This window comes from Plectropomus leopardus, chromosome 16, assembly GCF_026936395.1.
Source record: "Plectropomus leopardus strain MGB_pleo_1.0 chromosome 16, ASM2693639v1, whole genome shotgun sequence".
Lineage (NCBI taxonomy): Eukaryota > Metazoa > Chordata > Actinopteri > Perciformes > Serranidae > Plectropomus > Plectropomus leopardus.
In genome coordinates, this window is record NC_142191.1 from 7720681 (window position 1) to 7824380 (window position 103700).

General features: G+C 37.2%; 3 protein-coding genes and 1 long non-coding RNA gene across 5 annotated transcripts; 2 read left to right on the forward strand and 2 right to left on the reverse strand.

The window, feature by feature from the left end:
- Positions 1 to 1467: 1467 nt before the first annotated feature.
- LOC121955180 (protein LEG1 homolog) lies at positions 1468 to 6038 on the reverse strand. The gene is made up of 8 exons (XM_042503027.2): positions 5015 to 6038; positions 4668 to 4754; positions 4468 to 4541; positions 3576 to 3680; positions 2385 to 2503; positions 2052 to 2193; positions 1852 to 1948; positions 1468 to 1767 (listed from the first exon to the last, which is right to left on the reverse strand). The coding sequence occupies exons 1-8, from the start codon at positions 5376 to 5378 to the stop codon at positions 1619 to 1621; spliced, it is 1137 nt and encodes a 378-aa protein (XP_042358961.2). The 5' UTR covers positions 5379 to 6038; the 3' UTR covers positions 1468 to 1618.
- Positions 6039 to 10582: 4544 nt separating this feature from the next.
- On the forward strand, positions 10583 to 74811 carry stx7l (syntaxin 7-like). Of its 2 annotated transcripts, none has more exons than XM_088089454.1 (10): positions 10583 to 10653; positions 12354 to 12447; positions 13309 to 13378; positions 14244 to 14334; positions 14448 to 14585; positions 15796 to 15842; positions 15924 to 16014; positions 16101 to 16173; positions 17637 to 17719; positions 74413 to 74811. In XM_088089454.1, exons 2-10 carry the CDS (start codon positions 12363 to 12365, stop codon positions 74464 to 74466), a joined length of 732 nt encoding a protein of 243 aa, XP_087945580.1. In that variant the 5' UTR covers positions 10583 to 10653; positions 12354 to 12362; the 3' UTR covers positions 74467 to 74811. The 2 variants fall into 2 exon arrangements, with proteins under 2 accessions (XP_087945580.1, XP_042359254.1); XM_042503320.2 differs by lacking the exon at positions 74413 to 74811 and adding an exon at positions 18725 to 21297.
- On the reverse strand, positions 74523 to 81102 carry LOC148186811 (uncharacterized). Its single transcript, XR_015779148.1, has 3 exons — positions 80165 to 81102; positions 79386 to 79520; positions 74523 to 74652 (listed from the first exon to the last, which is right to left on the reverse strand). It is a non-coding gene; the product is annotated as an uncharacterized LOC148186811 (long non-coding RNA).
- An 18612-nt stretch (positions 81103 to 99714) lies between these two features.
- ccn2a (cellular communication network factor 2a) lies at positions 99715 to 102459 on the forward strand. Its single transcript, XM_042503350.2, has 5 exons — positions 99715 to 99998; positions 100169 to 100385; positions 100477 to 100728; positions 100825 to 101036; positions 101151 to 102459. The coding sequence occupies exons 1-5, from the start codon at positions 99936 to 99938 to the stop codon at positions 101445 to 101447; spliced, it is 1041 nt and encodes a 346-aa protein (XP_042359284.1). The 5' UTR covers positions 99715 to 99935; the 3' UTR covers positions 101448 to 102459.
- The last annotated feature ends 1241 nt before the right edge of the window (positions 102460 to 103700 follow it).

A 103700-nucleotide genomic window follows, 5' to 3' on the forward strand; every position in this document is an offset into this window, starting at 1 on the left:
GACTTAGTGGACAGCCTTGGGGCGCCCCATGGCTACTGCACTACATACATAAAAGGTTGGGAGAATGTACCATTAGTTTGAACTGTTGCAGTGGAAGAAGCATATACCAATTTGATCCAGTCTATAAACGACGATCCTAAACCGAATTTGTCCAGAACCGTAAAATAAGTATCTCAACTCAACTTGATCAAACGCTTTCTCTGTGTCTAAGGAAACAATGCACTCTGGGAGTTTTCATCAGAGGATGAATACAACACAACAAAGAGACGACAGATTTTTAAAAAAGAGCGATGATTTTTGATGAAGCATGTCTGATCTGCAGTGACAACCTCTTCCAATCTGTGGGCCAGGACCTTTGCTAGAATCTTGGCGTCTGTGTTCAACAGCGAGATAAGCCCATATGAGGCACAGTCTGCAGGATTCTGACCCTTCTTTGTGATGAAAGTTTAATTAGGGAGGAAGTGAACCCAGCTGAAGTTATTCAAGCGGAACAGTCGCTAGCTGTCGGGAGAAGAGCACCACAAACGTTTTAAAAAATTTGGTTGGGAATGTTAAATTATTGTTATTTTCTTTGGTTGCTCGCACCACAGGGTGAAGGGAGGTGGTAGAGGGTGGGCTTGGGTGGGTTGAGGAAAGAGGGTATGATTGCGTGATGAATTGTCATCTGTCTTTTTTTGTTAAATTAAATAAAACACTCCAAAAAACCGGGTGGCACGGTGGCTTTGTGGTTAGCACTGTTGCCTCACAGCAAGAGGGTCCCTGGAACGGGGTTCGGTCCGGGCGGGGGCCCTTCTGTGTGGAGTTTGCATGTTCTCCCCGTGTCCGCGTGGGTTCTCTCCGGGGTCTCCGGCTTCCTCCCACAGTCCAAAGACATGCAGCTCAGGTTAATTGATGACTCTAAATTGCCCTTAGGTGTGGCTGTGAGTGTGTGTGGTTGTTTGTCTATATGTGTCGGCCCTGCGATAGTCTGGCAAACTGTCCAGGGTGTACCCCGCCTTCCAGCCCCCCCGCGACCCTTACGAGGACAAGCGGTTGCAGAAAATGACTGAAATGACTCCAAAAAACCCAAAACGAAGTAAAGGGTCCAGCCCTGCATTGATGATATGGCTAGGACTATTTGTGCCTGGGTTATAGGAGCCTCCAGCTTCTTCACCAGGTTTGGAGAAATTGCTGGAATGGGGAGAGGGTTAAGAAAGGCTATGATCTGCATCATCTCCATCAAACTGGGAGGAGTAAAAAATGGTAGTAGAAGATTTTAAAAGCGTTATTGATCTTAATGTGATCAGAAGTGAGGACGCCACTTTCTGTTTAAATGTTTGGTATGAGTTGTTTAGCCCTCCGTCCTTTTAATTTGTTAGTTTACAGTTAGCCAAGAAAACAAAAAGAGTAAGTAAATGATTTTTGCATTTAAGACTCTTTTACTGGGTCACATACTGTATATTCACAAATGAGTGACAAGACCAAAGATGTATTTCATACTTTAAAGTTTAATCTGACACTTTCTGTTGATCTACACCTTTCAAATAACCACATACTTCAAGTGTTAACTCCCTCTGAGTAATCTAAAAAGTGTTATTTATTGGGGAAAAAGTTATCTGGTTCTTTGTTTTTGTTGGTCTCAGCAGCCACTCATTCCAGTCACGATGGACACGAAGGTGCTTGTACCGTAGCTGGGATTGATTTGGAGCTGCTCCATCATCTCTCTTCCTTTCTCCCTTGTTTCCATTGAACACATGGCCTTTTTCCACGAACTCACCAGTGACCCACCTAGTGGATAACATGATCATTATTAAAAGCTCATTAACTCAATAAAAATAAACCATATTACAATATTTTTTGAGTGTGGCTTACCCATTATAGAGTCAATGTAATTGATCCAGTAGGAGGTAGCCAGTGTGCGGTTCTCGTCGTCAGTCAAATCTGCTATGTAAGGCGCATTGTCGCCCGCCTAGATGCACAGATATGACAGAATAGAAATTACATGAAAGCACATGTTATAAAACTGGGATTGATTAGGAAATGAATGCATGAGTGCAGCTGTAGTTACGTACCTTTAACACACGGCTTGGGAGAGGGACAATATACATCGCAGCTTTGGTCAGACTGGAGTGGAAATGTGCTGCAGAAATGTACTCAGCGTTGTTAAGCCAGCTGTTTGCAAACGACTGCTCTGCAGGGGAGAAGTGGCTCTGCCTGAAGGAAATGAAAGAATAGGAGAGACAATTTCTTACCTTTGCTGCCGAGAGTTAGATGAAAACAATGATACCACTCTGAACTATGACAATGATATCAGTCTTCTCATCTAATGCGCATCATAAAAGCGAGAGAGTGTATTTCCAAAAACATCAAACTATTGCTTTAAGATCAGTCTATAGATGGATTACTTGTCCTTGCATGCTGCAGAGGCATGTAGTGAAGCCATTTGGGCCTCCCAGTAGAGACCGAGGAGAGTGTCTTTCTTCTCAGCGTCAGAGAGAGGAGGATTATGAGTTGCCTTGAGACCCTTTCAACACACACACGCACACACACACACACACACACACACACACACACACACACACACACACACAACATTTCAGCCATGGATAGATTGCTGAACTTGCATACCAGGCACAGGCTGGCAGGAGTCTCCCTGACCTTCACTGACCAGTATGAGACTCAAAATTACCACAAAAAGAGAATTGCAAAGAAGACACAAAACAACCACAAAGAGACACAAAATGTCTATAAAAAACAACCAAAAAAGACACAAAAAACCACAAAGAGACACAAAATGGCCTCTACAATGGGAAAAAAACACCCAAAGGTAGGGGTGTCGTAATCATCATTTTAGTTTTTGGAGGGTCAGAAACTACAAACTAACAGGGTGAAAAATGGCTTCAGGGTCACAGTAAATTGTACATATATATTATAATTGATTATATATAAATCTATAAACAAATATATAAAACATAAACAAATATGATTTATAATTTTTTTTAAAAATAACTATAGCTCTTCCTAATACTCTACACGTTACACTTGTATATATGTATATATGTATAGTCTCTTAGTTTTTAGTTTTTTAAACATATTCCTTTTATATTTTATTAATATTGTTTGCTCTTTATTCTCTTTGTTCTCTTGTTCTACTGTATGGCGCTGCTACACCCCAATTTCTCAGTTTTGAGATCAATAAAGTATATCTATCTATCTATATAAAATCAGAGAGAGCTCAACATGGCCTATAAAATAAGTTGATTGGAGATGTGCAAAAATTGAGCACATGTGCCAATGAAAGGTCAGTAAAGTTTAAAAGAAATGTATTTGAAATGTGCAGGTTTTTTTCTGTGTTTTTATGACAAGGAAGACCTTATTTCACAATTTACAACAATTATACATAACTGAAACATTTTAGACCCTGCAGATCCCCAGTTTTTAACACTGACCTTCTGCTAAAAGAGGACATTATACATCTTTCTACACTGTTTAAGTAGTGCTCCGAGTGAAAAATTATGCTAACATGTGTAAAATCACCTTTTTGTATTATATTTTCATTGTGTATGTGTGTGTGTGTGTGTGTGTGTGTGATATACCTGGAAAAAGGCATCCCACTTAGTCATGGCGTCAGGGTAGGCAGCTGCACAGTCAGTGTATGTTGTGCAGTAGCCTTCAACACTTTTATGTGCCTGCATCTGGACCTGACAGAAACAACATCAACCATCATTACAATCATAATTACACTATCAAAAAGGGATTCAAGTTTTTGAGACGACATTTTGGGCAATTGCTAAACCACTGATGAAGACTGAAATATCTCAAAAATGACCGGACACTTTGTGGTGAGGCAGTTTTTTGTAGGAACTGTTTTCTTTCTACCAAACTACACCAATCAACTGTATCACAGCGCAGAAGGAATCGTGCATCTACTCATGGACGAGAAGGTCGTGCGTGTCACAGTTCGAGATGAAACATTAATGGTGTCCTCCTTGGCTGAGCTGTAACATTGGCTTGCTCAGTGGTGCTAGGTGAGCTCGTCGCAGATGCTTGCTTCTCTCTGTGCAGTTATACAGTTAGTGGTTGTAGTTTGGTAAATTGAAAATAGTTCCAACATCAAACTGCTCACAACAAATCTATGGATTATCTTGAGTGACCGGGTCATGATTTCTGGAAAGAGACATTGATGTTGAGTTTTTCAAAGTTATTTTTTTGGTGCTTTAACCTCCACAAGCCGAGAGCCATGGAGTTGCATTATATTGGAAAAAAGACAAAAATGTCCACAGCCGATATCTCTAGCACTCTGCAGCTCACACCAAAACAATCTAGACTGATAAATAGCCCTACAGGTAAGACAAAAAATATGTAATTATTAAATTTGATTAATACTTTTGTTGGCGTTAGCATTTAGCTGTGCCAGCACTGGGTGCAGTGTAACAGAAGCAACAGATTGTCTCTCTTTCAATTTGAGATGTTGAGCTGCACAAGTACCTTAACGTTTTCTCCCAGGAAGCCATTCTTCGCAGCAGACAGGAAGGGCAGAACAGAGACAAAGTAGTTCACACCTGGAGGAGGAAGAAGTGGTTTTGTTTGTGTTTAGTGTTCTATGTTTTCCTAAAGGTATATATGCGTGTGTGTGTGTGTGTGTGTGTGTGTGTGTGTGTGTGTGTGTGTGAGCTCACTATACTCACAGGACCACCAGCTGTGAGGAGAAATACACATGCTGTCTCCTGTCTTCAGGCCGCAGGTTGTAGCACCGGTTGGATCAGCGTAACGCCCTACAGAAAGAACAGGTTGTACAAAACAACATCAGTTTTTATATATTCTTTGGTTGCTGGTGTTATGTTCTTGCGGTTTAGGGCTCAGTGACTCTGGGGCTCACAGTAAAAATTGATTATTTATTCATTGCATGGGTGAGATGTCATTGCTGAGGGTTTCATTTAAATGCATTTACATGATTAACTTTCCACTTTTGCAATAATTAGAATTTTGAGGAATTAAATAAACTATGAAAAAAAACAAATTAATATCATGTTACCTGAGGTTTTCATCCATGCAATCTGCAGTATCAGTCCCCACATTGGACCGTCTGTGGCATTTGTCCCCATGCATGACAGAAACGGTGTTGTAGCATTGACCATCAGCCGGAAAAAACTCATACGGTTAAGGGCGATCCAGGGGTCAGGGGTCACAACGCCATCTTTCATTGGCAGGTCAGTCATTTGGGTGGACGCTTGGGCCCACATGACGGGCATGCCATTATCTAGAATGGAAGCAGTGCTGCAAAGAGCAACTGCAGATGCCAGGAGGAGGCTGAGGGTTGCCGTGTGCATCATGGTTGATGAGCTCGGGACTGCAGGGAGTGATGGAGTCAAGAGGCTTTTATACCGCTCTGTTAACATCAAAATGCTCTGATCACCGTCATGGACCAGTCACGTTGGGTTCAGTGGACCCTCATTCATAGATAAGATGTGTGTATGTAACCAACATCGCTGAAATTCTCAGAAACAGTGGGTCTCTTGACCAACTCAGATAATGTATTCTACTATGTGTAAATATATGCATATATATTGACAGTTTAATGGTCCAGTGTGTAAAATTTAAGGGGATATATTGGCAGACATGGAACATTTACATCTGAACTATTTTCACCATGCAAATATCACACTTATGCAATGAATGATTATTGTGCGAATAGGATGAATATGTATATATATATGTATGCCTATCTATCTATCTATCTATCTATCTATCTATCTATCTATCTATCTATATAGGCTTCTCACTGGTTTTAACAGACAGCATCATATCACCTCAATCGTCTCCTTTGGCACCCTAATTATTTTAGAATTGATTTTAGGATTTTAATGATCATTTTTAAAACATGTTTGGGTCTCGCCCCTCACTACTTAATAGAAATGTTGACCCCATATGAGCCAGGTCGAAGCCTTCGATCCCCGGATGGGGCCCTCCCTGCTGTTCCAAAAACCAAAGTTGATTGTCCCTTTGCCATCAGGACCCCTCAGGTTTGGAACAACCTGTCTGAGGAGATAAGGTTAACGAAATCAGTGACTTCTTTTTCCCTGCCCCACCCTGTCACATGATGCCTGGAGCAGCCAAGCAAAAATCACTGGGAAAAATAACCCAAATTACTTTAGGACTAAGGAAGAGATACAAAGCAAAACAAAAACCCCCAAGAAGTCTAATTACCTATCTAGACTTAAATCACTTCTTAAAACCCATTTTTACAGACTTGCTTTAATGTGATGTCATCTGTTTAATTAGTCTATTTTTATTTATGTATTTTAGTTTGTCTTTTAATTGATTTTTTATTTTGTCTTGATCGTGTTTAATTTAATCATTGGTACTATTATTTCTGTGTTGACTGCTAATATTCTTTCAATTGTATTTACAAAGGACAAGGAAGATTTATTGCTCTATTTTAAACATAGTATAAAAAATGAAATTAAAATTTGTCCTTGATCCTGCAACATCTTTCGCAGTTGAAGGATGAGTTGAGGAGTCTCACAGCCTGGGGAAAGAAGCTGCTCTGTAGTTTGGTGGTTCAGCAGCGGATACTGTTTCTTCTACTGAGCCTTTCTGTCCTGGGCCGTGCACGAACCGTGCCAGTTATTGATGTTTCCAGTCAGTGTGCTTTCTATTGCTCCTCTGTAGAAGTTAACCAGGATTTTGCTCTGGAATTTAGCCTTCCTAAGTTTCCGTAGGAAGTAGAGCCTTTTCTGTGCTTTTTGATTTCCGTATTGTTGATTTCCTCCCAATATGAACTCTCATCGTTGTTTATAATACATCGATGATGGTGGTGTTGTCCGCATACTTCACAATAGAGCTCTCCTGATGTCTTGGAGTGCAGTCATGGGTGAACAGGAGGGGGCTGAGCACACAGCCCTGGGGGGCTCCGATGTTGAGCACTAAAGGAAGTATGACTGCCAATCCGAACTCTCTGGGTAATGCTACTTTAAATTTTGTCTGGCCTTATTTCAGCATTATTGTTTGGCTCTTATAGTTATGTTGCCTCTGCAAGAAACCAATGTTGCCTCTGCTTTGCCTTGTTTGTCAAAGCACTTTGTAAACTGTTTTAAAAGGTGCTATAAAATAAAGTTATTAGTATTACTATCTATCTATCTATCTATCTATCTATCTAAGCACTATCAATCTATCTATCTATCTATATAGGCTTCTCACTGGTTTTAACAGATGACATCACATCACCCCAACCCTGCTTCTCTCCTATTGGCACCCTATCCATTTTAGAAGTAATTTTACGATTTTAATGATCACTTCTAAAACTTGTTTGTCAACCCCATATAATGTATATCAGGTTAGAGCATCCACACTGCCCATCTGAGCAGCGGTGATCTGGAGCATGTCAGCTGCTGCACATCTACAGAAACGAATTTTTACACATGCCGCACACATTTGTCAACAGAAACAAACAGTGAAAATGGTGTTCTAGACCTCCTTTTACTGCAGTTTAGAAGTCTCCATCACAGAGATGAGGAAATACAAAGATGTCTTTTTTACTCCAACTTCCCTGCTTCCCTTTCAAAATAAAAGCCCTCTGACAACGTCTCTGCAGGCAGAATCCTATCAGTCGCTGACACAAGGCATTTTATTTTGAAACATTTGCAGGGCAGTGTTGTCGGCAATGCAGGAGCTGCACAACTTCATAAATGAGTGGAATTTTACTTTTATACTGTCCTCCATTTTAGAGGGTGATCTGAATGGAGTTCAACTGATTTTAATTTCTGTTAATGTAACAAAGAATAAACCACACTGTCTAGTAAGAACTTACTGTTAGGAGAATCTGTCAGACTGTGTAATATTTCACACTGTCAAAACAGGGTGCCGGTGCTCCGTTTGAGGGCATGCTAAGGTTACAGTAAGCATTCCTATGAAAAGTTTTAAAATATTGTGTTTTGTTGTTCCACTACTTACTTTCATCATAGTGATAATGGGGCCAGTGCATATAGAATTCAACAGTCTTGTCCCAACTGTGCCAAAACAACACTAAAATAATGTGTATGCATGTATAATTGAAGCATCAACAGAAATAACAAAAAAAGTAACCCAAAAATTATTTTTCTTAGTAATTAATCTATTTTATTATGCACTAATTTAAAAGTAATTGAATTACTTTTTGACAGAATCAACTAGTAATTATAATTAATTACTTATAGTAGTAACTTGCCCAACACTGCCTGCTGCATATCAATGCTGTTGCTGTTAAGGTCTCTCTCCAGTCTTGTTGCTTTTGTTTTGTGATTTGTTTCTCTCTTGTTTAATTCTATCATCATAATTCAATCTATCTATCTATCTATCTATATGTAAATAAACTGCTTGGTTATAAAACGTCTAAAGAACCCAGTCAACTTTTCTACTGACAAGATAAGATTACTGCACTGTCGGTCACAGTGATGAATCCACAGCTTGCACTGTTTGCCAAACAGTTTACTGACAGGGGCGTGTAGAGTTTTAGGCGTCCGTAGTTTAAAGGTCTCGTGTGTAAGATTTACAGTAGTTATATTAGCAGACATGAAACATAATATAATAGGTATGTTTTCTTTATTGTATAATCACCTCAAAATAAGAATTGTTGTATTTTCTTTATCTTTTAGCTGCAGGACTCTTGTCAGCAAAGATTTCAGTGTTGCATCAACACATTTGAACAATAGCCCAGAATGGACAAACCAAACACTGTTTTTAGATAGGGCCATTTGTGTCTTGGCATCACCCAAGCCATTCAAAACTGCTTTACTCAGTGTTTATAGTGGTTTAAATAACCAAGTCTGTTTATTTGGGGGAGGAGGAGACTTCTGCAGATTATTTGGCCCTCTTCTGAACTCCTGGATCAAAAATTTGCAATATGCCAAACAAGGTAGAGGAAACACTGGTTTGTAATATGAAACTACTTTTGTAAGTGCTTTTATTGGTTTTAATAACCAGGTCCGTTTGTTTTGGAGAAGAGGAGACATCTGTGAATACTTCAGCAGCTGGCAATAAAAACCTCCCAAACATCTCAATCTGAAGTTATCAGAAAAAAAAATGTGAGCACACATTAGCAGGTGCTGGGTTAGCGGCCTGTCTTCCAACATGACGTCGTAAAAATGCTGATTTGTGACGCAAAACTGCTTTATTCTGTTTTTTGCCGACACAACACAATACTGGCTTTTTGTGCCCAAAAACTCAACGCAGGTGCAACTAACTCACAATCAGATACTGTATGTCTTATGATTTCCATCATCATGTTACAAAAGATCCATGTATTGTTGAAAATGCACAGGCAAGCTAGTATGCTTCACTGCACCGAGGTCATTTCCTTTCATATCACCAATCCCCGTTTGAAGGCTGCAGCCACTGGGATCCTGACAGGCTTGTTTGTGTGATGACTCGGCAAATGGGAGAAAGTCTGCATTTGCAACTGTCTGTCCAAAAATCAGTGTGAATAAACCGACTGCACTTGGATTTCCCAACACTGCTGGGTTTACAAACGACTGCTGACGTCCTTTAAAATCAGTTCCTTCAGTGGAACCTATTAGAGCACTTAAATTCACATTTGTGTCCAGTTATTTAATATTTGCATATTTGATGTACTGTGGCCAAGATTTTAGAAAAAAATAGTCCATGTTCTCCCAAACCTGTACCTGCAACATTCTTGTAAATTTAGATCAGACACACAAATAAGTTCTGTAACTTTTTTTTTTTTTTTTTTATGATTTGGATTTTTGAACATGTTTTACATGTTTTATAATTTTAGAATCAGTCCATAAAATACCTTCTATGAGCAATTTGGCAATTTAGAATCTGTCTATCATAACTACATATTTAACATTATGTTACAAAATTATTGTAATTTTCTTCAAGCACTTTTCCAGGTTATTTCCTTGTAGTTGTTTTTTTCAACTTTCTTTTTCGTTTTTGTTTGTTTGTTGTTATTTTTTTGAAAACTAATTTTCAGGTAATTTTTTAGGTAATTTCTTGTACTTTAGGTATTGTATTAAAGTATTGTAGCAGTAAGTAATACAATTTTGATTTCCCTTGTGCTGAAACTGCTTATAGGCTGATCCCTTTACTTATCTATTCTTAAATTAACATTTATAATAATAATGAATTTAATTACAATAGCGCCTTTAAAAACAGAGTTCACAAAGTGCTTTGACAAACAAGAGGAAAGAAGGCCTTCTTGCAGAGGCAACATAACAATAAAAGCCAAACAGTAACACCGAACTAAGACCAGACAAAATTTAAAGAAGAATTAAACAAGAGAGAAACAACCCAAAAAACAAAGAAAAATACCAATTACAATCCATACAAATGAGAGTAAATAAAACTGAAAGAATAAAAGCAGCAAACACTGAAATAATAGTAGAAATTATCGAATTAAACACAATAAAGACAGAGTAAATTAAAAGATAGAAGAAGAGAAAAATAGATTAATCACATAAAAGCAAGTCTATAAAAATGGATTTTAAGAGGTGGTTTAAGTCTAGATGGCTGATCAGACTTATTATTTTATGGCTTTGAAACTCTTCCTTATAATAAAGTAATTTGGGTTATTTCTCACAGTGATTTTTGCCTGACCGCTGCAGACGTCATGTGACGGGGCGGGGCGGAGAATCAGGAAACACACCGCTGCTGGTGCTGCAAGTCACAAGAAAGGTAAAGTTAAAACTTTTACACGACTGAGCTCAATTTATTAAGCAAAGAATGACAATAGTGAAGGATTAGCTTGAAAGGCACAATCTTATGATGCCGTGTCAACTTTAGCAGCAGCTAAAGTATTTTTCTCTCCGAAAAAAAAACACACACAAATCTTCAAATTGTGCTGCCACTTTGGTTATGTCTTCGTGCAGCTGTTGCATGTTTGAGGCAACGCAGGAAAAAAGTTCACATAAAGACAACTTTAAGTCGCGTTATAATAAGTGTCTCGTTGTAAATATAAATCATGTATGCACTCCTTTTCTTGCCTTTGGAAAACAACTGTGATTTCCGCATTTCTCTCGCTGCCATGTTACAGTAAAGGGACAGATACACACGCAGGAGCAACAAGTTTCATCACAGTGGAAAGTAGGATTCATTGTTGACGTGAAAATCATCAAAATTTCCACAGCAATAACAGGGCTGTGTAGCATCTGACAGTTTCCGTGCAGCTGGTGTTTTGCATACAGTCCACAGTTTCAGTTTTCTTAAGTCAACAGTACAGGAAGTCTTCTTGACTGGGTTAAATATTCCTGACCCAGCCCTGTTACATGTTTGGCTTCATGTACAGCAAACACAGACAAGCACAGAGCAAATTTGCAAACTTTAAGTAAGCATGGGGATGTATTGATGGTTTGGACTGCACTCCCCCGACTCCCACTTTACCCTTTGAAACCTGAGCAAAATGGCTTTCATTGATGAAGTAACAGGTTGTAAGAAACAGACCTGTAATTTGGAAAAACAATTAAAAAAAACAGTACATATATGTTGAATGCATTGTGAGATGTGATACTGCCATTGTGTGGGTACTTAGTAATGTTGAAAATGGACACGAAAAGACCAAAAATATAGATAGATAGATAGATAGATAGATAGATAGATAGATAGATATACTTTATTGATCTCAAAACTGAGAAATTGGGGTGTAGCAGCGCCATACAGTAAGAACAGAGAATAAAGAGCACACATTATCAATAGAATATAAAGGAATATGCTTAAAAAAAACCTAAAAACAAACAAACAAAAAAAAAACTAAAAAAAACTAAAAATATGATAGGTATGTGAGTTTGTTGCAAACATCTCTGTTATATGATGCACTATGTGTTAACTTTATGCTTAAAAAAAACCCCAACAAACAATTCCTGGCAAGGTTATGAAATAAGAAAAACAGTTTTCCAGGCCTGGAAATGTTTTGGAAAAGTTTTGAATATGCACATTCTTTGTGGTATTTTTTAAATATTGTAAAACTTCAATTAATTGCCAGAGCTATTTTTTGCTTAAACCACTGAACTCCACAGGCTGATATTTCAAACAGGCGTCTTTATGGGACGGGCTTTTATTTCCTTTTATGCAAAACTCTTGCTCAGCCAAAGATGGGAAATACAATCAAGTTGGTAGTTTAAACCTCTTTTTTTGTGCAGGCATTACTTCTTCTTTGGTGCTCATAATTTTAGTAAAATAAACAATAGTTTGAATTTCTTAAGCTTTGATAAGATAGGACACAGCCATTAGTTTAAAAATTGATTTTGTAGATTCCCAAAGGCATTTCTTACATGTCAGTCACCAGTGCACTGAAATAACTGCTGTTACTATGGCAACAGACATCTCTGTCTGACTCCTCGTTGACTCTGGTGACTGCTTTTGTTGTTGTGTCCTCACAGCTCTCCATCATGGCCTACCAGGCTGGGATTCTCGAGGAGCCCAGTGCTCTGGTTCAAAACATCAGCTCCAACATCCAGAGGCTGACACTGCTGAGTTAATACACACACACACACACACACACACACACACTAGTGTTGGGTAATCAGTGTAAAGAAACTACTTTAAGTAATTAACTGCATTTTCAGTATTTGTTGGAAGTTCAACTACTTTCATATTTGCATCATGATTCAAGTAGATGTTTTGCCGTTTAAAGGAAAAAGAGTAATTTTCAATTTTTATTTTCCCATCTTGACTGTGTGAGGTGTGAAGGTAACACTGACTTTGCTAGCCAAAATAACAAAGTTTAGATAATCTAGCCAAGTTGAACATTGTACAAAATCAAAGCTGACATTCCCTCAATTTTCCATGAATTATATTTTATTTATTTTTATTTTAAATTTGTGTTGACTTTAAATTTTAAGTCAACATTTTTCACCATAAACTTTGGCATTTTTTGCTGCAGTGGGACTTTTTTTGTATTATCCTATCGCATATATACATCAAGTCAAGTTAACTTAAATTATAGAGAGCCAAATCATAACAAACTTTATCTGAGGATATATTGTCAATTTTAATTGAATTGAATTCAATTTAATATTATTTAATATTATTTGATATTATTTTATTTTATTTTATTTTATCTTGTTTTATTTTACTTTATTTTATTTTTTCTTATTTTTTTTCTTACAAATTTGTTTGAACTGCTTTTTCTGAATACTCAAACTTCCTCCACTCTGGTTTGGTAGCTTTCAAAGCTTTGGAAGTAGCTCTCCAAATGCAGCACACAACCACAAGCCCTCATCATCAGTTCCACCACTCATATTACTCCCATTACTCCACTATGTGATTTACGGTCAACATGTGGAGAAACTTCAGCACAGATAAACAATGTCTCCACTCTTTCTTCCTCCCCAGCGTCTGAGCTGCAGAGGGCAGTTTCTCTGGTGGGGACGGAGCAGGACAGCAGCCAGCTACTGCAGACGCTGTGAGTTACAGAGGCTGGACGGGGTTTACAAAATAGTCTATTATGGTCGACATCTTAACCCCAAAGGACTTTTTTACATGCTTTTCATTCGTCATTTAAAAAATAATAATTTGGGCTGTGTTCATGCATATGGCATTCATTTTGGCAATATTGTTTATTTTTCTTTAATCTTGGATTTTCCAGCTCAGCTCCTACGATAAGTCTGAAATATACTGTGTGATTAAAAATTGTTACATTAAGACTGTTAAGTGCAAAAAATGCACCATTCAAACTGCAGTTTGATCCCACAGCCATCAAAGGGTAAAAACTTGCAGTGCATTATTTCTGGGTGTCAGTTTGGACTTTTGCTTTCATATTTGGAATTTTTACTATTTTCGACCTGATGCTGTCATTTTTAACATATTTGGCAGATGGAGAAAATACATACTATTTCCACTCGGTCCACTGTCGCAATCAGTGTTGCTTCAAATCACTGACATATCCCCAGCTGTGATAATAAAAATAAAAATACTTTGCATGTAGTATATTGAAAATAATTCATTTTTTGTGTATTTGTTTGCAAGTTGTGGTGGTAAAAAGGTTAACCCTTTAAAGCATGCTTGTTTGAAAGTTAATTTTTTGAAATATGGTGCTTCAATACTGATTCTGCATTTTAAATCTTACAAAGCTCAATGCCAGTCGACACAACAGGACGCTTTTTGTGTGTTTTGTTTTTTATTCTAATCAGCTTTCTATGATTTCTACTTAAACAAAGGTCTCATGGCATCAGTCTCTCTACCACTTCTCTGCTTAACAGTCTTTTTTCTTATTGCTCCCAGTTATTTCTTTACTTTAACTAATTACAAAAATTGTCTTTGTTCATCAGGCAGCAGAAACAGCAGCAAGGCAATCAGCTCGCGAAGGAGACTGACAAACTGATGAAAGCTTTCAGTGCACTTCCTGTCGGCCCTGATCAGGTGCTGAATCCATAAACTATTGTTCAAAGTCACAATGTACCTGCTGCTTAATACCGGTTTTGTTCTACACTTGCGTTTTATGACATTTTTTGTACATTTCTATCTTTGTTTAGCGGCAGAGGAAGTTACAAAAAGAGCGTCTGGTGAACGACTTCTCCGCCGCCCTCAATAGCTTCCAAAAGACGCAGCGGCAGGCGGCAGACAAAGAGAGAGATTTTGTGGCCAGAGTCAGAGCCAGCTCCAGGGTGTCGGTGAGTGACCTGCTGTACCTGTTATTGTTGTTTTTGCCATGTATATATATATATATATATATATATAATACATATAAATTCTGCTCTTAACCCTTAGGGCCTGCTTTAATATTACACACACTTGCCTCCAATATCAATATACGCATGGGACTTTTATCAACACCCACAATATTTGCACATAACACCACTTATGTCCTCTCACCTGTCGTGCTTTTTATCAGTCTAGATTTTTTGGTTTGAGTGGTTTCATCTAAACGTAACACGAGAAACTGCTGTCGATCCGCGTTTCAAAGGGTAAAGTTGATTTTTCACATTTGTGAGAACTGAGAGTTCACACAAGAAGTCTCACAGTAAGTACAGTGCCACTTTTTTGGACACAGTTTTGTTTTTGGAGCTTGGCAGCTCCGTCCCCTCGTCGCTTATCTCACCGCACAGAAAAGTATCTGAATCTTCTGCGTTCACACTGATAAGCAGGAACAGTTCTGTACTGCTTTATATATTCGGTGAGAAACACGTCTCAGCTGGAGAGCGTAAAGCTTCAGTGCAGGTTTTTTTGTGTCACCTACCATGTTTACACATATGAGCGTTATGTTGATACTTTGAAACCTGAGCAAATTGGCTGGATTTCTTCCAGAACATGTGCTGAGGGTGACAGGCAACTTAAGATTTAGCCCAAAAATTAACAAGACATTTGAAAAGAAATAAGAAAGAAAGAAAGCCAAAAAGAAAGAAGGAAAAGAATAACAATATGAACATTTGAGAAAATGACCACAAGAAAGTGCCTAAAAATATTTATTTTTTTCTTTTCGCCTTTAAATATACAATTAATAATATAATAAAGACAATTGTAAATATAGATCTGGACATCTTTTTAAAATATTTTGTTATTAATATTCATTAATTCCTCTTCACCTTTTACTGTTTTTTTTTCTGTTTTTTACAGGATATTTCTTGCCAAGGTGCTTATTATGTTTTATGTTTTATTTCCTGTGTTTCCTGTGTCATTTAACCAATTTTCTCAGGTTTCAGAGGTTTGCATGCTTGTAAAAGGTGTCCGAATGCAACACAAGAAAACTAGTGTTGATCCAGGTGTTAAAGGGTTAAAATGATATTTATCGTGGTATGATCGAGGTATTTCTCTGCAGGTTATTTGCAGTAACAAGCACATAAGTATAGTATGTTTATTTAAACCTTTTCATTTTTTGAACAGGTAGGACAGCCTGAGGACAGCTTTGGAAATGAGCCTTCTTTCCTTAGGTAGGGAAACTATTTCTGATCACGATTGTCGCTTCTGTTTTAAGTATTAAAATTGTATTAATTGCATCTTCATGTGTTCAGTGACTCTCAGGTGCAGGCGCAGACTGAGGCCATCACTGAAGATGACCTGAGGCTGATCCAGGAGAGAGAGATGTCCATCCGGCAGCTGGAGGTACAAATAAGAATCAGTCTTCTTTATCAGCATGGCCACTAATTTGTATGTCCATGAACCATCTCTCTGTATGTTTGTTTATTCAGTCCGACATCACAGATATCAATGACATCTTCAAAGACCTGGGGATGATGGTTCATGAGCAGGGAGACATGATAGGTGAGCTTTCGTCACCTCTGTTCATGTCTCTTCCTGTAATAATGTGATTATTTACTAAATGATAGCAGGACTGTGTGTTGGCCATCAGTCTCAAAAACATCACCTTTATGGTTTGGATCTTTATTTCAAACGTGCAAAATACAATGGGAAAATAAAAATATAATGTTAAAAAACAACAACAACATACCCATTAGATATATCCGGTAAACAACAAATTAGTAGGAAATAAATACTTATCAAATTCTACCTCTTTGAATCAAAAAATCTTTATATAAAATATTCCCATTTTATGCCCCAGCATTCACAACATACACATCTAAATAAAAAAAAAAAACAACTCAAAGCAGTCCTGCCCCTTAATTATGTGTAACTTAAAGGCTGAATAAAATATAAAAATAATATAAAAATTCACTCCTCTACAGTTGTCGTGAATGTTGTAATTAGCTATAGAAACTAACTATTGTTTTTTGTACCAGGCTGTAAGCATGTTTGATTCTGTCGTAAAGTTGGGCATTGAAACACTGGGGTCTCTGGGGATGGACTCGCTTTTGGAGCCAGTCTCAAGTGGACGTTAGAGGAACTGCAGTTTTTTTTTTTTTTGGCTCTTCGGCGTTGGCTTCAGTTTTCAGCCCTGCAGGTTGCCTCTTGCTTCCAACTTGGCCTTCATTTTTATCTCAACTTCACACGTGAAGTTTTGTGAGTGCAGAGTGAGACAGACAGATAAACAGACATTTAAACGCCTGCCAACATGCTCGTAACAGCTTCTGCTGTAGTTCCCCCTAGAAGAAGTGTCTCCACATTTAGCCTGATGAGAGACAGACAAAGAATCACAAGCACAAAATAAGACCAGCTGTCTCAATGCGGCTGCGGCTGGTAAATATGAAGAAGGAGGATGACAATATTAAGTAAGCCGTGAACACACAAAATGAAGACTCGTTCGCGAAAGCATGATTCAGAGAAAATTGAGAAAAAGTCACAAAATTTTACATTTTTTAAGCAGTAGACCGTTGGAGCAATGATGTGGATGAATTAAGAGATAAATATAGTGAAATTATATGCAGTACGGGATTTGCTGCACAAGCACATTTAGCAGAGAAAAAGAGGAAGAAGATGGAAAAAAAGACGAATAATGAGAACAAAAACAATCACCATCATTTATTTTATTTAAAGCCTCAGAAAACAAATTGAGGGTGAACCCTCTTTTTCAATGTTGCTGAGGTACATACAGCAAACAATTATCGAAACAGAAAAATATAAGGTATTTACAATACATAAAAAATAAAAATAAACAAATAAATCAATATATGGGCCTCCAGCAGTGAGAGTCACTAATTGGACCCATAATATGATTTTATTCATTGATGTTTCTGTCCTCTTACTGACTGAGAAAATACATTGACTTGTGCCACATGTGCACACCGTCACCTGCTGCATGTAAAATGTGTTTCCTGTGTGTTCTGCAGACAGTATAGAAGCCAACGTAGAGAATGCAGATGTGAACGTTCAGAACGCCACCCAACAGCTGGCACGTGCTGCAGACTACCAGGTAAAACTTCACACAACACATACGAAAAAGGAACAAGGAGAGGATGATAAGAGAGGAATTTAAATGTGTGAAGTTACAGAAAGTTAGCTTGAAACTAGTGGACCAATAAAAAAAACAAATCTAAATAAGAGTGATTACTGTCGGGGTCTCAGAGGTATCAGTATTTGTGCAAGTATGACTCCTCCACCTCTGGCACAAGGCCTCCCTTGTGTAACCAGGTTCTTAGTCAGTTTGTAAATAAGACGTAGATAACGAGGCGGACTGGAGAAAAGAAAAGAAAAGGCTGAGTCACAAGGTGATCTGAATCATGCAGTGGTTGTGAGTCACTTCAAACTATCAACTATCCTGAGTAAAGTCATCTATCTCCCCATTAAAATCCAGATTATATGTAATTAATGAACCCTTTGAACCCTAGAATGACATCACTTTTATTGAGCTGCAGTCAGATGCCTTTATTGTGCATTTTAACCTTTAAAACCTGAGAAAATGTGTTTAATTTCATTTTAATTTAAACATTGTTGAAAAAGTGCAGTTAAAAAAATGGGAAAAGGTGAAAATGACCTGAAATTAGTTTTAAGAAAGAAGTGTGTATATATATATATATATATATATATATATATATATATATATATATATGAAGGATGTCCAGAAAGCTTTTGTCATTATTTTGAGGTGAGATTCTCTTATAAGCCTCTAGGGGTTTTCTCTATCTCAGCTGCACAATCTCCTTCTAGTGTGTTGATGTTTTGCTGTTTTGTTTTTTACTGTAAAAATAAGTGTATATATATATATATATATATAATTTATTAATTTATATTATTACTTTCTTAAAGCCTTTTTTTCATTTTTCACCTTTTTTCCTTCTCTTTTTTGTGCTAAATTATTTTATTTTTTTTAATTATATTTTAAAAGAAATTGAACCAATTATCTCAGTTTTCAAAGGGTTGATATCTAATAATTATTTTTAATTCACAAACAACCGCTCTGTGCTTCTCTTCCCCTTAGCGGAGCTCTCGGAAAAAGATATGCATCCTGGTGATAGTGTTGGCTGTAGTCGCGGTTATTGTTGGACTCATCATCTGGGGAGCTGTCAAAAACTAAGGGCTTCTTCCTCCTCCACTCCTCTGCCTCTCCTGTTTAGTCATCAGCCTGGATAAAGGATGAAGCACAGTCATTCCTCTTTTCCTCATCCCCTCCTTTTCTCCCTCCACTCGTGAAGGGGAGTCACAGAGACGGTCTGCCTTTCTTTGATTTGTTTATATTTTTGTCTGTTGCAGTCAGGACCGCACACTCCTTCACTGTGAAAACAAAACCAGCTCTGGTAGCTTTATTGTTATAATCAGCTTTAATTGCGTAGTTTGTCCGATTTAGGCATGATTTAATGTCAGGAGAACGCTTTTAGGTTCACCTGATTGTCAGAGGGAGGTGTAAACACAGGTGAAGCTGTGTTGTGTGGCAGCCATTTTGGCTCCTCCAGCTTTGAATGTTGAGTCAGACACATTACAGACAATGCTTCTGGGTGCAATGAAGCAGCAGGTTGCTCTATACAAGTAAGAGTGGATTAACCACATTATTTTGCTGCAGCTGCTTTCTTTTATCAGGTCAAATATGAAAAAAACATGCTGAATGTGATTCAACAATTAAATTATGAATGTGCACTATATGTATAATTTTGGAGTAAACAAAAGGCAGCCTCATCCATAGCACAATTTGACCAAACTGCTCTTAGCTTGCTGCAGTGCGGTGCTCTAAGTGACAGTCGGGCTGGGTGATATGGGTGGTATTATACACTGAATGCATTATATAAATCTCGGTATGTAGCACCCATTCTCCAGTTTACCCCCAGGTTAACACCTTTGCTGTGTTAGCACTGTCGCCCTTTTTAGCACTGTCGGCGCCGTTAGCACCATAAGCTGCCACTTCAGCCACCTCCATGCTGAGAACCGTGTGGAGCCAACCTCTGAATCCTAGACTTGCTCCAAATATTGTATCGAGCCCCTTGACGTTATAACTAGTAAATTTCTGTTCCACTTTGTTCTTGTAATGATTCTAATTCTAGTGATAAATCAAGAAATCCTGTGCATACCAATCGTAAATTTTGTAGTTAGCACATCATATTACACTCGATAATGTCTGCCAGTCATTCCAAGCAATTAGGAGTATTTTTTGTCACTTAATTGGTGGTTTGTTTCCTTTGTTTATAACTGCACAGATTAGAGAGATTGAATGGAAATCATTTTATTGAATTAAATTACCTGCCACATTATAAATGACCTCACAAAGAATGTAAGTGCAACATTTAATAGTTTAAGTGGTGTTTTACGGTTTTAACTTACTGCACTTTGGTATGCGTCTTTTAAAGGCCCTGCACACCACACAGGTGTTTTCAGCAATCTGGCCAATTAGACCTGGTTACAAGTCGAAGGTGGCCATAGCTACACCAGTCACTCATGGTCCAAAGGAGAGGTCTAATCAGCCAAATTAAGTGAAATGACTTGTGTGGGTTGACAGTTTGTTTTGTGGGGGGCTTTACTCATAGAGAAGTACTGAAAAAGAATAGAGCGCTTCAGGGATGGCGTTTTTCTGTAGGCTGATGCGAATGTGAGTGTCGCCCTGGTTCCCTCGTCAAAATTTTTACATTATTGATTTTAGATTATTGCAGAAAATAAGCTGTGGTAAAGAAACGTTTATGATACTTTCACATTTTGTTGAGCAAGATAATCTGTACAAACAAACACCACTTTCAGGATTTTTTAAGCCTAAATGCAATCGCCAGTAAAGAGAAGCTAATGTTTGGCTTTGAACAATGCCGCGTCACCACAAAGTGAGGCAGTAATGCTGTGTTTGGCCAGCTTGACTTGATGGTGTTATGTAGTCTCCTTTGGCCACTTTTTTAGCAAAATTCTCTTGTTAAAACACATATAAGCTTAAAAGTTCTCCAGTGGGTTATTTACTGACGTACTTTATGTCGAAGAACAAAATGGGAAAGTCTCTTCAGCTTGTGATGACCACAGACGTTATTTAACACCTAACATCTAACCAAAAAAACATTCAAAAAGCCCTTTGACTCTGAGACAAGGGAACCAGAGGTGCTGAAATGCTTACTCATTTCCAGGTTTGAGGACTCATTTTTGGAGTACTCTGTTGTCATTATTTGTCTGTGACTTACAGCCCACCATAACTGTCTTTAGCAACACATTCTCCCTCTCAACTCATCAAATATAGAGGCGCAATCAACACGTCAAACTATGACGCTCTAGGTACCCTCCAGTATCAGTTTTGGACGCTTTGGGAGGGTGTGTCAATTTACATTCATTACATGTGTTGTGTCTTTTTTAAATAAACAGTTTCCATTCGCTACATACATACATACACTCTTTTAAAAATGAGAAAAAAGATTGTCTTTTTTATGCCTAATATGAAGAAACCACATTTGTTGTAACCCAAAGTAAAGATAAGTGAAAGCAAACACTAATAATTTTTTGCTACCACTATGGGACCAATATGTAAAATTCTGATCACGTGTATATTTTTCATACTGAGATTAAGCTGCCTACCAATAAATAACCTGTACTGAACCTAAAATGAGAAAAGTGATTTTTTTAAATGCAGTTTTATTCTTAAATGAAATTCTAAATAACCACTTAAGGTTCATTTTTATTTCCGACACAATCGCTCTAGCCTAGAGAATTCCTTAAATTAATTGTACATTACAAGGTACAAAGTACAAGGTACATTTATTTGTTGTTTTTCTTAAACGTGGTTTAAGAAGAAATGAAATAAAGAATAAAAAATGAAATAAGGCTGACCCTAAATTCTGCGACATCTCGCAGCCTGGGGAAAGAAGCTGCTCTGTAGTCTGGTGGTTCAGCAGCGGATACTTCTGTATCTTTTCGAGATAGCAGCAGGGTGAGCAGACTGTGTCTGGGGTGGCTGCTGTCTTTCAGTATCCTTTGGGCTCTGTGCAGACACCTCACTTCACCGAGGTCACTGATGCTCTGTAGATGGGAACCAGTGATATTCTGGGCAGTTTTAATCACCCGCTGTAGATCCTTCCTGTCCTGGGCCGTGCACGAACCGTGCCAGTTATTGATGTTTCCAGTCAGTATGCTTTCTATTGCTCCTCTGTAGAAGTTAACTAGGATCTTGCTCTGGAATTTAGCCTTCCTAAGTTTCTGTAGGAAGTAGAGCCTTTTCTGTGCTTTTTTAAGCTGGGTGGTGATGTGTGATGACCAAGATAGGTTCTCAGTGATGGTAGAGAGAGTGATAGTGATGCTCCACCTCAGCTCCACTGATGCAGACAGGAGTGTGTGTCTTTGCCTCCTTCTTTATTAAATCAACAGTCAGCTCCTTGGTTTTATTGACATTGAGCAGTAGGTTGTTCTCTGTGCACCACTTGATTTCCTCCTAATATGAACTCTCATCGTTGTTTATAATACATCGATGATGGTGGTGTCGTTCACATACTTCACGATAGAGCTCCCCTGATGTCTTGGAGTGCAGTCATGGGTGAACAGGAGGGGGCTGAGCACACAGCCCTGGGGGGCTCCCGTGTTGAGCACTAATGTAAAGGAGGTATGACTGCCAATCTGAACTCTCTGGGGTCTGCATGTGAAGAAGTCCAGTATCCGTTTGCAGAGCATTGTACTAAAGCCCAGGGTGTTAAGTTTTCCAATCAGCTTTATGGGAGAGATTGTGTTAAATTGTGAGCTGAAGTCAACAAACAGCATCCTGATGTAGCTGTTCTTATCCTCCGGGTGAGTGAAGACTGAGTGAAGAGCAGTAGATAAGGCATCCTCTATGGATCTGTTGGTTCTGAAAGCATACTGGTGAGGGTCCAGGCTGGCAGCAGTGTTCTTTTTGATGTGCTGGAGAACCAGTTTCTCAAAGCACTTCATCAGGATGGGGTAAGAGCCACAAGGCGGTAGTCATTAAGACTAGACATGGCAGACTTTTCAGGTACATTACTACATTATTTTGCACTTAAAATACAGTCTATTTGATTTTTTTATATTATCTTACATATTGCTTCTTTGGGTTAAGACTATTCTACAGTGTTGATCTGGTACCACAAAGCATGGTTGTCAACAACACTGGAGAAGTCGATTGTTTAGCCAGTTGTAAATTTCTCATTCAAAGTTAAATAGATGAGAGACAGACTGTCAGGTTGTTAGTCAGTGGACAGGTCACTTTACATATATTTTGATGCTTATTTGTACAAGTGACTCCACACAAACAAAGGTTGAATATTATTGCCCTCCTTTTCCAAGGGTTTGGATAGCACCATATTTAGGGACTATAATTAAGTATTTGTCTTCCCACCCTCAGTATCTGTTGATGACTATCTGTCTTACCCTTGATCAGGACATTAAACCCTAAGTTGCTTTGGTAAAGTGTCCACCAGCCGAGGACAGTAATGTTGCACGTGATGCTGGAAAACAACTTGTGTGCTCAGTTGATTTTCACTGGTTTTTAGGACTTGACATCATTTGGAAAAAATGTAGGACAAATGGTCTAGTGGCTGAAATAGGGAATGTCAGGTCAGAGTACGTGCAGTCATGAACTGTGTCTGATATGTGACCCTCTTTCTTGAGAGAATTAACCCAGCATTTCCTGCCTATAGGAAAAGCTTACGTTTGCAAAATATTAGATTGAACCTTATTAGAGGCTAACCGCAGCTGAGTAAATGCCTCATAAACTGTAGGGGCTGAGGCAAATATGACAAGATGACATCTGCATAAACATTAAAATCTACATTGCAGAAACCACGCTTTTTAAATTAAAATTAAATCCCTTAGATTTATCAAGCGATTGATTTATCAGTGGCTGCCAAACATTTATGAAGCTGTTCTCCTTTCTTTTTACACGTAGTCTTTCCATGGGAATAACTCTGTCTGTTATATGTGATGCTTGAAAACAACTCTCCCTGGAAAAGTAAAGTTTTAAATAAGGTTTTAGTTTTTAGTAATAGACTCTCTTTCTTACCCATGATAAGGACATTACAGGAAAGTGAATGTCTGCTGATGTTTAGATAAGATATGTATGCTCAATTGACTTGCCCCAGAGAAATAAAGGTTCACATAAGGTTTTTAGGTTCTTACATCATTTATGTAAAAGACAGACAAATGGTGTAGGGCCGAGCTTTGTTGCACAATAGGGTATTTGAGTTAATGGTTCAGTCCAACTATCAGTGGTGATGTTAGGCCTGTGATGTATATGTGTGTGTATATATATACAGTTATATTTCACCACTCTTCACATAAATTGATACATTTCAGTGTTTTTCCATTTCTAGTCACTGCATTTTTTATAGCAGTTGTAAAGTATTCTGTTATACTGTCTACTAAATAATAATAATAATAAGAAGGTTTTTAGGGTAACTAAGGTGCCAGAGCGCATAAGAAGTATTGAAATAGAGCTTATTATAAAATAAATTATTTTAAAAAATAGCAGGGGATGATTCCTTCAGTGAGCTGAAATCCCCGAAAAGCGCTTGCCAACTACCAATCCAAGGTTGGCAGTATTTGATGATTTGGGAATTACACTAAGCAATCAACTCCAGAATTAGATGTTCAATTTCAGTCTTTAAAACTAAGATTAACTGCAGCTGAATAGATTTCTAATATATTATAGGGACTAAGCCAAACATGCCAAGATGTCATCTGCATTAACATGAAAATCTTAGTCATAAATGTTACAAACCACGTTTTTTTATGTTCAGATATAAAAAACATGAACAAAAGAGGACCAACAATAGATCCCTGTGGAACACCTTTTGTTAAAACAGTTTTACAAACATAAAGACTAGTATGAAAAGAGTTAAAAACCACTGTATATTCCGTCTCCTTGTTTACCCCATATACAAAACAAAAGTGAGTTTCAGGCAGCCATGAGAGAATGACATCAAGGAACAGACAAGAGTTGACTTGTATATGTCAGTACAGAAAGTGTTGGACTTGGATTGGGATGTGGAAGTAACAGACTGCTGTGACGCAGAAGGCAAAAGTTTCCTTGGCAGAGAGCGAGATGTGGAGGATTTGGACACAGTGTTGTAAATACATCACTTGGGCAGAGAACAGGTTGAAATGGGCGTCAGTGGGACAGGGAGTATTTTTGGCTGGTTACGCACACAGAAAGTAGCAGGTTGCTGCAAAGAGCTGAGCAAGATTTTCCTTCCAAACAGAAATGTCACAGCTCAGGAGGATGAGGAAAGTTTGACCTGGTGCAAAGTTACAGCAAGAAAGCAAGAGGTGTTTTGGTTTGAGGTGGATAGACAGGTAGGAAATTTTTAGGTTGCTTTTCAATTAACACCTCATTTTCCTTTAAATTTATTTTACTGCCTCATTTAAGAAAAATGACAAATAGCAAAAGCCTACACATGATTCTAGTAGACAGGCTGAACTTGGCGGTAAAAATAACATGTTTATGTGTCTTGCTGCTCATAAAGGCATAATGTTCAGAGGCACAGAGGCTGTTTTTCCTGGTGATGTAGAAAATCACACACTAGCAGAGGCTGGACTCACTGGAGGAGTGTGCATAAAAGTTTCACTCTGTTGTGATGCACACTGGAGAAATAACACATCTGGGCAAATACTGAGCTCACTGTTAGACACTATTAGGCGTCTTTTCAGTAAAAAAAAAAAAAGACTGAAGGGAAATAACAATGTGTTATTAGTTTTCCTTTCCCTCAGTAAGCTGATAGTAGCTCATCGGGCTATGTAATTTAATTTTGAAAACACAGATAACGTACCAGTTCAGTCTGATATTGTTTTTCCTTTTATTTTATGCCATTTATGTTTAGTTTTAGACCCCGGACTGAAATTAGAATAGGCAAACAGAGATCACATACGATACGATACACTTTATTGTCCCCGCAGGGTAAATCTGTCTTCGACTCAGTGCTGCACCAATAATGTCTAAACACTTACAACAAAAACAATTTTCACACCATGACATTAAAAACACAACAGCCTGGACAAAAACAACACCAGATATGCAACTGCACATTTTCGCAGTTTCACTTAATACAAATTTTGCACACAGGACACACAACACCTATTGCACTCACCCAGTAATAAAAACACCATGAGACCATGTAACACAATTTCTCAGGCAGCATTGTTTAAAACGTTTACAGAGGAAGGAACAAAGGAGTTTTTAAAACTATTGACTTTGCAGTGTTGACTCTATATCGTCTGCCAGAAGGCAGAGCTTGTACTCTGAGGAGAGGACATGAGACGGGTCAGTCGCTGTCCTCTGGGCCTGCCTGAGAACACACTCCTCGTATATGGACTGGAGGGGCTGGTATTCAGCCTTCCCCATTACCGTCATGGCTGTATGTACAAGATAAGCAAGTTTACTTTTGAGCTGTACAGTAAGGCTGCCATACCATGCTGACAGCCTGTATCTAATCCAGCTCTCCAGAGCGGCCTGATAGAATAAAACCATGACTCTCGGGTCAACACCAAATACTCTGAGTCTGCGTCGGAAGTAAAGCCCCTTCTCTAGACGAGAACACAGACTTTTGACATGGACCTTCTAGCTGAAGGTGTCGTCCAAGTGAATACCCAAATACTTGTACGAGCAGACCTGGTTGATGTGGGTATCAGGAGTATGGTCCCCCACTGATCTAGGATCCATGATTATCTCCTTAGTTTTGTTTACATTTTAAATTAGATGGTTGGTGTCACATCATTGCACTAATTTTTCAATTTCAGACAGATAAGCTTATTTCTATCTTTGTGCAGCTGGCTGAGGTTAGCTGTGTCGCCAGAAAATTTCAAAACAAGGTTCCCGGGGTGGCTGCTTATACGGTCATTTGTGTATAATGTGAAAAGAACTGGGGAGCTTACACAACCCTGTGGGGCACCTGTGCTGATTGATCTGGGATCTGAGAGGGTGTTGTTGATTCTGACGAGCTGATGTCGATTGGTTGAAAAGGACAAATACCACTTTATTAAAAAAGGATTAACACTTATCTGCTTAAGCTTTGAAATAAGCAGATGAAGCCGGAGTGTATTTAGAGCTGAGCTAAAATAAACGAATAAAATTTGTGCATGGGCTGTGGGGTGTTTCAAGTGTTGACGTGGGTAAACTGTTAATTACACCATTAGTGCCCTTCCTCTGCCTTTAAGCAAATTGAAGTCAGAGCCACAGGTCCAAAATCATTGTTATCGGTTGGACATGGTTTCTTAGCTATAGGAACTATAATAGATTTTATCTAGAGGGCAGGGACAGTGTGTTTATCCACTGACTGTTGAAAGATGGGGCACCGAGCTGGGGTGAGCTCTTCTGCACGAGCCTTCAAGAGCAACGCAGAAACACCATCCAGATTAGTGAATTTTTTCACCTGTTTAAAAATGGGCTATATCCTGTTTGGGTTTACTAAGGTCCTATGGCATTGAATGGTAGAAATGGTTTCTAATATGTTGTGAGATGAATCATGAAAATCATATTTTTCGAACCTAATGAAAAAAATCATTCAGTTCATAAGCTTTTTGGATGTCATCATTAGTGAAGAGGCGCTTCTTAGTTGTGTTGATATTTGTAATCACCTTCATAGAGTCCCATAGCTTTTTAGAGTCCATAGACATTAAGTTCTGCTCAATAATGTTCTTGTGATGTCTCCTGGCCTTCTTCAGCCGCTGGTTGAGATCCTTTTGAACTACTTTCACGCCTGCTCTGTCATTATCGTTTTCCTGTTTTTCCTTCTTGAACTTTGTCACAGGACCATAAAGCGTGAATCACATGCCCTTCCTTAGACTTGCATTGCCAGCAGTTTGGCATATCTCTTAACCCAAGTCTAAACAATCTGGAGGGAGTCCAATAGAAGCAGTGCATGATCTTAAACTGAATCTTTTGCTTCCTGAATTGAGCACTTGCTGAATGATCGAGTTGAAATTTGTTAAAAAGGTTTTTTTTTGCATCTTCATTAAGGTATGTAAATATTGCTGCCAGCAGAGGGCAGTGCTGGACTGCTGACCGTAACCCTCATAAGTCCAACATACTGTATGTAATGCTGCCAGCTTGTATTGCTAGTATTGTAGGTACAGTTGTACATATAGCCACACACAGAATACTGTCACTGCCCACTGTTTAAATTGTACTCAAATGTAAGGGATAAATATGTTATTCGATTATTATATCTTATATTATAGACACATAAATCCAATCGCTACTGAACCCCCTCAGACCTTCATCAGAGCCAGTGAGAGCTTTGATCTCTCCCATGTGAGATTTTTCTGGTCCAATCCATGTTAATTAGCTCAGATCAAAGTCCAGACTGTCCTTCGAAGTGGCTGCTCAGTTTCAAGCCTTTCAGCAGCCATCATGCACAAGTGTCCTTGAGAGAGACAATAAACCCCTGTCTGCTCTGGGGTGCAGATCAGCTAATAATAATTATCATCAGATGGAGCAGTAATAGCCAAAGAGTAGTACATTATTTTTTCAGCTGAATTCTCTCCTCTCCTCTCCTCTCCTCTCCTCTCCTCTCCTCTCCTCTCCTCTCCTCTCCTCTCCTCTCCTCCTATCATCACATTTCTCTTTCCCTCTCTTTTCCTTTCTGTTGTAGCACATCTACAGAGCTGTATCTATGGCTTCAGATGTCCTCCCTATTTTTAGGGCCAGCCAAACCCCACAGGATGTCAGCTCTCTTTCAGGACAATCATGATATCATTTTAGTGCCGTAGAGCGCATTAACCCGAGCTCTCATATCTAATGTGAAAGTTAATAAGTCAGTTCTTTAACCCTTTGAAACCTCAAAGAACATCAGTTTTCCTGTGCTGCGTTCAGATGCCTTTTACAAGCTTTTTAAGTGTTTGTAACTTGGGGAAATTGGTTTAATTTCTTTGAAAAACATAGGGGAAATGGGGGCAATGACTAAATTGGCAAGAAATATCCCACAAATTCCAAGAAACTTGTAAAAGGTGACATGAGAATCATCTCAAAATTAGTTGGAAAAAAACAGAGGGAAGTTAAAAAACATATTTAAAAAATAGTGGAAAATACTCTGTTATACTACTATAATTCTAATCCAAAAACTATATTTAGAATTACTATAATTTTATGTTTAAAGTTTTGTGATGATAAAAAAAAAATCATCTACTTAGCATGTAGTATATTGAAAGTAATTGATAAGGACTGATGTTGTTTAAAAAATTAACAAAATTAGAGTAGAAAATAATATAAAAACAAAAAGCTCATTTTGTGCACACAGCGATAAAAGTGTGTGTAATCCTAAAGTTGGCCCTATGGATTAAACCATTAAAATCTATTTACATGACCTGGTGTTGTTGACATCTTTAAAACTTACCTGTAACAGAGCATCCCAGTCTCCGTCAGTGATCCCTGACTTGTAATCCTCGGGTCTGCTCCAGATCCCCAGAGGGCAGCATTCCTCCCAGCAGCAGGAATGTAAACTTTACTTTGGAGTCCAGCTCAGGTCCAGCAGGAGGAATGCAGAGTGTTTGCCATCAAAATGTCCTCCCTGAGGTGTACGCTCTCTGAAAAGGAATATTTTGAGTCATAAATAAAGATGTGGTAGAGCTGGCACTGGTGGGATGACAACTGGCACGAGAACAGAAAATCATGCTTGCGGGTTTTTAGATTTAGAGGCTTCTGTGTATTTTGGTAAATATTGATGTTTTTCTGAAGAGGAAGCGGCTCTCAGGTATGTGACAGGATGTTCCACACTGAGAGGAAACTGCTGCACTCACCTGCCGTTTCAAAGGTAAAATTCCTCGCTCACACAGCAAAGAAACCTTCAATACACCTGTGCAGACGTGTTTACTCCCTCTGCACTGAAAAACAAATAAATAACTAACATCAAGTAAGTCCTTTGGGCCAAGAAAGTCAAAATATCTATCTATGTTACCTCAGTCAACCTTTTAAGCGACCACACCCTGTATCCCATATTGCATTTGCAAAAAAAACCACATTTATAGCGAAGTCAAATCAATTTTATTTAGAAAGCCCATTATCACAAATCACAATTTGCCTCAGAGGGCTTTACAGCATACACCATCCCTCTGATCTTAGACCCTCCCATCAACTAAGGAAAAACTTCCCCCCAAAAAACCTATAACGGGGGGAAACAATGGTAGAAACCTTGGGAAGAGCGACTGAGAAGGGATCACTCTTCCAGGATGGGAAGACATGCAATAGATGTCATAAATGACAATTAAATTACAGTAATGACATAAAGGAAAGAGAGAGAGAGAGAGAGGGAGAAATACACAGCTATAATAACAATAGCATGTTATATAACAATAGTGATAGGTGAAAAATTAATAAATGCAATATATGATAGCATGTGATGTTACATGCAAATATTGTAGGTGTTGATAAGAGTCCCATGCATATATTAATAGTGGAGGCATGTCTCATAATAATGGCAGTAGAGGGTCGCGTGGAGCAGGATCATGGCCTCGGCGCAATCAAGGCCCTCGAGATAGGCACAGCCTCAGACAGGCCCACAGCAACAGCACAACCAAGACCACGATCCAGGTGAGCCAGAGGTACAGCATCAGTGGAGGTACTACTTTTGGAGACTTCAGGAACCAAAAGTAACCCTGCATCAGTTCTGGATTTTACAGGCAGCCAGTGTAAGGAAGCAAAAACAGGAGAAATATGATCCCTTTTCTTGGTTCCCGTTAGTACACGTGCAGCAGTGTGGGAATAGGGCCTTGTTCTCTTATGTAGCCTCAATCCCTATATCATGTTCACAATTAGAGTCCATATGAACACCCCCTTCCTGTGGTATTCACAACCCCTGAATAGTTGTCATGAACAAGTAAATTAGCTTTAGAGACAAAAAACAAACAAAATCAAAACAAAGTTAACATGGGGGTCTATGGAGATTGACTCACTCTTGGAGCCAGCCTCAAGTGGCCATTCAGAGAACTACAGTTTTTGGCACATCTGCGTTGGCTTTATTTTTTGGTCATGGAGGTTGCTGCTTGATAATAGTATTTTAAGGTTGTGTTTACAGCTTGTTGTGTTGCCCCCGATGGCCAGAAATAACTTTTTGAGTTAGGTTTAAGTCATCTTCAAACACTTCTTCCTCTCTGTTATCATGCTGTTGTTATATATCTGTATTGGTTCTAGGTCTTGCCACTTGTTCCTCTCTCCTAGCCTGCAGTTTCTTAAGCTTATAACTGAATCTGTCTGTGTTCCTGCATCACAGGGATACCACTAATATTTTCATAATTTTAGGTGGGTCCCAGTGTGGAAAAACTCAGTTTGCGTTTTTTAAAAAAAGGTCTTATTCTTGTTCCAATCTCCGTTCTCCCATCTCTTTACAGTCTCAGACTTGTTCCTATAACTACTTGTGCCTTGTGGTTTAAATGCTGACCTTCCAGCCGAGAGTTGTTTGTGAGGTGTTAGCTGATATTGGCAGATGATTTGTGTTGACGCTTCCCTGAACTCCTAGTTTCTCATCCTGCAGTCGTCTCTGATTACAGCCCAAATTGATTTATTCATTTGCAACAAAGGAGAAAGTAAGCGAGGCCTCCCTAACCTCCACCTCAAATATTTTTTGTTGCATCTTGTGTGAACAAGTTAAATACCATCTTGGTTTGCTCACCTCAAATCATCTCCTATATGTGTAGGGAACTGTTTGTATAGGGGAGCGCAACCAAGAGAAAAAATGCAGTTAGACAAACTAAGGTGACCTTGTGTAACGCAACAGACGTCATAACCCTGTAGCCACCTCGCCGTTGGTGGGAATCAAGAATGAGGGATGGAGGTAGGCATGGAGGAAGGCAGGGAGGTAGTTGAGGAATGGATGTGTGTCTCCTAGGTGGCCATGTTGTTGCTCTGGAAGGATGTGGGCACTGGTCAGACCACACACACATACACACAAACAGAGACACACATACGGACACTGGCATCAAGGGCTCGCCAAGCTACGCTCTTATTATTGTTATGTAGTAGTATTGAGGGACCATGGAATTAGAGCCTGGTTAAGTACACTGGTAGGTATTTGATTCGTGGTTTTCTGTAATGGTAGGTAATAAATTGTGGCTGCTTGTCATGGTGGGACTGGAGGAATTTGGCTGTGGGCTTGAAGTTCCTGTGGAAGTACAGTTACACTTGAAGGAGCTGGATGAAACAAGAAAAACATACCAGCAGAGAAAGCTAGGCGGCTTCCCATCCAAACTGCATAATTTAAGGTAATTAGGGAAACCAAAACTACATAATTTTCTACATTAATTGTTCTTCCACAGTGATAGCTACGTACAGTCTAAAGTAGACTGATAGTGGACTACACTGTGAAATGAAATACTCATTGTTTTAATTTTTAAAAAAGCTATTGTCTGGGCTACCTTAAAGTATTAAAGTGTCTGATGAGTTGGATTTAGGCGGATATGTTAGCAAAGTATGGTTTCTTTATTGTATCACCTGAAAATAAAAATAATTGTGTTTTTGTTACACTAGAATGAGCTGTTAATGTCTAAATAGGGGGCAGGGAGTTTGCCATGATTCTACAGTAGCCCAGAACCGACAAACCAAACACTAGCTCCAGATAGGGCCATTCACATTTTTGTGTTGGCCACTATAGTGAACAGCTCCTCTGCAACGGCTGGCGTCAGAAAGATACTGACTGATTAATGTAAAACTGCTTATAATTATTACTTAAACTCACTGATGACCTCATTATGTTTTGATGTTCATAGGCCAAAGGTCAAGGTCATCATGATGCCTCATCAACACCTTGGCGGACTTTTTGAAAATTAATGATAATAAGAAGAAAAAGAGGAATAAAATACAAAAGAAAATACACAAAGAAAAACACAAAATTTCTCAAAAATTATAATGAAAATTTTTTTTAAAAAAATAGTGTGAATACAAGTGTTGTCAAAAATAATTGATTTATCGAGACATCTCAATTCTGAATACTTGAAACATTTAAATTCTCATTTTCTGCAGTATCAATACACCAGTACCAATTGTGCTAACCAAAAAAGATAAGTCACCATTGTGATGCTATAGCCTTTTTATATTTATCTTTTACTGTAATAGATATTTAAAGTACAGTCAGTTCCAGTGTCATGATAACACTAGTGAAGTTAGGAACCTGTCATTGATAGTTAGACAAGGATTGAAAAGGAGGTTCTCAGGGCCTTTACATTTTGTTTTGGAGGCACTAGAGTATTTACAGTATATTTGAGTATTAGTACAGTTAAGCATGGATGTCTCACTTTGTGATTATTAAATGTCAATTCAAATATCACTCTGGTGATAGGATTAAAATAAATACCAATAGTATTGCAGACTTTGCTAAACGATTAATCCCTCAATGTTTTCCTTTGCACAAAGGGAAATTAGAAATGAGATTTATCACTTATTTTGACAAATTCTTTTTTAAAATAATTTGTTGCAATGAGGTCAATTTACCGGACACAACACCGCACAAAGCAGGAATGCACTCCTGTTGTTTTACAGATCCCTGCCTTCAGCTGTGAGTGAATTATACCTGTTAATCAGCTGCATTGAAAGGCGTTTGACGTCAGAGGTGGACAAAGCTAACAGAACAAGACGTGTGAAGAGTGTGTGCTTATTTAAATAGGCAGGTGGGGCAGTTAGGGTCAAAGGTTAAGAGGGGTTGATGGGTGGGGCGGTAGCGGTGGTTGGGTGAAAGCTGCTTGGCAAACACAGCTTGCTGTCACAAACACAGCAGATATATGAATAGCCACAAGTCTATGAGAGAGACGGAGGAAGGCAGAGAGGGAGATGGACAGCTCACGAGAGGGAAAGAGTGAAGGAGGGAGGCCCTGGGTTTACTCACAGTGTTGTGATATGTTCGTCATGTTTTCACACCGGGGGGATTCTCAGACTGCTTGTTTCCATTTCGCTGTCTGGCCTCAACTGTCAAGATACAGCTGAGCTCTGTGCAGCTAACAGATGAGACAAAATGAGATGAAGTATACAGATTTGATGGGACTGAGATAAAACGAAATGGTCGTTTATAGTCAACTATATGAAATGAAAGAATAGACAAAGGTGAGACAAGGTTAATACCAATTGATAAATGAGATGATAAATGAGATGAACTTCCGGCAACAATAAACAAATAGATAGTAACATAGTTAAATTAAAAAAGAAAATTAATTGATAAAATAAGTAAAAAGAAGATCAGAAACTTGCTATCTACCTGTAGCAAGTGCATTTATGTGTGCTATTTCATCTGTTGTGTTTAGGACATAGTTGCCAACAAGGCGCCCTATTTCAACTGCTTAGCCTGCCTCATGAAGCTGCTTCCTCTGCAAGCTGCTTTGCACCCACCCCCCACCCCCGCCCCCAGCGCTACTCACCCAGTCAGTGTGTTTCAGGAGTTAGGCTTTCCACATAGGTATAAGGAAGGGCAGAAAAGCCATAGAAGAGAGCCATACCATGTATCATTATGCAGTGGAAATGAAGTTTTCATTGACTAAAATGGTCCTTGCTGTAATAACAAGAGAAATATGAAATAATATAATGTGAGATGAGACAAGATATTTTTTTCTAACAATATGAGAAATTGATCATTTCAAGAAAATTCAAAATTAAGAAATATGAGATTAAAGAAGGGTAAATTAATTCTATTGAAAGATGACTTCCAAGATTGTAACTTTATGATATGTAATGAGCTAAGATGATCTACACTGATGAGATTCAGCTGAGATTTAATAAGAAATGGTGACACTGACTAATAAAAGAAATAATGTGAGTTAACACAAACTTTATTGAAGAAACAAGATAATATGAAACAAGATGTGAGATTACAGGTGGTGAGGTTTAAGTTAAATTAGCTTTACCCATTAGATTAGATGTGATGAGATGTGATGCCGTTTGTGATGCCCAATTTCAGGAAAAAAAAAATGAAATGAAATTGTTAAAATAAATAAATAAATAAATAAGATTAAAAAAACATGATTTTTATTAAGGGCATAAAATTAGATATCTTATAAAATGAGCAAAGTAAGATTAGATAAGAATACATTAAATTTACTGATGTCATGAGACAAACCCACTTGATGAGATGAAAAGAAAGATGAGAGAGAAAATAATATAAAAGATTTATTTTCTGTGCATATTCTCTGTGGCCTCAGGCAGCATCTTCTCAACCAAAGATACACAACAAGGTTAACGGGCAGACTTCAGCTAACACCGTCCCCATGTTTCTGCTCTGTGACCGGTTCAAACCGACCTTCAAAGCACAAATCTGTCACCGCATCAAACATTTTCTTTTAAGCTCTCAGTATAGACCTTTTGCTTTTTGCCTTAATTTATCCTGGGAATATTTGCCAAGCACACATGCTCTCTTTCATCAACACCCTGCTTCACACATACAAAGTTACACACATTCATACCTGGCTGCTTCCCAGTACAGCCACAGTCTTCTAGTGTTGATCCACTGGGCAGCTCCACCAGAGCAATTTGGATGTTAAGATATGTGCTCAAGGACATTTCTATGGTGTTAGCTGAAGGAGAGGAGAGCAGGCTGCATTCACTTCCCTGAGTTACATTTTTCTTGGCAAATCTGGGATCCAACATCTCAGTCTTCAAATCAGCCCACTTATATAAACTTAAGGCCTAAATGGAACTAAACCTTTTGTGTAGTGAAAGACATTTAAAGAAAATAATTCAACTTTCAATAAAAGGATTCTAAAAATAAAATTAAAAAAGCACTTTTATGTCTTCTATAACCTATGTTATGGTCCCTATCCAATTTTAGAAGCTTTTTTATGTGCTGTCTTAATGGTAAGCCAGACTATGACATTTTAAATTTATTTATTTATTTAATAGAATACTATACTATACAATGCCACTACTATGACAGTCATTATGACTTATACTATTATGAAGTTTTTTGTAACATACTATTCTATCACATATTTTATGTTGTCTTTAATGGCATACTCTACTTTTTGGACCATTTCTTTACCATATTATACTATAATCTTCATCCGCATGCTTAACTTTTTTGTCCGTTTTATATCATGTTATAGTATGGCATTTACTGGCATATTATACAAATACTTTTTTCAGCACTTGAAATGTTGACTTTTTGGACTTTGACATGCTATACTATAAACTTCATCAACATGATATACTATGACAATTTCTCGACATGTGGAACAATTACTTTTTTGACTGTTTTTTAGGCAAACTACGGTACGGCATTTTTCGACATACCATCCTATGACATTTTTTTCAAAATTTAAAAGGTTGACTTTTTGGACAGTTTTGTCAACATTTATACTACAGTCTTCTTCAATATGCTATTTTATGACTTTTTCTGACATTTGGAACAATGACTTTTTCAACCTTTTTTTCCAACATGCTACAGTGTGCTGTTTTTCAACATACCTTACTATGACTATTTTCAGCATCTGAAATGTTGACTTTTGGACTGTTTCTTTGACATGCCAACTACAGTCTTCTTAAACATGCTATATTGTGACTTTTTTTTTTGACATTTTAATGTATTTTTTTTCGCCTTTCTTTGACATTCTGTAGTATATAATCTTCATCAAATTGCTATATTATGACTTTTTTTTGACATTTGGAGTGATGACTTTTTCGACTATTTTTCTATATGCTCTAGTAAGTTTTTTTTTTGACATACTATGACTTTTTTCAACATTTAAATCTTGACTTTTTGGACCCTTTCTTCAACATTTTATATAGTCATCTTCATCAAATTGTAACACTATGACAACACTAAGTCCATGTGTGTTTCATTACTAAAAGTGTCCACAGAAGGCTCACAACGTGCCGTGAGCACCCCAGGTCACATACTGTTTATTGTGTGCTAAAATGTATGTATGGTCTGGTAGACTGCGAAACTGAATTGCTCTTTGGGATAAATAAAGTTATCCGAACTAAATATACACACCTACATACATACTGAAGTAATACTGTTTTCAGCATTTTGATTTTTTGCCATACTATACTATGAATTTTTTTAACTTTAAAAGTTGATTCATTTTGTATCATTTTTTCTTTATTCTATACTATGATCTTCATTAAAATGCTATGCAATGACATGTTATATTTTGACATTTATCTCCATACGATTGTATGGCGTTTTCGGTTATTTCTTCGACATGCTCTATTATGATGTTTTTGGCCGTTTCATTCTATACTATGACATGTCTCCACGTGTTATTTTATGTAGTTTTTAGCTGGGTTTTTTTGGACATGTCATATTTTGACATTTTTCAACATACTATACTATGATGTTTTCAGTCATTTTTTTGACATGGTATGTTATGATATTTTTGGTCTCTTTTTTGGACAAGCTATACTATGTTGTTTTCAGCTGTTTTTTGGATGTCATATTTTGACTTTTTTCGCATTTGCAGTATAGTGTTTTGGGTTGTTTTTTTTAGACATGCTATTATATGGAGATGTTAGATATTTTTTCAACATTCTATACTATTACATGTCTCCACATGCTATTTTGTGTTCTTTTAAGGACATGTCTTTTTTGGACATGTCATATTTTGACATTTTTCTCCATACTATAATATGCCTTTTTCGGTCATTTTGTTGACCTTCTATTTTATGAGGTTACAGGGCATTTTTGGATGTTTTTAACCACTGTATACTACAACATCCCTCGACATGTTCTACTAAGTGGTTTTCAGCTGTTTTTGAGATGTGTCAATTTTAGGATATATCAATTTTTGCCATTTTTGCCATACTATGGCCTTGCTTCTTTGGTCATTTTTTCAACATGATAACTTTTGGGGTTTCTGGCCTTTTTTGGATGTTTTTTTCACCACTGTGTGCTTTAACATGCCTCTACATGCTATATTAAGTAGTTTTCAGCTGTTTTTAGGATATGTCAATTTTCGCCATTTTTGCCATACTATAGCCTTGCTTCTTTGATCATTTTTTCAACATGATAACTTTTAGGGTTTCTAGAAATTTTTAGGAAGTTCTTTCACCACTGTATACTATAACATGCCTCTACATGCTATACTAAGTGGTTTTCAGCTGTTTTGAGGATATGTCAATTTTCGCCATTTTTGCCATACTATAGCCTTGCTTCTTTGGTCATTTTTTCCATGTGCTATTTTATGGGGTTTCTCAACGTTTTTGAAATTATTTCACCACTGTATACTATAACATGCCTCTACATGCTATACTAAGTGGTTTTCAGATGTTTTTAGGTTATGTCAATTTTCGCCATTTTTGCCATACTATAGAATTGCTTCTTTGGTCATTTTTTCAACATCATGAATTTTGGGGTTTCTGGCCTTTTTTGGGTGTTTTTTCACCACTGTGTGCTTTAACATGCCTCTACATGCTGTATTAAATGGTTTTCAGCTGTTTTTAGGATATGTCAATTTTCGCCATTTTTGCCATACTATAGCCTTGCTTCTTTGGTCATTTTTTCAACATCTACAATCTACAATTTCATTTAGCAGACGCTTTTATCCAAAGCGACGTACAACACAAGCAAGAATTTAGACTTAAGGAAAAAACCCTTAGTAAGTGCAAAAAGTGCTTCAGGTGTGATTGGTCACAGGTATTGCCGTCTAGTGGCAGAAGAAGTGCCGCACAGTAATAACCAGTAGTGATCTCAGCATCTGAGATTCAACAATCTCAGTGTCACTACTTATGATGACAGTCAACATACAACATCACACAACTTTGTCAGTGCTAGATAATCATTAGGTGCTGGGTTTTGGACCTTCTGACTTAATTTACCCCAAAGGGCAAAGCGGAGAAGAGTCAGGTTAAGTGCCTAGGTGTTCTCGGAACAAATGAGTTTTCAATTGTCTCTTAAAAGTAGAAAGGGACTCAGCAGAACGCACAGAGTTTGGAAGTTTGTTCCACCATTTGGGAACAACAGAAGAGAAGAGTCTGGCTAGAGATTTAGAGCCGTGCTGGGCTGGAAGCACCAGGCGTCTTTCGCATGCAGAGCGTAGTGGGCGAGAAGGAGAGTAGACCTGCATCAGGGATTCCAGGTAGGCTGGAGCAGTTCTTGTGATTGTTTTGTAAGCCAAGAGAAGTGCTTTGAATTTGATTCTGGCTGCCACTGGAAGCCAGTGAAGAGAAATTAGCAGCGGGGTGACATGTGCTCTTTTGGGCTGGTTGAAGACCAGACGTGCTGCTGCATTCTGGATCATCTGAAGAGGTTTGCATGAGCATGCAGGGAGGCCTGCCAGAAGAGAGTTGCAGTAGTCAATGCGTGAGATCACAAGAGCCTGAACCAGAAGCTGTGTGGCCTATTGGGTCAGGAAGGGTCTGATCTTCCTGATGTTGTAGAGGGCATAACGGCAAGACCGAGAAACTGAGGCCACATGGACCTTAAAGGTCAGCTGGTCATCAATCATGACACCCAGGTTTCTGGCTGAGTTTGATAACTTTTAGGGTTTCTGGACCGTTGTTGATGTTTTTTTTTCACCACTGTGTGCTTTAACATGCCTCTACATGCTATATTAAGTGGTTTTCAGCTGTTTTTAGGATATGTCAATTTTCGCCATTTTTGCCATACTATAGCCTTGCTTCTTTGGTCATTATATCAACATGATATTTTATGGGGTTTCTGGACGTTTTTGGAAGTATTTTCACAACTGTGTGCTTTAACATGCCTCTACATGCTATGCTAGGTGGTTTTCAGCTATTTTTAGGATATGTCAATTTTCATCATTTTTGCCATACTATAGCCTTGCTTCTTTGGTTATTATATCAACATGCTATTTTATGACGTTTCTAGCTTTTTTTGGATGTTTTTTTCACAACTGTGTGCTATAACATGCATCTACATGCTATATTAAGTGGTTTTCAGCTGTTTTTGGGGTATGTCAATTTTCGCCATTTTTGCCATACTATAGCCTTGCTTCTTTGGTCATTTTATCAACATGATGACTTTTGGGGTTTCTGGCCTTTTTTCGAATGTTTTTTCACAACTGTGTGCTTTAACATGTATCTACATGCTATATTAAGTGGTTTTCAGATGTTTTTAGGATATGTCAATTTTCGCCATTTTTGCCATACTATAGCCTTGCTTCTTTGGTCAATATATCAACATGATTTTTTATAACGTTTCTGGCCTTTTTTGGATGTTTTTTTCACAACTGTGTGCTTTAACATGCTTCTACATGCTGTGCTAGGTGGTTTGCATCTGTTTTTAGCATATGTCAATTTTCGCCATTTTTGCCATACTATAGCCTTGCTTCTTTGGTCATTTTTTCAACATGATAACTTTTGGGGTTTCTGGCCTTCTTCGGATGTTTTTTCACAACTGTGTGCTTTAACATGCATCTACATGCTATATTAAGTGGTTTTCAGCTGTTTTTAGGATATGTCAATTTTCGCCATTTTTGCCATACTATAGCCTTGCTTCTTTGGTCATTTTTTCAACATGCTATTTTATGACGTTTCTGGCTTTTTTTGGATGTTTTTTTCACAACTGTGTGCTATAACATGTATCTACATGCTATATTAAGTGGTTTTCAGATGTTTTTAGGATATGTCAATTTTCGTCATTTTTGCCATACTATAGCCTTGCTTCTTTGGTCATTTTATCAACATGATGACTTTTGGGGTTTCTGGCCTTTTTTCGAATGTTTTTTCACAGCTGTGTGCTTTAACATGTATCTACATGCTATATTAAGTGGTTTTCAGCTGTTTTTAGGATATGTCAATTTTCGTCATTTTTGCCATACTATAGCCTTGCTTCTTTGGTCATTTTATCAACATGATAACTTTTGGGGTTTCTGGCATTTTTCGGATGTTTTTTCACAACTGTGTGCTTTAACATGTATCTACATGCTATATTAAGTGGTTTTCAGATGTTTTTAGGATATGTCAATTTTCGCCATTTTTGCCATACTATAGCCTTGCTTCTCTGGTCATTTTATCAACATGCTATTTTATGACGTTTCTAGCTTTTTTTGGATGTTTTTTTCACAACTGTGTGCTATAACATGCATCTACATGCTATATTAAGTGGTTTTCAGCTGTTTTTAGGATATGTAAATTTTCGCCATTTTTGCCATACTATAGCCTTGCTTCTTTGGTCATTTTTTCAACATGATAACTTTTGGGGTTTCTGGCCTTTTTTTGGATGTTTTTTTCACAACTGTGTGCTTTAACATGCTTCTACATGCTGTGCTAGGTGGTTTTCATCTGTTTTTAGGATATGTCAATTTTCGCCATTTTTGCCATACTATAGCCTTGCTTCTTTGGTCATTTTTTCCACGTGCTATTTTACAATGTTTCTGGCCTTTTTTGGATGTTTTTTTCACAACTGTGTGCTTTAACATGCTTCTACATGCTGTGCTAGGTGGTTTTCATCTGTTTTTAGGATATGTCAATTTTCGCCATTTTTGCCATACTATAGCCTTGCTTCTTTGGTCATTTTTTCAACATGATAACTTTTGGGGTTTCTGGCCTTTTTTCGGATGTTTTTTCACAACTGTGTGCTTTTACATGTATCTACATGCTATATTAAATGGTTTTCAGATGTTTTTGGGATATGTCAATTTTCGTCATTTTTGCCATACTATAGCCTTGCTTCTTTGGTCACTTTTTCCACATGCTATTTTATGGGGTTTCTGGCCTTTTTCGGATGTTTTTTCACAACTGTGTACTTTAACATGCATCTACATGATATATTAAGTGGTTTTCATCTGTTTTTAGGATATGTCAATTTTCGCCATTTTTGCCATACTATAGCCTTACTTCTTTGGTCATTTTTTCCACGTGCTATTTTACAACGTTTCTGGCCTTTTTTGGATGTTTTTTTCACAACTGTGTGCTATAACATGCATCTACATGCTATATTAAGTGGTTTTCAGCTGTTTTTAGGATATGTCAATTTTCGTCATTTTTGCCATACTATAGCCTTGCTTCTTTGGTCATTATATCAACATGATATTTTATGGGGTTTCTGGACGTTTTTGGAAGTATTTTCACAACTGTGTGCTTTAACATGCCTCTACATGCTATGCTAGGTGGTTTTCAGCTATTTTTAGGATATGTCAATTTTCATCATTTTTGCCATACTATAGCCTTGCTTCTTTGGTTATTATATCAACATGCTATTTTATGACGTTTCTAGCTTTTTTTGGATGTTTTTTTCACAACTGTGTGCTATAACATGCATCTACATGCTATATTAAGTGGTTTTCAGCTGTTTTTGGGGTATGTCAATTTTCGCCATTTTTGCCATACTATAGCCTTGCTTCTTTGGTCATTTTATCAACATGATGACTTTTGGGGTTTCTGGCCTTTTTTCGAATGTTTTTTCACAACTGTGTGCTTTAACATGTATCTACATGCTATATTAAGTGGTTTTCAGATGTTTTTAGGATATGTCAATTTTCACCATTTTTGCCATACTATAGCCTTGCTTCTTTGGTCAGTATATCAAAATGATTTTTATAACGCTTTCTGGCCTTTTTTGGATGTTTTTTTCACAACTGTGTGCTTTAACATGCTTCTACATGCTGTGCTAGGTGGTTTGCATCTGTTTTTAGCATATGTCAATTTTCGCCATTTTTGCCATACTATAGCCTTGCTTCTTTGGTCATTTTTTCAACATGATAACTTTTGGGGTTTCTGGCCTTCTTCGGATGTTTTTTCACAACTGTGTGCTTTAACATGCATCTACATGCTATATTAAGTGGTTTTCAGATGTTTTTAGGATATGTCAATTTTCGCCATTTTTGCCATACTATAGCCTTGCTTCTTTGGTCATTTTATCAACATGCTATTTTATGACGTTTCTAGCTTTTTTTGGATGTTTTTTTCACAACTGTGTGCTATAACATGCATCTACATGCTATATTAAGTGGGTTTCAGCTGTTTTTGGGGTATGTCAATTTTCGCCATTTTTGCCATACTATAGCCTTGCTTCTTTGGTCATTTTTTCCACATGCTATTTTACAACGTTTCTGGCCTTTTTTGGATGTTTTTTTCACAACTGTGTGCTATAACATGTATCTACATGCTATATTAAGTGGTTTTCAGCTGTTTTTAGGATATGTCAATTTTCGTCATTTTTGCCATACTATAGCCTTGCTTCTTTGGTCATTTTATCAACATGATAACTTTTGGGGTTTCTGGCATTTTTCGGATGTTTTTTCACAACTGTGTGCTTTAACATGTATCTACATGCTATATTAAGTGGTTTTCAGATGTTTTTAGGATATGTCAATTTTCGCCATTTTTGCCATACTATAGCCTTGCTTCTCTGGTCATTTTATCAACATGCTATTTTATGACGTTTCTAGCTTTTTTTGGATGTTTTTTTTCACAACTGTGTGCTATAACATGCATCTACATGCTATATTAAGTGGTTTTCAGCTGTTTTTAGGATATGTAAATTTTCGCCATTTTTGCCATACTATAGCCTTGCTTCTTTGGTCATTTTTTCAACATGATAACTTTTGGGGTTTCTGGCCTTTTTTTGGATGTTTTTTTCACAACTGTGTGCTTTAACATGCTTCTACATGCTGTGCTAGGTGGTTTTCATCTGTTTTTAGGATATGTCCATTTTCGTCATTTTTGCCATACTATAGCCTTGCTTCTTTTGGTCATTTTTTCCCCATGTTATTTCACAACATTTCTGGCCTTTTTTGGATGTTTTTTTTCACAACTGTGTGCTATAACATGCATCTACATGCTATATTAAATGGTTTTCAGATGTTTTTAGGATATGTCAATTTTCGTCATTTTTGCCATATTATAGCTTTGCTTCTTTGGTTATTTTATCAACATGATAACTTTTGGGGTTTCTGGCCTTTTTTCGGATGTTTTTTCACAACTGTGTGCTTTAACATGCATCTACATGCTATATTAGGTGGTTTTCAGCTGTTTTTAGGATATGTCAATTTTCGTCATTTTTGCCATACTATAGCCTTGCTTCTTTGGTCATTTTTTCCACGTGCTATTTTACAATGTTTCTGGCCTTTTTTGGATGTTTTTTTCACAACTGTGTGCTTTAACATGCTTCTACATGCTGTGCTAGGTGGTTTTCATCTGTTTTTAGGATATGTCAATTTTCGCCATTTTTGCCATACTATAGCCTTGCTTCTTTGGTCATTTTTTCAACATGATAACTTTTGGGGTTTCTGGCCTTTTTTCGGATGTTTTTTCACAACTGTGTGCTTTTACATGTATCTACATGCTATATTAAGTGGTTTTCAGATGTTTTTGGGATATGTCAATTTTCGTCATTTTTGCCATACTATAGCCTTGCTTCTTTGGTCACTTTTTCCACATGCTATTTTATGGGGTTTCTGGCCTTTTTCGGATGTTTTTTCACAACTGTGTACTTTAACATGCATCTACATGCTATATTAAGTGGTTTTCATCTGTTTTTAGGATATGTCAATTTTCGCCATTTTTGCCATACTATAGCCTTACTTCTTTGGTCATTTTTTCCACGTGCTATTTTACAACGTTTCTGGCCTTTTTTGGATGTTTTTTTCACAACTGTGTGCTATAACATGCATCTACATGCTATATTAAGTGGTTTTCAGCTGTTTTTAGGATATGTCAATTTTCGCCATTTTTGCCATACTATAGCCTTGCTTCTTTGGTCATTTTATCAACATGCTATTTTATGACGTTTCTAGCTTTTTTTGGATGTTTTTTTCACAACTGTGTGCTATAACATGCATCTACATGCTATATTAAGTGGTTTTCAGCTGTTTTTAGGATATGTCAATTTTCGTCATTTTTGCCATACTATAGCCTTGCTTCTTTGGTCATTTTTTCCACATGTTATTTTACAACATTTCTGGCCTTTTTTTGGATGTTTTTTCACAACTGTGTGCTTTAAAATGCATCTACATGCTATATTAAGTGGTTTTCATCTGTTTTTAGGATATGTCAATTTTCGCCATTTTTGCCATACTATAGCCTTGCTTCTTTGGTCATTTTTTCAACATGATAACTTTTGGGGTTTCTGGCCTTTTTTCGGATGTTTTTTCACAACTGTGTGCTTTTACATGTATCTACATGCTATATTAAATGGTTTTCAGATGTTTTTAGGATATGTCAATTTTCGTCATTTTTGCCATACTATAGCCTTGCTTCTTTGGTCATTTTTTCCATGTGCTATTTTACAACGTTTCTGGCCTTTTTTGGATGTTTTTTTCACAACTGTGTGCTATAACATGCATCTACATGCTATATTAAGTGGTTTTCAGCTGTTTTTAGGATATGTCAATTTTCGCCATTTTTGCCATACTATAGCCTTGCTTCTTTGGTCATTTTATCAACATGCTATTTTATGACGTTTCTAGCTTTTTTTGGATGTTTTTTTCACAACTGTGTGCTATAACATGCATCTACATGCTATATTAAGTGGTTTTCAGCTGTTTTTAGGATATGTCAATTTTCGTCATTTTTGCCATACTATAGCCTTGCTTCTTTGGTCACTTTTTCCACATGTTATTTTACAACATTTCTGGCCTTTTTTTGGATGTTTTTTCACAACTGTGTGCTTTAACATGCATCTACATGCTATATTAAGTGGTTTTCAGCTGTTTTTAGGATATGTCAATTTTCGCCATTTTTGCCATACTATAGCCTTGCTTCTTTGGTCATTTTTTCCACGTGCTATTTTACAACGTTTCTGGCCTTTTTTGGATGTTTTTTTCACAACTGTGTGCTATAACATGCATCTACATGCTATATTAAGTGGTTTTCAGATGTTTTCAGGATATGTCAATTTTCGCCATTTTGCCATACTATAGCCTTGCTTCTTTGGTCATTTTTTCAACATGATAACTTTTGGGGTTTCTGGCCTTTTTTCGGATGTTTTTTCACAACTGTGTGCTTTTACATGTATCTACATGCTATATTAAGTGGTTTTCAGATGTTTTTGGGATATGTCAATTTTCGCCATTTTTGCCATACTATAGCCTTGCTTCTTTGGTCATTATATTAACATGATTTTTTATAACATTTCTGGCCTATTTTGGATGTTTTTTTCACAACTGTGTGCTTTAACATGTATCTACATGCTATATTAAGTGGTTTTCAGCTGTTTTTAGGATATGTCAATTTTCGTCATTTTTGCCATACTATAGCCTTGCTTCTTTGGTCATTTTATCAACATGATAACTTTTAGGGTTTCTGGCCTTTTTTGGATGTTTTTTCACAACTGTGTGCTTTAACATGCCTCTACATGCTATGCTAGGTGGCTTTCAGCTGTTTTTAGGATATGTCAATTTTCGCCATTTTTGCCATACTATAGCCTTGCTTCTTTAGTCATTATATCAACATGATTTTTTATGACGTTTCTGGCCTTTTTCGGATGTTTTTTCACAACTGTGTGCTTTAACATGCATCTACATGCTATATTAAGTGGTTTTCATCTGTTTTTAGGATATGTCAATTTTCGCCATTTTTGCCATACTATAGCCTTGCTTCTTTGGTCATTTTATCCACGTGCTATTTTACAATGTTTCTGGCCTTTTTTGGATGTTTTTTTCACAACTGTGTGCTATAACATGCATCTACATGCTATATTAAGTGGTTTTCAGCTGTTTTTAGGATATGTCAATTTTCGCCATTTTTGCCATACTATAGCCTTGCTTCTCTGGTCATTTTATCAACATGCTATTTTATGACGTTTGTAGCTTTTTTGGATGTTTTTTCCACAACTGTGTGCTATAACATGCATCTACATGCTATATTAAGTGGTTTTCAGATGTTTTTGGGATATGTCAATTTTCGTCATTTTTGCCATACTATAGCCTTGCTTCTTTGGTCATTTTTTCCCCATGCTATTTTATGGGGTTTCTGGCCTTTTTTTGGATGTTTTTTCACAACTGTGTGCTTTAACATGCATCTACATGCTATATTAAGTGGTTTTCAGATGTTTTCAGGATATGTCAATTTTCGCCATTTTTGCCATACTATAGCCTTGCTTCTTTGGTCATTTTATCAACATGCTATTTTATGACGTTTCTAGCTTTTTTTGGATGTTTTTTCACAACTGTGTGCTTTTACATGTATCTACATGCTATATTAAGTGGTTTTCAGCTGTTTTTAGGATATGTCAATTTTCGCCATTTTTGCCATACTATAGCCTTGCTTCTTTGGTCATTTTATCAACATGCTATTTTATGACGTTTCTAGCTTTTTTTGGATGTTTTTTTCACAACTGTGTGCTATAACATGCATCTAAATGCTATATTAAGTGGTTTTCAGATGTTTTTAGGATATGTCAATTTTCGTCATTTTTGCCATACTATAGCCTTGCTTCTTTGGTCATTTTTTCCACGTGCTATTTTACAACGTTTCTGGCCTTTTTTGGATGTTTTTTTCACAACTGTGTGCTATAACATGCATCTACATGCTATATTAAGTGGTTTTCAGATGTTTTCAGGATATGTCAATTTTCGCCATTTTTGCCATACTATAGCCTTGCTTCTTTGGTCATTTTTTCAACATGATAACTTTTGGGGTTTCTGGCCTTTTTTCGGATGTTTTTTCACAACTGTGTGCTTTTACATGTATCTACATGCTATATTAAGTGGTTTTCAGATGTTTTAAGGATATGTCAATTTTCGCCATTTTTGCCATACTATAGCCTTGCTTCTTCGGTCATTATATTAACATGATTTTTTATAACATTTCTGGCCTATTTTGGATGTTTTTTTCACAACTGTGTGCTTTAACATGTATCTACATGCTATATTAAGTGGTTTTCAGCTGTTTTTAGGATATGTCAATTTTCGTCATTTTTGCCATACTATAGCCTTGCTTCTTTGGTCATTTTTTCAACATGATAACTTTTAGGGTTTCTGGCCTTTTTTGGATGTTTTTTCACAACTGTGTGCTTTAACGTGCCTCTACATGCTATGCTAGGTGGCTTTCAGCTGTTTTTAGGATATGTCAATTTTCGCCATTTTTGCCATACTATAGCCTTGCTTCTTTAGTCATTATATCAACATGATTTTTTATGACGTTTCTGGCCTTTTTCGGATGTTTTTTCACAACTGTGTGCTTTAACATGCATCTACATGCTATATTAAGTGGTTTTCATCTGTTTTTAGGATATGTCAATTTTCGCCATTTTTGCCATACTATAGCCTTGCTTCTTTGGTCATTTTATCCACGTGCTATTTTACAACGTTTCTGGCCTTTTTTGGATGTTTTTTTCACAACTGTGTGCTATAACATGCATCTACATGCTATATTAAGTGGTTTTCAGCTGTTTTTAGGATATGTCAATTTTCGCCATTTTTGCCATACTATAGCCTTGCTTCTCTGGTCATTTTATCAACATGCTATTTTATGACGTTTGTAGCTTTTTTGGATGTTTTTTCCACAACTGTGTGCTATAACATGCATCTACATGCTATATTAAGTGGTTTTCAGATGTTTTTGGGATATGTCAATTTTCGTCATTTTTGCCATACTATAGCCTTGCTTCTTTGGTCATTTTATCAACATGCTATTTTATGACGTTTCTAGCTTTTTTTGGATGTTTTTTCACAACTGTGTGCTTTTACATGTATCTACATGCTATATTAAGTGGTTTTCAGCTGTTTTTAGGATATGTCAATTTTCGCCATTTTTGCCATACTATAGCCTTGCTTCTTTGGTCATTTTATCAACATGCTATTTTATGATGTTTCTAGCTTTTTTTGGATGTTTTTTTCACAACTGTGTGCTACAACATGCATCTACATGATATATTAAGTGGTTTTCATCTGTTTTTAGGATATGTCAATTTTCGCCATTTTTGCCATACTATAGCCTTGCTTCTTTTGTCATTTTTTCCATGTGCTATTTCACAACATTTCTGGCCTTTTTTGGATGTTTTTTTCACAACTGTGTGCTATAACATGCATCTACATGCTATATTAAGTGGTTTTCATCTGTTTTTAGGATATGTCAATTTTCGCCATTTTTGCCATACTATAGCCTTGCTTCTTTGGTCATTTTTTCAACATGATAACTTTTGGGGTTTTTGGCCTTTTTTTGGATGTTTTTTTCACAACTGTGTGCTTTAACATGCTTCTACATGCTGTGCTAGGTGGTTTTCATCTGTTTTTAGGATATGTCAATTTTCGTCATTTTTGCCATACTATAGCCTTGCTTCTTTGGTCATTTTATCAACATGATAACTTTTGGGGTTTCTGGCCTTTTTTCGGATGTTTTTTCACAACTGTGTGCTTTAATATGCATCTACATGCTATATTAAGTGGTTTTCAGATGTTTTTAGGATATGTCAATTTTCGCCATTTTTGCCATACTATAGCCTTGCTTCTTTGGTCATTTTTTTCACGTGCTATTTTACAATGTTTCTGGCCTTTTTTGGATGTTTTTTCACAACTGTGTGCTATAACATGTATCTACATGCTATATTAAGTGGTTTTCAGATGTTTTTAGGATATGTCAATTTTTGCCATTTTTGCCATACTATAGCCTTGCTTCTTTGGTCATTTTATCAACATGCTATTTTATGACGTTTCTAGCTTTTTTCGGATGTTTTTTTCACAACTGTGTGCTACAACATGCATCTACATGCTATATTAAGTGGTTTTCAGCTGTTTTTAGGATATGTCAATTTTCGTCATTTTTGCCATACTATAGCCTTGCTTCTTTGGTCATTTTTTCCACGTGCTATTTTACAACGTTTCTGGCCTTTTTTTGGATGTTTTTTCACAACTGTGTGCTTTAACATGCATCTACATGATATATTAAGTGGTTTTCATCTGTTTTTAGGATATGTCAATTTTCGCCATTTTTGCCATACTATAGCCTTGCTTCTTTTGTCATTTTTTCCATGTGCTATTTCACAACATTTCTGGCCTTTTTTGGATGTTTTTTTCACAACTGTGTGCTATAACATGCATCTACATGCTATATTAAGTGGTTTTCAGATGTTTTAAGGATATGTCAATTTTCGCCATTTTTGCCATACTATAGCCTTGCTTCTTTGGTCATTTTATCAACATGCTATTTTATGACGTTTCTAGCTTTTTTTGGATGTTTTTTTCACAACTGTGTGCTATAACATGCATCTACATGCTATATTAAGTGGTTTTCATCTGTTTTTAGGATATGTCAATTTTCGCCAGTTTTGCCATACTATAGCCTTGCTTCTCTGGTCATTTTATCAACATGCTATTTTATGACGTTTGTAGCTTTTTTGGATGTTTTTTCCACAACTGTGTGCTATAACATGCATCTACATGCTATATTAAGTGGTTTTCAGATGTTTTTGGATATGTCAATTTTAAATTTTTGCCATACTATAGCCTTGCTTCTTTGGTCATTTTATCAACATGCTATTTTATGACGTTTCTAGCTTTTTTTGGATGTTTTTTCACAACTGTGTGCTTTTACATGTATCTACATGCTATATTAAGTGGTTTTCAGCTGTTTTTAGGATATGTCAATTTTCGCCATTTTTGCCATACTATAGCCTTGCTTCTTTGGTCATTTTATCAACATGCTATTTTATGATGTTTCTAGCTTTTTTTGGATGTTTTTTTCACAACTGTGTGCTACAACATGCATCTACATGATATATTAAGTGGTTTTCATCTGTTTTTAGGATATGTCAATTTTCGCCATTTTTGCCATACTATAGCCTTGCTTCTTTTGTCATTTTTTCCATGTGCTATTTCACAACATTTCTGGCCTTTTTTGGATGTTTTTTTCACAACTGTGTGCTATAACATGCATCTACATGCTATATTAAGTGGTTTTCATCTGTTTTTAGGATATGTCAATTTTCATCATTTTTGCCATACTATAGCCTTGCTCCTTTTGTCATTTTATCAACATCATAACTTTTGGGGTTTCTGGCCTTTTTTGGATGTTTTTTTCACAACTGTGTGCTTTAACATGCTTCTACATGCTGTGCTAGGTGGTTTTCATCTGTTTTTAGGATATGTCAATTTTCGTCATTTTTGCCATACTATAGCCTTGCTTCTTTGGTCATTTTATCAACATGATAACTTTTGGGGTTTCTGGCCTTTTTTCGGATGTTTTTTCACAACTGTGTGCTTTAATATGCATCTACATGCTATATTAAGTGGTTTTCAGATGTTTTTAGGATATGTCAATTTTCGCCATTTTTGCCATACTATAGCCTTGCTTCTTTGGTCATTTTTTTCACGTGCTATTTTACAATGTTTCTGGCCTTTTTTGGATGTTTTTTCACAACTGTGTGCTATAACATGTATCTACATGCTATATTAAGTGGTTTTCAGATGTTTTTAGGATATGTCAATTTTTGCCATTTTTGCCATACTATAGCCTTGCTTCTTTGGTCATTTTATCAACATGCTATTTTATGACGTTTCTAGCTTTTTTCGGATGTTTTTTTCACAACTGTGTGCTACAACATGCATCTACATGCTATATTAAGTGGTTTTCAGCTGTTTTTAGGATATGTCAATTTTCGTCATTTTTGCCATACTATAGCCTTGCTTCTTTTGTCATTTTTTCCATGTGCTATTTCACAACATTTCTGGCCTTTTTTGGATGTTTTTTTCACAACTGTGTGCTATAACATGCATCTACATGCTATATTAAGTGGTTTTCAGATGTTTTAAGGATATGTCAATTTTCGCCATTTTTGCCATACTATAGCCTTGCTTCTTTGGTCATTTTATCAACATACTATTTTATGACGTTTCTAGCTTTTTTTGGATGTTTTTTTCACAACTGTGTGCTATAACATGCATCTACATGCTATATTAAGTGGTTTTCAGCTGTTTTTGGGGTATGTCAATTTTCGCCATTTTTGCCATACTATAGCCTTGCTTCTTTGGTCATTTTATCAACATGCTATTTTATGACGTTTCTAGCTTTGTTTGGATGTTTTTTTCACAACTGTGTGCTATAACATGCATCTACATGCTATATTAAATGGTTTTCAGATGTTTTTAGGATATGTCAATTTTCGTCATTTTTGCCATACTATAGCCTTGCTTCTTTGGTCATTTTTTCCACATGTTATTTTACAACATTTCTGGCCTTTTTTTGGATGTTTTTTCACAACTGTGTGCTTTAAAATGCATCTACATGCTATATTAAGTGGTTTTCAGCTGTTTTTAGGATATGTCAATTTTCGCCATTTTTGCCATACTATAGCCTTGCTTCTTTGGTCATTTTTTCAACATGATAACTTTTGGGGTTTCTGGCCTTTTTTCGGATGTTTTTTCACAACTGTGTGCTTTAACATGTATCTACATGCTATATTAAGTGGTTTTCAGCTGTTTTTAGGATATGTCAATTTTCGCCATTTTTGCCATACTATAGCCTTGCTTCTTTGGTCATTTTATCAACATGCTATTTTATGACGTTTCTAGCTTTTTTTGGATGTTTTTTTCACAACTGTGTGCTATAACATGCATCTACATGCTATATTAAGTGGTTTTCAGATGTTTTTAGGATATGTCAATTTTCGTCATTTTTGCCATACTATAGCCTTGCTTCTTTGGTCATTTTTTCCACATGTTATTTTACAACATTTCTGGCCTTTTTTTGGATGTTTTTTCACAACTGTGTGCTTTAACATGCATCTACATGCTATATTAAGTGGTTTTCAGCTGTTTTTAGGATATGTCAATTTTCGCCATTTTTGCCATACTATAGCCTTGCTTCTTTGGTCATTTTTTCCACGTGCTATTTTACAACGTTTCTGGCCTTTTTTGGATGTTTTTTTCACAACTGTGTGCTATAACATGCATCTACATGCTATATTAAGTGGTTTTCAGATGTTTTCAGGATATGTCAATTTTCGCCATTTTTGCCATACTATAGCCTTGCTTCTTTGGTCATTATATTAACATGATTTTTTACAACGTTTCTGGCCTATTTTGGATGTTTTTTTCACAACTGTGTGCTATAACATGCATCTACATGCTATATTAAGTGGTTTTCAGCTGTTTTTGGGATATGTCAATTTTCGTCATTTTTGCCATACTATAGCCTTGCTTCTTTGGTCACTTTTTCCACATGCTATTTTATGGGGTTTCTGGCCTTTTTTGGATGTTTTTTCACAACTGTGTGCTTTAACATGCATCTACATGCTATATTAAGTGGTTTTCAGATGTTTTCAGAATATGTCAATTTTCGCCATTTTTGCCATACTATAGCCTTGCTTCTTTGGTCACTTTTTCCACATGCTATTTTATGGGGTTTCTGGCCTTTTTCGGATGTTTTTTCACAACTGTGTGCTTTAACATGCATCTACATGCTATATTAAGTGGTTTTCAGCTGTTTTTAGGATATGTCAATTTTCGCCATTTTTGCCATACTATAGCCTTGCTTCTTTGGTCATTTTATCAACATGCTATTTTATGATGTTTCTAGCTTTTTTTGGATGTTTTTTTCACAACTGTGTGCTACAACATGCATCTACATGATATATTAAGTGGTTTTCATCTGTTTTTAGGATATGTCAATTTTCGCCATTTTTGCCATACTATAGCCTTGCTTCTTTTGTCATTTTTTCCATGTGCTATTTCACAACATTTCTGGCCTTTTTTGGATGTTTTTTTCACAACTGTGTGCTATAACATGCATCTACATGCTATATTAAGTGGTTTTCATCTGTTTTTAGGATATGTCAATTTTCGCCATTTTTGCCATACTATAGCCTTGCTTCTTTGGTCATTTTTTCAACATGATAACTTTTGGGGTTTCTGGCCTTTTTTTGGATGTTTTTTTCACAACTGTGTGCTTTAACATGCTTCTACATGCTGTGCTAGGTGGTTTTCATCTGTTTTTAGGATATGTCAATTTTCGTCATTTTTGCCATACTATAGCCTTGCTTCTTTGGTCATTTTATCAACATGATAACTTTTGGGGTTTCTGGCCTTTTTTCGGATGTTTTTTCACACCTGTGTGCTTTAATATGCATCTACATGCTATATTAAGTGGTTTTCAGATGTTTTTGGTGTATGTCAATTTTCGCCATTTTTGCCATACTATAGCCTTGCTTCTTTGGTCATTTTTTCCACGTGCTATTTTACAATGTTTCTAGCCTTTTTTGGATGTTTTTTCACAACTGTGTGCTATAACATGTATCTACATGCTATATTAAGTGGTTTTCAGATGTTTTTAGGATATGTCAATTTTCGTCATTTTTGCCATACTATAGCTTTGCTTCTTTGGTCATTTTATCAACATGATGACTTTTGGGGTTTCTGGCCTTTTTTCGAATGTTTTTTCACAGCTGTGTGCTTTAACATGTATCTACATGCTATATTAAGTGGTTTTCAGATGTTTTTAGGATATGTCAATTTTTGCCATTTTTGCCATACTATAGCCTTGCTTCTTTGGTCATTTTATCAACATGCTATTTTATGACGTTTCTAGCTTTTTTTGGATGTTTTTTTCACAACTGTGTGCTACAACATGCATCTACATGCTATATTAAGTGGTTTTCAGCTGTTTTTACGATATGTCAATTTTCGTCATTTTTGCCATACTATAGCCTTGCTTCTTTTGTCATTTTTTCCATGTGCTATTTCACAACATTTCTGGCCTTTTTTGGATGTTTTTTTCACAACTGTGTGCTATAACATGCATCTACATGCTATATTAAGTGGTTTTCAGCTGTTTTTGGGGTATGTCAATTTTCGCCATTTTTGCCATACTATAGCCTTGCTTCTTTGGTCATTTTTTCAACATGATAACTTTTGGGGTTTCTTGCCTTTTTTCGGATGTTTTTTCACAACTGTGTGCTTTTACATGTATCTACATGCTATATTAAGTGGTTTTCATCTGTTTTTAGGATATGTCAATTTTCGCCATTTTTGCCATACTATAGCCTTGCTTCTTTGGTCATTTTTTTCACATGATATTTTATGGGGTTTCTGGCCATTTTTGGATGGGTTTTCACCACTGTATGGTATAACAGGCCTCAACATGATATACTGAATGTTTATCAGCCTTTTTTGGGAATAATTCACATTTTGACATTTTTAGGCATTCTATGGCCTTGCTTCTTTTGTCCTTTTGTTGACATGGTATTATTTTTGTTTTTTCTGCCATATTTCAATCTTTTTTTTCAACATTGTTTAGTATTAGAGCCCTCAACATGCTATATAGTTTGATTTTTAGGTTTTCTATGGAAATGTCATATTTTTGCATTTTTCGTCATATTATAGTAAAGCATTTTTTTGTTATCTTCCCAACATTCTTTTTTAGATTTTTTTGGACATTTAATTGGCATTCTATACAATGTTGTGTCCCAAAAATGTTATTTCAAGTGTTTTTACCCTTTTTTTTGGGACATGTCCCTTAATTTACATATTTCGCCATACTCTTGTATGGCAATTTTCGCCATTAATAACAACGACACATTGATTTTTATTTCAAACATGGCAAATAAAAAAAACAACAAAATAACGAAAAATATGAGCAAAAAACAATATCAGATTTCCACTGTACATATTCATTAAAGAAACAGAAGAATTTAATGTCCGATAAGCAGAAGGAGAACCTAAAAAATCATCACCCCCTTTTTCCAGTTGTTATGTACACAAATATACCTGAGAAATAATTTACATTTACACTTATATAGATTCATATAGACATGTAAACATAAATACACATAAACTCAAAATACAGACTAGACTTTTGCGATGTGTTATATTACAGCGTTGGTTAGTGGACTATAGTATGTCATTTCCCAAACATGGAATTTTATGTGAATTTCATCGGTTTCTTTGATCATGTCTAATTCTGACATTTTTCGCCATACTATACTATGCTGTTTTCTGATATTTTTTTGACGTGCTATGTTACGTTGTCTTTGGCCATTTTTGGATGTTTTTTCAACAAATCACGCAATAATGACATTTGGAATGCTTTTTTATGTGGTTTTCATCTTCTTTTTCGACAGTTCAATTTTTGCCATTTTTGCCATACTATAGCCTTGCTTCTTTGGTCATTTTTTCCACGTGCTATTTTATAACGTTTCTGGCCTTTTTTGGATATTTTTTTACAACTTTGTGCTTTAACATGCCTCTACATGCTATGCTACGGGGTTTTCGGCTGTTTTTAGGATATGTCAATTTTCGCCATTTTTGCCATACTATAGCCTTGCTTCTTTGGTCATTTTTTCAACATGATAACTTTTGGGGTTTCTGGCCTTTTTTGGATGTTTTTTCACAACTGTGTGCTTTAACATGCCTCTACATGCTATGCTAGGTGGTTTTCAGCTGTTTTTAGGATATGTCAATTTTCGCCATTTTTGCCATACTATAGCCTTGCTTCTTTGGTCATTTTATCAACATGCTATTTTATGACGTTTCTAGCTTTTTTTGAATGTTTTTTTCACAACTGTGTGCTTTAACATGCATCTACATGCTATATTAAGTGGTTTTCAGCTGTTTTTAGTATATGTCAATTTTCGCCATTTTTGCCATACTATAGCCTTGCTTCTTTGGTCATTATATCAACATGCTATTTTACAACGTTTCTGGCCTTTTTTGGATGTTTTTTTCACAACTGTGTGCTATAACATGTATCTACATGCTATATTAAGTGGTTATCAGATGTTTTTAGGATATGTCAATTTTCGCCATTTTTGCCATACTATAGCCTTGCTTCTTTGGTCATTTTTTCAACATGATAACTTTTGGGGTTTCTGACCTTTTTCGGATGTTTTTTCACAACTGTGTGCTATAACATGCATCTACATGCTATATTAAGTGGTTTTCAGCTGTTTTTGGGGTATGTCAATTTTCGCCATTTTTGCCATACTATAGCCTTGCTTCTTTGGTCATTTTTTCAACATGATAACTTTTGGGGTTTCTGGCCTTTGTTTGGATGTTTTTTCACAACTGTGTGCTTTAACATGCATCTACATGCTATATTAAGTGGTTTTCAGCTGTTTTTGGGATATGTCAATTTTCGCCATTTTTGCCATACTATAGCCTTGCTTCTTTGGTCATTTTTTCAACATGATAACTTTTGGGGTTTCTGGCCTTTGTTTGGATGTTTTTTCACAACTGTGTGCTTTAACATGCATCTACATGCTATATTAAGTGGTTTTCAGCTGTTTTTAGGATATGTCAATTTTCGCCATTTTTGCCATACTATAGCCTTGCTTCTTTGGTCATTTTTTCCACATGCTATTTTACAACGTTTCTGGCCTTTTTTGGATGTTTTTTTCACAACTGTGTGCTATAACATGTATCTACATGCTATATTAAGTGGTTTTCAGCTGTTTTTGGGATATGTCAATTTTCGCCATTTTTGCCATACTATAGCCTTGCTTCTTTGGTCATTATATCAACATGATTTTTTATAACGTTTCTGGCCTTTTTTGGATGTTTTTTTCACAACTGTGTGCTTTAACATGACTCTACATGCTATGCTAGGTGGTTTTCAGCTGTTTTTGGGATATGTCAATTTTCGCCTTTTTTGCCATACTATAGCCTTGCTTCTTTGGTCATTTTTTCCATGTGCTATTTTACAACGTTTCTGGCCTTTTTTGGATGTTTTTTCCACAACTGTGTGCTATAACATGCATCTACATGCTATATTAAGTGGTTTTCAGATGTTTTTAGGATATGTCAATTTTCGTCATTTTTGCCATACTATAGCCTTGCTTCTTTGGTCATTATATCAACATGCTATTTTACAACGTTTCTGGCCTTTTTTGGATGTTTTTTTCACAACTGTGTGCTATAACATGTATCTACATGCTATATTAAGTGGTTATCAGATGTTTTTAGGATATGTCAATTTTCGCCATTTTTGCCATACTATAGCCTTGCTTCTTTGGTCATTTTTTCAACATGATAACTTTTGGGGTTTCTGACCTTTTTCGGATGTTTTTTCACAACTGTGTGCTTTAACATGCATCTACATGCTATATTAAGTGGTTTTCAGCTGTTTTTGGGATATGTCAATTTTCGCCATTTTTGCCATACTATAGCCTTGCTTCTTTGGTCATTTTTTCAACATGATAACTTTTGGGGTTTCTGGCCTTTGTTTGGATGTTTTTTCACAACTGTGTGCTTTAACATGTATCTACATGCTATATTAAGTGGTTTTCATCTGTTTTTAGGATATGTCAATTTTCGCCATTTTTGCCATACTATAGCCTTGCTTCTTTGGTCATTTTTTCCATGTGCTATTTTACAACGTTTCTGGCCTTTTTTGGATGTTTTTTCCACAACTGTGTGCTATAACATGCATCTACATGCTATATTAAGTGGTTTTCAGCTGTTTTTAGTATATGTCAATTTTCGCCATTTTTGCCATACTATAGCCTTGCTTCTTTGGTCATTTTTTCAACATGATAACTTTTGGGGTTTCTGGCCTTTTTTTGGATGTTTTTTTTCACAACTGTGTGCTATAACATGCATCTACATGCTATATTAAATGGTTTTCAGCTGTTTTTAGTATATGTCAATTTTCGCCATTTTTGCCATACTATAGCCTTGCTTCTTTGGTCATTATATCAACATGCTATTTTACAACGTTTCTGGCCTTTTTTGGATGTTTTTTTCACAACTGTGTGCTATAACATGTATCTACATGCTATATTAAGTGGTTATCAGATGTTTTTAGGATATGTCAATTTTCGCCATTTTTGCCATACTATAGCCTTGCTTCTTTGGTCATTTTTTCAACATGATAACTTTTGGGGTTTCTGACCTTTTTCGGATGTTTTTTCACAACTGTGTGCTTTAACATGCATCTACATGCTATATTAAGTGGTTTTCAGCTGTTTTTGGGATATGTCAATTTTCGCCATTTTTGCCATACTATAGCCTTGCTTCTTTGGTCATTTTTTCAACATGATAACTTTTGGGGTTTCTGGCCTTTGTTTGGATGTTTTTTCACAACTGTGTGCTTTAACATGTATCTACATGCTATATTAAGTGGTTTTCATCTGTTTTTAGGATATGTCAATTTTCGCCAGTTTTGCCATACTATAGCCTTGCTTCTTTGGTCATTTTTTCCCCATGCTATTTTACAACGTTTCTGGCCTTTTTGGATGTTTTTTTCACAACTGTGTGCTATAACATGTATCTACATGCTATATTAAGTGGTTTTCAGCTGTTTTTGGGATATGTCAATTTTCGCCATTTTTGCCATACTATAGCCTTGCTTCTTTGGTCATTTTTTCAACATGATAACTTTTGGGGTTTCTGGCCTTTTTCGGATGTTTTTTCACAACTGTGTGCTTTAACATGCATCTACATGCTATATTAAGTGGTTTTCAGCTGTTTTTAGGATATGTCAATTTCGCCATTTTTGCCATACTATAGCCTTACTTCTTTTGGTCATTTTTTCAACATGATAACTTTTACAACGCGTTTCTGGCCTTTTTTGATGTTTTTCACAACTGTGTGCTTTAACATGCATCTACATGATTGATGGTATTAAGTGGTTTTTCATCTGTTTTTTTAGGATATGTCAATTTTTCGCCATTTTGCCATACTATAGCCTTGCTTCTTTTTGGTCATTTTTTCCATTTGCTATTTTACAACGTTTCTGGCCTTTTTTTGGATGTTTTTTTCACAACTGTGTGCTATAACATCCATCTGCATGCTATATTAAGTGGTTTTCAGATGTTTTTAGGATATGTCAATTTTCGCCATTTTTGCCATACTATAGCCTTGCTTCTTTGGTCATTTTTCAACATGATTGCTATTTTACAATCGCTTTCTGGCCTTTTTTTGGATGTTTTTTCACAACTGTGTGCTTTAACATGTATCTACATGCTATATTATGGTTTTCAGCTGTTTTTAGGATATGTCAATTTTCGCCATTTTTGCCATACTATAGCCTTGCTTCTTTGGTCATTGTTTCCCCATGCTATTTTATGGGGTTTCTGGCCTGTTTTTTGGATGTTTTTTCACAACTGTGTGCTATAACATGCATCTACATGCTATATTAAGTGGTTTTCATCTGTTTTTAGGATATGTCAATTTTACATTTTGCCATACTATAGCCTTTGCTTCTTTGGTCATTTTAATACGATGCTATTTTATGATCGCCTTCTAGCTTTTTTTTTTTTTTTTTTTTGGATGTTTTTTCACAACTGTGTGCTATAACATGCATCTACATGCTATATTAAGTGGTTTTCAGCTGTTTTTAGGATATGTCAATTTTACGCCATTTTATTTGCCATACTATAAGCCTTGCTTCTTTTGGTCATTTTTTTCAACATGATAACTTTTTTTCTGACATTTCTGGCCTTTTTTTGGATGTTTTTTTCACAACTGTGTGCTTTAACATGCATCTACATGCTATATTAGTGGTTTTCATCTGTTTTTTGAGATGGCATACAATTTTAAGTCATTTTTGCCATACTATAGCCTTTTTGCTTCTTTGGTCATTACATAACACTATTTTTATGACGCTTTCTGGCCTTTTTTTGATGTTTTTTTCACAACTGTGTGCTATAAATATGTCTTCTACATGCTATATTAAGTGGTTTTCAGCTGTTTTTTAAGGATATGTCAATTTTCGCCATTTTGCCATACTATAGCCTTGCTTCTTTGGTCATTTTTCCAACATATATGATAACTTTTACAACGTTCTGGCTTGGCCTTTTTGGATGTTTTTCACAACTGTGTGCTTTAACATGCATCTACATGCTATATTAAGTGGTTTTCAGCTGTTTTTAGGATATGTCAATTTTCATGCATTTTTGCCATACTATAGCCTTGCATTCTTTGGTCATTTTATCCAACATGCTATTTTATGACGTTTCTAGCTTTTTTTTTTTTGATGTTTTTTTCATTAACTGTGTGCTATAACATGCATCTACATGCTATATTAAGTGGTTTTCAGTTGTTTTTAGGATATGTCAATTTTATCATTTTGCCATACTATAGCCTTTGCTTCTTTGGTCATTTTTTCAACACGTGATATTTTATAGCAACGTTTCTGGCCTTTTTTGGATGTTTTTTCACAACTGTGTGCTTTTAACATGTATCTACATACTATATTAAGTGGTTTTCAGCTGTTTTTAGGATATGTCAATTTTCGTCATTTTTTGCCATACTATAGCCTTTGCTTCTTTGGTCATTTTATCAACATGCTATTTTATGAGCTTTCTAGCTTCTTTTTTTTTTGGATGTTTTCACAACTGTGTGCTATAACATGCATCTACATGCTATATTAAGTGGTTTTCAGCTGTTTTTTTAGGATATGTCAATTTTTCGCCATTTTTGCCATACTATAGCCTTGCTTCTTTGGTCATTTATTCAACATGATATTTTATAGGGTTTCTAGCCTTTTTTTGGATGTTTTTTCACAACTGTGTGCTATAACATGCCATCTACATGCTATATTAAGTGGTTTTCAGCTGTTTTTGGGGAATATGTCACATTTTGACATACATTTTTGCCATACTATGGCCTTGCTTCTTTGGTCATTTTTCAACATGGTGCTATTTTTGATGGGTTTTCTGCCATATTTTTTGAATGTTTTTTTCACAACTGTGTGCTATAACATGCTTCTACATGCTATATTAGAAGTGGTTTTCATATCTGTTTTTAGGATATGTCAATTTCATACATTTTGCCATACTATATTGCTTCTTTGGTCATTTTATCAACATGCATATTTTATGGCCGTTTCTAGCTTTTTTTGGATGTTTTTTCACAACTGTGTGCTATAACATGCATCTACATGCTATATTAAGTGGTTTTCAGCTTTTTTTTAGGGAATATGTCAATTTTGACATATTTTGCCATACTATAGCCTTGCTTCTTTGGTCCTTTTTTTCGCCATGATAATTTTATGGGAGTTTTCTGGCCATTTTTGATGTTTCACCCAACTGTGTGTAAAAACAGGCCTCAACGAAAAATATGTACTGTACTGATTCAGATTATGGCTGTACATATTCATTGAAGAATATGTCAATTTTTGACATTTTTAGGAGAACCTAAAAATCAGCCTTGCACTTCTTTGGTCCAGTTGTTAAGGTACACAAATGTGTTATTTTACCTGATTTTCTGCCATATTTCAATTTTTTCATAACATGTGTCATAACGTGTATGCCATAAACATGCTATTACAGTTTTGTTTTCTTTTCTGTAATATGTCCAATGTGTTTCGATTTTTTCGGCTTTATAGTGGACTATTGGTTGTCATATTCAAACATGGAATTTTATAGAATTTTTTGGACATTTAATTGGCACGCGTCTATACAACTGTTGTGTCCCAAAAATGTTATGCTTATGAAGTGTTTTACCCTGATATTTTTTGAGACATGTCCCATAATTTCGACATATTCGCCCATACTCTTGTTGGCAATTTATCATTAATAACATTGATTGATTTTTATTTCAAACGCTTTTTTTGGCAGGATGCTTACGCAAAATAACGAAAAAATATGAGCATCAATATCAGATTTCCACTGGCATATTCATTAAAGAAACAGAAGAATTTAATGTCCGATAAGCAGAAGGAGAACCTAAAAATCATCACCCCCTTTTTTCCATACTAGTTGTTATGTACACAAATATACCTGAGAAATAATTTACATTTACACTTATAGAATTCTTATAGACATGTAAACATAAATACACATAAACTCAAAATACAGACTGGCCTTTTTTATGTGTTGTATTACAGCGTTGGTTAGTAAACCTATAGTATGTCATTTCAAAACATGGAATTTTATGCGCGGCGTTACCGGGTTTCAATCGGTTTCTTTGATATGTCAATTCTGACATTTTTTGCCATACTATGAACTATGCTTCTTTGGTCATATTTTTCAACATCTGCATATAAGTTTACGTTGTCTTTGGCCTTTTTTGGATGTTTTTCAACAACTGTATCAGCTTTTAATAATGCCTCTACATTTGGAATGCTTTTTATGTGGTTTTCATCTGTTTTTTAGGATATGTCAATTTTGCCATTTTTGCCATACTATACCGCCTTGCTTCTTTGGTCATTTTTTTCAACATGCTATTTTATAGACGTTTCTAGCTTTTTTTGGATATTTTTTACAACTTTTGTGCTTTAACATGCCTCTACATGCTATGCTGAAGTGGTTTTCGCTGTTTTTAGGATATGTCAATTTTCGCCATTTTTGCCATACTATAGCCTTGCTTCTTTGGTCATTTTTTCAACATCATAACTTTTGGGGTTTTCCGGCCTTTTTTTTGGATGTTGTTTTTTTCACAACTGTGTGCTTTAATATGCCTCTACATGCTATGCTAGGTGGTTTTCAGCTGTTTTTAAGTGGATATGTCAATTTTTGTCATTTTTGCCATACTATAGCCTTGCTTCGTCATTTTATCAACATGCTATTTATGATCGTTTCTAGCTGAATGTTTTTTCTGGCCTGTGTGCTTTAACATGACCATTTTATGGTTTTCAGCTGTTTTTTATGTGATATGTCATGTTTTTGCCTTGCTTCTTTTGGTCATTTTATCAACATGATTTTTTTATAACGTTTCTGGCCTTTTTTGGATGTTTTTTTCACAACTGTGTGCTTTAACATGCCTCTACATGCTATGCTAGGTGGTTTTCAGCTGTTTTTAGGATATGTCAATTTTCGCCATTTTTGCCATACTATAGCCTTGCTTCTTTGGTCATTTTTTCCATGTGCTATTTTACAACGTTTCTGGCCTTTTTTGGATGTTTTTTTCACAACTGTGTGCTATGACATGCATCTACATGCTATATTAAGTGGTTATCAGATGTTTTTAGGATATGTCAATTTTCGCCATTTTTGCCATACTATAGCCTTGCTTCTTTGGTCATTATATCAACATGCTATTTTACAACGTTTCTGGCCTTTTTTGGATGTTTTTTTCACAACTGTGTGCTATGACATGCATCTACATGCTATATTAAGTGGTTATCAGATGTTTTTAGGATATGTCAATTTTTCGCCATTTTTGCCATACTATAGCCTTGCTTCTTTGGTCATTTTTTCAACATGATAACTTTTGGGGTTTCTGGCCTTTTTGGATGTTTTTTCACAACTGTGTGCTTTAACATGCATCTACATGCTATATTAAGTGGTTTTCAGCTGTTTTTGGGATATGTCAATTTTCGCCATTTTTGCCATACTATAGCCTTGCTTCTTTGGTCATTTTTTCCATGTGCTATTTTACAACGTTTCTGGCCTTTTTTGGATGTTTTTTCCACAACTGTGTGCTATAACATGCATCTACATGCTATATTAAGTGGTTTTCAGCTGTTTTTAGTATATGTCAATTTTCGCCATTTTTGCCATACTATAGCCTTGCTTCTTTGGTCATTTTTTCAACATGATAACTTTTGGGGTTTCTGGCCTTTTTTGGATGTTTTTTCACAACTGTGTGCTTTAACATGCATCTACATGCTATATTAAGTGGTTTTCAGCTGTTTTTAGGATATGTCAATTTTCGCCATTTTTGCCATACTATAGCCTTGCTTCTTTGGTCATTATATCAACATGCTATTTTACAACGTTTCTGGCCTTTTTTGGATGTTTTTTTCACAACTGTGTGCTATAACATGTATCTACATGCTATATTAAGTGGTTATCAGATGTTTTTAGGATATGTCAATTTTCGCCATTTTTGCCATACTATAGCCTTGCTTCTTTGGTCATTTTTTCAACATGATAACTTTTGGGGTTTCTGACCTTTTTCGGATGTTTTTTCACAACTGTGTGCTTTAACATGCATCTACATGCTATATTAAGTGGTTTTCAGCTGTTTTTGGGATATGTCAATTTTCGCCATTTTTGCCATACTATAGCCTTGCTTCTTTGGTCATTTTTTCAACATGATAACTTTTGGGGTTTCTGGCCTTTGTTTGGATGTTTTTTCACAACTGTGTGCTTTAACATGCATCTACATGCTATATTAAGTGGTTTTCAGCTGTTTTTAGGATATGTCAATTTTCGCCATTTTTGCCATACTATAGCCTTGCTTCTTTGGTCATTTTTTCCACATGCTATTTTACAACGTTTCTGGCCTTTTTTGGATGTTTTTTTCACAACTGTGTGCTATAACATGTATCTACATGCTATATTAAGTGGTTTTCAGCTGTTTTTGGGATATGTCAATTTTCGCCATTTTTGCCATACTATAGCCTTGCTTCTTTGGTCATTTTTTCAACATGATAACTTTTGGGGTTTCTGGCCTTTTTTGATGTTTTTTCACAACTGTGTGCTTTAACATGCATCTACATGCTATATTAAGTGGTTTTCAGCTGTTTTTAGGATATGTCAATTTTGTCATTTTGCCATACTATAGCCTTGCTTCTTTGGTCATTATATCAACATGCTATTTTACAATGTTTCTGGCCTTTTTTGGATGTTTTTTTCACAACTGTGTGCTTTAACATGTATCTACATGCTATATTAAGTGGTTATCAGATGTTTTTAGGATATGTCAATTTTCGCCATTTTTGCCATACTATAGCCTTGCTTCTTTGGTCATTTTTTCAACATGATAACTTTTGGGGTTTCTGACCTTTTTCGGATGTTTTTTCACAACTGTGTGCTTTAACATGCATCTACATGCTATATTAAGTGGTTTTCAGCTGTTTTTGGGATATGTCAATTTTCGCCATTTTTGCCATACTATAGCCTTGCTTCTTTGGTCATTTTTTCAACATGATAACTTTTGGGGTTTCTGGCCTTTGTTTGGATGTTTTTTCACAACTGTGTGCTTTAACATGCATCTACATGCTATATTAAGTGGTTTTCAGCTGTTTTTAGGATATGTCAATTTTCGCCATTTTTGCCATACTATAGCCTTGCTTCTTTGGTCATTTTTTCCACATGCTATTTTACAACGTTTCTGGCCTTTTTTGGATGTTTTTTTCACAACTGTGTGCTATAACATGTATCTACATGCTATATTAAGTGGTTTTCAGCTGTTTTTGGGATATGTCAATTTTCGCCTTTTTTGCCATACTATAGCCTTGCTTCTTTGGTCATTTTATCAACATGATAACTTTTGGGGTTTCTGGCCTTTTTTCGGATGTTTTTTCACAACTGTGTGCTTTAACATGCATCTACATGCTATATTAAGTGGTTTTCAGCTGTTTTTAGGATATGTCAATTTTTGTCATTTTTGCCATACTATAGCCTTGCTTCTTTGGTCATTTTATCAACATGATTTTTTATAACGTTTCTGGCCTTTTTTGGATGTTTTTTTCACAACTGTGTGCTTTAACATGCCTCTACATGCTATGCTAGGTGGTTTTCAGCTGTTTTTAGGATATGTCAATTTTCGCCATTTTTGCCATACTATAGCCTTGCTTCTTTGGTCATTTTTTCCATGTGCTATTTTACAACGTTTCTGGCCTTTTTTGGATGTTTTTTTCACAACTGTGTGCTATAACATGCATCTACATGCTATATTAAGTGGTTTTCAGATGTTTTTAGGATATGTCAATTTTCGTCATTTTTGCCATACTATAGCCTTGCTTCTTTGGTCATTATATCAACATGCTATTTTACAACGTTTCTGGCCTTTTTTGGATGTTTTTTCACAACTGTGTGCTATAACATGTATCTACATGATATATTAAGTGGTTTTCAGATGTTTTTAGGATATGTCAATTTTCGCCATTTTTGCCATACTATAGCCTTGCTTCTTTGGTCATTTTTTCAACATGATAACTTTTGGGGTTTCTGACCTTTTTCGGATGTTTTTTCACAACTGTGTGCTTTAACATGCATCTACATGCTATATTAAGTGGTTTTCAGCTGTTTTTGGGATATGTCAATTTTCGCCATTTTTGCCATACTATAGCCTTGCTTCTTTGGTCATTTTTTCAACATGATAACTTTTGGGGTTTCTGGCCTTTGTTTGGATGTTTTTTCACAACTGTGTGCTTTAACATGTATCTACATGCTATATTAAGTGGTTTTCATCTGTTTTTAGGATATGTCAATTTTCGCCATTTTTGCCATACTATAGCTTTGCTTCTTTGGTCATTTTTTCAACATGATAACTTTTGGGGTTTCTGGCCTTTGTTTGGATGTTTTTTCACAACTGTGTGCTTTAACATGTATCTACATGCTATATTAAGTGGTTTTCATCTGTTTTTAGGATATGTCAATTTTCGCCATTTTTGCCATACTATAGCCTTGCTTCTTTGGTCATTTTTTCAACATGATAACTTTTGGGGTTTCTGGCCTTTTTTTGGATGTTTTTTCACAACTGTGTGCTTTAACATGTATCTACATGCTATATTAAGTGGTTTTCATCTGTTTTTAGGATATGTCAATTTTCGCCATTTTTGCCATACTATAGCCTTGCTTCTTTGGTCATTTTTTCCATGTGCTATTTTACAACGTTTCTGGCCTTTTTTGGATGTTTTTTCCACAACTGTGTGCTATAACATGCATCTACATGCTATATTAAGTGGTTTTCAGCTGTTTTTAGTATATGTCAATTTTCGCCATTTTTGCCATACTATAGCCTTGCTTCTTTGGTCATTTTTTCATCTTGTTAATTTTTGGGTTTTCTGGCCTTTTTTGGATGTTTTTTCACAACTGTGTGCTTTAACATGCATCTACATGCTATATTAAGTGGTTTTCAGCTGTTTTTAGTATATGTCAATTTTCGCCATTTTTGCCATACTATAGCCTTGCTTCTTTGGTCATTATATCAACATGCTATTTTACAACGTTTCTGGCCTTTTTTGGATGTTTTTTTCACAACTGTGTGCTATAACATGTATCTACATGCTATATTAAGTGGTTATCAGATGTTTTTAGGATATGTCAATTTTCGCCATTTTTGCCATACTATAGCCTTGCTTCTTTGGTCATTTTTTCAACATGATAACTTTTGGGGTTTCTGACCTTTTTCGGATGTTTTTTCACAACTGTGTGCTTTAACATGCATCTACATGCTATATTAAGTGGTTTTCAGCTGTTTTTGGGATATGTCAATTTTCGCCATTTTTGCCATACTATAGCCTTGCTTCTTTGGTCATTTTTTCAACATGATAATTTTTGGGGTTTCTGGCCTTTGTTTGAATGTTTTTCACAACTGTGTGCTTTAACATGCATCTACATGCTATATTAAGTGGTTTTCAGCTGTTTTTAGGATATGTCAATTTTCGCCATTTTTGCCATACTATAGCCTTGCTTCTTTGGTCATTTTTTCCACATGCTATTTTACAACGTTTCTGGCCTTTTTTGGATGTTTTTTTCACAACTGTGTGCTATAACATGTATCTACATGCTATATTAAGTGGTTTTCAGCTGTTTTTGGGATATGTCAATTTTCGCCATTTTTGGCATACTATAGCCTTGCTTCTTTGGTCATTTTTTCAACATGATAACTTTTGGGGTTTCTGGCCTTTTTGGATGTTTTTTCACAACTGTGTGTGCTTTAACATGCATCTACATGCTATATTAAGTGGTTTTCAGCTGTTTTTAGGATATGTCAATTTTTGTCATTTTTGCCATACTATAGCCTTGCTTCTTTGGTCATTTTATCAACATGATTTTTTATAACGTTTCTGGCCTTTTTTGGATGTTTTTTTCACAACTGTGTGCTTTAACATGCCTCTACATGCTATGCTAGGTGGTTTTCAGCTGTTTTTAGGATATGTCAATTTTCGCCATTTTTGCCATACTATAGCCTTGCTTCTTTGGTCATTTTTCCATGTGCTATTTTACAACGTTTCTGGCCTTTTTGCATCTTTTTTCCACAACTGTGTGCTATAACATGCATCTACATGCTATATTAAGTGGTTTTCAGCTGTTTTTAGGATATGTCAATTTTCGTCATTTTTGCCATACTATAGCCTTGCTTCTTTGGTCATTATATCAACATGCTATTTTACAACGTTTCTGGCCTTTTTTGGATGTTTTTTTCACAACTGTGTGCTATAACATGTATCTACATGCTATATTAAGTGGTTATCAGATGTTTTTAGGATATGTCAATTTTCGCCATTTTTGCCATACTATAGCCTTGCTTCTTTGGTCATTTTTCAACATGATAACTTTTGGGGTTTCTGACCTTTTTCGGATGTTTTTTCACAACTGTGTGCTTTAACATGCATCTACATGCTATATTAAGTGGTTTTCAGCTGTTTTTAGGATATGTCAATTTTCGCCATTTTTGCCATACTATAGCCTTGCTTCTTTGGTCATTTTTTCAACATGATAACTTTTGGGGTTTCTGGCCTTTGTTTGGATGTTTTTTCACAACTGTGTGCTTTAACATGCATCTACATGCTATATTAAGTGGTTTTCAGCTGTTTTAGGATATGTCAATTTTCGCCATTTTTGCCATACTATAGCCTTGCTTCTTTGGTCATTTTTCCACATGCTATTTTACAACGTTTCTGGCCTTTTTTGGATGTTTTTTTCACAACTGTGTGCTATAACATGTATCTACATGCTATATTAAGTGGTTTTCAGCTGTTTTTGGGATATGTCAATTTTCGCCATTTTTGGCATACTATAGCCTTGCTTCTTTGGTCATTTTTTCAACATGATAACTTTTGGGGTTTCTGGCCTTTTTCGGATGTTTTTTCACAACTGTGTGCTTTAACATGCATCTACATGCTATATTAAGTGGTTTTCAGCTGTTTTTAGGATATGTCAATTTTTGTCATTTTTGCCATACTATAGCCTTGCTTCTTTGGTCATTTTATCAACATGATTATTTTACAACGTTTCTGGCATTTTTGGATGTTTTTTTCACAACTGTGTGCTTTAACATGCCTCTACATGCTATGCTAGGTGGTTTTCAGCTGTTTTTAGGATATGTCAATTTTCGCCATTTTTGCCATACTATAGCCTTGCTTCTTTGGTCATTTTTTCCATGTGCTATTTTACAACGTTTCTGGCCTTTTTTGGATGTTTTTTTCCACAACTGTGTGCTATAACATGCATCTACATGCTATATTAAGTGGTTTTCAGATGTTTTAGGATATGTCAATTTTCGCCATTTTTGCCATACTATAGCCTTGCTTCTTTGGTCATTATATCAACATGCTATTTTACAACGTTTCTGGCCTTTTTTGGATGTTTTTTTCACAACTGTGTGCTATAACATGTATCTACATGCTATATTAAGTGGTTATCAGATGTTTTTAGGATATGTCAATTTTCGCCATTTTTGCCATACTATAGCCTTGCTTCTTTGGTCATTTTTTCAACATGATAACTTTTGGGGTTTCTGACCTTTTTCGGATGTTTTTTCACAACTGTGTGCTTTAACATGCATCTACATGCTATATTAAGTGGTTTTCAGCTGTTTTTGGGGTATGTCAATTTTCGCCATTTTTGCCATACTATAGCCTTGCTTCTTTGGTCATTTTTTCAACATGATAACTTTTGGGGTTTCTGGCCTTTTTTTGGATGTTTTTTCACAACTGTGTGCTTTAACATGTATCTACATGCTATATTAAGTGGTTTTCATCTGTTTTTAGGATATGTCAATTTTCGCCATTTTTGCCATACTATAGCCTTGCTTCCTTGGTCATTTTTTCCATGTGCTATTTTACAACGTTTCTGGCCTTTTTTGGATGTTTTTTCCACAACTGTGTGCTATAACATGCATCTACATGCTATATTAAGTGGTTTTCAGCTGTTTTTAGGATATGTCAATTTTCGCCATTTTTGCCATACTATAGCCTTGCTTCTTTGGTCAATATATCAACATGATTTTTTATAACGTTTCTGGCCTTTTTTGGATGTTTTTTTCACAACTGTGTGCTTTAACATGCTTCTACATGCTGTGCTAGGTGGTTTGCATCTGTTTTTAGGATATGTCAATTTTCGTCATTTTTGCCATACTATAGCCTTGCTTCTTTGGTCACTTTTTCCATATGCTATTTTATGGGGTTTCTGGCCTTTTTCGGATGTTTTTTCACAACTGTGTGCTTTAACATGCATCTACATGCTATATTAAGTGGTTTTCAGCTGTTTTTAGGATATGTCAATTTTCGTCATTTTTGCCATACGATAGCCTTGCTTCTTTGGTCATTATATCAACATGCTATTTTACAACGTTTCTGGCCTTTTTTGGATGTTTTTTTCACAACTGTGTGCAATAACATGTATCTACATGCTATATTAAGTGGTTATCAGATGTTTTTAGGATATGTCAATTTTCGCCATTTTTGCCATACTATAGCCTTGCTTCTTTGGTCATTTTTTCAACATGATAACTTTTGGGGTTTCTGGCCTTTTTTTGGATGTTTTTTCACAACTGTGTGCTATAACATGCCTCTACATGCTATGCTAGGTGGTTTTCAGCTGTTTTTAGGATATGTCAATTTTCGCCATTTTTGCCATACTATAGCCTTGCTTCTTTGGTCATTTTTTCAACATGATAACTTTTGGGGTTTCTGGCCTTTTTTGGATGTTTTTTCACAACTGTGTGCTATAACATGCACCTACATGCTATATTAAGTGGTTTTCAGCTGTTTTTAGGATATGTCAATTTTCGTCATTTTTGCCATACTATAGCCTTGCTTCTTTGGTCATTATATCAACATGATTTTTTATAACGTTTCTGGCCTTTTTTGGATGTTTTTTTCACAACTGTGTGCTTTAACATGCTTCTACATGCTGTGCTAGGTGGTTTTCATCTGTTTTTAGGATATGTCAATTTTCGCCATTTTTGCCATACTATAGCCTTGCTTCTTTGGTCATTTTTTCAACATGCTATTTTACAACGTTTCTGGCCTTTTTTTGATGTTTTTTTCACAACTGTGTGCTATAACATGTATCTACATGCTATATTAAGTGGTTTTCAGCTGTTTTTAGGATATGTCAATTTTCGCCATTTTTGCCATACTATAGCCTTGCTTCTTTGGTCATTATATCAACATGATTTTTTATAACGTTTCTGGCCTTTTTTGGATGTTTTTTTCACAACTGTGTGCTATAACATGCATCTACATGCTATATTAAGTGGTTTTCAGCTGTTTTTAGGATATGTTAATTTTCGTCATTTTTGCCATACTATAGCCTTGCTTCTTTGGTCATTATATCAACATGATTTTTTAAAACATTTCTGGCCTTTTTTGGATGTTTTTTCACAACTGTGTGCTTTAACATGCTTCTACATGCTGTGCTAGGTGGTTTTCATCTGTTTTTAGGATATGTCAATTTTCGCCATTTTTGCCATACTATAGCCTTGCTTCTTTGGTCATTTTTTCCCCATGCTATTTTATGGGGTTTCTGGCCTTTTTTTGGATGTTTTTTCACAACTGTGTGCTTTAACATGCATCTACATGCTATATTAAGTGGTTTTCATCTGTTTTTAGGATATGTCCATTTTCGTCATTTTTGCCATACTATAGCCTTGCTTCTTTGGTCATTTTTTCCACATGCTATTTTACAACGTTTCTGGCCTTTTTTGGATGTTTTTTTCACAACTGTGTGCTTTAACATGCATCTACATGCTGTGCTAGGTGGTTTTCAGCTGTTTTTAGGATATGTCAATTTTCGCCATTTTTGCCATACTATAGCCTTGCTTCTTTTGTCATTTTATCAACATCATAACTTTTGGGGTTTCTGGCCTTTTTCGGATGTTTTTTCACAACTGTGTGCTATAACATGCATCTACATGCTATATTAAGTGGTTTTCAGCTGTTTTTAGGATATGTCAATTTTCGCCATTTTTGCCATACTATAGCCTTGCTTCTTTGGTCATTTTTTCAACATGCTGTTTTATAATGTTTCTGGCCTTTTTTGGATGTTTTTTTCACAACTGTGTGCTATAACATGCATCTACATGCTATATCAAGTGGTTTTCAGCTGTTTTTGGGGTATGTCAATTTTCGCCATTTTTGCCATACTATAGCCTTGCTTCTTTGGTCATTATATCAACATGATTTTTTATAACGTTTCTGGCCTTTTTTGGATGTTTTTTTCACAACTGTGTGCTATAACATGTCTCTACATGCTATGCTAGGTGGTTTTCAGCTGTTTTTAGGATGTCAATTTTCGCCATTTTTGCCATACTATAGCCTTGCTTCCTTGGTCATTTTTTCCATGTGCTATTTTATGACGTTTCTGGCCTTTTTTGGATGTTTTTTCACAACTGTGTGCTTTAACATGCTTCTACATGCTGTGCTAGGTGGTTTTCAGTTGTTTTTAGGATATGTCAATTTTCGCCATTTTTACCATACTATAGCCTTGCTTCTTTGGTCATTTTTAACAGCATGCTATTTTATGGGGTTTCTGGCCTTTTTTTGGTCATTTCATCAACATGCTATTTTATGATGTTTCTAGCTTGTTTTGGATGTTTTTTTCACAACTGTGTGCTATAACATGCATCTACATGTTATATTATGTGATTTTCAGCTGTTTTTAGGATATGTCAATTTTCGCCATTTTTGCCATACTATAGCCTTGCGTCTTTTGTCATGTTTTCAATATGGTATTTTATAGGTTTTTTTGAGTCATAATAGGATGTTTTTTTAAACACTGTATAGTATAACAGGCCTGTATATGCTTTACTAAATGGTTTTCAGCAGGTTTTTGGACAAGTCATATTTTGAGATTTTTCGCCACAGTATAGTTTTCCTTTTTTTTTGTTTTTTAATTATGTTATTTTCTTGCAATATCATTTCAACATGCTGTTTTTGTTTTGGGGTGTTTTTTCAACATTGTATACTATAATATGCCTCTATATGCTATTTTTTGTAGTTTTCAGCTTTTTTTTTTGGATATGTTATATTTTGACATTTTCTCAACATACTATACTGTGATGTTTTCTTTCATTTTTTCTTTAGCTGATGATGTTTTTGGATGCTTTGTCGACATTTGATACTATGACGTGTTTCGACATGCTATGTACTGTCGTACTCAGCAGGTTTTTGGACGTGATATTTTAACATATTTCATTTTTGGACATTTTATCAACAGCAGCCTTTTCGCCATAATGCATTATGGCGAAAAGGCATTTGGAAGGCTTGGAAGGCTTGACCATTTGTTTGACATTGTATAGTATTGCATTTTGTGAAAGACTATACTATGACCATTTCAACAGTTTCATGGGTTTTTTTTGTACCATTCTTTGAGATTCTGCACTTTAATCTTCATCAAAATGCTACAATATGACTTTTTTCAAGATTCGGAACGATTACTTTTCCGAACATTTTTTTGACTTGCTATAGTATGGTGTTATTTTTAACATACTATACTATGACTATTTCCAATATTTTAATGGTGATTTTTTTTTTTACCCTTTCTTTGACATTGTACACTGGAATCTTCATTGAAATGCTATAATATGACTTTTTTCAAGATTTGGAACAATTACTTTTCCGAACATTTTTTTGACTTGCTATAGTATAATAGGCTTTTTTTTTTTTTTTTAACATCCTATACTATGACTTTTTTCAACATTTAAATGGTGACGTTTTGGACACTTTACTTTTACTCTTTAAATTTCTATACTATAATATCAAAAACTTAAACTATGACATTTTTCAAGATTTGTAAAAATGACATGCTGTATTATGGCGGTTTTTGACATATTATACTACGACTTTTTCATAAATTTTCATGTTGAACTATAATAGCCATCAAATTGTGATACTATAACTTTTTTAAACATTTGGAACAATAACATTTTCCACTGTTTTTGGCATTTCTTGACATACTGAGATGTGACTGCAGCTGTGCCAGTGGGTTGTCTCCATCATCAGATAGAGAAGCTGTGTCCTCTTCATGGCTGGATCCTGCCATGGGAGCAGCTGCCCCTTCGTCCTCTTCTGACATTCCTCAGTTTTTAGTGTCTTTATCACAGTTGATATGTTTCTCTGTCTAACAGCCTCGAGGATGTCAAAGTCAGGCCTTCCTCCTCTCCAGCAGCTCATGGCAATGATGCAGACGTCCCTCTCTTCGAGGAATGCCAGCCACAGGTCACACACTGCTGCACCAGGGATGCCACACCTCAGCTGTCACCCACTCTGGCTCCAACTTCTGACACCACATTGTGTGGTCTGGTCATAAAATGAAGGGACTGGACACAGACTAGATTTTCCCATGGGTCCTTATTCTTTGAATAAACCTATAAGAAACATAAGAACAGTATTAATACTCTAAACTGAGGATTGTAGATAATCACAGTGGTAATAGTGCAGGATGGTGTACTTGTTCTTCTGGTTTCAGTACAACTACTCCAATGTATTTCCTCTAGTACTCCAATAAAAACAGTGCATTAAGGCCACTCCTTGATACCTGTGCACCTTTAAAGTGACTGTAGAGCTTACTGTTGATATAGACTGGACTTTCAAACAACCCAACAATAAACAACATAGACTAAGTAGCCCAAGGACTAAATTACATTGACAAAGGGTCACTATAGACAACTGTACAACAGACATAAGTAGTGGCGGGCTCCTAAATAAAGAAAACAAAAATACAGTACAAATTGAAGCTGCAAGCAGCGATGAAAGGGCCCTTGCACCCAAACATATGTCAAGGTACTGGTGAACTCCAGCTAAAGCTGACGTTTATTTCTGTAAAAAGTCGGATAATGCACGTAGAGAGTTTGGACCCTGGAGTGAGGTATTTGACATGATGTAGCACTTTCAGCACACACTAGATTAATAAATTAATTAATTACTTCATATTTAAACAAAACACCTATTTGGAATGTTGAGTTTGAACATTATCCAGGGCAGGTAAGATTTACGGGCCCCTTCCCAGAGAAGAGTCTAAAGTGCAACTTAAAACACAGTTAAAGTTTTTTCAAGAGGACTTGCCTTCACATTAGCTGAATGACACATTGTGATAATCAAGGGGTTTAGCTCATTGGACAACCATTGGGTTGGTGTACAAGAGGACCCTGTCCCAAGTCCTGCTGGAAGTATTTTATTTTATTTTATTTATGCTGTAAAATATGATTTGGCTGTAGATTCATACAGTTTAGACACTGACTGTGATATTGCTGAACAAATTAAAGTACAGTTATTAACGTAAAGTTGAATGACATGTCGTTTTTGCTAATAAATCAAGTGAAGTGATACTACTGATACTGAATTTTGCCCTGAAAAAACTTAGTTGGATTATCAGCTTGCCTCATATATCAACTAAATTTTCCTCAGATGTGACTACCAACAAATAAGCTGAATGACAAAAATAAATTGTGTAGGAGTTTAGCTCAGTAGACTGTGCATGAAGTTGGGATGCATGAGGTTGTGGGTTCAAGTCTCAGTAGAAACATTTTATTTTATTCATGCTGTAAAATATGATTTGGCTGTAGATTCATACAGTTTAGACACTGATTGTGATATTGCCGAACAAATTAGGTAACGTAGGCACGTAAAGTTGAGTGATATGTCATTTTGGACAATAAATGAGGTGAAGTGGTCCCAAAACAGGTAAAAGCAGTATCTGCAGATGCGTCTGTCGAAATCAAGGAATATCAGCCGGACTCATATATCTATATAGTGTATATAGTATATATAGTGTATATGTATATAGTATATAGTGGACTTTCGACAGACGTCGCTGCCGTTACTGAATTTTGCCCTGAAAATAACTGAGTTGACTATTGGCTCAACTCATCTATCGGTCAAGCTTTTGTGCAAAAGACCACAGTGATTTTGACCAAAAGCAATATCTAGAAGTGTAATATAGTGGTCTATTTATTTAGTTGGAATACGAAAGATCGCTGGTTTGAGTCTAACTGGAAATACTTTATTTTATCTACTCCGTAAAATTTATACAGTTTAGACACTTGTTGTGATATTGCCAAACAAATTAGGCACATAAAGTTGAGTGATATGTCGTTTTTGACAATAAATGGGATGGAGTTGTCCCGAAACAGGTAAAAAGCAGTATTGGCAGATGCGTCTGTCGAAATCAAGGAATATCAGCCGGACTCGTCTATCAGTCGACTTTCGACAGATGTTGCTGCTGATGCTGAATTTTGCCTTGAAAATAATTTAGTTAACTATTGGCTCGACTCATCTATTGGTCAAGCTTTTGTGCAAAAGAAAATCTAGATTCCAGCTAACAGCAAGGTCTAGAAGTTTAGCTCAATAGATTAATCCTTTAGTTGGAATACAAGAGATTAGCGGTTCGAGTCTACCCTGGAAATACTTTGTACTTCTCTGTAAAATATATTTTGGCAGTAAAATTATACAGTTTAGACACTTTCTGTGATATTGCCGATCAAATTAGGCACTTAAAGTTAAGTAACATGTTGTTTTTGATAATAAATGGGGTAGAGTGGTCCCGAAACAGGTAAAAAGCAGTATTGGCAGATGCGTCTGTCGAAATCAAGGAATATCGGCCGGATTCATATAGGAGTTGACTTTCGACAGACGTCGCTGCCAATACTAAATTTTGCCCTGAAAATCTTGATTGATTATTGGCCTGATTTATAGTGTTCCTCTGGTGTCACTGCCATTAAATAAGCTGAATGACAAAAAGTTACTTGAGAGTTGTTTAGCTCAGTGGGCTAAACATTTAGCTGAAGTGCAAGAGGACGCTGGTTGGAACCCAGCTGGAGGTATTATATTTTATTTATGCCATAAAATATGATTTGGCTGTAGATTCAAAAAGTTTAGACACTGATTGTGATATTGCAGACAAATCAAGGTTTTTTTTAATTAATGTTTAAAATATAATTTGGCTGTAGATTCATACAGTCAACTTTTAGAGCTGAAAAACCTTTTGGAGAAGAGATGAAACATCTTCAAGAAACTGAATGATATACTATCCTATGACTTTCTCATGCTATATTGGATAACATACAATACTATGACTTATTTATCCTAAAACAGTAAATATCCTATACTATGACTTTCTCATGCTATTTTGGACAACATAGAATACTTTGACTTTTTTATGATATTTTGGATGACATACAATACTTTGTTAATGCTTTTTTGGATGCCATATGCTAGTATGAACTTTTCTTGCTACTTTGGACAATATTCAATACTTTTTTGTGCTATTTTGGAGGATAGGCACTTTTTTGTGCTATTTTGGAGGATATGCTATACTTTCTATACCACACTATAATATGGTATAACTTATTAAACTCAACATTTGTAAAAAAAAGTATGACATTTTTTAGTCATTAAAAAGTAATTGTATGACTAACAGTCCAACACTACAATCCTTTTACTTACGCTACTAAGAACAGACTAACCATGTCACAGCTCATCTACTGCATATGATTTCAGTCCATTATGCTGACAACGTTGGCACTGACATTATATAATTACCAAAATCAAGTGCCAGACAGCAAGGATGGTCATCCTCAATACTTCAACTGTGGCTCACTGTTCCAAGCAAATGGCTCAGTGCTCACCTCTTCATAAGAGCACTCCCTTCATGCGGCAACATGTTGCTCTGCGCAGACCAGTCTGAACTGCCCCTTGCTAGGACACGGCCGCTCCAGCATCAAACGATATTTTTAATCAAGTGGTCAAAAGCTATTGCACAAACATTCTAAAGTAGCTTAGGTCAACAGCGTCCCAGAGCCTGTTCTGTTAGCTGGAATGCTCCTGTACGCTGCGAACAGGCCTCTCTTTGTGTTTCAGACCAGCAGCCTCACGCCACACCGCACCGCTCTGGAATCCTGTTTGTTTTCTTTCAAATTTCTCAACCTAGTTCACTCCGATGTGGGAGCGCAGTGTGCTGTGCGCGTGCGTGTATGTGCTTACTGTGTTTTAAGGTGTGCGCTAAGTGTGCATCTGTGTTTGTACCAATGCAGTAACAGTATGGCTCATTGAGCATGTGCTCATTTTAAGCCAGTGCCAAAGTTCACATGCTTTAAAGAGGAACATACTGGAGAGTTAAAATAATTATAAACTTGAGCCTGGGTAAATCCAGCCAGCTCCAGTGTAGGTTGTTAATATGAAAAGTTACAGATAGATGGACTAAACTCTGCTTTCCATAGCCAACAGGCCTTGTTTTCAATTCATATTCAATTTAATCAATGCAGGATTTTCTTAAACAGAGTTTACTGTGGTATTTATATGTTTGTCTTCCTGAAGCTGAATTTCCTCTACATTTGGGGATAAGACAAAACCTTGAACTTGAATCTTTTGCTTCACTTTTCTAGACTCTCCCACATTCATTTCTAGTCAATCCACTTATCTAACCAGTAATCTGCAATTATCCACAATACAGAGGGCTTGTTAACGCCCTAAGTGCTGACTGGACAAACACCTTCCCTCTCATACATTTAGTCCTCCTCCCCCTTTCTCCTCATTTCTACTGTTGGCTGACCAAACCGGAGGAATTCATTATCCCGGAAACTTTTTGCAGAACAGTGAGCCAAGCAGGGCAAGGCTATTCTTCTTCCATGTCCTTCCTGACAATGAAACCATGGCATTACAAGCGGCCCATTATGACTGCTACAGATGACCACTGTTCTTTTGCCATATGAACTGTAACCCTGGCTATCTGCAAGTCCTGTTTTCACCCTGAACAGCCTACCTGCATCTGATTCTTCCTGAGAGAAAAATGTCAGGCTCATTACAGCTTTGCTCCAGATAGCCCATCTCAAAAGATTTTACCTGGTTAATAATGGTTTCAATAAAATAAAAGTCTTTGCAAGAGTTGAGTGTGTTTCAAGCGTCTTGGCATATTTAAGTATAAACGATAATATTGCTCTATGTGGATTGAATTTGTGTTGCATCATTAGGGTATAGCAAAGAAACTAAATGATGTGAACATCAACAACTAAGTGATCAATTTAATTTAAGTGAGACAAATATTATGTCTAAAAATATTTAATCTGCTTTCTCATGCACCCATTCACTATCTTTACATACTAACATTTTGGAGGGTTGTGGGGAGCAGGAGCCAATCCCAGTCCAGACTCGGCAAGAGGCGGTGTCCATCCAGTACAGGTTGCTGGTCTATGATGAGGCTGAGACAGTTAACAGTTCGTCAGACTTTCATGTCTTGGGACTGTGGGGGGGAAACACACACAGAAAAGCCCCCAAAGTACGATGAGTAACAAGAAATAATACAACAATACAATATACAATGCATAAAACAAGAGCAAAGAAAAAGGGGGAAAAGATAAATACAACCCAAGACTAAACCCAATCAAAAGAACAAGGATCGATCTCTAAACAGAGAGAGAGAGAGGAACAGAGAGAAGAATATTACATGACACGTCTAAGCTTCACAAGGATGGGATATTAACAAAGTGGTAAAACTTGTATTCTTTTTAATGGCCAGCAGGAGGCAACTACTGATTGCAAAACTTAGTCCAATCATACAGAAATCATCAAAAATGACCCTATTTCTCAATCACAACATTATCTCTGTAAACATTTTCCTAATGAGATTATAGCTTAAATCCCAACCTTCAAGTCTTTTTCAATACAGAATGATGTTTGTTTGTTTGTTTGTTTGTTTGTTTGTTTGTTTGTTTGTTTAACACAACAATTTGGGGCTGTAAAAAGATAGAGGCTTTACAATGACCTGCTCACTCAAGTCATATCAGTAGCAGACACAATATTAAGTTCACTTTTTATGCAGATGATATACAACTGTATGTCCCCAATAAATCCTGCTACCCTGATGTTTACTGTATTATATCTTACCTTGATGTTGTCATAAATTGCATATCCGAATTGTCTTGAAGTTGAATGACTCCTCATAAGAAAGTCAGATGGTGCCTTTTCTGTAAAATCAAACAAGAAGCCTGTAAATTTAGAGAATTATTTTCCTCCAAGCTGTCATTTGATGCACAGGTGACCCAAGTGGCACAGTTTCTCATTCAACTAAAATATTTAAACAAGTTTTAGGTCATTCGTTTGCAAATCTAATGGAAATTTATTTCCTCAAAATTATTATGAATATTATATTATATATTATATTTTTGCATTGTGGGAAAAGGAGTAAAAAGTAAAGTGAAAAGAATTGTATTTGAATGTCTAGACCACAATATGTTCAACAACCTTTCTTTGAGACATTTTTTTTAATTACATAATTAAAATGTGACGGATGATTTAATGCATACTGAGCACTCCTGCTGTTCATGTTATTATGTCATGATGTTTGTCAGAGCATCCATCTTTCGCCTGTCCTTAAAACATTTCTCGCTCTGATGTGTTTGACTTTGTTTCCAAACCTTTACTGCTCCATTTCCAGTAACCTGAGGAAATGCCTTTTCTGGGTTGTCCCACTAAAATGCCACATATAGGCGGCCCCTTCTAATACTGCAGGGTAGGCTGCTCTGAAAAGCCCCTCCAAAACACTCTGCAGGGCGGTGTGTCCTGAATGTCCTGCACCTGCATAAACACACCGAGCCAGGAGAGCCGCCCACCGCCCAGCCAAGCACGCTAAACCACATGTCCAAAAGGCAGGAGAATAACATACCTGGGAACAGTTACCGTGAGAAGCAGAGGTAAAGCAGAATACAGTTAAACCACAAAAAGGTTACAGTCAAACAGCAGGGTAAAAAAAAGGTGCTGCCTCCATTTTTGTGAGTACAAAGTAAAGTTTAAGTTTAGCAAGAACACACAAAACATAGATGGGAACAAAAAAACGGAACATTACGTATGTGTGATATAGAACAAATAACTTGTAAAAGATCCGTGTCTGTCAGACTAAAGAAAAAGAGAAACCAGATGGGTGAAGGAGACAAAGAAAGGGTGAAAACGTCCAAAGTGAAATCAGATTGGGTGAGAAAAACAATTTTCTAGCCCCAGCGATACTTATGTAAAATGAGAATATAAAGGGTTAAAGCAAAAATGTGTTAGGACCTGAGAGAGTGCAAATCGGGCCCCTGAGACAGGCTGCGTATTGACACGCCGTGACAGAACACCTACCTGTCAGACGTGCCCCATAAAGGCTCTCCGCAGTGGGACAAGGCCTCATATTCACACAGCATCACACGACACCTTGTAGTTATGTAACTGTCGCACCCTTCAATCATTGTACTGTAAGTGAGACCTCACAAAGGGCCCTGGTCATATATGCCATACTGCTTTATTGCACAGGAGGCTCCATTTTTGCTAGTGGGCCTCCACTCTTGGTCCTGGGGGATACTCAGCTGTAAAAATGTGATCTCAGAAACAGGAACTGAAGTTAGGGAGCAAAAATGCAATGCTATAGTGCAAATTAGCAATAAAAATACTTGAAAACATAATTTATTCTGGTAATAACTGGACATTATGTTATCACATCTACCAAATGCATTACATGAATCGTAAAAAATCCTAGTTGGCTGCCACAGATTTGACAGATAGCAGCATGATAGCTGCTTCCTGCGTCATCGCCTCCTCCTCCTCTGCTGCTGATGGATTTATACACTGAGCAGGACTGGATACAGCTGGAAAAATAGCAGAGGACTTGCAGTTGATGATGCACGAGATACATATTTGGGGTAACACGTGTGGTGATGATGACACTTTCAGCTGGATTAACATTTGTAAATCTGACAAGCTAATAATCCTTAAAGCAGACATTACAGTATCTGGCTGTGCTGCGTTTTGGCTCTTGATTAAGTCTCATGCTGTTGCGTCAGCCGGAGATGTACTGAAGAATAAACTGAGTTTTAGCTGGACTTGGTTTTTCTATAAAATAAACTTTTATATTGCATTGCATTCATTTGAAACCTGCCAACCAACATGTAGTAAATTTGTTGAAACTAAAAGGAAAATTTTGACATTTATGAAAATGTACTCACTTGTTTTCTTGATGAGAGTATCTATGAATCTATCAATACCACATTCATATGTTATTGCTCAATATGAAGAATGAAGCGCTAAGCTTAGTTTAGCATTAAAACTGAAAACAAGGCAGCCCCATATTCTCCTCCCAACACATTCTCATCCCAACTGGTCAGATACCAACGCTTGGTGAGTGGCCCTGCATGTCAAAATATGATGTGCTAGATACCCTCCAGTGTCCGTTTTCAATGTTCAGGGACATTGAGATGATATAGGTTTGTTAAATGCATTGTGTCTATTAAAAAAATATACAACTTGGGTAAAAGGTTTTTTTAGGTTTAGGCAACAAAAGCATGTGGTCTGTTTTTTTTTAAACAGTATGGTGGTTTTTGTTGTTACATGATATTAGAAACAACTGTCCATCCATCCCTCCATTTTCTACCACTTATCCGGGGTCCGGTCGTGGGAGCAGCAGCCTAAGCAGGGAAGCCCAGACTTCCCTCTCCCTGGCCACTTCATCCAGCTCTTCCCAGGGGATCCTGAGGCGTTCCCAGGCCAGCTGGGAGACATAGTCTCTCTAGCGTGTCCTGGGTCTTCCCCGAGGTCTCCTACCGGTGGGACGTGCCCTGAACACCTCACTTGAAAGGCGTCCAGGAGGCATCCTAACTAAATGCCCAAGCAACCTCATCTGGCTCTTCTCAACGTGGAGGAGCAGTGGCTCTACTCCGAGCTCCTCCCGGATGACTGAGCTTCTCACCCTATCTCTAAGGGAGAGCCCAGCCACCCTACGGAAGAAGCTCATTTCGACCGCTTGTACCCGCGATCTTGTTCTTTCAGTCACTACCCAAAGCTCGTGATCATAGGTGAGGGTAGGTACGAAGATCGACCGGTAAATCAAGAGCTTTGCCTTTTGGCTCAGCTCCCTCTTCACTACAACAGATCGGTGCAGAGTCCGCATTACCGCAAACGCTGCACCGATCCGCCTGTCGTTCTCCAGCTGTACTTATTTTAATGATATATGTCACTAGCATAGTGTGACACTATGTGACATATACTACCACTGATCAAGTGTCAGTATTTCACGAGTTGGGAGTGAGAGAAGATTTCTCCTTCATGCTTGCCAGCAAAAGAGAAATTAAAAGACAACCATATATTCACTCAGATTTTTTCAAATGAGCTTTGTTCGCTCTGCGTTTAGCCTCACCTCATTATTGGCTTGCGGCAACACTCTCATAAACATACCGAAATGAAAATAAAATAAGAAAATTTAGGCCAAGGACAGAGTCTCTACAGATGAACAAACCACCTCACACTTCTAATCAGTCAATTGAGGATTTGGAGGAAGTACTTTTCTGAGTCTTTTTTTTTTTTTTTTTTGAGGAAAACCCTGCATAGTATACCTTTAAGCTTCCCTAGATTGGCCGTTGTCCACATTGTAGTAAGTCCCAAATGGACAGCATGGTTTACTCGCCACTAATTAACCACAAAACTATTTCAAAACTTTCGCTCTGATTCACTCTTGCTGAAAGTGGAAAAGATATTTCTTTCATATTTCCTGTCTGTGTTGAGGTAGGAGAAACATGTGAAACTCAGGTTGTCTGCTTACCGGTTTGACAGCTAGCTGAGCAATGACTCCTTCCTGCGTCATCACTTCCTCCTCACTTTGCTGAGAAATCCACGTTCCACTGTTTCAGCTGGGGGAATATTCCATGTTGTTGTGAAGGGGATGATGGGAGTGTAATATATTCCACTGTCAGTTTGAGAGTGGGCAGGCATGCTGCAAGGTAAACAACACTCATATCACATATGGACACAGTTGGATTGCATTGTCCTTCTTGGTTATCATTACCTTCAGAAAAAGTAGCAGCACTCAAGAAAATATGATACTGGGAGAGCTACTTTTAGAAAAGGAAAGAGAAAACAGTGAGTAACAACAGGCCAGCTGTGACCTTCCAGCAAACAGACACATAGACGAGTAAAGAAGGGTCAGATTGCCACCAGACAGACCTGCAAACAGACGGACAGACATGGGGCGAGGGTGTAGGCTGCCGTCTGACCTTGCAGCTCACAGACAGATGGGGAGAGGCCTTTTCGTTCCAGACGTACAGACAGACAGGGAGGGGTGCTGTTAGCCACTGTGCAGAAACTTCATATCTGGAAACAATTAGAGCAGATGGGAGCCCTGGCTGCTTCTATAAGGCACAGCACAATTCGATCAAGACTTTATTAAGGGAACACTTTGCTTTCCTAATGACCATAACCACCAGTCACAACAGCACAGCTCATTATTCCAACATCATCTTACGAAGCAGCAGCAAACAATATTGTTTTTTCGACTCGTTATTTAGTTAAGAACACATTTGTGTTTACCCTGACAGCCCAGCAAAAGGGAAAGCCCTCAAAGAGAAATATTTTCACAGCCGTTTATAAAGGAACAGTCCACCTCGCGTTAATCGTTCACCTTTTGTTCATTTTCATTAGTCATCTGAGAACGGCGTTGCCTTTTGCAGCCTTCAGCACAAGCAGCTCCATTAGAGGACAGATCTGTTGACTTTGAATGTTCTTTCAGTCAAGACACCACACAGACGCTGGTTTTGCCAAAGAGTCCGACTGGGTTTTCATCGGTAGAGCCAAAACTCCAGCAGTGATGAGAGGCACTCATTGCACACTTTCCTAATATGGGTGTTTGTGGCTTGAACATTGTTCTGTCAAATCGAAGAGGATTTTTTTTTCCTTTGGGTGGATGTTAGTGCCAGTATGGGAAGTCAAATCCGTGGGCTGGTATTATGCTTAAACCACACTCAAAATACTTTGAAGTTCATGAATTTATGCCATTAGTCATACACTTGCTATAGCCATACAAAGCTATGACTAATTTTGATTACATAAGGACAGTAGACAGTATACCTCTGCAGCCTTTTGTCTTTGTATTTTATAAGGACAATGCACATTAATCAACATTTCTGTAAATGTGCCAGTGCTACTTTTCAACTGTAGTCCTTTGGCAAGATGTTTTGAAACCTATAAATGATAAAAAAAAATCACTTAACACCAGCAGGACACCATGAAGACAGCAACAGCCACAACAACCGTAAATACAAGCCAAGCCAAGCAACATGAAACAGCAGAACAACAGCTCAAAACAATAGCACAGCAACAACATAACAGCCTTTTAGCACGAAATACCCATGCACACGACATAAAGCAACAATACATAGCTTTTTAGCACAACTCATGCACACAGCATGAAACAATGACACACACTAAACATAACATGCAGTGGCATCAAGAAACAGCAATGGACAGAATCAGAGATAAAATGCAAGAGTCATAATGTAGACCCTTAATAAGATCTTTAAAAATGCAGTAACAGGTTTACAGTATATGTGTATGCACTAAAACACAGGCAGGCCATGCAACACAAAGTTAGGTAGGTTGTCCATCATATTCAACAATTCACCTTGTCAACAAAACAATCCAGTCACCACTCTTTTAAAGGTTATTTTAGTAGCTGTTCTGATAACAATCGTCTCACAATAATGACATTATCTCAGTAGATGGAGCTTTATGAGTTGTCATGCTGTTATAGATGTTAAAATATCTAGCATTTCTGAGCACTTTAAAGGTATAATTTACCCTTAAATTTAAAGAAAACCAACAACATATTTTTCCATTCCCCCGTGCTGTTGTTAATTGATCTAGATTGTTTTGGTGAGTGTTGGAGATATCAGTTGTAGAGATGTCTGCCTTCTCTCCAGTATAATAGAACTAGATTGCTCTTGGCTTTTGATGCTCAAAGCCTGAAAAAATAAATTTAAAAAACTCAACAGCAATCTCTTCCCAGAAATCATGACCCAGTTACTCAAGATAATCCACAGACCTTGTGAGCAGTTTAACATTAACTATTTTCTTTCTACCAAACTAAATCCACCAACCACATCAACCATGCAGAGGGAAATGTGATCATTATTTTCTTTTTAGCAAAAAAGCCCCTCAAAACCAACTGTGCTCTCAACAGCAGCCTAACACAGTGAGCAGCTGGGTGGATTTCACAGCCAAACAGCCAAATAGCTCATACAGGAGGAGACCAAAACAGAGCTAAAAGGAGAGTAAACATTGGTCATTTTGCCACCTATTTGCCAACGAGTTTGCCATATCAACTTATGATATATATCACAATTAATTAGGGATGGGTATTGTACAAAAAATTCGATACGAATACCCTTAAAGTGATACTAATAGCAACAGAGTACTTCATTTAATACTCAGCCCTAGATATGATCATGTGATATGATCAAAAGCTCCCCAACAGCTATCAACTACACCTCAAAGTCAAATTGTTTTCAAGTTCAAGAATGAACTTTATATTTATCCATTATGACTACAGGGAATAATCCTACAAAGAAGCATAAAAATATCTAAATGCAATTCATGAGGCCTTTTCCCCTTTGAATAAACAACTTTGTGAGGGGTTGTGGATATTAATGAGGTAAATAAACAGCTAAAATCTGGTAAACAGCTTGTAAAGAATTTGTATGTTTGATTGAGCTGCAATAAATTGAGATTTGTGTTACTGGCAGGCAGTTGCTAAATAATCAGAAACTAGTCAACAAGCACTGAAGCAGGAACACTCTGTTTCTGACAGTAAACCAACAAACTGTAAAAGCAGCCACTAGTCTTTATATGAAACTGTATGAGAGCACAGTTCTCCCACTGGCATCCAGTAAATAACCATCCAGTAAAACAGACAGTAAACACACACTTCCAAGACCAGCTTGACATCTCAGGCAACCTCAGATGAATTTAAATGAGAGCCTTTAAAAAGTATAATGATAGAAAAACATCTGAGTTTATTTGATGTTGAGGAATGTTAAGGTGATGTCTTGACCTGGATCGCTGCACATCACAGCTTGAAACACCTGTCTGGGAAGCAGAAACCCACAAAGCAAAATGTCCGTTTTTTCTCAGCTTGAAGTAACATTTACCTTGGCAGTCAATGAGACAAAGCAGCAGCGTGTGATTAAAGCCGATGTTTTTATTCAAGGCTTTTACAGGAAGCTAATTAGCTGAGGTATGCAGTCGTGTGCCAAGCTAATAGGGGGAAGCTGACATTCCTGCAGGGAAGCGGTGGCCTCAGAAAGCTACAGAATATGTATTTACATTCACGGCCTGCTCTGTGTAAGCCACAAGACTTTCAATTCAAACACTTCACAACATGGATTTTTTTTTCAAATTCAAATACTGAAAAAAGTTAGGATGTGGTCTGGCTCAGGGAACCATAAGGTGAGTAAATTTGAGAACACTGAAAACCTGCAGAGGTTATTTTCCCAGTTGTAACTGGATGATAAAAGTCACTTTGAAAATGAAATAAGCATTGATTGATTTGGGAGCTTCAGAGGCTCACTGCTACAGATGCATCCACAAAAAATGGCTAGTTAGGGCAAAACAGTGTAACATGTCACATGTACTCAGCACTGTGTCGTTTCACCTCCATCCCCCAAAGCACTGCACAAAACAACTGCTAACACCCACAAACATCTGGATTTTTAATGCTCACAACTGGGTCAAATGATTCTGCAGTAGACACAGGTTTTAAGTACCTCTGGCTCCAAATGGTATAAACACAACAACCGGGTCAATGTGGTAATTTCAGCTCCTCAACTGGTGAAATGCAATGATGCACAGACACTAATTACTGTCTGTCTCCACCTAAGCAGCACTAAAACATCAACCCAAATTAATCTGCACAGAGTTTGAAAGCAAGATTGAATAAGTAAGATATATATAAAGAGAACAAACTACTAAGAGTTTCCACAGACCTCTTCTTAGTGCTGTCTGCTGTTAAAGCGTTCTCCTGCCTGTCTGTGACGTCGCACCGACACACCAACAAAAAAAACAACCAACACACACACACACACAAGCTGACAAGAAAAGCAGACGCGTGTGCTGCAACGGTGTGTTCACAGGCAATAGGAAAGCAGTTTATCGCCTATATTAAGCAGGATTACCTGTGTTTGAAAAACCCGTGTGCACACACTAATTTTGCTGGGAAAGGGGTACAAGTTTTACCCTGTGATTAGCAATGGGCTGAAAGCATTGAGCAAGAGGGCTACATCCAACTGCTACGAAATAAGCCACAATGTAACTACTCAGGGCAGCCGTTCATGTCCACTAAAACTACTTTTTTTGCCACTGACAGGCTCAGATTGTAATTCTAAGTGTCTGATAACATTATGGAAGGGATCCCTATAGAGACAGATCTTTTTGTTAATGAGTAAGATCTTTTATGTTTAACCAGAAAAAAGCCTTGAAATCACACTTGCCAAAGTCACCAGACTCCAATTAAATAAACAGTAATTTCAGCATTTTAACATTTTTTTATAATGTCTATGAAGGAATTCTGCATGTGTGTGTAGAATCTGTAAGTGACAAGATGTTGCATCGGAAGTGTTCTGGTTTCTGTTTGTAGTCCCAATAATATTGACCATTCATGTTCAAGCCAAAGATAAACAGTCTGTGTGGAGGAGAAGTTTTTTTAAAATGTATTTATCAGCATTTATATGCAGATAAGTATTACAGAGTTTAACCAAAATGACTAGTACAGAGAAGAGGAAGTCTTAGCCTGGATATCTACAGGCTACACCAGATCAACTCGAAATATTTGCTCTTGCAACCCAGAGGCTTATCATCATCATCATCAGATTCCCCCCACTTCCAGTCTTAATGTTAAGCTCAGCTAATCACCTTTCAGCTCTAGCTTCATACTTAAAGGAACACTTCACTACTCAAATGTTCAATTGTATAGTAATTACTCGCCCTGTGTTACTTTGAATTTGTAAAGAAAAAATTGTTTGTCTAGCATGTCTCTAGTGAACAAAGAATCCAAAAACTAAGAAATTCTTGCTGAATTGAAGTGGAAGGGGGTTGCATTTAAAAAGAGCAAGACTACATTAAAACGTGCAGTATAATCCAAGTCTCATTCAGACAGTCGTATGTTCATTACTTCCCAATCAGACAGCTTTTTCAGGAGGGGAACTGAACTAAAAGTGAAACGTATCTATGCTTTCTTTAAAACCAGACTCCATTGAAAAGAAAACAGTAATTTTACCTCACTGAACACGGGAGCTGTTTGTCTAACACTACCTTGATCAGTTGTTTGTTTGGTGTTTTGTGTGGCTTTGCTGAATCCAAACCAAAGCCACACAGCAGCACAAACAAATTGGTGATTTGTTAGTTTGAATCCGTTCTCTTTTTATTTTTCGCCCACCAGAGGAATGTGAGAAAACCAACCTTTTTCTCAATAATGCAGCGTACCACAAAATGAGTTATTGCTATACAACTGATTATACTGGGGGGTGAAGTAGTACTATTACATTAAACAAACAGACCTCCAACAAACTGACAAGCTTAGTCATTCTCAATGTGCTCCAGTTAAATGCTTCTATTGTAGCTGTAGCACTGTGTGTGGCAGGACCCACGCTATATTTAGAAAGTAGCACCTGTAAAGGGCAGACCATCTCTTCAGGGTCATAAGGACTATATGACCCCAAGACTTGGCCTGCTTTCATCTGACCATTGTGGGTCATTGTAACTTCAAGGAAGCTCCTGGTGAGGTCTGAGTGTGCCAGGCATTATGTCTAAGATTAGAAACTCCCTTGACCTCTGGCAGAAAGGTCACTGAAACAGAACAGCAGCCATCCTGGACCCACACGGAGCTGTGTTTAAGTACAGACCAGCTGACTTCCGCATCCATGTGTGTGGCAGTAAATCCACAGCTGAGATGAGTTTCGGCTGTTTGTTGAAAGAATAACAGCCCAAATTCTCATCTGTGTCTCTAGTCTAAACACTTTCCAGGACACAGGTTTTAAAAAGGCACTTTCCACTCTCACTTTCTGCCTTTGACATTTTATCCACCCATTAATATCCCCTTGTTATATCCGTACAAATGTTCCCATGCACTATATCAAGCGCTAGTTTCCACCTGTGAGCTACAGCCAGTCAAAAATTCTTTGCCTGAGGTAGATGAAAGCAATATCTTCTCCCTTGTTAACAAAGACTGGCAAATGCATTCCCCTAGATGTCTCTAACTAAGTGATTTATGAGAAAAATTTGACCAAAAAATGCAATTCACCTTCCAACTATGCCCCTCTGGCATCTAACGGTCAATATATTATACCTCAACCCATTACCCCAAGTAATCCTAAACCCAACTATTTCATGTGGGCCGTGCCTGAAAAAGATTCAGTCTCATGCATGTTTCCAGTCTGAACATTTTCCACCACTCGAGGCTTTAAATAGACACAGTTTCCATCTTGACAGTTCATCTGCCCACCAACCCCATTGTTAAATCTCAACAAATCATCCCAGGCTCCGGATCCATTAGTAGTTTCCACTGCTTGTCTCCTCATAGGCAGGCTTCAAAAAGTTTCCATCACTTTCCAAGTCTTTCATCTCTAAGTGATTGACCTGTCTATTCAACATTGTTAAATTTCAACAGATGAGTGTCCGATCCATTTAAAGTTTTCCCTAAGAGTGTTTTTGCAGACTGTCTCAGAATTGTAAAAGAAAGCAGCGATTTACTTTCCCAGTGCGTCTTTATTAGGCTTTGCTTCACTGATGAAACCCATATTGCAGATGACACAGTGATGTTATGCACGTATTCTACTGTCTTGTCAGGGCTGTTCCCTTGGCCCGTATTCCTTAAATGTGGCTGTGTGTAAGGCAAATACAACTATATGCGGTTATTTTTCCACCACGCTCTTCGAAAGCCAACTAAAATGCCTAAAATGTCAATGAATTACAAAATAACAGTATTTTCTCTCCTGTTCCCCTCATGTTGTTTTCAACTTCTCCACAGGCACGTAGCCCAAGAGTTCAAAGAGGCAGAAATATACAGGCAGGAAAATCATTTTGAGATCTTGGTTTCATGTTCAGTTTACACAGTGGTATATAGATGGTTGGTTTGAAGGCTAAAGCCAGGGAACATTCCTCGAATAGCCTGCCAGCTACCACTAATGGAATTTAGTTTAATGGACAGCTGAGTGCAGATAGGACAACCAAAGCTTCAAATATGGACCCAGTTTGGGAAAAACAGTCTGGGTTAGCCAGAATATACATGCAGATACAGTACATATACATATGCTGTACATATACATACACATGCATGCACGCATGTTGCTGCCAATTCTAGCCTCAAAAATGCCCTACATTTGAATGAACAAATATGGGTTTTATTGCAGGGCTTTTGTACTGTATTATTATATTAAGTGTACATATAAAGTCCATTAAATACTGCAGCATGTTTTGGATAAATCAAAATATCCTTATACAACAGTTTGTATGATATCTGATGAATTAGTGCCCAACATATGGCATTGTCATGTTTCCAACTTAACATAAATTTATGTACTTAACACAAAGTTACATCGGTTACACGAGTTAAGTTACGTAGGTAAGGTTTAGGACAAGAGACATGGTCTGGTGTCCTCAAGCCAGGAATATACTGTTAAGTTATATACTTAACTTAAAGTTATGCAGATTAGGTGTAGAGTAAAGTAAAGTTATGCAGGTTAAGTTTAGGAAAAGAAACATGGTTGGGCATTGTCATGTTATGTACCAAATGTAAAGATTCGTACTTAAGGCAAAATTACATATGTTACATTAAGGCCAGGAAAGTTACGCAACTTAGGTTTAGCTATGGAAGGTTTCATAGATTAGATTTAGGAAAAGTAGAGTTACAAAGTTTAGGTTTAGGCACATAAAGTCCAGACCGTTCAAATTCCAAAGTATTGAAATATTACCACTTTCCAGTGATTTAAGCATAATGTCCTGATGCCAAAAGCCACCTCTCATGGCTGTATGATATGCTGCTGGATTGTGTCACATTGAAATTTTAGAGCATAATATGTAAACATGGAAGTCCATGTGATGAGTTGGGATAAGACTTGTTGTAAAGTCATGTGGGTTAGGTTTGCATGTAAAGTCATGAAGGTTGGGTTTAGGAGAAGAAATATGGACTAGCATTGACATGTTAGGTACTTAATGTAAAGTTACATACTTAATGTAAAGTTATGTAGATTAAGTTTAGGAAATGAGACATTGTTGGGCTTCTACATGTTATGTACTTAACATAAAGCTATGTAGGTTTAAGAAAAGAAACATGATGACAAAATACCCTAAAATTTGGACTCACGAGGGGCATGATCACTATTCTCGAGGAGGAAAGCGTGTTTGTTTAACCCGTCCACCGCCGTCCCACCCCATACGTCCTGATTAGTGGTCACTTGATGGCAGCCTTCCCAATTATGTAGGTTAAATACTAATTCTGGGGCATGAGAACAGCCTGGATAAATATATCTGCACTTTTTTTCCCAAACAGGCATAAAGTGCAAAGTACAAAAAGCAAAATCAAAGACAGATGCTTCTAGAAATACTAAATGCACTAAAAGTGTAACTGTGAAATTAAAGTCTATATCTGGCCCGGTGTGGAACAGAAATGCAGCCTCAGTCAGTGCACAGTGTTCAGTGCGACTGACTGGCCTTCTTTACTTTTGATGTTTATCTTCCAGCTTTAAAACTGCCAGGAAGGTATGACTGCAGCTGCGCTGAATACGAGCACTGTGGGAACCATGGAAACAGCTAAGAAAAGCCTCCTCTGTGACGTCAGCATCAGGTATGACATCATGAACCCTGGTGTGATGGAACTGCACACATGTGAGGTTTCGAAGAAAACTAGAAATAGTGTCCACTTTCCATGCTGGAGGGAGACTAAATGAGGACAGTGTCGTCACCAGAGCCTGATGTGGGCATATAAAAATGTAGTCTGTTGAGACACTGAGTCTGTCATCTCCACACACACCAAAGTTGGAAACTCCCCAGCTGACAAGAGTGTGATGTCACACAGTAGCTATGAAACAAGCAGTGAAGTAATGAGGCTATAAGCGGCAGGCAGCACTGTGCGTAAATCCAGACGAGGATAGAAGGCAGGCCTTGACCTGGCATAACTACACGAGTCACATGATCTTAAATCAGTACAGAGCTAAACCAGGAGCGCCGCTCCCACTGTTTATTCTCTTGGTGAGGGTGGAGGTGCTGAGGGTGCATTTTTAATGGGAAGACTAATAAATTGTGAAATAATACATCAGCAAAACGTTATTATTGTTAATTGTACTGGTGTCAGCGTTATTCCAGAGACTGATTCCAGTTTTCAGTGTCACTGTATACAGTAAGTCAACTCTTGGTCCTGTTACTGCAGTGCTGCCTTGACTAATGCCAGAAACAAATTATTACTGTTAGTTTAATATTTTTCACATCAATCAGCTGATTTGCCAACTACACAAGGGGATTGGGGCCACATGTGAAAGATTGATTTAAGTTTTGACTTTAAAGTAAAGGGAAAAAATCCTCTTCCATAGCCAGCATTTACTCTTTTATCTTTCTGATCAAACTTTTCAAGACTAATGTTGGCACCACACATCAATTTAAATGACAGTCTCTGACATACTTCCAGAAAAGAAGTGCGCAAAGTTTTGATGACTGGTTGCCAATTTAGGGAGCCATCATTTGACTGAGGGATGAACAGGAATTATTTTATCTCATCACTGTCTATAATTTTAGTTGTAACTTTGTCTTAATGTTTTGGGGGTTTTTTTTGGTTTCTGAACAACCAACATGTTCTCTTCCCAAGTCATAAGATATTGCTGCTTTGCAGTGGACTTCAGCATCTACATATTGCACTACAAGTATCCTTCTGCATCTGCTATTGACAATCTTAGATGCAGCTAGCATGATGCCAACACAAGGACATGGTGGAATTATGTTGTACATGTACATGGCAACCAATGCTGGGATGTCAACAAGCGTACATGCAGGTACTAACCTTGCATCAGTATGTGGCATACTTAACTTTTATCACTTATATCACAAATGTGTTAGGATTAACTTAAAAGTATGTAACTTGTTATTTAACAAACATGCTTATTTTAATCCAAACCATGATCTTTACTTAAACAATCTGACCAAACTGGGTCCATTTTATAATGTTAACCATGAGTTTAAAATTGTTAGGGGCACTATTTTAGGAAAGATTCCTGTGGGTCGTATTAGAGGGTAGAGACAAACCACCTATGTGGTCTAAGGGTTGGAGGACTGGTATGTTGTGATGGTTTTATTGGTACTTTATTAGCTGGAGATTTTATTACCGTCCACTGGTACATTACAACAAAAGATGCACCAGCTTCATATGAAGTAAATAACTAAATTAAATTACATCTAAAGCTTCACGTTTTGACTTTTACTTTTAAATCTCATTAATGTTATTTCATTGTAACTGCAACAGTACCAGTGAATCATCATCAGCATACTTAGAATTTGTATGCACTGGTTTTTACAAACAACAATACTATGTTTTTTCAACATGTGAAAGTTTAGAAGACTTAAAGTCAGACAGCTTGCACGCAGGTATGTCCAACTACACCAAAGCCAACAAGCACAAAGCTGAACAGACTCCCCTGACATTGTATCACCGGCACAGTTCCATTACTGATTTAAACCCACGGCTATTCTCTTAGACAAATATCTCGGTCTATACTTAGCCTTGACATATCTGGGCCTACCACACACAGAGACATATGTTTCCTTTGGCCGCCGCAGTCAGCCCATCCACACATCCAGTTCTACAGAACAGCGAAGCACGTGGCCACTGAGCCTGCTGATATTCAGCACAGGAAACTCTGATGCTGACAGACAGAGCTCGGTGAACATTCAGTCTGATGGCAAAAACAACCTGCAGAATAACAACACCCAGAAAAATATCAGTTTCCCAAGTTAGACATGCAAGATAACAGCCACTGTGCAGGACAAAACAATCAGGAATCAACATAATTTGTTTTTTTGTTGAACTATTCACTTTGTTTTCTTCATAGTATACCTCTCAGATATTCCTTCAGTACTATTATTTGGTCTGACATGAGACTGTGAAAAAAAATATTAGAAAAATGAACCAAAGCTTAAAAATAACAATAGGATTTCACTTTATATTTGTACAATATCCCTTAAAACCATTCAAAAGACTAAATAAGACTAATAAACAACCAGATTGAGCAGCATTACTCTCAGACATGGATAGATTACTGAAAGGGCCGACTGAGCACAGGCCCAGGGGTCAAGAGTGTCAGGGGGGCCCCCTGGCCTTCACTTGCAAAATGTCAAATGCCAAATTAACATTCACCAACCAGGAAGCAACTCAAAATTATCACAAAGAAATACAAAACAACCACAAGGAGACACACAATGACAAGAAAGCAATGCAAAAGGACCAAAAACAACCACATCACCTCTATAAGGCACAAAATTACCTAAAAAGAGATCCAACTGACTACAAAAGTACACAAAACAACCACAAGGAGACAAAAAATAACTAGAAAGCAACAAAAAAAAACAAATGCATAAAGCCAAACAAAAACAGAGATCCCACAAAAAACTAAAAGAACACACAAAATTACCTCAAAGGTGCACAAACAAACCCCCCAAAAATTACCTTAATAAGACACAAAATGACCTCAGAGACCCCAACGACTACAAAAAAGACGCCAAACAACCACAAGGAGACAAAACACCAAGAAAGAGACACAAAACAAGTGCAAATATCTCAAAGAGAGCTAAAAACCACAAGGACACAAAAGTACCCCAAAGAGGCACAAAACAAATAAGATGAAAAAAACACCTCAGTAACACACAAGATTACCTCACAGAGATCCAAATGATGACAGAAATACACAAAATAACTATAAGGAGACACAAAATAACCTAAAAGAGACACAAATGACTACAAAAAGACACAAAACAACAACAAGGGCTCACAAAAGTACCTCAAAGAGACAAAAAATAACCACAAGGAGACACAAAACAAAAACAAGGAGATGCAAATTACCTTTAAACAGACACAGAGCAACAACAAAAAAACCCAAAGCAACCTCAAAAAGACCCAAACAACCACAAGAAAACACCTAACTACCACAAAGGCGAGGGAGGGGGGTCTCTGCAAATCTGTGCCCAGGGGCCTATTGCCTCAAAGTGTGCCCCTGTGTGCACGTCTGCACGTAAGATAAAAATATCAGCCAAGTCTGAGTGTTGTTTTGCAGCACGGCTGCACGTTCCTCCATCAAGCTGTTTCCTTTAGATATCATGCAGTTGAAGTTTGGGCCCTGAGGTTGTGATGACTGGACTGACACACACACACACTCTCTCTCTCACACACACACCCACTGGTCTGTTTTGACGGACATCACACTTTCACTCATGTCTGTGTTTTTCCTCACTCAGATGGTCAAATAGGAGTCCCTACTGTACTGAGCCAGCACAGAGAAAGAACATATCCATATTAGGAAGAGAGCAGGCGCCCTTATATGGCAAAGCTTCCTCTGTAGTAACAGCCCTGTCTGCTGGCTTCTCACTCACATTCCTGCAGCTCCAGGTTTCTCTGGGAGTTTTTCATTTCCGATTCGCTGGCTAGAGAAGGAGCAGGGCCGCCTTTCATAAGAGTCTCGCCTGGTGTGTGATCCCCTTTTTCAAAAAAATACACAAACCTCTGTCTAGCCTCTTTCCTGCAATCCTCCACTCTGGGGTTTGATGTAGTAAAATAAGCCTGGCCAGGGACAGGGCACACCTGGCCTTTTCAAGTTCGTCACAGACTAAACCTCATTAGGCAGGTGAGAAGCCAGAGAACATGTAGCCTTTGTTCCCGTAATATCTGCCTTCGTGGGCTGTACCGCACTTTCACTAAAGTCGACTCAGGGTTTTTAATCGTGATTTGTCCTGACTAAGACCCTCCTCGAAAGTCAAAACGCCCAGTCAAATGTGAAATTAAATCCCCAGCCTTTGTTTTCAACAGAATCCTCTAAGAAGAATTTAAAAAGCTTTTTTTGGGATGTAAGAAAAGCAGCCAAATGCTCAAATCAACAAACATCCATTATGGTCAGTGCCATTAACTGAGAACACAAGTCTTTGTCCCCTAAATACCTGCATAGCTTGGCAGGGCAGCTCATTCAGCTCAGGTAACTCAGGAAATGGGAACCATTTTGTCTAGCTGGAAAGCAGAAACAAATGAAAGACATATACAAAGCACATTTTCTATTAACCAACTGCCAAATTTGTGAGTCTGAATATCAACTAAACTGGAGTTTCATAAGACTTTGAATGAGGAATAAGGGAATCTGGATGAAATGGGCATTACCTGATGCTATTATCACACATCAGTTACAAAGGACTATTGTGATCATGAAGGTTGGACCCGTCGGTCCTAGTTTGCAGTGGGAAAGTAACCAAGTACATTTACTCAAGTATTGTAATTAAAGGGGTTATTGATAACAGCTTGAACGGCAGATGTCAAGTCTTTGTGGCGTATATTTAACGGCTTGAATGTAAGCCGCTGCTACTGTGTTAGCTTGTGTTTTAACAGGGCAGACATTGAACTGACAGTTCACGGGCAGAAAAGCTGTTTAGGGGACAGTCCAACAGTGCTTCGACCCCCTAAACTCTAACTTGACGGACAAGAGGAAAAGTGAAACTCCTGTAGCTGACTCTGGTGCTCATCATCAAACTCTGACATTTTTCTGTGGTTTTTTTTTCCACATTGTCTGGCAACTACACAGACGTGTAATCACTGACGACACCGAGATACTATGGGATACCAACATCGTTTTACTATTAGCTAACAAGCCTTGTTGGAAGAAAACGTCATTCATCTTACAAAGCAGTAAATTATAATTAACAACTATTTCATATATAAATAAATGTATATATAGATTTTTTTTCTCAGAAAAGCAATGTTTTTTCAAAAAGCTCTGCACGTGTATTACTTTTTGAAAATGATTTGTCCACATAAAAATGTTTTCAATAAAACCTTTACACACATTGGATATTTAAATGCTACTTTATACTTAGTTTCCATTATATTTCAGAGGGAAATATTGTGTTTTTTCATACACTACATTTGCTTTTCAGATTAAGGATTTACATCAAAATCTAAGTAAATAAAATTAAACACATTGTTAATGATTAAATCAGAGGCTGTTAAACTTTTTGGCTCGTCGTCACGTATGAGATGTCCCCATGCTGTTAGAAATTCCTCTAAAGAGAATTTTTACCTCTAAACTTCTCAGATGGTGACATTAAAATAACTGTTCACAGCTCAAGGAGGTACAACAATCTAATATGTCCCAAGAAGGCAAAGATCAGAAAAAAGTCCAAAAAAGAATACAAATTCCTACTTCATTAATCATCCCACGACGCCTTAGACTGATCTAGTGAACCTTTGGAGGGATCTCAACCCCTAGGTTGGAAAACTTAGGGCCAAACTATTTCACTGTACTATACACTGTAGTTACAACTAAATACACCTCACCACAATGGTAAAACATTACTTATGCTTTGACATAACAGCATTAACAATCTATGAAAAATTTAAAGAATATATTTGTCACAAAGACCAATATTTTACGAATGATTTTTTTGTCTAAATGCAGGACTTTTACTTATAATTAAGTATTTAACATTTTGGTACTGTTACGTTAGTGTAGGGTAAAACTACTTCTGTCTGTATCTGGTTTACATATTTTAAGTCACAGGGGAATCATGGAAAAATAAACTGCCTCATCATGTGTGTCACACAACAGCACTGAAGGAAGTGTTTGTGAACAAAATGCCTCACTCATGCATCACAGATCATAATGTACTAATAATGTGTTTTGCTTAAAGCTGCAGTTCAGCAGCTGATGTCAGTGCACAAAAATGCCCCTGCAGTGTCCCAGATGAAACCACACGAGTACAGAAGACGGTAACAAGAAGCTTCCAGCAGCTGCCAAGTGTGTGTGCAGGAGCGAGCACCTTGTTAGATAACCGACACGAGTTAATGACTCAAATGAACTTCCTTTCCCCAAAAGCTCGCGTTAATTTACTAAAGTACAGGCTGTCTGTGCAGCTTTGAAGCCGAAGCTGAGGAATGCTGTTGTGGGTTTAAAGTCTTAACCACACATTAAACATCAGTCCGTTTATTTAATCGTGGCATGTTGATGCATTTTTACGAGTCTCTACCTGTTCTTTTTAAAGCTCTTTGTGCCCTCACTTTTTAACCGTGCTGAAGTTTTTTTTTTCTTTTTTTGAGATTAATATTTATAGGTACCGGCTGTCTGTTTGTGAAGTCAGGCTTCAGGAATTCCCAGTGTGGGGTCCCAGGCCTCTAACCAGACTTAACCTCCCATTCCAGATGAAAGCCCGCTCTGAGAGAGAGACAGTGTTGTTTGGCCCGAGCAGCAGAGCCTTGCCTTCAGACAGCAGGAATGTGGGATGTCTGGAGTGGGGGTCAGGAAGCAAGGAAAGAATGCCAAGTATGTCCATGTTTGTCCAGGGCTGGCTCTCCATTCAGCCCCCAGTGACGTGCTGCGAGGGCCAGGGAGTATAAAGGGAGGTGAGCTCCGCAGTCAGAACTCAGATCAACTTCTCTACCGAAGCTAAACTCTAGCTTTCACCAAGAAAGAAAGAAAGGACAGACTGTGACCGGAGCAGCGGAGAAACGCTACGAGACGAACGAGACAAGAGATCAACTTGATCAGAAAACGGTTTCTCAAGCTCATACTCTGAGACTAAAGGAAGACTTTCTCAACAACACTTAAGGAAAATCTATTTCCACAAGAAAGAAAAGATGTCTGCTGGAATGAAGAAAATGATTGTGCTGCCTTTCCTGTGCATCATGCTCTCGCACATGGTAAGTCAAAAAAGGACAAAAAATACTTTTTACTGCTGTTCGGCTTAAGAGCTCAGTTTTTTAATGTAAAGGCAATGCCTTACATAAGATCTAGATATTGTGCTCCCCATGTGCCGTCGATAATGCACTTTTTGGAGATGATGTTTAACTAAGCGTGTGTTTGTGCTCAGGCTGCAGGTCAGGAGTGCAGCAACCAGTGTTCGTGCCCTTCCACTCCCCCTCAGTGCCCCCCAGGAGTTAGCCTGGTCCTGGACGGCTGCGGCTGCTGCAGGGTGTGCGCCAAGCAGATGGGGGAGCTGTGCACTGAGAAAGACCTCTGCGACCCACACAAAGGTCTCTACTGTGACTTCGGAGCCCCCATTAACAGACGCATCGGGGTGTGCACAGGTGAGCAGCTGAAAATCACTCTTTTTGGAGATCATTAACTGTCTTTTGTATGAACCGAATCATGAGCTTTTCCTCGTCTCTTCACCAACAGCTCGAGAGGGAGCCACTTGTGTGTTCGGAGGCATGATGTACAAAAGTGGGGAGACTTTCCAGAGCAGCTGCAAGTACCAGTGTACCTGTCTGGATGGAGCTGTGGGCTGCGTCCCCCTTTGCTCCATGGACATCAGGCTGCCAAGCCCAGACTGCCCCATGCCGAGACGTGTCAAGGTGCCAGGGAAGTGCTGCGAGGAGTGGGAGTGCGATTCTCCCAACAGACACAGCTTCATGGGCTCAGCTTTGGCCGGTAAGTTATTTTTACACCAATGACACCGTAGTTTCTTTATACAAAGATGTAATCAGAATGGTGTCTCTAATCCGGTGTTTGATCCTGTGTTTACAGCCTACAGAGAGGAAGAGACCTATGGCCCAGATCCCTCCATGATGAGGGAGAACTGCCTGGTTCAGACTACTGAATGGAGCGCCTGCTCAAAGACTTGCGGCCTTGGGATCTCCACCAGGGTCACCAATGATAACCGCGAATGCCGCCTGGAGAAACAGACCCGGTTGTGTATGGTGCGCCCATGCGAGTCCCAGCTGGAGCAAAGCATCAGGGTGAGTTTTTGTTCAACTGCACCATTTTCGTGACCTCTTAAGATAAACTATCATAACTTAGAAAGCCAAAGAATGCTCACTGAAGTTGTTTTTCTTCTGATTTTCCTCCAACAGAAAGGCAAAAAGTGCATCCGTACTCCCAGAGTCTCCAAGCCCATGAAGTTTGAGATCTCCGGCTGCACCACCACCAAGTCCTACAGGCCAAAGTTCTGCGGCGTCTGCCTGGACGGCCGCTGCTGCACCCCCCACAGAACCACCACCCTGCCCATGGAGTTCAAATGCCCCGACGGACAGGTCATGAAGAAGCACATGATGTTCATCAAGTCCTGCGCCTGCCACCACAACTGCCCCGGGGAGAACGACATCTTCGAGTCCATGTATTACAAGAAGATGATGGGAGACATGGCGTGAGCCACTGAATGAACGATCGCAGCTTATGACTTGAAAAACAAACAGAACTCCATCTCATTTTGCAGCTCAGTATATATGTTTTTTTTTTTTATTTGTGTCTCATTGTAAAAGTAGTCCAGACACTCGTGTAAGTGTCTGTGTGTTTTGTACGGCTGGCGCACATCAGCCACATAGACTCAGACTGGGGGTTGCATAGCAGCCCCGAGAGATTCCTGCACTATAACTTCTATTTTTGACAAACCTACTGTCAGGTTGCCGCCCATTCCCCCTAGAAATCCCCTTTACAGACCCGTCCATTTTACTGTATGCATTTTTATACCCTATCTAAACCTTGACGTCCTCCCTAAACGAGGTGTCTAATAACTCCCCCCTCCCTCCAAGCCCAGACCAGACCTGGAAACTCTAAGCAGCTGTAGAAGGAGCACGCAGACCACAGCGGGCCAGTGTTCCCCTGTCCAAACAGGTCTGAATGTGTCCTTGTGTGTGTGTGTGAGCGTGTGTGTGTTTGTGTCTGTTAGCGCAGGCCTGAATGTCGGCCTTGTCTCTGTGTCTACGGTGTTGCTCACAGAGTAGAGGAAAGGTCAGAGTTTCCGCCCAGCATGTGGATGAGAAAGCGAGCAGCGTGCTGAGTTTGAGGTTAGATAAGGAACACAGTGGGCTTCGCCACGGCACTGAGAAGAAAAAAAAAAAAGACGTGATGACTATTACTGATTCAGGTCAGAAGGAAGAAGTGTCTATAGGAACAAAGTGTCTATTTTGTACAAAAATAGAAGAAAAGACTGGAAGAATTGTAATTTCATTCCTTTTTTTTGTATTGTTGATGTGTAAATGATGTATATATTTGTACAGTTTAAGTTAATTTAAAAGCCAAATTTGTTCTGTGCTTCAAAAATGTATCAATAGTGTATTTTTTGTTGACAGTATTTTTTACTATTTTATTGAGAAGTGTGACAAAAATGTTACATGTTTCACTTTGTAGCTGGAAATAAAATGTTATATTTTTTTATACAAACATTTGGTGTCTTTAGTTTTGTTTTGGTCTATGAACTATAAGATCTATTATTAACCAGCACCTCAAACTGAGCATATTTAACAAGCATGGGACTCACATGTTAGTCATCTCCATAACTTAACTTGTTTATATTAAACTTTTGTCATCCAATAGAGTGCAAGCAGTAATTAGTAAATATTAGAAATATCACTCTAAAAGAACCAGAGAGCAGGAAATCAACCGTGTTTAGTCACTACAAGCCTGCAGCTAAGGTTAATAAAATAAGCCAATAAGAAGGAAGTTGTCTTTGTAATAGGCTAAAGAATAAAGATTGATTAATTTCATCCCCACCACAGGAGTCACATATGTTGGTTTGTTCTTGCACTTTCCACTCAGGGTTATGTAACATCATTTACTGTAATGCCTTCCTTATTAAACAAAGAAGCTTAAAAAATGTATGAGCAAACAACATAAATAATGCACACAACTGGTGGGTGTTTACTTAATTGCTCCCTATTCATTTTTTAGCTGAGCTGAAAAAGGATATTTTAAATGTATATTATGCATTGCTGCAAAGCATTTTATATAAGTTTTACATAAGACAAGATGGAAATAAATTATGGAAGCCCATTTCCGCCTATGTGAGGAAAACAGATCCTGTGAGTCATATGATAAGAAATGTTCCTGAAAAAAGAATCTCAAAAAAATGAGAAACATTCTCCAAATAATGACTTAGTTTCTAAAAATAGTTTTTTAATATCTCAAATTATGAGAAAAGATATAATGTCATTGTTTTTTAGACACTAGCTCATCATTCTGTCATGATTTTGAGATTAGTAAGTCATTATTTTAAAAAAGGTTTTCATTATTTTGAGACACTAACTCATTATTTCAATAAAGTTCCTCATTACTATAACTTACAGGAACTTCTTTCATCACAGCGGCAAAAATGGGCCTCCAAATGAGTAAACCAAGGTTCAAAAGAACAAAAAAAAAAAGAAAATGTCCCAGAGTGACTACAGTGGTCTTTTGAATCTCCCCTGCTGAAGGCACTCCCCTCTGGAAAAGCCGACTGAGGCGGTCTAATGTCGCCATCTGGTGCCCTTTTTATTTTGTTAGTCATGAACATTTTGTTTTGGAGGCCATCCTCATAAATCTAACGAGGAGGAGAACTTCACAGCCTTAATGAACCTTTATCCTGATCTACAGTTCTAATAGTAGGTCAAACGGTGTAATGGTTTGCTGCAGAAAGATCTAAATAT

Coding starts and splice junctions, on each gene's coding strand:
- stx7l (XM_042503320.2), top strand. CDS start 12,363: ATGGCCTACCAGGCTGGGATTCTCGAGGAGCCCAGTGCTCTGGTTCAA. Junction 13,379..14,243: donor AGCCAGCTACTGCAGACGCT/GTGAGTTACAGA, acceptor TTTGTTCATCAG/GCAGCAGAAACAGCAGCAAG. Junction 17,720..18,724: donor CACGTGCTGCAGACTACCAG/GTAAAACTTCAC, acceptor TCTTCCCCTTAG/CGGAGCTCTCGGAAAAAGAT.
- ccn2a (XM_042503350.2), top strand. CDS start 99,936: ATGTCTGCTGGAATGAAGAAAATGATTGTGCTGCCTTTCCTGTGCATC. Junction 99,999..100,168: donor GCATCATGCTCTCGCACATG/GTAAGTCAAAAA, acceptor GTTTGTGCTCAG/GCTGCAGGTCAGGAGTGCAG. Junction 100,386..100,476: donor ACGCATCGGGGTGTGCACAG/GTGAGCAGCTGA, acceptor CTTCACCAACAG/CTCGAGAGGGAGCCACTTGT.
- LOC121955180 (XM_042503027.2), bottom strand. CDS start 5,378: ATGTTAACAGAGCGGTATAAAAGCCTCTTGACTCCATCACTCCCTGCA. Junction 4,755..5,014: donor TGCATGGATGAAAACCTCAG/GTAACATGATAT, acceptor TTCTTTCTGTAG/GGCGTTACGCTGATCCAACC. Junction 3,681..4,467: donor TCCTGGGAGAAAACGTTAAG/GTACTTGTGCAG, acceptor TGTTTCTGTCAG/GTCCAGATGCAGGCACATAA.